Source organism: Prinia subflava (genome assembly GCF_021018805.1).
Source record: "Prinia subflava isolate CZ2003 ecotype Zambia chromosome W unlocalized genomic scaffold, Cam_Psub_1.2 scaffold_33_NEW, whole genome shotgun sequence".
NCBI classification, from domain to species: Eukaryota; Metazoa; Chordata; class Aves; order Passeriformes; family Cisticolidae; genus Prinia; species Prinia subflava.
In genome coordinates, this window is record NW_026960610.1 from 2,020,283 (window position 1) to 2,164,461 (window position 144,179).

At 45.0% G+C, this 144,179-nt stretch overlaps 3 protein-coding genes across 21 annotated transcripts; 1 reads left to right on the top strand and 2 right to left on the bottom strand.

Moving 5' to 3' along the window:
- Positions 1 to 29,570: 29,570 nt before the first annotated feature.
- Positions 29,571 to 97,138, bottom strand: ZNF532 (zinc finger protein 532). Of its 14 annotated transcripts, none has more exons than XM_063424501.1 (11): positions 72,871 to 73,010; positions 70,858 to 70,967; positions 69,743 to 69,896; positions 51,037 to 53,390; positions 46,321 to 46,502; positions 43,298 to 43,474; positions 39,147 to 39,309; positions 35,647 to 35,925; positions 32,181 to 32,293; positions 31,694 to 31,841; positions 29,571 to 31,434 (listed from the first exon to the last, which is right to left on the bottom strand). In XM_063424501.1, the coding sequence occupies exons 3-11, from the start codon at positions 69,810 to 69,812 to the stop codon at positions 30,940 to 30,942; spliced, it is 3,981 nt and encodes a 1,326-aa protein (XP_063280571.1). In that variant the 5' UTR covers positions 69,813 to 69,896; positions 70,858 to 70,967; positions 72,871 to 73,010; the 3' UTR covers positions 29,571 to 30,939. The 14 variants fall into 14 exon arrangements, with proteins under 14 accessions (XP_063280571.1, XP_063280570.1, XP_063280568.1 ...); XM_063424500.1 differs by lacking the exon at positions 72,871 to 73,010 and adding an exon at positions 72,472 to 72,740; XM_063424498.1 differs by lacking the exon at positions 72,871 to 73,010 and adding an exon at positions 71,404 to 72,740.
- Positions 53,405 to 65,652, top strand: LOC134565109 (uncharacterized). 6 transcript variants are annotated; one of them, XM_063424512.1, is made up of 3 exons: positions 53,405 to 54,831; positions 55,122 to 57,220; positions 62,653 to 65,652. In XM_063424512.1, the coding sequence occupies exon 3, from the start codon at positions 62,764 to 62,766 to the stop codon at positions 64,696 to 64,698; it is 1,935 nt and encodes a 644-aa protein (XP_063280582.1). In that variant the 5' UTR covers positions 53,405 to 54,831; positions 55,122 to 57,220; positions 62,653 to 62,763; the 3' UTR covers positions 64,699 to 65,652. The 6 variants fall into 6 exon arrangements, with proteins under 6 accessions (XP_063280582.1, XP_063280583.1, XP_063280580.1 ...); XM_063424513.1 differs by having other exon boundaries at positions 55,126 to 57,220; XM_063424510.1 differs by having other exon boundaries at positions 53,406 to 54,850.
- Positions 97,139 to 102,119: 4,981 nt separating the features above from the next.
- On the bottom strand, positions 102,120 to 117,538 carry MALT1 (MALT1 paracaspase). Its single transcript, XM_063424455.1, is given in 11 exon segments — positions 102,120 to 102,619; positions 104,825 to 104,950; positions 105,478 to 105,635; positions 106,354 to 106,503; positions 108,414 to 108,631; positions 109,013 to 109,087; positions 109,369 to 109,546; positions 113,474 to 113,508; positions 113,510 to 113,663; positions 115,340 to 115,375; positions 117,496 to 117,538. Coding segments are annotated over 11 exon segments (1,638 nt in total). The 3' UTR covers positions 102,120 to 102,154.
- Between the last annotated feature and the right edge of the window lie 26,641 nt (positions 117,539 to 144,179).

The window sequence follows — 144,179 nt, forward strand, 5'->3', positions numbered from 1 at the left end:
CCCCTGAAGACTGAGAATGGGAGAACAGAGAACACATGGAAATGCTACTAAGATAAATGGAAACAAACTGTCTGACCAGAGCAGTGTTTTTGTAATTTGCCAGAAATTCATCAAGACTTTAATGTTGGTAATCAGGTGGACAAGACGGACTAGGACTGGCTAAGAGAGGCAGAACTGGCATTAGATCACAGGGGAAGGTGTGATGCTCTCAGGAATGAACACAAATGGCAAACTGGAAAGCTTGCTCCAAGGACACCAGCTAGGCATTGTTATGAACAAGTTTATAAGTTAATCGATTGTTACTGTTATAAATGTCCAGCCAATTTCCAATTTAAAAAATAAATTTTATTAATTAAAGAAATTACAGAACAAAATTTAGGCAAACCAGCAATCGAAAGTGCAGTGGCGATAACCCAGGATCAGCACTGGGTGAACCTTAGCCACAGCCTCTATCGCACTGTAACCCTCTCCAGTTCACAAATTCAGCCCGTCCGGGGTCCCCTTAAATACAGTTTATTTCGCCCGCGGCCCCCAGAGTTCTTTGTTCTATTCAGCCACCCCGTCTCCCGAATAGGCTTTCCGGGGAAAGGATGAATAATAATTTTAGTTTTTCCTTCAGCCATCTCCTCTGCTAAATAGACTTTCAGGGGAGAGATGAATAATAATTTTGGTTTTTCAGAGTGTCTGAATAGGGATTCAAAATGATGAATAGAGGTGTGTCTTCTCCGATACTGCTGCTGAGATAGGTATCTCTTCTTGATGGCTGGTCGTTTCACAGCTTTCTTGCCCAGAGAGGGTCGGTCCACCCTCCTTTCTTGTGGTTAATGGTGGTGCTTCTCGCTTCTCCAGCTCCACCTTGGATTTCCCGGCAGCGGCTTTTGTTCTCTCTGAAACATAATTGCTACAATCCCGGGCTTGAAGCACTGAAACCTGCAACCCCGGGCTTGCTTGTTACATGTATTTTTTTATATACATATAACCTTATAACACGAATTATCCCGTGGCATTTATTACAGTTACCGTGTTCTGTTAATTGTTAAATGCTACCATGTCAAATGTTGATCACCAAGATGAATGCATAGACTGATAGCCTCTGCTCCCCAAAATGGCGCACAATATGCAAATTGTAAAAAACATGGAATGTTAATTCATGTTCTTATGGATTATGGTATGTTAAAAATCATAAGTAACCACTGTAAATATGTTATATGAAAATGTAACCTTAGTTCCAGCCAGCCTTGGAATTTACTGATCCCGAGGCAGGCACCACCCTAGAATTACCATTTAGGAAAAGACAAAGAATTGTCAGGAAACCCAGGCTCTGTCGTTGGCATCAGAAAGGAGGACACATTAGGATAAGCAATCAATCCTTCCTCCTGTGGACAGCCAAGCCATCAGAATATCATAGCTGTTTCAATCTCTGGAGAAGGATGCTTTCCATTCACAAACCACGGTTTCCATTCACCCACAGGAAGCCCAAAATGGGCACCTCTCCTTACCAGAGGAGGATCTTTTCACCAGACCAATGACAACGATGAATGTGAATAACCAGTCCCGGGAACAAAGAGGCTGTGGGGAAATCTTGTGCCGGGGCAAAATAAAGTGTATAAAACCTGAGCCCCAGATGAGGCAAATTTGTGAACTTTGGGGGGGGCTGCAGTGTGCTAGAGACTGCGTCCCTGTTCACCCGTTGATGATCATGGGTCATAGTCAACGTAACTCTGCTGGGGGTTTTTACCGAAATTCTGTAATTTGATTTTTCAATAAACCAAATCATATTTTAAAATTGGAATATTGGATTGGCATTTATAACAAAATGAAAGGACACTGAGACACTGGGTACTACTCAGAGATAAAGAACCCTTAAGACAACGAGCCAGTGTAAAATCCAAGACTAGAAATAGTAGCCCTAGACTAGCGTAGCAGTGGAGAAGATAAAACCACCAACCAAAGCAACTCCACTATTTCACCGTGACCTAAACAGTTCTTCATCTGCAGGACACCCTTAAGACAACGAGCTCAACAGGACTCCCCAGGCACGCCTGTGAGGACGGAAGCCCCAGCTCTGCTGTGTAGCAAAGCTGCCCACCTCCTCCTCCATGTCGCCAAAGGGGGCAGCGGAGGTGTGCACTACCCCGCAGGCCCCCACCCAGAGCTGATTTCTTAATAAAGGCATTAAAAAGGAGCAGGTCTCCTTGCCCTTTTATTTCAGCATGATCTAGATAAGATCCTTCGCCTTCTCACCTGATTATTCTTTCAGTGACACCAGTATTCTTCTACTTACTTACACAGGAGTTCCTCTAAGTTTACGTGATTTCAGGTTAGTTCTCTGCTATCCTTTAAATACTCAGTGAAAAGCATCTGCTACTATTCCCTTTGAGCAGATGCAGTATTCAGAAGTAATTACTAAGAGAGAAGGAAAATATACAAGAGCAGACTCAAAGGTGGTGAAAAGATTCTGAGTTTTCATTGTGCAATTAAGAGTTTAATTAAAAAGATGTGCAACAAAGTTATGTGTTCTGTAGGAATGGGAGCTGCCCACGGAAATGTTGTATTGACTCTTGCCCAACAAAAGGTTTTCTGCAATTCCTCTGAGTAGGTTTTTCATACTGTAGTAAATATAGTATGTTAATTTGTGGTTTTATGAAATGTTATAAATATAGTATGTTAATTCATGTTTGGATGCATGCAAACTGTAAATATGTTCTGTAAAATGTAACACTAGTTCAAATCAGACACAGAGCTGACAGATTCCCAGGCAGGCAACACTCAGAAACCGTCATTCAGAGGAGGACAATGCAATGCCAGGAACTGGAGATTTTGCCATTGGCATCAGAAAGGAGGACACATCAGTCCTCCTCCCAGAAACAGCAGAGCCACAAGCACCCGACCATCATGCTTATCATAGGAGGGGAACACCTGTCCATTCAGATTTTCATCTTTCATTCACCCACCAGAGAGAAATCGACACTTCTCCCTCCCATAAGAGACCCCATTCAGCAGACCAACGACAGCAATGCATTCGAATAACCACCCCAAGAAAACAAAGAACTGTGGGGAAATCCTATGCCAGGGGCAAAATAAACTGTATAAAACCTGGACCCCAGAAGGGGCCAATTTGTGAACTCTGGGGGATTGCAGTGCGATAGAGGCTGCTTTCCATTCACCCTTTGACGATCCCGGGTTATCGTCACCCTAACTCCGCTTGTTGGTTTTACCAAAATTCTGTAATTTTTTTTTTAAATAAACCAAATTATATTTAATTGGCAAAGTGGATTGGCATTTATAACAATACCATACTGTGAAAAATATGGGATGCTAATTCATGTTCTTATGGGTTATGACATATTAAAACTATGAAAATCACTGTATATATGTTATATGAGAGTATAAGTTTCAGTCTGCCTTGAAAATTTGCTAAGACAAAAAGCAGGCACCACCCTGGAATTTAACATTCAGAAAGGAGACAAAGGATTTATGGGGAAAACTGGCCGTCTCCTCGGCATTAGGAGAAGACACATTAAGATAAGCTATCAGTCTTCTCCTCCCTGGATGGCAGAGTCGTCAGATCATTATCGTCAGATCATTATCGTCAGATCATTATTGTCAGCCAACACCCTCATCCGAGCACCATTAGAGGACCATCATCACCCACATCTCCGGAGATGAACTTTTACCATTCATAAATCTGGGCGTCAATACATTCACGGGAAACCAAGAATTGACACCTCGCAGGAGAGGAGGAACTCTTCAGCTAAGCCGGAGACAACTATGAATTTGAATAACTAATTTGGACACAAAGGGACTATGAGGAAATTTTTGCCAGGGGCGGAATAAAGTGTATAAAAACTAAACCCCGAACAAGGCCAATTTGTGAACCTAGGGGGGATGGCAGTCGGCCAGGTACTGCATCCCAGTTCACCCTTGACATTTTCCCAGGTAAAAATAGTCAAGTATCTCCGCTGTAGGTGGTTTTGCCAAAATTCTGTAATTCGATCTTTTTGTTAATAAACCAAAATTATAATTTTAATTGGAATATTGTACTGGCATTTATAACAGTACTATTTAGACAGATTTTTCTTTTTCAATAGTTTTTTTGCCTTTGTGTACAAATCTGCTTGCCTTTATTTTTATAAAAAACCCAGAGGAAACAGAGATTAAAAATGGTGATTGGGACAAAACTATCAGGCTCTACAATCATCATAAGGGAGACTAGCAAATCTCAGTCTCTAAAATCCTAATTGAACATACCAATAATTTACACTAGGGTTCAGAATAAATCATTAGGCAATTAGAAACAATTTGACAGAAACATCTTTGTCAAATTTGCTTTGCTATTGGAAATCTCTGTCATTTCTTGTGGTTATAGCTGTACATTCCGCTTTAGCTATTAATTCATTACATTAATGTTATAAATGCCAGGACAATTTATTACCAAATTCAATAATTTGGTTTATTAAAAATTCAAATCACAAAATTTGGAATCAAATTACAGAATTTTAAGTAATAAAAAAACCAAAACAAAACCCCACAAACAGCGACACTTACTTGACAGAATTTCTCCCGGGAAAAAATGAGTCAAGGGTGACCCAGAGACACGGACCCTGGCAGTATGTGTCTCTAGCTGGGTTCACACCTTGCCCACCTAGAGGCTTAACTTAAATACCCTTAATTTCACCCTCGGCAGCCCTTCTCCCATTGTTTCCACTAAGCACCAGCCATTAAGTTTGTTTATACTCAATTACTGAAAGAATCCCTTGGCCCATTCAAATGCTAATGTCCAGAGTTAGTCCTTGCTTTGAGTAATTTAACCGTCTAGAAGTGTGTGATGATTCCTCTGCACATAGCATTCGATCAGTGTAAGTCCCTGCTTTGAGCCGTAGAAGTGTGTGACGACCCTTCTGCACGTAGCATTCGACTGGTGTAAGTCCTGGCTGTTGAGGTAATTTTCACTGCACGTATGCAAGGGTAGGTTGATCGGTACTCATTGTCTCATCAGTGCCTCATGTTCTCACCTTCTATTTTTGGACCAGGGAGATCAGGAGAGGTGCTTTACAGAAGTCCGTGAAACGTGCGGGTTGAGCAGACACACATACCTTTATACAATATATTATAGTTTCCAGTCTATAATTATTTATAGAACATGAATTAAATAACCCTATTTTCCACATTAATGTTGGGTATCATATCTGCATCAATATGAAAAAAAACATAAGAAACCAGCTTTTGTTTCAAAACACTGTGTATCACACCCAAATTCCTCCTAAAGTAGAATAGATTTAATCCTTACTTTGTGTTTAATTATATATTTGCATTTAACAGTAAATATCTGACACTTTTCTATTACCTGGTCACACAAGGAATGGCTGAACATAAATAGATGAATTTTCATCCTAGACTAGTTGCAATGCTGCCACTCACAGAACAAAGGCAAATGGCTGTCATAGAAGAATGATCCCTGAGTGGGGTTTTTTTGGGTAGTGCTTTAATTCACCAAACAGGCAGAAAAATATTCTTGCCTATTGTGAAGCAGGAATGTAATTTTTGGAGGCAAAAGACAAACCACTCAGCAGGGAGATGGAAGCAACTGAGAGAACGTAAATGACAAAGCCTGCTCAGTGTTAGAACAATAGCTTGCAGTCATTCCTGATGGAGAGGATTAAAAGTGGAAATTGAGCTGGTAAAATCCAGTTCTGTAACAAGCAGAGGGAAGAAGCAGAGTTAGTGTATGGAGAATTTAGAAAAGCAAGAAGGCAGCTTTGTGTTGAGACCTGGGAGGACTGGAGCTGCTCTTTTTTTTGTTCACATAGATGGGACTTTCTTTTGTCCTAGGCATGAACTCACACTTAATTCTGAGACTGCAGTTCCTTCACCTGTTGGTTTGATTGTGCTTGGTGTTTGATAGCTCAGAAAACACTTGGACTTCTCCATTGTTTGTGGTGAGGCAAGAGAAACATTAGGAAGCTGCTTTTCTTCCTTTTCCAGAGATGCTGGGAATCACTCACACCTCTGTTGCGGGCTTTGCTATTTTACCATCTGCATGATATCGATTATTAAAGGTTACATGTATTTTGAAATCTTCCCCTGCCCTGGATGTTTGACTTCAATATTTGTACAGTAGATCTTCTGGAGCTCTGCAGCAAGAAAATTATGCTGGTTTTTTAGTACACAGAAGATGTAGCTCTTGACATTCTGGCAGATTTGCCAGACCTTTGGACACAGCCAGGCATTAGTGCTACCTGTATATATAGTATTGAATGACAGCTCTTTGTTTTCCAGGGGATTGGTCATGGGCACAGAACTGACCCCTCTTCTGGATACTTTTGATACTTGCATTTCATTGCAGTTCTGTAACAGTAGAAAGACTATTTGCTTCCTGCATGCCCATGGATGCACACCCCCACTTTGGAGGCCACTACCTTGGGAGCATGTGTGGCTTTTGTTTTGTGTCACTCCTTTCCTGAGTTTTGTCATGTACCTTGGGAGCTGGTAAGGACCCATTCACAGGCACAGTTTACAACCTCAGTGTCACTTTTTAAGTGTATGAGTCACATTTTGAGTCTGCTCTGCGACCCAGTGTCTGCAGAGCTAATTGGATTTCATCTGAGTGGATTTATTTCAGGGAATACTTTATTTGTGAAAATAATTTCTCTTTCTCGAGAAGAAGGGTAAGGGGAGAGAAGGATCCAGCTATCTGAACATTCAATTGAATTTACTGAATAATGTTCTCTTTTCCTTCCCCTTCTCCCATGGAACAGGGAAAAAAACCTCAGAAACAATCACTAAATCAGGAAATATTGTGCTTGACCTCCAATATTGGTTTGGCCTGCAGAGGTATGGCACTGTTAGCCAAGTGCTGGACTGACCCGGGGAGAGCAATGCTGATAATGCACTGCATCCATATCCCCATCATCACATTAGAGCCATTGAATACAAAATAGCACAATTTGAGAACAGGAAATAAATGAACTGCATAAAGTCTTTCACCAAATTATATAAGGGGACATATCTGAGAAGGGTACTATGCTCAGCTTATTTGGCTAATAGTCACATTACTGTTTCAAATATATTTCTTCCTTCAAAATAGAATCCTGGGGCTCAGAGAAGAGAGCTGTGTAGTGCCTCCAGTTAATTTTCCAGGTGAACCTGGGTCATTCCCAGTGCAGTGCCTCACTGCAATGCTCTCAGTAGGGCCATTTGGTCCCCAGTGAGGAAAACTTTTTTTTCCCAACTATGAAAGAAATAACATCAAAACCAGGTTTTGTACAGTCACTGTTGAGGAGCAAATCCAATTTTTTTTTCAAAGTGAGGAAGTGTCCAGGGATGAGATGAGAAGTGGCTCCTCCTTTTGTGCTCCTGCATCTGCATCCACTTCTGGCTGCAGAATCTACTTTGTACACAGAGCCCGGGGATGTAGGTTAGGAATGCTTGTGCCTTCCATGGTTGACCAGTTCTGTACTTATTTCTCTTGTCAATCCATTTCCCACTGTTCCTAGTCACCCTTCACAAAGCCTGGGCAGATAACCTTTGAGTAATAAACAGAAATTCAAATACAAAGAATTGACTACTGAACTACCCTAATATTTGAGAAAGGTTTTAAACTAAAATAGGTTTTTCTGTGTGCCGTTATTGGCTTGGCAGCTGTGCGTATATGCTAAGTGTATTGAGAAAGGTAATATTAACAGAATGAAAAGGTCGGAGTTTATAAAACTCCTTTTAAAAGTAAATAGGCTTGCCAAACTGAATTCCCCACAGGTAGACAGAGGTTAAGAACGGAGAACATTTGGACCTTTGGCAAGTCAGGTTGTGCATCTGTAAATGCCCTCCAGAAATACAAACACCAGACAAATGTAGAGAAGTATAGTTATTGTGGCCAGCCAGATTTAGCTCTGGCTGTACCTACAGACAAGCAGGCCAAGGCTCAACAGCTCCCGAGGGAGGTATCTGGGGGCACCGTGCAGGGTGGGCACAGCACACCTGTGTCATGTCCAAGCACCCCAGGAAGGTTGAAAAATGTAACCAAAAATGTGTATTCTATTTTCATCTGTTGAAACCAGTTGGGAGATATTGTTCATCTCTTGTAACTCTAGGGGAGGAAATGAACCCAGGGTCTCTACTTGGAAGCTGGAACAGAGCAATGCATGATACGACCAATATGGTTAAAACATACGTTCTCCTCTTTATTCTCTAAATGGCTGGTTTTATACAGTGCAAAATAATTTACAGTTGCAGGTGCATTTGTATTGGCATTCAGCGTGAACAAATATGTAAACTATCTCAGTTTAAGGCAGCTACTGTGACTTCACTCTAATTGTCCTATCCAGTCTATGCACACACCTTAACCTAATTTCTAACTGCGCCACAAGCTTATCTACTTCTACACAGGCCCAAATCTGAGGCCCAGTTTGGGATAGCTCAAATATCATTCCACAGCACATCATGCCCATGATCTCTAAGAAATTCGGTTACAGTTCCCTCTTTTTCTTTCTGAGCTATCCAAATTGACTCTAAGGCACGACTGGCTAATTTTTGCATACATTGTATCAAGCAAGGCATGATAATTAAGATAAGTATAATAACAATGAGTATCACTATGCTAAAATGGATCAAATCCTTGATCCACCCAGTAAAACCCCATGATCCAAGCCATTTGTCAAACGGACTGTCTACAACCACAAGTTTTTTCACACTATCTTTTAACTGTGACAGCTGCTTGTAAATTGATTGCTAATGGTCTGATAAATTCATGCAGCACATGCCCTCAAATTCTTCACATCCATGCCCTTGAGCTAAAAGGAGGAAGTCCACAGCAGCTCTGTTTTGGAGAACTGCATGACGAATATCATTAACATTTTTGGCAAGCTCACTTAGTAGATTAGATGTTATAGTGATTTGTTTTCCTGTCCAGCAGGCTAAGTTTTTCAATTGCGTGAGGGCTTGTGCTGAAGCAACTCCTGGGGCAGAAAATGATGCTGAGATTACAGCTGCAGGTTGCCATAACTCAGCTCCATCTTTACAGCTGGGGCTTAGTTGAGACATACTGCTTTTGACTCGTCGGGTCTTTCGAGACAACCCTAAAACTTGATGAATGCTTGTCTTGGTATGAGGGGAAGTGAGTTTTTCAAGAGGCTGTGGTCAAACCAATCAGTGGTCAGGTTTGAATGTTGGCACCTTCGGTGGCCACTGAGGGGTTAGACATGCCTCCGAGGACACAAGGGGTTAAAAGTGAGGCCTCCCAGAGGGACTTGCTCTTTTCTGGCTCCGCTTTCAGGAGAGGAGCCCCTTTTCCCTCCTCCCCTACCCAGGCTGGGTGGGGGAGGGGGGCCAAGTGGCCAGGCTGAGGTAGGCTCGGGGCCCCGGGGGGGGTGGGAAAGAGAGCTGGGCCAGCCTCATCCAGGATGGAGGGGTGGAAAACTGTGGAGGTGCCTTCCGTCTCTCCCCCCCCCCCTTTCCCCAAGGAGAGAGACTGCTGCTTCAGAGTTTTGAACACTAGCAGCAGGCAGCAGCGAAGAAAGAGGGGGGGGAGGGGAGAGGAGAAGTTCCCGGCTGTGTAAAGAGGTGCCAAGTCCAGGACCCTGCCGGGAGCCAGCAACTGTTAACCCTTTCTTGGCAGAAGGAAACTTTTTCCCAGACATTGCTTCTCATGGCTAGTGGTTTCAGAAGAGAAAGGAAAACAGCCTGGGACCGAGATGATAAAGCACGACTGGAAAGAACCCTAGAGGGGCAGGGAATTGAAGAGGAGTGGCTTCTGAGCTGGACTTTTCTTGCATAATGTTAGCCATAGACTGAACTCAAGTCTCTTTTGAACATAAACTGCATTTGGGTGGATGCAGCTGCCTCTGCTTTTGCTACAGTGACTGGCACTTTAAGAGTAGAGCGAACAGAGAACAAAGGGGGAGGGTGTGGTGGCTCCCTCTGCCCTCAGGGGAGACCTGCTCTTGGAACCCTCGGCCCCAGGGGAAAGATGGGGAGAGCTCGGCACGCAAGCATCCTTAAAAGAGCCCTATATGCAGCTTTGGCCCATGGACAGTGGTGAGAGCACTGGACATGGAAAAGAGTGTGTCACAATGGCAGACTTCTCCAGGCGGTGCCACGGGTGACATGGAAACACATAAGGGGTGGACCTGTGTTTTCTGAGGAGCAGTCTGTGGTGCGAGAGAGGCTTCTCTCTCCCTTGCTGAATTGAAGATTAGTTTTTTGAGTGGTGATTGTTTGATTTAAAACCCAAGGTTTTGGTCTATGGAGGGTAACGTGTAGGGGGTGGAAATTGGGGGAGGAGAAGAAATGTTCTGGGAAGTTTTCATTTCTGTTTTTGTGTGTGTTTAGAGTTTCCCTTTCTATTTCTGTTCCTATGTAATGTAATAAAGTTTTGTTCTCTGTTTTCAAGTTTTAGGCCTGCTCTGCTCTGTTCTTGACCACATCTCACAGTAGCTCATTAGGAAAAACATACACTCATGGGTGCATTAACATCTGGCCAGTGCTAACCCATGACAATGCTAGGAGCAAACAATGTTAATTTACCAAAATAACATGGACCTCCTATAGCTTCTTGAGGCACTGCAGACCAGGTTCTAGCTCCACAAATGAGAAAGATCCCTGGCGGTAATTTTCTTGCAACACCTGTTAATGGCGTTACAGACTCAGTCCAATTGTTACAGTACTCAGTATAGTTATAATACAATGGGGACTGGGGAGACAACCAAGTGTTGCCATTTTTCAGTTGCCGTTTGTCTACAATTAGCAAGCTTGTACTTATGATAAAATGCCCAAAGATCAAACAGTAATTCCCCGGCACAGAACCCAAAAGATCAAGTTCTTGGGGCTCAGTACTAACAACTTTAAGATTCTGCGCAATGGCAACAGCTTGCGTTCCTAAAACACTCTCTGGATTAATTTTGATTTGAGACCAGGTTCTGAAATCTGTCATGGAGTCTACTGGGACTCCAATCAAGCAAGTCCCAAAAGGATTTGATGGTGTAGCTAAAAACAAGCAAAACGAATCTTGTTTACTCTGATTGGCCCAAGTGACCCACATATTTTGTCTTGGGTCAATTTCAAGCATTCCTGATCCTCTTTCTATTAAGGCACTAACTAAAACAAACATTCCAACACCTAACATTCTATTCATCATTTTGGTTGTCTCTTGTAGAAAAGCAAAACAAACAGCACCTGCTTATTACCTAATCTTAAATCTTAAAAATGACTTATCGCAAAACTTAATCTTGTAACTGTATAACTATTTTTTCTAATCCAAAAGTCAATTTTCAGCAGTCTCAAGGTCTTCACAAGGTGCTCCAGGTAAATCACTGCTGTCACTGTGGTTATCACTGTTAGCTGGTATCTCTGACTGCGGACATGCACGGGTAAATCGGCTCGGCACCCAAACAGGTCCTGCTTCTCCTGTGGAAACACACATATAACCACGACCATTAAATAATACAGGACTCGGTCCCTGCCATTCACCCGTTGGCATGTACTTGTGATACACATAAAGCCCTGGAATTGCTTGTGGTTTTCCTTCTTTCACTGCATGGTGATGGATGACAACCGCAGGCTCTTCCTTCTGCTAGGCACAAATAGTTTAAAGTGAACAGTACCTTGGATAATTGACTAGTTACGTCAGTTTCATCACTCTGTTTTTGCTTTGTTAGATATTCTTTCAGCGTCCAATTAGCCCTTTCTACCATGGCTTGACCAGTGGGAGAGTGAGGAATTCTGGTGGTATGCTTGACTCCCCACTTCTGCATAAATCTAGCAACTCACTGACCGACATAGGCTGGACCATTGTCAGTCTTAATTTCTATAGGCACTCCCATCACTGCAAAACAAACAGTCAGCTGTCTTTCAACATGCAAAGCTCTCTCGCCTGACTGCGCTGTGGCCCAGAAAAATTTAGAATAGGTATCAACAGTGACATGGACATATTTCAGTCTTCCAAATTCTGATACATGAGTTACATCTATCTGCCACAATTCTAAAGCTTTCATTCCCCTTGGGTTCATGGCCAGGCCAAGGCCAGGCCCATGATGACTACATTGAGAGCAGGCACACACAATCCCTTGTACATCATTCAGGGAAATCTGGAATTGTCGGAGCAGGGCCCTAGCATTGTGATGGAAATTCTCATGGCTGTCGCGAGCCCTCACAAATTTGTTTTCTGGAGGGACATGGGCAACGCAACTGACTGCAGCGTCTGCTCGTGCATTGCCTTCTCCTAAACCGCTGTTGCAACGATGGCTGCGAATGTGCATGACACAAAAGGCATGCTGATGCTGTTTCAGTACACTTCTTAATTGCAAAAACAGTTCTCCAAGGCGCTGATTTTGGGTGGTCCTGATGAGTGCATCCTCAATTCTTTGCACTACTCCAACCACATATAAAGAGTCCAAAACAACATTGAGTGGTTCTTTGTTCCAGGTCTGCAAAGCCCAACACACTGCTCTCAGTTCAAGGGTTTGCAGACTGTCTCCTGCTTCACTCTTAAGTAAATGTTGCATCCATTCTCCTTGCTGTTGCCATACACACACAGCCCTTCTTGTTTTTCGACTGGCATCAGTAAAAACAGTTCTTCCTTCAACTGGTGTCAAGGAGCACAAAGGTCTCTGTAGCCACTGGTAGCGCGTGACCAGAGTCCACATTGGGCCTTTTGGCTGCTGGTTGTGAACCACACCTGTAAAACCGAACAATGCTTCTTGCAATGTGACAGAATGTCTCAGTTTCTACTCTTAATCCTCACTTCTCACAGGAACACTGATATCTGCTGGTTCCTTTCCATCTATCTCTACAATTCTATCTCTGCCCTTTTTTATCAATGCAGCAAGAGCATCTCTTCTGGTCATAACACGGCTCTTTGGTTTGTGGTAAGTAGCAGAAGGCAACAATCTGGTGCTGAAACCCGGGAAAATAACCGGGCTACCGGGTTCGCCTGGACAAGAAACGGGGGCCGGAATGGAGGGAACAGACTTTCGGCGGGGGAGACGTCCCCGGACTAGCGGTCGTCATGGAAGTGATTGCGAAGATCGTGAGTCAAATTCATAAACAGTGGGGAATTGAGTGTAAGCTCAGGGACTTTAACCTCGTTATAGCGAGACTCCTGGAGCTTGGGGCAATTAATCATCCAGTAAACGTGTTGCACCCAGAGGTGTGGAGCGTGTGCACCACAGCCCTGGCCGAGGACACTAAATCCTCTGGCAGTGGCAAAAACCTCAAAGCGTGGGGTAAAGTTGAACAAGCCTTACGCCGAGCGATTGAGGAACAAGAAACTTGGAGTGCCGCTTGTGGATGTTTATTAGCTACACCGAAGCTGGGGGTGGGGGCCTCGACATAGACCACCTCTGAGGGCGATCTGTCTGAAAGCGGGGATTCGTGGGAGAGGGACGCCTTCCCCCCCTCTCCCAACCCGAACCCAAATCCAAATCCCCCGGTACCCCCAGAAACCCCCCTGACCCTTCCTCCGAACCCTTCGGGACTCCCCCTCCCCGGCGGAACCTTCCCAAAAATCCGTGGTCTCCCCGTCTGTCGCTCAGCCGCCGGTACGGGATCCATTATTGGAGGCACAACAGGGAGCGCGATCCTTTTGGGGTGAGCTGGCGGAGGAAGCCAGAGATGCTGCAAATGCAGCTTTGGAGGAGACACGAGAAGTTCCACCGCCGTACACTCCTGAAAATGGCGCTGACCATCAAGGGGATGGGCGGGGTGCAGATGTCCTTGGTAGGAAAAAATGAGAGCCTTGGACTTTTGCAAATGCGCACTAGAGGGAAAGAGGCAGGGAGGAGGGGGGAGAATGCATGCCCAATCGGGGGCCACGCTCAATGCTGCTTCCATTTAAGGGAGAGACCTCCCCCTGCGGGAGGAAGGGCAAGCCCGGGGGAGGGAGCGGTACCACCCCTGAAGGGAGGGGCGGGGCCGAAGCCGCACAAAAAGGCACTGAAGCCTGGAAGTGCGCTGGCAGTCAACTTCCGACTCTGAGTCCGGGGCCAGCGGCACCAGCAGCTCCAGCGAGCTGATGGAAACTGGCTTGGACTCAGAAACAGAGAGAGCAGAGCAAGCGCGTTTTAAAGCGAAACCAAATAAAGCTTTAAGCCACACTGAAAGGGAATTAAAATACGAACCAGCCAAGCTCACCGACTGGGGGAAAATAAAAATAGCTTGTGCTGAGTGGGCCCCTGCGGCTACAGTCCAAGCTTTTCCAGTAAGGGTTACCGGGCCAGAGGGAAATGAACAGAAGACCTATACCCCGGTAAACCCCAAGGATGTTCAGGCAATTGTCAAAGCGATTTCAGAGAGAGAGGGATAAATTTGGCCATGGTCTCCACTCTTGTGGACGGCCTTTTTGGCAATGATGACTTGCTCCCCTTTGACATGACACAAATAGGTCGCATGATTTTTGATGGAGCAGGAATGAATGTATTTAAGCAGGAATGGGAAGACAGTTGCGCAAAGCTACTGGTTCAGGCTTCTGGGGCAGGACAATCACTGCACGGTTCAAGCTTATCTAGGCTGCTGGGCAGACATGATGAGATGGTCACTCCCCAACAACAAGCCGCACGCCTGCGGGCTGAGGAAGTCAGGGCAATGACTTGCGCTGCCAGGGAGGCTGTTCGTGCTGCCTCTCGGGTTGTGGCCAAGCCATCGCCGTGGTCCACCATAAAGCAGGCAGAGAGTGAAAGTTTCACACAGTTTGTAGACCCCCTGCAGGCCGCGGTCGACTCCTCCACCTTGCCTGCAGAGGCAAGGGGCCCCGTAGTGATCGACTGCGCCAACAGTACAATTCCGTCACCAAGGACATTTTGTGGACCCTGCCAGCCGGAGCCAGCTTGGCCTACATGATTAAACATGTCGCAAGAGAAGAGCACCTGACACCCATTCAAGCAGCCACTCGCACCTTAACCAGTGCAATGGCGTGCTTCAAATGTGGTCAAGCAGGCCACATCGCAGTGAGCTGTCCCCAGCTGGCACAGCCATCCCCGGTGGTGCCCCCGCACCAAGCGCTCTTGAGAGGGCCCTGTTGGGGCTGCAGGAAGAAGGGGCACCTCGTTAAAGACTGCAGGTCTCGGGCCCAGGGAGACGGGAAGGGGAGGGGGCGTGCGGGCCACACTCAGCCTCCTCCTGCTGGGAATGCAAGGCGGCCCATCTATGCCAAGCCCCAGTGGGGTGGGGGACCCTCATACCCCATGCCCCCACAGGAGACAGCCAATTTCAAAGCCCCACCAGCAGCACAAATGCATCCACCACCACCACAAGCTGCGCCAGTGCTACAGGGTCAGCAGGGGACACCCCAGAGCGGGACCCCTGGGTGGCCCTGGCCATGAAAATAGGGAAGGAGCCCGTGATGATTTGGGGAACATGCTGCCTTTATGGCAGCCGGGGCCCCCATGTCATAGGGCTTCAGTTTTGGGGGGACACCAGATCGGACTGTTCGATAATCCCGCAGGCATACTGGCCCCGGCATTGGCAATTTAAAGAAGTACCCCCAGTGAACGGAGTCACCCAGTTGGTGGCTATAACACTTCACACGGAAAAGGGACCAGAATGGACAGTGGCAGTCTATCCCTACATTTTGCAAAACACCCCACCCTTGATAGGAAGGGATGTCCTTTGTATGTTAGGAGTCAGGATCACAAATTTATCCTGAGGGCCACTGCCGTACACCCACCGCTGCTGATCAAACTGACTTGGAAGTCATCAGACCCCGTATGGGTCGAGCAGTGGCCCCTGTCAAAGCCTCGAATGGCAGCCTTGCTGGAACTGGTTGACCGCAAGCTACAAAAGGGTCACATAGAACTCTCCACGAGCCCGTGGAACACCCATGTATTTGTGATCCCCAAAAGGTCTGGAGAAGGTTATCGCCTCATCCACGACCTGAGGGAAGTGAACAAGACAATTCATCCTATGGGTCCTGTCCAGACACTGCTGCCCATGAACTCAGCCATCCCCGAGGGGCAGCCATGCTCTGTGCTGGACATCAAAGACTGCTTCTTTTCAATATCCCTGCATACGGAGGACAAGGAACGGTTCACCTTTTCTGTCGTGTTCCCAAACGGCGAGCGACCCAACCTCCGCTTCCAGTGGAAGGTGCTACCGCAGGGCATGGTCGACAGCCTGACCATGTGCCAAATCACGGTGGACAGAGGGCTGACGCCAGTCCAACACTGCAACCCCGCTGCAACCGTCATTCAATACATGGACGATGTCCTTGTCGCCGCGCCATCAGCAAGCCAAGTGGATCACTTAGTGTCCACAGTCACGGAAACCCTCAAGGCCAGCGGCTTTGAGATCTCGAGTGCAAAGATCAAGAGAGGACCCTGCGTGACCTTCCTGAGAGTGGGGATCACAAACTCCTATGTGACCCCTCCCAAGGTGAAGGTCTGCCGAGACATCAAGATGCTCCATGACATGCAGCGCCTTGTGGGATCTCTGCAGTGGCTCCACAACATCATCCTAATCCCTCCCGAGGTCATGGACCCCTTGTATGATCTCCTGAAAGGAAAGCACCCCTGGGAACCCAAGGAGCTGACGCCACAAGCAGCGAGCTCCCTCGATTTCATCGAACATCAGATGTCTACTGGCACACTTGCCAGGTGGAACCCAGGTGCGCCCCTTGATCTATACGTCCATTTCACTCAGAAGGGAGGAGTGGGAGCGCTGGCCCAAGGACCCTCTGAGAAGGCCCGGCCAATCCAATGGGTGGTCCTCGGAAGACCAGCTTGTGCACTTTCCCCGGTAGTCGAATGCGTCGCCAACATCATCATGAAAGGCAGGAAACTTGCCCTGAAACATCTGGGAACTGAACCGACAAGAATCCACCTCCCCTTCCACAAGCAGCTTACCACAGAGTCAACCACAGCGTCGGAGCACCTGGCCCTTGCCCTCACTGGCTTCAGAGGAGAAATCTGCTACACCACCAGACCACCTTGGACTCAACTATTGACCATTGTTGACATAGACCTGCCACCAAAGGTCATGGACCTACCACTGCCAGGACCGACGGTCTTCACAGACGCCTCCTCTGTGACTTCCACTGCAGCGGCAGTGTGGCAGACCGGAGAACAATGGCATTGTGTCAAAGCATGTGACCCTACACTGTCTGTGCAACAACTGGAAGCAGCAGCTGTGGTCTTGGCGTGCGGACTCTTCCAAGATGAACACCTTAACATCGTGACGGATTCTATATTCTTGGCAAGGCTGTGCCTGGCCATGTCGGGACCAGGCGTGTCAACATCTGCAGCAGCCACAATGCTGGAAGAAGCGCTCTCCTCGTGACAGGGCACCGTGTCTGTCATTCACGTCAACAGCCACAACCCAATCAAGGGCTTCTTCCAGACCGGCAATGACAAAGCGGACGCCGCAGCAAAGGGAGTGTGGACATTGCAGGAAGCTTGCCAACTGCATGAGTCGCTCCACATCGGAGCCAAAGCTCTGGCAAAGAGATGCAGAATCTCAACAGCAGACGCAAAACATGTAGTGGCCACCTGCCCTCATTGCCAGAAGTCACCCCTGTGGACCAGTAGGGTCAATCCAAGAGGTCTCAAAGCCTCAGAAATCTGGCAGTCGGACTTCACTTTATGTCAACTGCTGAAGCCCCTAGCGTGGCTTGCGGTGACCATGGACACCTACAGTGGAGTGATTGTGGCCACACAGCACCCCAAAACATTCTCTAAGGCCACAATTCAGCACTGGCTGACAGCTATGGCTTGGCTTGGTATCCCCAAGCAAATTAAAACTGACAATGGTTCAAATTTTACCTCCAAACCTGTGCAAGAATTCGCCTCAAAGTGGGGCATCACGTTAGTGCAAGGCATTCCGTACAACTCTACAGGTCAGGCCATAGTGGAGTGAGCCAACCAAACCCTCAAAACCAGAATAGAGGTGCTGGCGAAGTCAGAGGGTTTCGCCAGTGCCATTCCCCCAGGAGACCAGGCACGGCTGCTGGCAACTGCCCTGCTAGCACTGAACCAATTCCCCAGGGGGGATGAAACAAACAGTCCTACTCAAAAGCACTGGGCCACCCGAGCATTAGAGGAGGGCCCACAGGTTGTAATCAAAAATGAGCTGGGTGAATGGGAACGGGGCTGGAGGTTGGTACTCACGGGGAGAGGGTACGCAGCTGTCAAAAGGGAGGGAAGAATCAGGTGGTGTCCACTTAAGTCGATCAAGCCTGATCTTCAGAATGAGACTAATGAAAATTGTGAGTTTCTGTTTACAGGACATGCCTGTGAGACGCCCCCGTAAAGTGTGCACTCCAGTTCCAGAGGAAAGTGATGAACCGAGAGCACCCAAGAGTCAAGCACCGGTGAGACCCAAACAACAACGGTGCTTTTGCATGATTTTGCTACTAGGGCTTGTTGCCAGAATGCAAGCCAGCTCAGACTATTACCCCCACCAACCATTCAGGTGGGTCATGAAACACCTTTCAAGTGACAAGGTGTTCAAAGAAATTACCACACCGGGCACCCCATCCTTCGTGTTTCACATCACTGACCTGTTCCCAGGGCGACCGAAAATAGACCGCCATGCCCCACACCTTATGCACATGTACATGGCCTACTGGTGCCCAGCCTCCAACCCAGGGAAAAGGTACTGCAACTACCCGGGGTGGGGGTACTGTGGTTACTGGGGGTGTGAAACCATTGTTACAGATGCCAGACCATCCGGATACGGGTGGGACCCACAGGAACCCGATAAATTCTTACAGTTCACCTGGGCACCCACCGGCTGTAACAAACCATTCTTCAGGACAGGGTTCTATCGAAACTATTATCAGGACCCTGCTCGCCGGACATGCACCGATTATAACATGACCATTTTACAGCCAGATCACCCTAGCTGGGCCACAGGCAGGACGTGGACAGTAGTCCTCCAATCGCCAAAAGAGTGGGTGAATGTACAAATTATCAGGCTTCAGCCGCCAGTGCCCCGAGCAGTTGGACCCAATGAAGTTATTAGAGACTCACTAAAAAGGGAAAATACAACCCGCCCCAAATCTTTGCCCACAAAGGTCACCAATACTCCGACCAGCTATGCAGATGCCTTTCAGATAGACCGCTTAGCTGTGTCTGACCCGAACCCCATTTTCCGCATGCTAGAAGCTACCTTTTCATCTCTAAATGAATCCAACCCGAACCTAACCGATTCATGCTGGCTCTGTTACGATGTTAAACCTCCTTTCTATGAAGGAGTTGCTCTAAACATCCCATTCAGTTATTCCACAGCTGATGTCCCTCACCAGTGCAGGTGGGACACTCCCCGCAGAGGAATCACCCTAAGTCAGGTCACGGGTCAAGGAAAATGCTTTGGAAACGCAATCTTAGCCAGGCAGAAAGGAAATGTTTGCTCTGAAGTTGTCAAACCTGACAAGAAGATCAATAAGTGGGTGATCCCATCTGCATCCGGGATGTGGGTTTGCCAGCGGTCTGGGGTGAGTCCTTGTGTGTCCCTTGCCAAATTCAATGAGACTGATGATTTCTGTGTTCAAGTTCTGATCGTTCCTAGGGTCCTGTACCACTCAGACGAGGAGGTGTGTCAACTTTTCGAGGAACCTGGCCGGCTCCACAAACGAGAAATAATAACAGGGGTAACCATCGCGATGCTGCTCGGACTGGGAGCAGCCGGAACGGCCACAGGTGTCTCAGCCCTCGTGACCCGACACCAAGGACTTTCTCAATTACAAATGACCATCGACAAGGACTTGCAGAGGATCGAGAAATCCATCTCCTTCCTAGAGAAATCAGTTTCCTGGCTTTCAGAAGTCGTCCTGCAGAACAGGTGGGGACTGGACCTCCTGTTCATGCAACAAGGAGGCTTGTGTGCCGCCTTGAAAGAGGAATGTTGTTTTTATGCCGATCATACAGGAGTCGTTAGAGACTCCATGATGGAACTCCGAGACAGACTGGCCCAGAGAAAGAGAGACAGGGAAGCCCAACAGGGCTGGTTCGAGTCCTGGTTCAATCAATCGCCATGGCTCACCACCCTAATCTCCACCCTGATAGGTCCACTGGCAATGCTGCTTTTAGCTCTCGCCTTTGGACCGTGCCTGCTAAACAAGCTGGTCACATTTGTTCAAACATGCTTAGAACGGGCCAACAACAAATGCTGTGAGTCAAACTATGAACATTGCCAGTCGTGAGGTCTGCCTGATCTGCCTTGCAAAACCTACTCAGGTTCTCCAAACCCCCTTTTTTCTCCTTGTTAAGTTACCACCTTGTACCCCCTTTTTCAATGCCTATGTTTTAACTACCTCATTTATTTGTGGGGGGGGGGGGGGGGGGAGATGTGTGTGATAGATAGGGGCAGGCGACCGGAAGATCTCGCGATGTCACGGAAAGATAAGGACCCTCCCCCCGTCTCTCCTGTGGTGACCCCTCCTAACCCCATTGGCCTCTCACCTTGAACCCTCCGCCCCCCCTCTGACATAGTAAAGACCCCTTAGACTATTTAACCCCATGTGCTAATCCAATAAACGCCATTTGCCGTCCACCACATTGGTGTCAGCGTGTCAGTGGCCTGAGTAGCTCGGGAGAGGTCGAGCTGCCGTGCTGGCTTTCTGAAACCAGGTTGCCCGCCTTTCTATTGAAAGGCGACAAACATTCTGTTTGTGGGCCAGCAACAAATGCTGTAAACCAAACTGTGAACACTGCCAGTTGCAAGGTTTTTCTAATTTGCCTTGCAGAGTTTACTCAGGTTTACCAAACCCCTTCCCCTTACCAAGTTACTATTTTGTACCTCATTTTAGTGCCTATGTTTATGACTACCTCATTTATCGGGGGGGGGGGGGAGAGATGTGGTAAGTAGGGACAGGCGCTGTGGAAGATCTTGGGATGAACGGAAAGCAGCGGGACCCTTCCCCCCTCACTTCCCGTGGTATGCAATCCCTAACCCCAGTAATTTTCCACTCCTTACTAACCCTAGCTAGACCCAGCTACCATCCCCCTGTGACGTAGTATAACCCCCCCGACTATATAATCCCATGGTGTAACGTAATAAACACCATTTTGACTATCCACCACGTTGGCGTTAGTGTGTCAATGGCCCGAGTGACTCGGGGAGGCCGAGTTGCCGTGCCATTTCTTGAGACCAGGTCGCCTGCCTTTGTGGAATTGCATTTTATGGAAATGGTATGCTCTGGCTGGCTCACCCATGGAAAGTGTATGGTTTATCCTAAGTCTGTAACCTCCCTGCAGTATCGTGTATCTGTAACTCTATTGGCTGAGGAATCTTACCCCGCCTACTTTGAACCTCCCTGTTAAGAGTGCAAATGGAGAGGGCTCGTCCTCTTTGCCCCTCTTTGCCCAGGAGGTCTCCGGAGGCTCCCCTTCCCTCTCTCCCCTTCCCCCACTCCCCTTCCCTCTCTCTCCTTCCATTCCCCCTCTCCCTCAGTGACCATGCTGCCTTCCCGGGGTAAGACTCCAAATAAACCCTCATCTCATCACCACCCCACCAGCATCTAGAGTCTCTTTACCTGCCAGCATGCTAACACCCACAACCCTAGAGCCTGGGTGGCTCCCAGGGAACCTTCCCCGGGGACCCCCCTTAAATCTAAACCACAACATGCCTTTTAGCAGAAGGCAACATTGGTTGCACAGGTAAAAACACCCATTCCACCACACTTGCTGTTGAACTAAACCTAGATGGGCATTCCCCCTTTTTCTTTTGCCATTGAAAAACAATGGCAAATGGACAAGCATCAGGGTTGGAAAGGAAAAGTGACAGTGGAAGATGCTCTATACGGTGAGCACTCCAACCACGTTGTAACTTTTCTGAAACCTGAATTAAAGCTCTTTGTTGTTCAGGGGTACACTTTTGGGGACTGCTGGCATCACCACCACGAAGCCACGATAAAAATGGTTGTAAATCATCATTGGTGATTCCTACAATGGTACGAACCCACTGTAAGTCTCCAAAAAGTCTCTGGGCATCATGCAAGGTGGAAATGCTGGTGTGTAAGGTGATCTTCTGTGGGCGAATTTGTGCACTTGTGATCAGCCAGCCTAAGTATCTCCAAGGAGCTGATCTCTCTATTTTTTCTGGGGCTACAGTCAGTCCAAGATGTTTCAATTGTGCAATCAACCAGTTTAAATCCATTTCTGCCAATGGTTGTTTGGTGGCAATAAGAATGTCATTGACATAATGATAAATCATTGCACTAGAAAAATGTTGGCGAATGGGTTGCAAGGCCCAGTTAATGAATAACTGACACATGGTCGGTGAGTTTCTCCCCCCTCCCTGGGGCAATACAGTCCATTCATATCGCTGTGCTGGGGCTGCTCTGTTGACAGATGTCACAGCAAAGCGTTGAGTGTCCTGTGGATGAAGCGGCATGGTGAAGAAGCAGTCTTTTAAATCGATGATTACGATGTTCCACCCTTGAGGTATCATAGTTGGTGCTGGCAGGCCTGGCTGTAAAGCACCCATTGCCTGCATTTGCTCATTGACTTTGTGGAGATCATGTAATAATCTCCATTTTCCTGATTTTTTAGAGATAACAAATTGGTGTGTTCCATGGACTCACTGAGGGCTGAATGTGACCAGCTTCAAGTTGCTCTTGTACTAATTGTTTAGTAATTTGCAGCCTTTCTTCTGTCATTGGCCACTGCTTGACCCATACAGGAGTTTCAGTCAACCGGGTGATTTTCAGAATGGGTGGCTGCTCTGCAGTGGCCATCAAGTAAAATGCTGGTTAGTGGTTAGGATCATCCCTAGCTGAGAAAGCACATCTCTGCCTAGCAATACTGGAAGTTCTTCGGGCAAAAGCATAATGTAGGGTTGAGTCATGATGACTTGATTGTCTTTAAAGATAATACTGATAGGGTCTGCGCTCATTGAGGGGACACTCATTCCGCCCACCCGTACAACGTGGGTGTAGGGAGATTGCAGAGGCCAATCAGATGGCCCGGATATTTGATTGATAATGGAAATGTCCGCGCCTGTGTTGAGAAGTGGTGACTGGGTGACAATCTGGTTACCATGTTGTAATTTCACTGTGATGTGCGGGAGATCTTTCAGGCTTATTGTAAGAAAGACATGGTAGTCAGTTGATCCAAAGCTCCCATCTCCTCTTTCTTGTTCAGTTGGCTCTTTTGGCCACTGACGATGTGGCAAAATATTTTCAAATGGGATAATTTGAGCAATTCTGCTCCCTTTTGGAATGGTTACAGGTGGTTGCAAAGCATAAGCCATTATTTTCACTTGTCCGGTGTAATCTGCATCGATGAATCCTGGAATCACCATCACACCTTGTTTGCCTGTGGAGGATCTTCCCAGCAATAAACCTCCAACTAGAGAGATTGTGCTGTACATTGGCCCATATACATTGGTGGGAATCATGGTTACTTCTTTGTCTTGTAAGGTGACTTTTGCTGCTGTTGTTACATCCACGCCAAGGCTTCCCCATGTGGCAGGCCTGTTCTTAACTAGGAAACCACTTTCAGGGTCTTGTGGGTCAAGGCGTTGATTTGTGTCCTGGCGCGCTGCCTTAGTGCGCTGGTTTTGAAGTTTCCCTGCTTCCTACAAGCTTCAGTGGCATGGGTGTCTGCATTACATTTGTGACACCACACAGTCTTTTGACAGGCTCGTTTGAAATGGCCTTTATCACCACAGCGGAAGCAAACAATGCCAGATGCTAGTCTTCTGTTATTTGTGGAATGGCTGATATTTTTTCCTGTTAATGCAGCTGCAATATGTCCCTGTTGTTGCATTGCATTTTGCATAGCTGCTGTGAATGCTGCCGTTTGGTTGTTCTGTTCTGCTCTGGTTGCTCTTACTAACATCTCATCGACTCCACAGCCTTGAGGAAGGGAAGCTAACACAGTCCTCGTGCGCCCGTTAGCATTTGCAAAAGCAAGGGAACGAAATAGATGTTCCTGCACTTCTGTGGGTAAGTCTGGGGCATCTTTTAAAGCTGCAGACAAGCGATCGATGAACTGGCCATAAAGTTCAGTGGTTCCTTGCTTAACATTTGCATATGACACAGGCATTTTCTTGTCTGGCACCAGTAGTAAAGCCTTGTGGGCCAATGCCTGAGACAGCTGGTGGATTTCAATTGGAAATGTAAGTTGTACATTAGTAGTTGCGTTAGGACCCTGTCCTATCAACATATCTGGCTGGATTCCATAAAATGGGTCTCCTACTATCTGATGTTTATTAGCCTCTTCAGTGGCTAAGAGTCTCCATTCCCTCTCAAAAATAAGAAATTGCGAGGGTGTCAATAGCAAAGATGCAGTGCTAGAACAGTCTGCTGGACAAAGGAGATCAGCAGTAAAAATATATTGTATGATATTTTTGGCTGCTTCAGATCTAATACCATGGTTTGTGACAGTCTATTTGGCCGATTGTAAGACCTTCCATTCGTGTGATTCCCATTTAGCGTGGTTTTGCTATATGATGACTGGGCAGACAATGGAATTAGCATCTTTAGAATCACCATCTAAAATAGCTTCTTTTAAAACACCAGCCCAGTGTTTTTGAATTGGGTCTGTTTGGGTGGCAGGCAGCGCCATCTGCTGGGCAGCAGGCGGCAATGCCTGATTGGATTGCAAAGAGGATAAAGCTGGTAAATTGTGCATTTTTTGTGGAGAAATTCTGGATGCTGCAACTGCTTGCTGCTCAAGTTGGCTCTGGCGATTAGAAAGCTCGGCGAGTCTAGTTATTATTTGTTGTAATTCATCTGAACATGGTACTTTTTCTTGCGGCTGGGGTGTGCAACGAACATCGGGCTCAGAACCCTCTCCTTCTGAGTCAGATTCTGGCAGGGGGCAATGGGTTGGCTGTGGGTGGGTGTCGGGCTGCGCTGGTGCTGGGTGCGGTGGCGTGGGAAGGTCGGACCAGACCGGGTCCGAGTTTCTGGAAGTAGCAATGGGGGCCACCATGTTTGTTTTGGTCACATGTGCTGGTGACATCAGCTTGTCTTCCGGTGAAGGGAGAGCCGGCACCGCCCCGAACTCTGCCTCCCTGCTGCGTCACTTGTGCCCGCCCTGCTCCACCTTTGGCCCTGCCTGCCTCCTCATCTTTCACCACGCCCCCTGAGCCCGGCAACCGGGGCTTTTCCTGTTTGCTTTCATTCTCTCCGGAAGCCAATGAGAGCACTTCCAGTGATTGGCTCACATGGCTTGTGGCTGTATCCATTACTTCACGCAAAGAGGAGAACACTGGAGCTGCGTTCCCTTTCACAGGATGTGTGGAATTTGTACCAAAAATCTCGCAACTCTGGATTGTTTTTTCAGCTCTTTTGGCTCGGCGGCAGGCACTCCCTGATCAGATGGCAGGGGGACTGCCCCCTCTAGAGTCCAGATGGCTGCTTGAGCTGCTCACCTTTCAGTGGCGAAAACTTGCAAGGTATTTATCACCTTTATCCAAATCACGCCTAACTCTGTTGCCGCCTTACTTTCCTTTCCTTGTGAAATAGCACAGTCCGATAATAATTCACCTATTTCTTTCCATTCTTCTTCACTAAAAAGAAGCAATGGTTGGTTTAGCTTTCCTTTTTTCCTGGCCCATAGGGTTAACTGCTCTATATCAGTTTCTTTTATTTTCTCGCTCCTTTTAGAGACAATGGTTGCGAGAAGCTGCATTGCCGTGTGAAGTTCCTTCTCCATTTTTTACTTTCAGTTCCTTTCTTTCACGCACGGCCGCTTACCTCTCCTTTCCACTGCGTGCCGCTGTTCCTCTCCAGGTGAAGCAGACGGACGACACTTCCAGCCCCATCTCTGTGAGTTCGGCACCGCTCTGTGGCCGGTTCGGATATTTGGTCCGAATTTTGCACACTGGGTAAACCAAGCGCAGAGTCTTTCACTGCATTCAAGCAAAATTCATATTCAAACGTAAAATTAAAAATTCAAAATAAAATCCGTATTAAAACCTAATAAAATCAAGACTGCATCTAAGCAAAAATAAAAAATTGTCCCTGTTCAGGCACCAGAATGAACCCAGGGTCTCTATATGGAAGTTGGAACAGAGCAACGCACGATACGACCAATATGGTTAAAACATACGTTCTCCTCTTTATTCTTGAAATGGCTGGTTTCATACAGTACAAAATAATTTACAGTTGCAGGTGCATTTTTATTGGCATTCAGCGTGAACAAATATGTAAACTATCTCAGTTTAAGGCAGCTACTGTGACTTCACTCTAATTGTCCTATCCAGTCTATGCACACACCTTAACCTAATTTCTAACTGCGCCACAAGCTTATCTACTTCTACACAGGCCCAAATCTGAGGCCCAGTTTGGGATAGCTCAGATATCATTCCACAGCACATCATGCCCATGACCTCTAAGAAATTCGGTTACAGGGAAGAGGGTGGATGCCTTCTGTTAATGGGACAACCGATAACACCAGATAAGGCAGTGCCTTCTTATCTCTTCCTCCACCCATCCTCCTCTGAGGGACATCACCTGTGAATGGGCCATTTAAGGCCTCTCACATGACTGACAACATTACTTCATTCCATTGTGAGATGCTCTACTCCGTGGGAGGAGCCAAAGCCTTTCCACTGGGATAAAACTTGCAATCCCAAACACTAATTCAGCCGGTTTTCTACTGAATTCTTGGAGGAAGACCAGACCCATCTTGCCAGCACTGGACCCTTTTTTTTCTACAGGATCATTTCTACTTCACAGAACAACATCTGCCACTTCAGGAGGACTTATTTGGACTGCTTCCAACACCCTGACAACAGGGTGTCAGGTCATATCTCTGACTCTCTCAGGGTTTTCTAGGTCTTTTGTTTGTTTCCTTGTTTGTTTTTTTGTACTACTGCATTTGTATTTTTTAATATTCCTAGTAAAGAACTGTTATTCCTATTCCCATATTTTTGCCTGAAAGCTCCTACTTGCAAAATTGTAATAATTTGGAGGGAGGAGGTTTTACATTCTCCATTCCAAGGGAAACTCCAGTTTTCCCTGACAGATACCTTTCTTTCCAAACCAAGACAACTGGACAACACAAATGCATTGATTTAGTGAGACTTATTTCTGGCCGAGTTTAGAGGTATAGCATAGCCCCAATGTGTATGGTGGGACATGAAGGATTGGGGCATGCTAGAGTGAGGAAGTGGGCGGCAGGCTGAGAATGCACCCTGCATGGGGGAGCGCACAACAGAATCACAGAATCTGCTGACTTGGAAGGGGCTCACAAAGATCATCAAGTCCAACTCCTGGCTCTGCACAGTACCATCCCTAAGAATCACACCATGTGCCCCAGAGTATTCCAACACTTTGTGAACTCTGTCAGGCTTGGTGCTGTGATGACGTCTTGAGGGAGCCTGTTCCAGTGCCCAAACACCCTCTGGGTCAAGAACCTTTCTCCAATATCCAACCTGAACCTTCCTTGACGTAACTTCAGGCTATTGCCTTAGGTCTTGTCCCGGGAAGGGTCTGGAATTGCACTTGCCTCTCCCCCGAGCCCACTGCTCTTGTGGCAGAGCATTTTGTTTCCTGAGGTTGATTGCACAGAGTTGTTAGCGTAGGAAAACATATAACCACACGAAGGCGATCATAGGTGGTTCTTTATTTGAGCGCGCGGGGACACAGGGGCATACAGTGCCCAAATCTTGTGCCCCAGAATACAGAGTTGATTTGTGATTTTTATAGTTTCAAATTATACATATGTTAACCATCCTCCACCCCTAGATACTGGCTATCCTATTTCTTAGTTACTATCTTAGATCATACCTACGCTCTACCCTGTGTTATACTTGATTTGGTTAAAACAATGCTTCTCGATTATCTCCTGGGCTGGAGTGATACTTAAACAATGGTATGCAGCTAGTTGCAGAAGCTGACGTTTGTTCCAAGCTATCTGTAAAGTTCAGATTGTGCGTCTTCTACCTTCCCCCAACTACCCGCAGTTAGCTTAAACAGAAATTATTATTTTAACCCTCCACCATCAGAGTGAGATGGCTCTGGCTGACAGTGTCTCACTTCCCCTTATTGTTCCTTTTGTCTAGTCTCACATCCTTTCTCAAGGGCATCTTTATTGTGGCAAATTGCACATTTTGCAAAGTGCCTTGGTATAGCCCTGGGCACAGTGAGGAGGGCCAGCTCCATGCTGCCTCACTGGGCTATTGTGAACTCCCCTGCTGTCACTTTCTGTTACTTCCCCACTGGTGAGTGCATGTTCCCATGGTTTGTGGGGTTTCCCCCCGCACCACTTTACTACAGCCTAAGTGTCTTATTTTGGTGCTATTTCTCAAAGACCCCACATCCACACAGCCCAAGCCAGGTGACTGGCAGCAAGGCACTGCCCACATGCCCTGAGGTGAGGTGTTAACGAATATTAGCAGGTGAAAAACCAGTTATATCGAGGCTGTGTTGGCAGGTGGACCTGAACCTTGGTGCAGTCCTGGTTGGGCAGTTTGTGTGCAGCTGGATATTTGGGCAGAGGTCTCTGCGCTCCCTGCCTCCCTGAAGAGCAGAAGGGATGGAATGGGGAGGCATACAACAGGAGGAGATATATAGCCTTAGTTTCTGTCGCAATTTGAGGTTGCACTGTTAAGCACCTTTGTTTCCAACCACAAGAGTGGCTGCAAAATGGTGGAATCTATATGATCCCTTTACTAACTCTCAGAGAGGTTTTATGAGATTTAATCCATTAGTGTTCAATCCTCACAGGATAGAGGTAAAAAGAGGAGTATTTATGTCATAACTGACTGTTAGTGTCACAGTGTTAATTAAAAGCAAACAACTCAAATGTCAGATCTTGGACAAAAATAAGTTTAAACATATTTTTTCTATAGTTTACAAGAGGAAATACTTCCTTTAGGCATTCCTCCTGATATTTGTGCCTTTTCACTGTATCTCACATTGCTTTAAAACCTTCTGTTCAGCTCCTGCTTTTCAGGACACTGTCTTCCTGTTAAGGAGGTATGTCAGCTCTGACACAGAAATGTGGCTAGAGCTTATGGGGTAGTTCAAGACCCTCTGTCCCGTAAACCTTTCAAGAGATTACTGGCAGGAGAGTTAAATTGATCTGCCAGTTTGACCTGAAGAGAGCCCACTGCCAAGCAGCTGGGCTGCACTCCCTGGCTGTGCAGGAGCTCCTCTGGGGACACGAGTGGCAGCGTGATACCCTGGCACCATGATGCCATTTGCATCATCGGGTTACTTGCAGGTGTAAGAAAGTGAAAAGGGAAAATAAAGAAAAGTATTAGTAATGGCTGTGAAAATTGAACTTTTATTACCTGTTCACTGTATACAAAACACCATTCTGCATAGTGATAACTCATTTGTTGTACAGTTGACAGTGCACATCAACAAACAAGTGTTCAGAGGTATCCACTAAATGGGAAGGGCAGTGGTGGCACTGGCCAGCACACACTGACATGCTGTGCCTGCTGTGTGGTGTAGGATGAGGTACCTCACAAGCACTTGATATGCCAGTAATATAAATGGGCTAACAAGCATTTACCCAGGAGCCAAACTAGGAATGAGGATGGAGAGAACAGAACTAATGTATCTGATACACAATTACCAAAATGATTAGGTTTTACAGAGGTGGCTGAGAGGATCCATATTTTTTTAAACACTTCAAAATTTAAAACTATTAAAATTTAATGATAAATAACAGAATCTCACAAATCTTTTGGGGCAAAATGCTCCCCATTTATTTACATATGAAATGTGTTTAATACAGTTGTAATGGACATAATGTATAGTAACATCTGACAGCAGCAAGGCTTTTAAGGAACCCAACAATTACTACTGTTTATCATGCAGCTATCTATATATACACAATTTGTTTAAAAAAAAAGTACAAAATTTTTTTTGTAGGGTTACATACAAGGTATAAAATGCAAAACAAACTAAAAATATACTCTCACAGAGAACTCTATCTGAAAGGGAGAGTATGGTACCTTTTTGTACTTGAGCAAGCAAAACCAGTGGTGCTGGACAGGAGTTTGCAATGTCTGGCCGAGCTTTGCAGGGCCTGTGCTAAAGCTGCAGGACCCAGTCCCACTCCTGGCTGGGGCTGGCTCCTTCGCAGTTGTGGCTGTGTGTGACACTGAGCACCAGAACATTTGGCATGATCATGTGGAGCTGGCAAATCCCAACCCCTGTAGCAAAAGTCAACTATTTCCTTTCAATAACCAGCAAGGAAAATAAATAATGCTGTGTACTCACTTCTATATGTTTAATAAATTACATGACAAAAAAATCATCATTATAAACCTATTCCTCTAATTACATCTTATTTCTTAAATCCAGAGCAGCCCAGCCCTTTGGTAACAATTTGAGCTTTGATCACAAGCACCTGATGACCTAAAAAATCACTCATGATACTCAGAGTTGTGCATTTATACTCTTCAAAAGGAGTATAGGAACAGGAGGTCTGCACCTGTTCTGGTGTTGCCACATAAAAACCAGCTCTTCATTTTACACATGCAGTGGTACTTTTTTTTTTTTTTTTTTTATAATGTATTTTGTAAGAAAAAGTTTAAAAGCTTCCTTAGACATTTGGAAACCCAAGTTCTTTAGAATTTAAAATCTCCCCTTATCTTGCTTCCTCTCTCCTCTCCCCTCCTAGCACCTCCTCCTGATGCACTTCCATTAGCTAAACTTTCTTTCAGAAGCATTCAAAAACCAAATAGTTTAAGAGAACCTAAGGAACTGTCCCAGCATTCAGAACTCTGTTTTAAAGAAACTTGCTACAAAAGAACAGAAACAAAACAGAAAAAAACCAATTTTTCCACTAGTTACTGATACAAACACATAACAAAAGAGTATAAAAATTATTAGTTTACATATATACAAACTCTTTTCAACTCAAATACTGCTTCAATGGTTCTGAGGGTATAGACAATGAGGTGAAGGGGACACTTTTATACAGAATATATTGCAACAGCCTGAACAGTACTGTTAACACTATTATACCTTGAATTTTCTGTAGCAAAAATGTCATTAGTATTCCAATGTGGAGCGAGATTTCTGCATCCCAAACAATCTGATCACTTCTCAGCTGAACTCATTCTTTTGGACTTGATAAAGGCCATGCCATGTGTTCTCATGTGAGTGTTTAAGGCCGCTTCAGTTTCAAAAGTCTTTGCACACACTTTGCATCTTCTGTCCGATGCCACGCTGTCGGACGAGTCATCCTCATGACTGAGTTTGTTTTCTTGCTGATTATCCTCCCCAGACCCATTCTGTTTTGATACTGGCTGAGGCTCCTTCAGCTTATGTACAATGAAGAGGTGTCTGGAAAGGGACACGTGAGATGTGTAGCAGAGTCCACATTCCCTGCATTGGTATGAAGAGCCATCAGATTTATGCTGAGGAATATGTTCATGAAACTGGAGAAGATTTTCTGTTGTAAAGCCACAAACTGCACACTTGTGAACTTTAAAAACATTTATCTTCAGCTTCTTTAATGGCTGAATGATTGCACCTCGTGGAGGTCTGAACTCCTTTACAGGTTCTTCCAATTTACGCTTTGGAATAGGAACCTAACAAAAAGACAGAAACAGTGTATCATGTAAGCATAAATATGCAGTTCTTTTCATAACTATTTGTGACTTGTAAATGTCAGAACCTTTCCCTTGGCAGATTCTAGAACAACTCTGTTAAACAATCCTTTTGGGGCTCTACTTCACAGAAGATGAGACATTTATGGCAATTAAGTACCTGTATTTATTTAAAGATCCTGAATATATACCCACAAAAAAAAACATTCTCAGTGATTGAATGAGTCTTCTAAGTGATTACCTTTGTGTCTTCTTTTACTTCCCTTTCTTCCATATTAGTAGATTCAGTAATTTCTTTCACATCAGGGTCTTTAATGCCATGCATCAACTGAATATGTTTTTCCAACATCAACCTTTTGGTAAAAGTACGTCTTGAATCTGGGCAGTGCCTGCAGACACACACACACAAACATTAAAGTGTCATGCTTAACAAGTGCCTTTTGTAGATTGGAAGAGTGGTTGTGTATTTGAGAGACTCCTGAAAACCAGGTTCCCCAAAGTGCTCAGCTTGCAGGAACTGCAAGTGCTCAGCTCAGCCAAGTTTCAGATTGTAGACTTTACACACTACACTTTCAGGAGCCTGACATGTTTCTGCAGGCAGGACAGGTAATTGATTTGGCCTGTCCTGAGCATCTGAATGAATGGGACACTGGGTCTTACACAGTTAAGATGTTCAACTAACAATGGTTTTTGTATTCCATTTCTAAATAAATGAAAACAGAACTTACGAGCACGTATAAACCTTCCTAATGCCTTTGTGCTTGATACGATTGTGCCGACATAAACTATGGGATGAACTGAAAGATTTGTCACATTGCCGACAAGGATGTTTCTTCATTTGCTTTAAAAAAAAGAAGATAAAGACTTTCATTAAAAAGGCTCAGTTAAAGTGGTGCATGTGTTGAACCTTTTGATTAATAGGGAAGAAACATCACTTACCTGTTTTTGGTACTGTACTTCACGTACATCCCCCCCCCTTTCAACAACACTGTACAAATCAAAGCTGGACCTCTTTCAAAGCAGTGTGGCTCCCATGAGCTGCACACACACCTGTCCCCAGCTGTAAACTGGTGTCACGGACAGTGGGTGAAGAGAATTTCTTCCACCAAAGAAACAGGGAAGATCAGAAGACTATTTCTGGATCAATAAAGGCAGCAGGACGAGGGGGTTGCTTTCCCTTCCCATCACCAAACCATATCCTCAGCTGCTGACTAGGAGCTCCTCAGCCACATACAGGGAGCAGTGAAGAGCACAGAAGAAGGACCAAACTTGAACCTCACAGACTCAGGGCTCAGGAAAGTCATGACAAAATGAGTGGTATGATCTGATGTCAACTTGATGGTCATCTGTTTGGGGAATTCTGTGGAGTTAATGTTGCAGCTGGTCAAGTGGAAGGAAAAAGTAAAGGAAGGGCTGGAGCAGTCACACATCGTAGCTGTGTGGCAGTGAGCAGAGTCATCAAGCCTGTGGTCAGAAAAGCAGGAGAAGGATGATGCTCAGACCTGGGGGCACTATGTGGGGTAGCCAGCTGTGACCCCACTTGTTATAAATTCCTTGGGGATACTTGAGATAGAGATCCAAACAGGATTTTGGATGCAATAGTTTCTGCAATGGCAGCCAAACCAAAAAGAACTGAAAAATTAGTTCTGTAATTAAGTGCACCACGATCTGTTGTACAGTATCTTGTCTTGACAGGAAGAGGATGATCAATGAGCAAGTTGGAGTGGGTAATTCCTACTTAGAAAACATCTGCCCTTTCACAGAAACACACCTGCACACAAGTCCAAGGAGCTCAGCATATGACTGCCTGGTGGAAGACAGACACACATGATCCAGTTTCAGACAGGAGTTGTACAGGCTTGTTGGAACCCTCCCTTGTCTAGGCTGGTAACTTTTTTTTTTTCTTGCAGCACTTTCAAGATCAGGCAGAGAGTCACACCAAGGTGGCTACAAAACTTCCTACCCTACAGCTGGCTCCCTTCATCCAGGATCCTCAGGAGAGGATCAGAACATGTGAATCTGTCTGTGTAGAGAGTTCCCAATAAGGGCTGGAACCTTAAGAATCTGTCCAGAGAGGATATACATGGCAATACCTCTCCTATGAATAACTCTGCATAATCCAGCCTGAGATCAGCTAGGGGTTACAGCTCTTTCCCTCTGGTCCTGCAAAAGCAGAAATTAGAAGTTTGAAACTAGTATTTTTATATACCTTGCATGACAATGGATTTTGTGAATAGCACACGAATTGCTTAATTACAGTTTTAAACAATCATTCTGAAAGGATCATTTTAGAGCATTTAACCCACACCTATCATTCTTAAGAAAATCAGACTGTAAATTAGTTCCTCTATTTATTAGATCCCTATCACATACTTGGTTATCTTATGCTCATTTCTATTCTCTCTATAGTAAAAGTTTAGTTTTTCAACATAGTCTTTTTGACAGCTAACAATTACTAAAAATTTTGACAGGTTGGGAAGGAATGTAGCACCTGGTCCATATACTCCATTTCTTAAAGACATGGAGTTGTATTTCTGTTCATTTTATCACCTATGTGCCTCCTGGGTTATTCAAGGAACTGCTTGAATGGGGATAAAAACCAGCACCTGAATGGAAGCAATGAAAGAGACTTTCAGGCCAGGATTTGAGTGCAACAATTATCTAATATTTCATAATAAGGGTTGTTCTTGAGGTAACATTGCACATAAACATCGGAGAGAGACAGATTTAAAGCTAATATTTAGAAAGCATTATTGATATGTTACTAATCTTACATGCCTTTGGCTACTCTGCTGTGGATGGAATCACACTGAATATCGCTCTCTAGTTCACTCTGAAATGACAGTTTCATTGGGAGGTTGTGCTGCTTTGTTTTTAAGAATTGCATAAATGTACAATGCATTTGGGCTTAAACACATTTCTGATTGCGAGTAAAAGCTCTGCTGAGTTAATATTTGGGCAGCAGGAAGCTGGAAGAATGGGGTGGGAGTTACTGGAGGCAAAGATGCTGGGGTGCTATTTGCTAGAAGTTGTCCTAAGAAAATTGAAGATGACACTCAGTAGTCCAGCATTTTCAGCTTTTCCATAAAATGTTTATAAACAATAAAATCATTTGCAGAACAGCTTTAGAGATAATAACTGTAATAGAAACCTCTGGAAACGTGCAGTCATTTATTACAGCACATTAGCATCCTGAAAACTATGGATTTTTACTCAGGGTGGTTCTCCTCCACTTAGACAAAATCAGCCTAATATCCCTCCCAGTCCTGCTCTTTTGCTGCAGTGCAGCACAGCACATCAGTTTAGCTCCCTGGTTCCCAGCTGAGGAAAGAGTCAGAGCATTCCCACCAGCATACCAGCAAACATGAAGACTGGCTTGGCAGGTGGCTGCCACATGTCAGCAAGGGGCTGGAGCATGCCACAGCTAAGGAGGGTCACTATTGCCTTCCTGCCTGCCAGTCTTTTTAATTTCATTTAACTGGAAATGCTATTGAACACAGGAGGAACATCAGTCTGTCTGCTGACATGAGGATGCAACATTCCCATATTTCACTTTCAATCCATTTTAAGTAAGATATCTCAAATTCAGCTGCTTTAAATACAAAATTCAACTTGTTAACTCAGCTGAACTTTCAAGTGTAAGATTAGAGCAACAGCTCAACTGCACAATGTGTCTGCCTTTAAATGAAACACCAGTTGGCACTCACTGGTCCAGTAGAACATGACCGAGTCTACACTCCCTGAGGCTAACAGGCACTGAGCTTCAGAACAGAATAGAATCAGTTTATTTAAGTTGGAAAAGATCTTTAAGATTGAGTCCAACCATTACCCCAGCACTGCCACATTCACCACACCACCGTAAAGAGAGGGAACTGAGAAGGCAGAAGGAAGAAATAAAAACCTGGAACAGGTTAGATGGCTTGGATGAAATACAGCAATATCTCTCTCTTTCCATCTTGAAAAAAATTTGGTACTGAATGAACAAGCCTACAATTGATTTTCTCAGTAGAATGATGTAGAAATTGAAAAAAACTGAGCAGTCAAAGCAAAAAAAGATGAAATAGATATAAGAACAGTGAATAATAATGCTGGGACTTAAAGGACTTATTTGCAAAAACACAAACAGAATTTAGAAACAAATACTTCACCTTTCAGGTTTAATTCACCTTTCTGTAATTGAATATATTCCTTTACCTTTCCATGTTCTTTCCTCATGTGGGAGATGTAAACATCTCTCTGAGTGAAGAGCCTGTCACACTCCCAGCAGGTCCAGCCAGGACTAGCGACTTTTTTAGGTTCTGCTTTCTTTATGGGAGAAGGAGATTTCTTCTCCAACTTTTTTGTTCCGTTGACAGATCCTGTGTCATCTTTGTTGTGACTGGCTGAGTTTTGAGTTGTGGGTTTAGTACTGAGAGGCAGATTTATCCCCAGGTTTGGTGGCCCCTCAACACTTTTCAAAGTTCCATGCATAGACTACAATAAAAGAGAGAGAATAAAAGGTACAAAACTGGCCTAGAGATACACAGTTGTACTCAACCAAAAGCCTTCAGTTACTTCTTTGGCATACTACTATCATCAGATCACATTCCTAAAGAAACAGTGAAGAAAAAGTAAAGGCAAGACATAGCATGACCTAACAATAACAGACACCATATGTAGGTATTTTCACAAAAAATAAGAGGCTTACTTTGGAGGTTAAGTTGTGGTTTAAACAGGGAGGAAAAAAAGGGCTCAAGAAGTACTTTATGTTAAGTTTAATTTCTTGCTTTACTTACTTGACATGTTAGTTGAGCATCTTCGTTCCAGACTATGTGACTGGAGTTTTCCAAGAAGGAAAGGCTTTTTTACTGACCAAATGTTGACTTGGCATACTGGTAAATAAGATAAGGCAACTCTGGAAACATCACATGGCTATGTAATTTAGGATATATTAACATTTTATGTTGAGGCTGAGGTTAAGCCCTGCCTAACTTTCCAGTCAGGTTATGAGCACACTCATTTAGGGCTACCTTGGGGCGCTGACAGGGCCCCACAGCAGATCAGAGGGGACTGACCAGCTGTTCTCCAGCCCCTGAAGCTCTTGGGTAGAAGTTTTCCTCCGGGACTTATATCTGCACTCTAAGTCAATGGTCAGTAAGAAAGGAAGAACTCCTCCTTCCCCCATTTCCAAATCAGTGTAGTGCTGGTGTGACACCTGAGCCTTCCAATGAAGTGACTTGTTCAGGAAGGGCTGGGGGGCTTCAGCTGTGTGTCCGAGTTTCACATGTGGATGTGGACACAGCAAGAATGAGGAGGGTTGTGGGCCAGCAGGGATGACTGCAGCCCAGAACCAATCCACTGCTGAACAGGGACCCACAATTGAGGTCTCATGTCTGAAAGGCTTGTCCTTTATCAGGACAGTATTCTGATCCTCTCTATAATCTACTATATCTACCCTTACTATAACCCTCTTGGATCATATGTTTAACCAGCCCAAATGGAATTATTTTTCCTTCAGGTAAAACCCATTCAATCCATTCTTGATTCTAGGAATATAAGAGTATCAGTGTGATACTCCAGCAACAAGTTCTTTTGTAAATACTTTGGCAAGTAAAGGCAAGGCTCTCAGGACTACCCACTGGCTCTAGAGCACATATCAGCCTCATCAGGAGAACATGTTCTTTGATTTAACAGCTTTTAAATAGCAGAAAAGCCAGTAATTAACCCCCCAAAACTGTTAATAAAAAGCAAAGTGCACAGGACCAACAACTAAGAGCAAAGTGCAGGTGTGTAGTAAAGGAGGAGGCTGGCCTTAGTATCCCATTGCACAGGGGAGCAGGAAATGAGGTTTCTGTACTCTCAGGCAATTGAAGCTGACCTGGAGATTCCATTCCAGCCTAACCTGTCAGCATGTAAAATGTTAGTGCTCAACTTTCCAAATGTCTTTTAAATACAATACTTGAAATTTCATTTCTTATTTGAAACTACACCAAGAACATTAAAGCATAGTATAGAGTCCCAGTGCTGGCCAAACAGGGAGCATTACACCTCCAGGCCAGGCCAGGGCAGTCCTTCACCATCTGCTCTCACTGGCTGCTGGGAATTTTCTTGTAGCAAGTCATTACAGGAAAATAAGACATATATTTTGCCATCAAGAAATAGTGACATCTGCAGGAATTATTCTGGGTTATTTTCTGTAGCTTTAAATAATCTTCTCCTGAGCTTCCTTCTGTCCCTTTCTGTCCTACTTTCACCCAGATCTGTCTCTGCCTTGATGGTTTATGTCTAGCCATACCAAACCATTACTTTCTGTGCATCTGAGCTCTGCCTCTGTCTGGCACTCATACTCTCCCCGAATCCTTTTCTGCTTTTATCTATAACCTGTTACTGTTTTTTTCAGTCCCCCTTAACTGAATTCCAATTTACACTGCTTTGCTCCAGTCCCTACTGCTATACACACATCCTAAACACAAAACCAGCAATACTGCTACTGCACATGTATTCTCTAATCCTCTAATTTTAGTCTCAAAAATGTCTGAATCATTTATAGTGAATCACGCTAAAACCCCACTGGTTGAAAGTTCAAATACTGGCATGGAACACTAAAGCCAAAGAAGTAGCGCCCAAGTAACTGAGCATATCTTTAAAATGTGAGATGCTGAGCACCCCGATTTCTGTAAAGATAGCTTCTGCCCCTAACTGCCATCAGTCAGATTGAGCTCCTGAAAGTGTTGTCTTCAGGTCTTACAGAAGTACTTATGTACAGATATAACAATACTTTTCCAGTAATAGCTGAGTCAGGAAAAACTAATTACAGAAACAAGACATACAATGTAATACACAGAATTTGCCTGTTTAGTAAAAAAAAACCCCAATCATCTGAGTAGATCAAAGGAAACAGAAAACAGAGTTTTGCACTGCTGCATGAGAGGAGCATCTATCTTGCAGTAAACACGCAAGACCTAGTGGTACTAGTTCAGAAACAAAGAAAATATCCAGTCCTTGTATTTTTGAACATCTTGGCTCAGCCCTTCCCTCATCTCCTCCTCAAGTTGAAGACTGGCTTTAAGACCACCTGTTTTTTTCAAGACTTGTGATCTTGTTTCCAACACAACTTTGGAGAATTCTGTGGTTACAAGTGCCATAGTTGGGCCTAAAATGCAAAGTAATGGTTTTAGCAGCCAGAAAAGATGTCTGGTTTTCCACTTTGCTGTAGAGAAATAATACTCAGAAACTGTGTCACTGCCAGAGAAGCGCAGCGAGCTCCACAGTGCCATTCTGGACCTTAGGGCTGTGTTCAGGCACGAGGTTAATAAGGCATAAAAACCTCAGCTTTGGTCTGTATGATATGAGGTAACATCAAAGGTTTGATTTTGTGATACACTCAGCATTCTCAGCTCCTAACAATTGGAATAATACTTAGAATACTGTAATAAAAACTCAGTATTTAAGATCGGACTTGCTGAGATATTCCCACTATACCAAAATCAACATTCTTACAGAAAAACCAACTGAGTCATCACAAATATGCTGAAGACCAGACAACATATAACATTTTAACATTTGAGAACAATATTCACAGATTACCCCTTCAGAATTATTAACATCTCTCTCAGCAGTCTTCTTGTTATTTTGTGCCTTTTCACAGTATGTTCTCACAGCATATATTGCATGACAAATGATATCATGAAGGAAACGAGAAGATGCCTACACACCTTGATATGATCCATCATAAGCTGTTTCTGTGCATATAGAAGAGAACAGTCTGGACACTTGAAAACAGACACCTTCTGGTTTTCAATGTGCTGATCAAAGTGGCGATAGAGCAAAGGTTGTAGAGTAAACACAGTGTCACACATAGAGCATTTATATATTATTCTAAAAACAGAAGTACAATAAACAATGTCAGTCATGTTAATGATCTATTTGCAAGAATCATGACGTTAACTTTTTTTCCCATCACAGATAAGATCTGACATGTTTAAGCAATCGTTTCACACTACCTGAAAAAAGTTAAACTAATTCAAAACATCCTCCAATTTCAAAATATGGGAGCAGTAGAAGAAACAGAAAAATAGAAAAAAATTTTAAAAGTGCAAACAAGAAGCCAGAACGCAACAGCATGTGCCAGTTACATATACAACAACATCTGCTCAGGATACTCTGACAGTTCAACACCTTCAGTTTCTGAACTCACATTGTAGCTAAAGGATAATATCCCTGTTCCAGGTTACAAACGCAGTATGTCTTAAGGGAGTGATTCATTCATAGTTAGTAACATACTTCAAGATAAATATATTTTTGCCAATATTCATGGCTTTGATGCTCCTGAATGCCAAACCTAGTCTCTGTCAATGCCCTGAAGCTCCAGCAGCGCAGGACAGGATTTCCCTGATCTGCCATTCCAACCAAGCCTTGATGAATCTGTCATAGAAATGTAGAGACACCACCAAACACTTCCTCTCTTGGAGCACATGTGACTTTTGAACTTATGTCCTCCAGCTTCCTGTTCTTACAGCAGTTTTCTAACCACAGATCATCAGATGAGAGAGAAATCTAGGCCATCTAATCTGTAGTGCTGCAGAGAAAGTTTAGCTAAAATAAAAGAAACCCAACCACAGGTGCTCAGTACAGCAACAGGTGCTTCCCATCTTTAAGAGTAACTTCCACTAAATAAAACAACCCTCAAACCCCTCTGCCTGCTAAAGCACTAAATCTTCTCATTAGCCACTTAAATGTTCCCAGTCCTTTCTATATCCCTCTAAGTAATTATCACTGATAGTGCATTGTTCCAGAGCTCTAGGGATCACTCTGCACTGTGTTTTGAGATGACAAGAACATGGGCATTGCTTCCATGTCCAAGCTGTCCCGTAATTCCAAATGAAAAACAATACTTCTTCATATTAACTGGGCAAGACTTTGTGGTATCAAGTGGTCCCAGTTTCTCACATATGCTAAGATAAATGTATTATTTACACAGCATCCTCTGATGATCAATGTACTATTGTCCTGCTTTCTGTGGTGAACCCTACACTGCAGATCTGTAGTGAATCTGCTACAAAAAAAAATTAACATCTTTCTGAGTTTATCGCATATAAAAACTGTAACTCTCTAAAAACACCATGAGCTGAATCTCTGTATTTTCTATGGCAGCTAAAGTACTTTACTCTGCCTTCACAGAAGCAGAACTATCTGGTAAAGATCTAAATTTCAGACAAGTCTCTGAGCAAAGACTACTCAAATTCATACCAACACACCTCACAGTATGAGTTATAACTATATACACCTGGAGCATTTCCTTCAGACACAGCAAAAACATGATTTTCAATCCTTAACAACATACATGCAACCATGTATGCTTTTTTTTTTTTAATTTAATTGAAGTAGTCAGTGTTTAACATGCAAGTGGCCTAAAATGCTGTTCAAAGTTTAAAGGCAGTTGTGCTTCCACAGGATGTCATTTACAGGGATGCTGGAATAAGGGAGTTCATCCCATCCCACCCCACTTCCAGGCTGATTGCTCAGCACTGCTCCTGCCCCACAGTACACACCAAAGCAGGTGCATGGCCTTTTCATTCCCCAAAAATCTGTTTAACAAATTCTCGTATTATCTTGGAATAAATACAGGTGTTATCTCACAGGAAAATACTTTCAGTCACATAAAAGACATTTAGTATTTGGAAAGCTTCTGCACCAGATATAGTATTCCTCCTTCCCAATTTTTTTCTCTTAAAAAAGGAACTTGTGGGATAATATACTTTTTACCAATAGTACCATAAATATCCATAATTTGGCTTGATAAACAAGAATTTCTCCAGTACTCAAAAAGAGATCAGCCACGAAAAATATCTCAGTGCCATTCCTAGACACTGTTTACTGAAAAAAAGACCACCTCTGTGGTTTTCTGGGAAACCAAAGCTTAGAGTATGTTACAGGAGAGAGCTTCCCAGAATTGAAAGACAAGACAGCCATTCATTTCCCTATATTAAAATAATCTCATTTCATTCCAACGAGAATCCCTGCATATAAGAGTCATTTTTCATACACCAAATAGTTTAGTGCATCTGTTCTGCAGCAACTATTTGTAACGTAATTGTAAATCACACAGTTCCAAGTAAATGCCAGAGGCAGGCAGCCAGATTCCCCAGAAGCCCAATTCCTGTAAACAGAGGAGTGTGACCTACTACAGAGTCTCTCAGAAGCCATGGGGCCAAGAGTCCTAGCACTGCTGAAACCATGGCCAGTGTCCTTGGACTGTGCCACATACCTGGGGTCAGGAATGAGGTTGGCAGGCTTGCAATGGACTCGCAATGCCAGTCACGCAGCCTGGGTGCTCCATGATGCAACATAGATAACCCAAATGTGAATGTATTGCCTCAAATACAACTTGTCAGCTCTTTGCTGAACTAGGCAAGACAAGAACTCTGAACACTGCAAGGGCTGGAAAAATCCTACCAGTCACTCTGCATGCATTTAAGGCAGCATTGTGATTAAAACTGGCAAATTTAAAGGAAACACCACTTCTTAAGAGGAGTGCTCAATTATGGATTCTGTGACTTATTACATTAGTACATAATAAAATTTCATTTCTTTTTTTTTATAATCCAAGTAAATTCGTAAAGGAATACTATTATAAGTGCATCTATATGGAAAGGAAACTAATGCAAAATACTTAATTCATGAACCCGATCAGAAACAATTTGGCAGATCCAAGCAGAGTTTATTTCTCATATGTGTAGCATCTTACACAAACAGTGATCTTAATCTTTTAGATTTCTCTAATGAGAACTATGGGAACCTGAAAAAAGCTTTGAACGCTGGTATCTCACAGCCTCTGACTGATGATACCATCTTGAATTAAAACAATGTTTCATTTCCCACTAGACAGAAATGCCTTCATTTGGTATCAGACATGGCAAGTTTGTTGCCGTTTTGCTTTGATGGAGGTGTAAACAAAGAAAAAATCTGCTGATGTGTTAGAAGAAACAGTGAGAAACTGAACTCTTAGGAACGCTGGTTATTACATCACATGACACCTTCTATGTTCTTGAGCCTTCAAGTTGTTACCATCCTGGTGCTCTGTGCATGCCCCAGAGTAAACATGGAACTCAATCCCTGACTCTTTGCTCTGAACAGTGCACTCGTAGCACTGAGGAAGAGGCAGATGGAGGAGAAGGGGTGCTCAGAGAGGCTCAGACCCGAGGGCGGGAGGAGTTTGCACACACAGCAGCACCTGCTGCCTTCGGCAGAGCCCACCAGTATCCAATAGCTGTAAAAAAAGACCCTGAAGCCAAGTCCTACCTGTGCCCCGTGTCACCACCTGCACCAAACTACCACCTTTATGGCCAACTTTTCTAGCTACAGAACAAAACCACTTCTGCTTTAAGCCAGAAAGAGATTACCTATTGAAAAAAGCTTATATAAACAGATAAAATAGCTTGTTCTCAACTTTTCAACCACATTATGAAAATCTCCACATAAGCACTGACGAGTCTTAGCAGCTCTTTTTGAAATCACATTATTTTAATTCACAGTAAAAAAGCACATGAGCTAAGGAGATTAAAACATCAGAACGAGCAACACTTTGGCCACCTGTCCAAATAATTGGTGTAATTACATTTGCAATCACTCTCTTGTAGCATGCAGTGCTTAAAGACCTGCTAGTGCATTCAGAGAAATGTCACCTTTGCCCAATGAACTGCCAGCTGCAAAGTCATGAAAGCATTACACAAATCCCACATTACCAGCAGGCTGACAAACTGGTGGCTGTCACAGGTGACTTTTACCACTGCAAGCACAGGACAGAATGCAATTTCACGGGTTATTCAAATGCAGGCAAGTGCAGTAGAAGATGCATTTTGCTTACTTTGGTTCGCCTATCTTGATACCCGGGTGTTGTGTGTAGGTATGGGAGTGTGTGCTGGGAGCAGATTTAAATGCCATGGGACAGATAGGACACTTGTAAAAGACTTCACAGTGACAACCTTGAATATGAGACTTGAGTGCCGCCACGTCAGAGTACACAACATTGCAGTGCACGCAGCTGCGGAGAGAGCGGAGGAGAGTCAGTGCAGCCCTGCCCTGAGCAGTGCTGGACATAATCAACATGGATTTTCAAGCAAAGGGAAGAGAGAAACACACACGGATAACAACTCGATAAAATTACATTACTCAGTCAACTTAAACAACCCTGTAGGAATCAACATAACCAGCAATTTGTGGATCACAAAGCAAGGAGAAATAAATTTCACACATTTTCATTTGAAAATCTAATAAGATCAGAACACGTGTTTATGTTATTACAATAAAACAGATAGAAGGGTCGACAGACAAATATTCTATTGATTGCAGAAAAAAAGCTTAAATCTTCTGCAAATTTGGAAAGAGATTTTCCAGAATGCATTTTTATCACATGCAGGGTATTGTTTAAAGTACACCACAGCAACTTAGAAACTACCACCAAATGGAAAACCAGTAAGGAAAATATTTTCACCATTTCCCTTGTTTAGATTTAATGAAGATATACTGGTAATGATTTTCTGTACATGTAATCAAATCAGCACTTGGATTAAAACTCAGGAAAACGACACCAAATCCCTATTATCAGATCAATATATCATACTGGAATTCAGAAAATATTTTTCAAAAACATACTTCTGCTGTGTTGAAAATTTGTGACCTTTCTGCATCTATTCTAAAATGAAACGATTAAAAATTTGAATTAATATTAGAACATAAGACTTTTTATACACAATGGTCCCCTTTAATGCCCTACATCTCCAGTACCAAATGCTCCCAAATCAGTCCAAGAACATAGTGCTACCAGCAATTACCTGTCAAATGAGACAATTTCTTATTGATCAGTATTTTGCAGTAAGACTTTTACAAACTCTTCAAACATAGAAGGCCTCCACCCTTACAGAATTTTAATTTTAGCATCTATCATGGCAGTATGATTGTTGTCATATAAATGTCAATTGAATTTTTCAATAGTTTTAGTGCCCTGATGATAGCAATAAAGCAGGAAATACAGTTCTACATTCAAAGATCCCATTTTACTTCTAAAATTTATCACCCTTGAATTTTATGAAATGTCATCCTTTCTTTTCCTGGGCATTTAATTTATACCCTTAATAATATTCATTGAGTTTATACCAATCTATTCTCTGCTTACCAATGCATTCTCTAAAGCAGATCATTCTGGTCTTTTTTGAGTCTGTTAAGATCATCTGTGCTCATACAGAGCTGAGCACTTGAGCACTTCTTCACAGCCATACACAGCGTGATGCACTGTCCCTCCAGAGAGCCGGGTGGCATTTTCACCTCCTCATGCCATGGCTTGACTTTATTCTCTAGTGATGCCACATAACTGATCCTCAGCATCCACCATTGTATATTACACAGTTCCTAAGGACCAAGCCTTCCTCTCGGAGACTAGTCTAACAGCTTCTTTCTTTCACCTTGGCAGGATGCAGTTAAACTTCAGGCTGAAGTTTTCGGCCGATTCAGTGCAGATAACTAGCCTAAATCACTGAAATCAAAGGGAACTTATTGGCAGAGGCCCTTTGGAAAGGCAGGACAGGGTATGCTGCTCCTTAGGCAAAAGTACTGCAGTTCTAAGGAGAAGCTGAGGAGTCTGAGGAGGGAGACAGTAACATTCCCAGAGACTGCTTTTACTTGCCTCGGTGACTTTGGTTTAGTCTCACCAGATCAAGAAATTCTGACTTGGTGTGACATGAGATGTTTATGAGAGATTTTGAAAAGTTTAGTGACTTAGATTCCCAGTCAAGGGGATTCTGCTGGTGTTATTGGGGCAGGCCAGGAGTCCCTAGAGGTGCTTCCGTGTACAAATCCAAGAGACATACATTAGAGGGAAGAGCAGTGGAGTGCAGGAAGCAGATGGAGGAAATGCAGGACAAGACAGACTGCTTGAGAGAAAAGGGCAAAAGAAATAAACCCAAAGAAATGAAAAGAGCTTGGAGTTGTGTCAGGTCATGGATTCAAGCTGAAAACAGAGGCTTGATGAAGTAAAAATGCTTTCTTCCCTTAGGGGAAGACTGCACAGCCATCCTGGAAAATGAACTCTGGCACTCTAAGGGTGGAAGGAGCTACCTGCTCTAAGACTTAGAATGGCCTTTTTCCAGGCAGACAGGGTGGACATGTTTTTGGAGTGCTAAGCAAAGCTCAGGGTACGGGTAGCTCTTCTGATCTCTTGCTGTGCTGCCTGCCATTCAGTGCAAGGAAAATTCTAACAGAAAACATTTTTTCAAGTCTTTCAAAACTAAACATTTCTCTGAAATGTCTCTGCTCCCCACTTTCTCAGTGAGTTGCCATTACAGGGAAATGTAAAAGTCAAAGGGAAACTGAAGAGTAACAAAGGAGAACCAAAAGACAAGGCTGTTTGAGAAAGGCAATTTCCAAGTGATGTAAAGCCAAGGAATCTTGACTTGCCACAGAAAAGAGAGCAACCAGACAAGTGCAGTATGCCCATCAACATCTCAACCATACGTTCTGGAAGTACTGAAAATGACTGTTCTACCAGAGAGAACAATCTAAAATTCAATGTTTTGAAAAAACTCAAGAAGTTTTTTAAAAACCTGAAATTAAGACAATGCATCTGAATTCTCTAGACTTTATAAACCGTGAGGTCCTGAACCTGTGTGACACTAGCTCATATTCTGCTTTAATCACATACAAAAGTGGATGCCCAAAACAAAGCAGAATCCTAATGTATTTATTTCAAAATTTTAGTACTAATAGTAGTGTTGCCATGACAACCTTAAACCCATGAAGCTGGTATTGTCCAAACAATGCTTATGAAAATGGAAAATCACTTTTAAAACCATAAATTATACAAAAATTGACAACAAAAGGAATCATTATACTGACCGAAACCCAACTCTTCGGGTATAATGCAGGCAGTTCTTAGTGACATGGGTCTGGAAGTGGACAGATCTGCAGATTGCTCCACATTCAGGACACGTGTATGGAGATTTATGCTGATGAATTCTCTGGTGTGATGCAAAACTGCACTGGTTAGGAAGCAGCATCTGGCAGATATTGCATGTCTTCTAAATGATAAACCAGAATAGATGAGACAAAAGGTTTGGTTCAGCTCTACATAACATCATGTGTCAAACACTGCATTATAGCAAATAAAGGTTAAATGTCAGAACTGGGATGGGACCCAAAGCAGTAGACAAGTACAAACACAAACCCTGCTGACAGAGCTGGCAGGTGCTGGTAGCCAGACTGACTGGCATTCTGGGCCACAAAGCTCCTTCATACACCACTAACCACGGGAGATACACATGCTTTACAGAAATATTACTCAGGTGCCTTCCCAGATTACCTTAGTAGTGCAAGGGGCCTACGTACAACTCCAGAATCAAATTATTACTATTGTCTCTTATGGCTTGGGACTTGTGAATCTCACCAGTGACTTGCAAAGATTTAAAATCAAACCCAAGACTCCTCCATGACATCAGTATTTTTTCAAACATGTATTTGCATATTTTTAGGAATGTTCTCTGTAAGAGTCTGGCATATGTAGTGATGTGTACACTCTGCAAGAATATTGACCAAAAAAAGATCTCCAGAGCTGCATTATAAATTATTTACTAACATATGCATGAAGAAATCCTGAAATAAATGCTCTGGGATCACTGTGGCCTGGTGTGTTTGAACACAGTCTCCATACAGACTTCTCCAATGTCCTAATGCAGTAGGATGGCAAAATGCAAACCATTAAATATACAGCATGTTAAGCAAAGAAAACCTGCCATCACCACAATGCAGGTTCCACTAGCAGTCCTGCCAGCCCACTACAGTAGTGTTCAGCATGGGTAGATGTACTGCTCTCCTGCAAGGCTCTGCCTGAGTTCGGCTACCTACAGGGATTTCAAACTGGTACCTGCTCAGAGCCTTTGGGACACAGTAAGGCTGTATTGAGACACACAGAAATATTAACTGTGGAATGCCAAATACCTGGCCTTAATTGTCCAAACAGTGGCTAGAAGTGGGTGACTCACAGCCTCAGCCTGACCAAAACTGTTTTGGGGTGTTAATTTTGTCTTCAGCTAAAGACAAAACCCTCTGACCAGCCATAAGGGCCACATTTATTGGCCTCAGTACCATTCCCTAAATCTCTCTTTGGCTGTTCCTGTATTAACAAGCTGTAATACAATACTGGAGAATCTGGAGCATTATGTGATTACATAAGAAAACAGCCAACCAGAACTTCTTATTCCAGAAACATTTGGAGGTTTTATAGTCCTTCCAAAGCCTTTGCCTTGCAGGACTTCTGAAGGAAACTAGGATGTGATACCACAGAAGAGCCACACAACATTCCAGCCCCAGCTCAGTGGATCTTCCTGATTTTGCAGCAAGCTGCCAGACTCATTTGCTGACCCAACATGCCAATAATGCTCTTAGTTAAGGCCCCTGCTCTGCTATTTCAATGAGTACAGAAAATGTTTAATTTTAACTGATTACAGTAGAACAAGAAGCATCTACTGTGAAATTCTGACATTCAGCACATTTGCTTACCATTTTATTTTGGGCTTAAGGTGGCATTAACTTCAAGTTCTCTCATTCCAACCCACACCAAAATAAAACACAGTTTGTGAAAATCATCACCTGCCTGCATTTAAAGTCAAAGTTTCAGAAAAAAAAAGGGTTAGAAGGAAAAATGGTGGAGGTGGAAAATAAAGATACATACATATGCTGAGTATGAAGGGAAATGAGCTATGTAGTTTCCATGGGAGCTATATACTCCTATCTATAACTAAGAGAAATATTAACATTCATTAGCCCAGATTTGTTACCTTTCCCCCCAGCAAGTAGATGAGGGTTTCATTCAGACAGAAAACCTGTCAGTGAGTCTGGGTAAATATTCCTTTAGCAGGAATATTCCTTTAGATTAATATTCCTTTAATAAAACATTACAGAAAGGTAACAACTTTATAGGGAATGTATTTTCATTGCTAATATTGTTCTACCATTGATTATTTTAAACAAAACATTCTACCTTTGTAACAGGAGTATAAGAGCAGCTACTTACTCACTGGAAACACAAAACTATACATTTTCCATTTCAGGAGCAATTAGATGGGACACTAGAAAGAATAGTAAGCTGCAAATAACCTTTTTTCCTATTACTTGTTTGCTAAATCTAAGTGTTTATTTTTATTCTTCCTTCCAAACAAAAAAAATACTAATCTCATCTAACTTCCCAGTCTTTTTCCCCCCACAATAATGGCAGTTTTACAGCAAAAAGCCAGTGCCAAGCACTAAGAAGGAAGAGAGGTCAGATTATTTCTCATCCAAGCATCTCAAGAGGTAACATCTAATGAAAAAGAAGCAACATATTTAATAATAAATGCCTATAAAGAGTCTTTCTCCAGGAAACACTACCCTTACAGGATGCAACCAAACACAATGTAAAAAAACCAGTGGCTGCTTGACATATGAAAAGGACTACAAAAAATTTTTAATATTTTAAAGGATATTTCAACAAAGAGCATTTGAAACTACATTGTGTTCTTTTCAAATGGAAGAACATGAAAATAGCTTATTTTCCTCCAGTGCTTTGCAGGTTTTTTAAACCTGCAGCTCTTAAGCAGAGCAAGTTTCCATGAGGAGACACAAACACCTTGACAGGCAGCAGGCAATGCCAGCTGCTCCTGCAGCTCCAGGGGCTCCCCTCCTTGAATAGCAGTATCTGTGAACCCACACATCTCTCTCCACCTCCCTGCAGCTGCATTGTGACATTCTGTGAACATCACAATTGCTTTCCTTTAGTAAATTACCAGGATAAACAGTACCTAAAGGACATGTATGGAGAGCAAACTCAGCAGCAACAGGGAAAAAACACCAGACAGAGGAAGAAAGGGAAGGGCAAAAGGTTTTGTTTACTTGGCCATAAAGACAGAAATCCTCACATCCCAAAAGTGTGAACATAATTATATTTTGTTCTCTTTCTTTTTCCATTTCTATTTTAGCCTCATCCTCCCAACCTATTCTCTCTCATCCAACTGCTTTGTCTTGGTGCCTTCTTGCTTGATTTTCCAGTACCAAAACCAACAGGTTTTTGCAAGGACTACTGGATCTTAGAAGAAATGTTACCTAATGGGCTTATTATGGGAAAAAGCCTATCTTCAACCAATAAGCACCAGCAAATCAGTTAGCTAAAAACCCTAAGTATTAAGTAGCTCAAGCTGGTGCAGAATATACTCATGGTCAGCCATTAGATCCTGTTCAGAACTGCGACATCTATGGATGGACACGTTCTGCTGAAGGAAACTCCCTTAGATATGCACACTTGTAGTATTTTACAAAGACAAATTCGCTTGCATAGCATTCCACTTGGAATCCAGTCTATTTCAGTCTAACTCTGCTAGCCAGTTAAAGGGAAGAGCTAAGGCAGAGCCACATAATCAAGGTTATTTCCACATGCAAATCTCTTTACATTACTACCTGTAGTGGTAGGTGCAGTGGAGCTGCTTTATGGTACAGAATAGGATCTACATGTAGTGAATAGATCCTGACAGGAACCTGTCTGTGTTCCTAGGACTAGTGAATTTTTCCTAACTGCAGGACTTAAAATCTTTAGCCTGTCCACTGTTGTGTGATTCCCAGGAAGACTCCTAGGGCATTCCTGTCTTGATCATGCTTGCAAGTTTTCAGCTTCCCCCACAGCAAGAAGCTGGAGCACCAAGCTCACCTGAATGCTTTGAAACACACCAGAATCCCTTTTAATTGGCACACTCCAACAGAGATCTAACCTTATTATTTAATTAATTACCTTCACTCTGCCAGGATTATAAAATACATTGCACACTGATTAATATTAAGTTTTATTGAATGACGTATTTCTTTCAGGTCAGGCCACATACATTAATAAAGAATTTTCAGATGGTTTTTAAGTTGAACTCATTAGCATTTGTAAAAGGAAAAGAAACCCAACCAACTAAACCAATGATCACACAGAAAAGAAGACGTGCAAGTGAGAACAACAGCACTTTGCACTTTCTGAGGAAGAGCTGAGGCAAACAGCAGGCATTCCTGTCAGTAGTCAGGGTGCCATTTGTCACTGCCTGAGTCCCTCCCTGCATGTGAGGGGAATGCCTCCCTCACTTAAGGCACTTGGTGAAAACTTTAAAACCTGAAGACCAATCGAGAATGAATCACTTAAAGCTATCATTCAGGTTGAATAGATGGGCTGTAAATGAGGGTGCCAATTAAGTGGATTCCACAGGCTAGTCAAATTCCAAAGCACAGAAAGAAGCATTAACATATTATTAGTAAACCCCATTATTATTTTCTGCATTATAACGCTCAGCTGTAAGAAAGCTAATGTTAAATTTTAGCAAAAATATACAGTGTCAATTTCAGACTTCAGGGCCTAAAATATTCTAAGAAAAAGTCTTATTTAAAAAGTGCTGACATTCATTATATAAGTGCTTGCAAGACTTTTTGTGGTTTTCGTTTATCATTTTAATGACAGAGGTTCAGACAATTAACAGCTAAATGAAAGTAAAAACATATCCAAAGTCTCCTAGACTTATAGATGAAACATTGGAATGTAAACATAGGATACTCTACTTGTCCACTTGTGTCTGCGGCCTGCTGGAAATGAGTTGCAAGAGATGTCTCATCTTGGAAAACTTCATTGCATTCCAAACACTTTAGACTATGTCTACAGAGTTTCAATGGATCTTCATCTAGCGGCATAGCTGGAATGACAGGAGAGCTTGCAGGGGCCGAGATCACTGTCCCAGTTAAGCCAGTCTGGATCTTTGTTACCGAGTGCATGCCAGCTCCCCCTGGGCTCTGGAGCACGGTCGCGGCAGTATTGCTGGAAGGAGATGCTATCATTTGATCTGCTGGGACTGGTTTTAGGATCAGGTGGGAGCACTGCATCACGACACCTTTCTCCTTGTGCCCACGAGCATGGGACAGGAGACTACATTTATTGTAGAAAACTAAATTCTTTGTACAATGATTACAAGTCACTTCAATTCGCACACTCCTCCTGTCATAATGCTGGGTCAGGCTCTTCTCAAGAGCAAACGAGTCGCCACACTCCAAACACTTGTAACCTCGTGTTGGTAGCATGATTCCGGCATTGGCAGGGGGGCTAAGATTTGGGATGTAAACTGGTACGGGATTGACACTGCTCAGCACCTTATTGAATGCTTCCACTACAGAGCTCTGTAGAGATGACACCACCTGCACTCGAGACACCTTTTTTGAAGGCTGGGAGGCGGCTGCAGAAATTATTGCCTGCTTGATTTGCTGTTGGGGTTTTGTTAGCACTTGGCGCAGTTCAGAGGTGGTTTGAGCACCCTGAGGCAAAAGGTTAAGGTTGGCAAGATGGACTGTCTTTGGCACAAGTTTGGCACTGGCAAGGCTCGATGCTGGCACCACAACCGTCTGCTGCTGGATGGCGTTGGCAGCTTTGATAATGGCGCTGCTGGCACTCTGCACAGATGTGGCAGAGATGACAGTGGCTTTCACTGTGGTGTTGTTAGCCAACTTCAGATTGATCACTTGGGAACCTGCTGTTTTCACTGCTGAAACAGGCAAGAAGGCAGTAGCCACGGGTTTGATAGTGACCTGTTTGGGGGCAAGTTCTGCAGATCCAACTGCATTGGTGACAACTGAGGACTGCAGAGGAGCTCTGGGAGGAGAGGAGAGAACAGCAGCGGAAGTTGGTGAGGACAGGAGAGATGTCATGGAGGTTACCATGGAAGCACTCTGCTCTGGCTTTTTACCAGAGTCCAAATCAACTTCTGGCAACACTCTAGTAACAGTTCTCTTGATCTCCCCTGAAGAAGTCTTGATGGTTTTTATGCGAACCTTAGGAATTGCTGGTGTTGACTCTGCAAGAGAAGATGGAGACCCTTTGCTACTGTTCTCACTTGAGACGCTTCTGGGACTATCAGGTGGTTTGACATATGGCTTCTTAGCACCATCAATGAGACTCTGAGACTCAGGAGATTTTTCTATAGCCCGGGGACTTTCACTCATGTCTTTTGGTAATGGAGAAGACTCTCCTGAATTAGACTGTAAATCTTTACTGCTATCTGTAGCTGCCTTTTTAGCACTCAGTGCTGCGATTGCAGCAATGCAGGATGAAAGCTTTGCTGATGACTTGGCTTTGGACTGGGAAATGCTGGCAAGATTTGTGCCACATTTTTCAGGACTCAGTTTTCCATCAAGAACCCTGTTTTCAAGAAGCTTCTCAGAATGGTCTTTTAGTAATTTGTCCTCTGTTTTTCGAGTTTTAAAAGGCTCATAGACACCTAAATTCATGGAGTTTGTCTCTTGTTTAGCAGTTTTATTTTTATCTATACTACTTGAAACAGTGATTCCAGATTTATTTAAGTTCTCCCCTCCAAGTGCCTTTAGTTTGTCATATTCCTGCTGAGACAGAGATCCTGCCAAGACATTTGCTCTGAAATTTGCACATATCTCCTCTTTATCTGGGGGGTCATCCACCTCAATTCTCTCATCATCATCAAATTCTTCTGCACTTGATATTGGGCTGAACTGGTTGAAAGCTGAATCCTTCAGTGTAGTCTCAGAAGCTGACCCATCATCTCTAAGTGATTTCCCTTCATCTTTACTGTAACTCTCAAGAGCTGCTGATGTTAGGAAGCCATTGTGCAAGCTATTGCCTGTGGAATGGTGGCCATCCTTATCCAGACCTTCGGAAGAATCAATAGTACGCACATTTTTCACGATGACGCTCACCCCAACATCAGATGATGATGGGACATGGGAGTCTTCATCTGCGTGAGCATTTTGTTTTATGTGGCTGTCGTGGTCATCATGTCCAGATTCAATAGCTGCTTTGGGATCTACCATGTCTGGTATGTCAAAGGCTGCAAGAAGGTCATCAAAATCTGGGGTCTTCATATCCCCCATGGCCATGTATTTGATTGCAAGCAAATCTGTAAAATAAGCCAAAAGTCATCACTTTAAGCTCTAGTAGCACAGTCTTATACAAAACAAGTGCTTGTTCACACCTGCCATGCAAAGAAGTGTTATTTCACTTCTGAAGTAATGTTTTTAGAGATAATACATTACAGAACAGTGTTCCAGTCCAAGTATACAGTTGAATTATTATACCAAGAACTATAGTAATTCATAAACTACACAGATAGTAACCTGGGAATTTTATTCTGGGCCCAAACTGCAGTGACTTTCTTCCTGTTTCCTCTCCTACACTCCCTCCTATCCTCACCCACCCAGACTGCAAAATACCTGGACATGCATAAAAATAACACAAAACAGTTGTAATTTCTCTTAAGTCTTGACTTTCCTTAACAGTTGCACTATTAATCTGAGGAGTCTTCTTGAAAATAATGAAGTATAATGTAATAAATATCTGTAAGACATAGGTATTCATCAACACTGGCTACCTGGAAGTCATTGTGGACTATGAGAAGGCAACTGAGCAAAATATTTCAAGGCTACTGGAATAGACACAGACATTTCACGAAACAGCTTCAAGCAAATATAGAAGGGTTTGGAAATTTGTTTACACAGTTCACTTAATGGTTTTGGGCCCTTTGACTTATGAAGTCCTTAATACAAAAACAGATGCCTGCATAGTATCAAAATCACAAAGCAAGTTTCTATTAGGATTAAATGGAAAAGACTGCAGATACCAAAACATATCAAATCCATGTAAAACGACAGAAAACTTTGACACAGTTTCTCATAATCTGGGATACTAATTAGTTGCATTCTGGTTGTACATCTGTCCATAGGTGTCTTTTTACAGTTGTTGCATATACTCAAAAAGAGCTAGATAGTCTCCCTAGTCTGAAACTTCCTCTAATTACATATCCTAGAGTGTAATTAACATTTACCCATAACAATGAATTAAGGTCTGCTTACACACTTAATTCCTCCAAGTTTGTTTAAGATCACATAGAGGAGAGGAGACACATCTGTCCTTTACTGAGAACTACTGCTGCCCCTATCAAGAACTTCTCTCATTCTTCAAACTTTTCAAGCAATCAAAGATAAACAAAAAGGGAGACAAACATGGTCAGTTGTGATACACAAGGAAGAGAAGTTCTAACCTGGCCATTTTATTAATCTCTTCCTCACTATTCTAGGGCACTCATCTTAAGATTTAGTATTGTCGTGGTTTGAAGGGAAGTGAGTTTTTTTTTGGAAGTAGTGGTCAAACCAATTAGTCTTTAGATCTGAATATTGGCACCTTTGTTGGCCACTAAGAGGTGGACACGCCTCTGAGGACACGAGGGGTTAAAAGCCGGATTTCCCAGCAGGACTCTCTCTTTCCTGCTCTGCTTTTGGAGAGGGAGCGTCTTCTCCTCTCCCCTGCCGGCCTGGCTAGGCCGGGTGGGGGAGGGGAGCAAGGTGGGCCTGGCTTAGCAAGGTGGGCCTTGGGGTGGGGAACAGAGGGAGCTGGAGTGGAGCTGGTCCAGCTTCCATCTAGAATGGAGGGGTGGAGGGAGAACTTTGGAGGTGCCTTCCGTCCCCCTCCCTGTCCCATCCCGTTCCCCCCCCTTCCCCCCCCCGGTCCCGTCTCTCTCCTCCCCCCACAGAGAGAAGGTGCCGAGTTGGAGCTGCTTGTGAGAACTGCAGTGTCTGCGATCGCCTGTGCCTGACCTTGGTGGTGGGAGATAAAGCTTTTAACTCTTTCTAAGGCAGAAGAGAGTTATCCCTGGACGCTGTATTCTCATAGTTGGTGGTTTTAGAAGAGAGAGGACAGCCTGGGACCGAGAGGGTAATGTGAGATGAAAAGAAGCCCCTTCGATGGCCGGAATGAAGAGGAGTGGCTTATGAAGCTGGACTTTTCTTGCATAATATAGCCATAGACGGACCCTGGACCCTCCTGACTATAAATAAGACTGTGTTTGGGTGGATGTATTTGGCTCAAACCCAGAGACGTTCTGGCCTGCTTCGTGGAGCCCCCGGCCCCAGGGGTAAATGGGGGGGACCTGAGTCCCAAAATGAGAAGATGGCTGGTTTTTGGTACTTGGCCAAAACATCCTTAAAAAGAGCCCTGTTGCAGTGCAGGTCCATGGACGGCAGTGAGAGTGCCGGACATGGAAAGGAGGGTGTCACCCTGGCAGACCCTTCCAGGCAGTGCCGTGGGTGACGTGGGAACACGGGATGGTGGACCTGTGTTTCCTGTGGGGGGATGGTCTGTGGTGCGAGAGAGACTCCTCTCGTCCTGGATGGAATGTGGATTGTCTGAATTTTAAAGGATGATGGTTTGGATTAGGAACCCAGGGTTGTTGAGGGATTAAGCAAGTAGATGAAGGTAATGTGCCAGAGTCAACTGAGTGAGCATGTATGGAATGGAATTGGGGGGAGGAGAAGCAGTGTTTTGGGAGGTTTTCTCTTCTGCTTTTGGGTGGTTGGGTTTTTTTTTCTTTCCTTTTCTATTGTCCATTGTTATGTAATATAATAAATTGTCTGTCTGTTTCAAGAAGTAGGCCTGCTCTGCTCTGTTCTTGACCACATCTCACAGGAGTTCATTAGGTAAAATATATCCTCATGGGTGCATTGGCATTTTGTCAAATGTCAACCCATGACAAGTATATAAACTATGTTTCCACCACAACTGCCAGGACTCTGCAGCCATATTCCTATTCCTCCTTTTTTTTTTTTCTTTTTTTTTTTCTTCTTCTTCTCCACAAACCTTTTAGTACCTCTTTAAGGATAAAACTTCCCCTTTTATCCAAGATCAAAATAAACTGACACCTTGGCTGCCAGAGGGGCTGTGAGTCTATTCTTTCTCTGGGCCAATACGATGCCTGTAAATACTTCAGAAGAGGAAATAAGGCAAGCTCCTGGTTCCCTAGGAAATCATGATTTTCCAGGAACTGGAATTTCTTTGAAAGTGCTCTGAGAATGCTTGAGAAAAGTTATACAGAAAACCAGTTTATTTAAAAATTCAAGCATTACTTTGCTTACTTATCATTCAATGATAAAAGTAAGAAGGAAAAAATCTGAATATGGCAAATAGAATTACACAGCTAGGGAGCCACAAAGCAGTGAAGTGAAATGCTTCTGGGTTCTGCTTTTCTGATGGTGGTTGAGAGAACTTCTGGGAAGATAACGAGTCTTAAAAACTTAAAATAACAGATTCTCAATATACCCTTACTACATGGTTTCCCTGAATCTCTTCAGTCACAACACCCACCCCTGTATCTGTGTGTCAGTATCTTACTGAAAGTAAGTTCTCGGGTTGAACTGTTGCCATTTGATTTAAAATAAACTGTATTTAGCTAATAGAGAACCTTAGAGCTAACATTAGTCGTAGTTATGCTAAGGCTTGGTAGGCCGCATATAACCTGCAGATGAACTATCATAGTGAAATTTGTAGTGTAAGCAGTGTAGCTAAGGAATAATCACTTATCTAAGGAATGTACCTGTTGGCAAGAACCTAAATGTCAAAGAGATAATAGTACCAGGCGATAAAATTAAGTAAGATGTTGTACTGATTAAGAAATCATGTAAAGAAACATATAAAAACCCTGTAAAATTTCTGTAAGATGGGGCTCTGATCTTGGACGCTAGTCCACGGCTCCCAGGGCCCTCAATAAAGCACCGCATAAACAACTTTGGTTGTTTGTGTTTTCTTTGGATCGGGCAACAGTTTTCTGGCGACCGCGGCAGGACTCCGAAGGCAGCTGGGGCGGTTCGCGTTTCGATCCACTCCACGCCGGCACCGAGTGATTCTCGGGGAGTCATCGGCTCGTGCCCGACCCCTGCGCCTGGCGGACGACTGCGAAAGGTAAGCCCGAAGGTGCTTTATTTTTCTGGTTTGGGTGCCTGCCCATAAGCCGAGGTGGCAATCCTCGCCGGGTTGGGCTAAGACGTCTGGTTGGTCTGGGAAGCCTAGGCGCCGGCTGTCAGACGCGGCGAAAGCTGCGCAGGTCCGGCACTTGCCCCTCGCGGCGTTGAGAAGCGGCAAGTTGGTATTGGTCTGGTATTGGTCTGGTATTTTATTCTGGTATCTACTTTGCTGTGTGAGTGCGAATATATGGTGTGATTGATTTATTGAATTGTCAATATTGATTTGGGTGAATATTGTTTTATACACTGCTGCACATTAGTTGTTGTTGACTTGTTGTACGGCTGTCGGTGGAATCGGTTCAAAATGCCATTTGGAGCTCTTAAGTCTATGGTTCAGTTCTCTAAGGGTATACCTGAAAATACTCCGTTAGGATGTTTATTGAAAAGGTGGAAGAGTGAAAGGTTTTTCCAAGAGATGAATAAAGACAAAATGATTGAATATTGTAATCATTGGTGGCCGGAATATGAGCGAGAGGGGCCGGTATGGCCAGAAAATGGTACTGTGGATTATGATACCCTGAATTCACTAATGCAGTATTTAAAGGAAAATGAAAAATGGGATGAAGTACAGTATTTGGACTTGTTTTACTTACTGCGCAGTAAAAAGGAGTGGCAGACTGAATGTGGAATAATGGTACTGGAGATGAAAGAATCTGGGTGCGGGGGCTGTAAAGGGAGATCTAAATGTGTTCAGTGCTTAGCCTTGACCTCTCGACCAGAGGAAGATTTGTCTTTAATGGTGTCACCCGGAGCGCCGTCCGCCCCACCCTCCCTTGCTGCCTCAGCATCCCCTGCCTCCTCGGCATCCCCTGCTGCCTCAGCGTCCTCTGCTGTCTCACCTCCTCCTGCTGTCTCCCCTCTCCCCTCTGTTTCACCCTATTCCTCCCTGTATCCCGCGTTACCGGAGAGCAGTGTAGATGAGGAAGAAGAGGAAGAGGAGGAAGAGGAGGTGGCAAATATAACAGTAATGCCAGGGAATGCTAAGAGGGTTGTTGTGCGTCCTCCAACCCCTTCCCCTGTTTCTCCCCAAAATCGGCGAAACACTCCGCTCGCAGCACGAACTAGGCAGGGACGAAAGAATCATGGGGAACCCCAGCTTATTGCCCCCTTAAGGGAAGCTATGGGACCTCAAGGAGGGAAGGTGCTTGTGAAAGTGCCTTTCTCCCCAGGAGACCTGGTAATTTGGAAACAGTCAGCAGGGAGTTACCGTGAGAATCCTGAGAGAGTGGCGCGGGTGGTTAAAATGATTATTAAAACACAGAATCCAGATTGGAACGATATGCAAGTTTTGTTAGACACTTTAATGGACTCCACTGAGAGGGAGATGGTGCTGCGGGCAATGAAAGAGCATGCTCGGGAAATGATCAGGCTGTATCCAGGCGGAAGGACTTTGGGAGACTTGGTGCCTAGTGATGATCCAGGGTGGGATCCGAATAGGGATGAGGGAAAGGAATCTATCAGGGAATATCAGGAGTTGTTAGTGGAGGGAATTAGGACTGGAATGCCCAAAACACTAAACTGGTCAAAATTGTATTCAGTGAGACAAGATAAGAATGAATCACCCTCGGCATTTTTAGAACGACTTAAAGAAACAGCCAGGCGATTCACAGATTTGGAAATTGACAGTGAAGCAGGAAAATTGCAGCTTGCCTTAATCTTTTTAGGTCAGACCCAGGAAGATATTCGTAAGAAACTGCAGAAATTAGAGGGACAGGATACTCGTGATTTGGATAAAATGCTAGAAGTAGCTTGGAAGGTTTACAATAATAGAGAAAAAGAAGCTAGTAAAAAGCAACAAGCGAGTCTGTTGGCTGTGCTGCAGCAAACGAATGCTGGTAGAGGGAGGGGTAGAGGTAACTTCGGACGGGGCCGAGGGCAAGGAAGGGCAGGATTTCAAAACATGGGAACAAGTGGAAGAGGGATGGTTTCCCCAGGACTCCAACGAGGGGGGCTTGCCTCTAATCAATGTGCTTTCTGCCGACAAATAGGACATTGGAAAAATGAGTGTCCTGTGAAAGCTGGGCTGGGAGGGGTATCTGGTAATTCAGGGGGTTATCCGATGAATCCAGAAGGGGTTGCCCAGGCATTGGTGTTGAGCAACTATCAGAACCAGAGCTGACTAGAAGAAGGTCTGACTGTGGTGCTTGAAGTGGATGGGAAAAAGCAGGCATTTATAGTAGATACAGGCGCTACTCATTTTGTTCTGAATAAACGGTTAGGACCTTTGAGTGACACTACCATACAAGTAGTGGGGGCAACAGGACAAATAGAAGAAAGACCCTTTCTGCAGCCTTCACACTTGAGATTTGGAGGAAAAGAATGGGATCACCAATTTTTATATATGCCCAACTCCCCTAAGCATTTTTTCGGAAGAGATTTACTGTCATTCTTGAATGTCAAAATATCCTTTGAACAAGGTAGGGTAAAATTAGAGTTCCCAGAAAAGGAGATCGCTAAGCTTTTTGTGATTAAAGAAGTAGACCCCTCTCCAATACCTAAGGAAATTGAAGATGCAGTAGTTCCCTGGGTATGGGAAACGGGAAATCCAGGACGGTCCAAAGCAGCGGAGCCGGTGGTAGTAGAGCTGAAAGAAGGGGCAAAACCGGTCAGGGTAAAACAATATCCAATTAAATTGGAAGCAAGAAAAGGGGTAGCACCTTTGATCACTCAGTTCCTAGCCCAAGGAATTTTACAAGAAAGTGAGTCAGAATACAACACTCCAATTTTTCCCGTACAAAAACCAAATGGTAAGGACAGGTTAGTACAAGATTTGAGAGCTATTAATGAAATAGTAAAGGACATTCACCCAGTGGTGGCTAACCCATACACATTGTTAACATCTGTGTCAGAAAGATTTAAATGGTTTTCTGTGATTGATCTCAAAGATGCATTCTTCTGCATCCCTCTGGCATTGGAAAGCAGAAAATATTTTGCATTCGAATGGGAGAGTCCTGACACTGGAAGAAAGAGACAGCTCACCTGGTCTCGGCTACCTCAAGGTTTCAAAAACAGTCCTACGATATTTGGAAATCAGCTGGCGAAGGAATTGGAAGTATGGAAGACAACGGAGGTAAGAGAGTCTCCTTTCTCTTATGTGGTATTGCAGTATGTGGATGATATCTTCCTAGCAACAGAAGAACAAGAAATTTGCCTCCGGTTGACAATTGCACTGCTGAACATGTTAGGCCAAGCTGGTTACCGGGTATCAAAGGAGAAGGCCCAGCTAGTGAAACAAAGTGTTATTTACCTGGGATGTGAAATCACGCAGGGCCAGAGAAAATTGGGAATCAATCGAGTAGAAGCTATCTGTGCTATACCCCAGCCGAGGAACCACCATGAACTGAGATCCTTTTTGGGAATGGTAGGATGGTGCAGGCTGTGGATTTTAAATTTTGGCCTCTTAGCTAAGCCCTTATATGAGGCCCTGAAAGAACCGCAGCTACACTGGGACCGACAAAAGAAAAAGGCTTTCGAGGACTTAAAACAGGCCTTGAAGGAGGCCCCCGCGTTAGGCCTCCCAGATCTGAACAAAGATTTTCAGTTGTATGTGAATGAAAGGCAAAAATTAGCACTTGGGGTGCTGGCTCAGAGACTCGGATCCTGGAAACGCCCGGTGGGGTATTTCTCGAAGCAACTGGACCCAGTTAGTGCTGGATGGCCGTCATGCTTGCGGGCAGTTACGGCCACAGTGATCCTCATCCAGGAGGCCAGAAAATTGACTCTGGGGAGGAAGATAGAGGTATTCGTGCCTCACATGGTACTGGCAGTTCTGGAACAAAAGGGGGGTCACTGGCTTTCGTCCAGCAGGATGCTGCAATACCAAGCCATCCTGAGAGAACAGGACGATGTGGAACTGAAAATGACTAATCATGTTAACCCAGCAGAATTTCTCCGCAGTGAGCAGGAAGAAGGAGAACTGGCACATGATTGCATGGAAGTGATTGAGCAGGTGCATGCTAGCAGAATCGATTTAAAGGATACCCCAATGGAGGACCCGGACTGGGAATTGTTTACTGATGGATCCAGTTTTGTGGAAAACGGAACCAGGTATGCAGGGTATGCTGTAACAACAGTGAAAACCGTGGTAGAGGCAAAAGCCTTGACTCCCGGAACCTCAGCCCAACGAGCAGAAATTATTGCATTAACAAGAGCTTTAGAATTAAGCAAGGAGAGAAAAGTGAATGTGTGGACTGATTCCAAATATGCGTTCGGAGTCGTCCACATTCATGGAGCTTTGTGGAAAGAACGAGGGTTGTTGAACTCTCAGGGAGTTACTATCAAATATAAGACTGAAATTCTTGCTCTACTGGATGCGGTCCACCAACCTGTGAAGGTGGCGGTGATGCATGTTAGAGGACATCAGAAGGAAGAAGGAAAAATCTATGAAGGGAACCGGATGGCAGATTGGACAGCCCGAGATGCAGCTAGACAAGTATGGACTCAGATGGCCCTGATACCAACTAAGGTGAGCCCAGTAACCCCACATCTATTGCAGGAACCAAAGTACTCTCCAGACGATGAAAAACTGGCATCATTGCTGCTAGCCCAAAGAAATGCAACTGGATGGTATGTAACAGGAACGGGACAAGTAGTAGTGCCTGCCAGAATCATGAAGGCAATCCTGGAAACAGAACATAATAAATGCCACTGGGGACCGGAAGCATTGGTAAAATTTCTAAAAAGAGAAGTGATTTCTAACCAGATGTTAACATTGGCGAAACGGGTAAATGCTATGTGTCCAATTTGTTTAAAGAATAACCCAATAGTCAGAAAACAGATTCAGCTAGGGAAATTGCAGATGGGACCAGAACCAGGAGATTACTGGCAAGTGGATTTTTCAGAGTTACCAAAAGCGCAGAATTACAAATATCTTTTAGTGTATGTATGTACCTTTTCAGGCTGGCCTGAAGCCTTCCCTTGCTGAACAAATCAAGCAAAAGAAGTGGTCAAAACACTGTTGAGGGAAATCATTCCAAGATTCGGGGTGCCGTTAGGACTGTCATCAGATAGAGGCCCACATTTTATAGCAGGGATTGTACAAGAAGTGGCCAGGGTACTAGACATATCCTGGAACCTACACACCCCATGGCGACCTCAATCTAGTGGCAAGGTAGAGCGGATGAATCAAACAATCAAAGGGCAAGTTAAGAAAATTTGCCAAGAGGCAAAAATACAGTGGCCACAGGCATTGCCGTTGGCATTGCTCAGAGTTAGAATCAAACCCAGGGAGCGGGTGGGAGTTAGCCCATATGAAATTCTATACGGGAAACCATACCATGCTACTGTGTTAAAAGGGGATCTACATGTGCAAGGTGATCAAACAATATTCAGTTATGTCATGTCATTAAATAAAATCCTTAATGCTTTAAGGGGAACCTTGCAGTGGAACCGACCCATGCCACTGGAAAATCCGGTGCATGACATTCAACCAGGAGACCAAGTGTACGTGAAAAATTGGTCCACCCACCCCTTGAAGGAAGCATGGGACGGCCCGCATCAAGTGATCCTGACAACCTACACGGCAGTAAAGGTCGAAGGAATCGACTCATGGATCCATTACACTCGGGTCAAGAAGGTCCCGGTGCAATGGGGGGCACAGTTAGTCTCTCCCACGCGGATGATTTTCCACAAAAAGTAGCATTTTTAATTATATTGTTACTGGTGTTGACGAAACCCATCCGTGTTAATGGTTCTGATTTTATTGTAGTTGCAGTTACCGAACCAGTGGTCGGTGTCATGGAAGGAATGGATGTGAACCTGACCTGTTTAATAACAAATAACCAGAAAACTGAAGCCCTGAATGTGCGAGCAATCTGGAAGAAAGGTGCTGATTATCCGGAAGCAAATGCTACTACAGTTTGGGATAAGGATGCACAAAAAGGAAACACCACATTACAGCTGAAGCGAGTCAGTCAAAAGGATATGGAAAGGTACATGTGTATTGTAAAATCCCGGAAAAGCTTTGATTATAAACAAATTACATTGAGAATAGTGCCCTGGAAGTTGTGGAAAGATGCTCCATCCCAGGAATCTGTAGAGATAGATCCCCCTTGGGCTGGACAAGATATGTGGGAAGGACTTCCCTTGAAAATAAGTTGCCCATTCATGTTGAAACAGGGATGTAATCAGACTGTGCAGGTCAAATGGTGGAAAGAAAACAAGCCAAAGTCATGGGATAAGATAGACCGAGGAATTAGCTGGTGGGAGAAATCTGGAAAAGGTATAGGATGGTTGAACATTAGTAACCCTCAAATTGGTCTTACTGAAGGAAAATACTTGTGTTTAGTGATATGTGGAATTGAGGCCGATTATGGAATAAGAATTGTAGAAGCTGGACAAGGAACCAGACCCCCTCACATAGTACCCCCAACAGGAAAGAAGCGTAGAGAAGTAGCTGTACATCAAAGTCATGAACGGGAAAATCTGATAATAGGGCTGATTAGAGATTTTGGGATGGTGCAAAACGTATCCCGAATCACAGCATGCCTGCCACTTCCACAAGCAGCAGGAGAACCAATTCCATGGGGAATAATTCCCATTCCACTACCACATGAGATAGCAGAAAATATATCTACTGTATGTCACATTGAAAGAAAAGAAAAAGAAATAGTGACTGTCAAAAAGAATGTCTGGAACGCAGCCTTGTATGCTACCGAAGATATAGAAGTTAGAACAAAGCAACCTTACCAGGAAGTTAAGTGTGAAAATGTAAGCCAGCAACAAGTTATTTGGGATAATTGGAAGACTGTATGGGGTCCGAGCTTGCTAGAACACTATAGCTATATTGGAGCAGTGAGTTGGTGTATACAATGGACAGGAAGTAAAAATAAAACCCTATTAGAAGTCTACAAGATGGAAACATCTACAAGAGAAATTAAAGAAGCTAGAGAAAATTGGAATTGCACTAATGTCATTACATGTGATACCCCTGAAAATCAGATCAATCTAGCTCCTCTTAGAGTACTACTTAAGTGGGGATGTGAATGCAGGAGATTCAATCATACAGTACTGGACAAAGTAAACTCACTCTGGAGTAATGGAATTAGGAGAGCTGTAAGCTGTAAGGACACTACAATCAAAAGTCCAGGAAACTTAGTTTGGGTAATGGGACATGGACAATGGACTACACATATTCCTATAGATGGGCCTGTGACACAAATTACTCTAGGAATCCCTACTCTTTGTCCCCTATGGAAACAATCAAGATTAAAATCCACCCGGAAGAAAAGAGAAGTAGATGCATTCACTGAGTTAGAAAATGAATGGCACAAACCTGATGGCGGAGTTAAATTTGGGTGGGCTTTAGAATCACTATTTGCACCTATAGCCACCTATAGGAATAGAGAAATGCTGTACAAATTGCTAGGGCAGACTGAAAGATTAGCAGCAGCCACTAAAATGGATTCAAGGATATAAATTTGCAATTACAAGCCACATCCTGAATGACTTTGCAGAACAGGATGGCACTGGATATGCTCCTGCTAAAAGAGCATGGTGTGTGTCAGTATCTAAAAACAAGAATTGATCATTGCTGCATCCATATTCCAAACATGACTATTGAAGTAGAGAAAGATATCTCTCAATTGGAAATTGTTGAATCTAAAACAAAAGACATTGAAAAGGAAGCACAACATAATTGGATCGGAGAAATTTTTGAATCTTTAGGGCTTCAGGTTTCTGGATGGGTTTCGTCTGTAATACAATACATTCTGTTAATTTTAATTCTGTTACTAACTGTTTGGCTAGCATATAAGTGTGTTCTAGGAGTCATTGAAAAGGAGACAAAACGCACCAGAAGAGTAATGAAAGCCTTGACAAGAACCAACGAGATGCAACTGTCTCACTTGACTCCTCCGAAGTATGAAGATGTTATCGGGCAAGAGAATCCAGCATTTGAAGACCCGATAACAACTGAGAATTGAGCATCCTTGCAGAAGACTGAAGAATGCTCAGAAGGGGGGGAAGTTGTTGCCATTTGATTTAAAATAAACTGTATTTAGCTAATAGAGAACCTTAGAGCTAACATTAGTCGTAGTTATGCTAAGGCTTGGTAGGCCGCATATAACCTGCAGATGAACTATCATAGTGAAATTTGTAGTGTAAGCAGTGTAGCTAAGGAATAATCACTTATCTAAGGAATGTACCTGTTGGCAAGAACCTAAATGTCAAAGAGATAATAGTACCAGGCGATAAAATTAAGTAAGATGTTGTACTGATTAAGAAATCATGTAAAGAAACATATAAAAACCCTGTAAAATTTCTGTAAGATGGGGCTCTGATCTTGGACGCTAGTCCACGGCTCCCAGGGCCCTCAATAAAGCACCGCATAAACAACTTTGGTTGTTTGTGTTTTCTTCGGATCGGGCAACAGAACCAGCAGTGGTTTGTGTTCATGCTTTCCCGAAGCATGTATGCATGACTTCCTACACTGTTGTTTCTTTGGAAATACATCTCCTTAAATGTTTCCTATGAACAACATGAACATGGCACAGATTTTAGCCAAAGCAAGGCACTCCTTTTCTGTTCAACTGCCTTGCTTCTTCCAGTAAGCCCTTTTACTCCAATTTACCTGATACCAACCACATTCCAGTGAAGCACTCATTTGGGGAATTATGTCAAAACAAGAACCAGACCATGAGAACTCTCTTCTGACAGTAGAAGAAACAAGCAGGACAAGCAGGACTTAGAAGTAAACAACTCCTTCTGAAGAATTGACTTTTTGTTTTAGTGCATGGAATTGTTATCACTTCTCCTCAACCCCTGTATCTGTACCTGTTCCAGGTGGAAAGACTCTAGCCATATGAGGAAAAACAAACCTACCCTTTCATGTTCTCCGTTGAGATGGGGGGACACACCAGAGAAATACACACATTTTTTTCTTACTTTCTAAGTCAGATTTATCTTGTAGCTTTGGCTTCAGGACATCTGCAGACTAGGCCCAGCATTCTCCACAGAAAGACCAAGTTGCCTAGAAGCTGTTGCTGATTAAAAGGTACTTTTCTGGGTAAAGCCAAGCAATTCTAAACACTCCAATCAGAATCGTTCTGGGGAAGTTCAACAGCCTAATGAAGACAAGGAAATAGAATAACCTGGCAGCTCCCACCCAGGTCCTATCTTCAAACTGCTCAGACTCCTAATTTTTGTCTATCAGGTACAAGAACAGCTTCAAGCTTTCCAGAAATGGCAAATAATCCTCCTCCCTTCCCAATACTTTTCCAATTAATATTCCCTATGCATGAAGGCTTCTATCATTTCTGAAGCACAAGCATGGTCTTAGATGCTCAAGTTTTACTCTTTTATTTAATCCTTAACCTTTGAAGAACCAACCAACTTTTCCTCCTTGACACTCACCTTCCTATTCATCCAGATCTTCCGAACAGCTAAACCACAAGTCTAACAACTTTATACAATTGCTTTAACTAGACCAGACCAGCTTTTCTGCCTTATTGAATTCCTACCCTTTGCCTTCAAATCCCACTTAAATATCTAACTCCTTGCTTTTGTTCAGACAAGTACTCAACTTCAGCCTCGCTCAGCAGCAAGTCCATTTGTTATCAAAGAAAATAGGAAAACCACCAAATTGAATCTTCATCTACCTATGGCATTCATGTTCTTGTGACTACATTCCTTTACCTGACCCTAAAATCGTTTTTATCACTGTTTGTACTACATACATTTGTGGAGTGCACACCCTTTAGGACAGAGACCTTTTCTTTTGCGTGTTCTTCCAAAACCTTGGGCATTCTTTCCAGTTTTGTGAAATGAGAACACTGAGATACCTCTTTTCAGGGTCTGGCACATGGCAGCATCTTGGTTCTGGTATAGCCACATACAGAAATTAGTCCATTACTTCTACTGTTTACCAGGCAGACACACTACTCCAGAGCAAAATTCCAGTAATCTGGAATAATCACTTCCAAACAAGAGTAATGATGCCTAGGTAACATCAAGCTCATTCTGGAAGAAAATGCCTACCCAGGAAGCAATACCAGCCTAACCAGCATAAACCCATACTTTTTTGGGTTTTGGTTTCTGTATTGTTGTGACAAGAAATTTCATCAGGTAGAAAGGACATAAGGGATTCAATCAGAATTACAGTAACATATATCCTTACATTAGGCAAACTTCATCCTAATACACAGATTATGAGCAGTTTGTTGGTTATTAGTAATTATGACTGACTTACACTTCCAGTCATCTGCTCTGAAAGCCAAGCATTGTAAAGACAGACAAAGCAATATGCTAATCTAACCACAAAACCTTCCTCAGGAAATGGGAACCACATCTCCAGTCACAGCCTCACCTGGTTTGACATATTCAGCAGGCAAGTAGGATGTGTAAGAGGCCACAACCTCGGTCAGCAATGGATCTCATGCTCATATACATAAAATACAGGTTCCTTTTCACTATCAAAGGGCCCATGACTTGCTACTGTTGCAAAACCCAGACAAACACTCGCTTCCAAAAATCACAGAAATTCCTTTCGTAATATGCAAAGTAATTCTTACCCTAAGAAATTTCGATTTCTCTGGATAAAGGTCTTATTTAGCATCCACTTAGCATCCACAGCATGAGTAAGGTCATGCCAGTCCTAATGTAAACATCTTTGTGAAGTAGGGGGTGTTTCACAGTTAAAATTTATCCCAAGAACCTACTTTTTTCTATATTATACACCATATCTACCTGCCTTCAAAAAAGAGGAAAATCCAATTTGTTTCCATGCTCAAGACTCAATGAGTAAAAGACTTAATCCACCATTCTGACAGCCAAAATAGTGTTACTTGTAGTTTATGACTCCTTAGGAGCCTCATCCTGTAGTCCAACACATCAATTTTTGAACTGGTTATCTCAGGTTCTCTTTGGGTATGAGAAAACAAGAAGGGAAAGAGGAGGGGAATCTTCTGGAGTCTGAACCACTGCTAGCATAGGTTGAAGAGAACCACACACAGCTGGTTCAAAGTTCAGGACAATCGGCCTTTGGGTGGCAAAATGAACAGGGAATGTTTCAACACATGAGCAAGGAATCTCCTTATGCACAACATAGGGCTGAACACACCATCCCCAGCTACAGCTGGCCACATGAAAACCACCTGTATTGATCAAGAGATTCAGGCCAGCATTTGGGTCTAGCCACTTCCCAAATCCCTCCTAAAACAGGAATTAATTCCTGAAAAGCAGGGAAATCTACATATCAATCTTTCTGCAGTCTACTTAGAAATTAATTACAATCATGGCTTAATTTTGTACTTCTATATGTAAAATAGGCTGGGGCAGTAATACGTGAATAATTCAGATGCACAACAACAATGAAGAGAATTTTGAGATTCCCAAACAAATGCAGACTCGAATTACATTCTAAATGGCACAAGCTTCCCACCTCTTTCCTTTAAGGTACTTTTTTTGAAGTGGATGGCAATTGTGGCCCAAGCACAGCATGAGCAGCTGCAGCCTCCCAGAGAGCTCTCCCAGCCAGGCAGGGCCCATCAGGGCAACAAACAGGCCCAAGAACATTAGGGTCAAGTTTGGGTTTTTCTGAACATATATTCCTGGTTCTCTGCTGCATAACTGAATTTTAACACACAGGCATATGGTTAGTCAATTCATTCCAAAGAGACTTGGAATGTGATAAATCCTTACCCTCATTCTGGAGATCAAATAACTGAGACCAATACAAAATGAGATCCTGGGTGCTGATACAGAAGACCAGATCTCCAGCATTAGCATTTGCTGCTGGAAAGCTGGCCTGTGTGCACAATCCAAATGTCCTGATGAAGAGCATTTACAGATATTACTAGACTGAAAAAAGACAATTCACCAAAAACACTGCAGACTCCATCTATTCAGTTTTCTCATCTTACAGCCAACAAAAATCCCTGCAAATTCAAAATCTCCTTTGCTAAAAATAAAAATTCATAATACAAATAGCATTCAAAAACCCAAACAAAACAGATGCAAGGAATTTTGTCACAATCCAAGAACTTACAATTTTAAAGCTGCCTACTATTCTGGCAGAAGGGAAAAAAATCCCAAAAGATACTCTTGTGTAATATATGAATTTTAGCTGATACTTGGAATAGAACATGCATCCTCATCAGGAAGAGATCCTATTCCTATCATGCAACAAGAATTCCTGTTTGCAAGCATCATTCTGCTACAGATGTCTATAGTCAAATATAGACCCTCTGCATCCCGATGCTGAAGAACAGGAGCAGAAATCAGCACAGTGATCTGTCAGGCATTTTGCTCCATCACAAGCTATTCACTGCTGTATCAGATCTGAAAAACAACACATCACAACTGCAGTAAAGCCCACAAACCCAGAATTTCAGGCCAAACGTTAGCGTGCTATTTTCACTTTTCTACAATTAATAGCTCAATGCCTTACGTAATCTACTGTAGTCAGAAACAAAAAGGTTCCCTTGTATTGTCACCTTGCCTCAGCAGCCAGCACACAACTTACCCAGTATCCACAACCTCTCAAGGCTTTTAGGACTGTCTATTCTGCTGAGCACAGAGGAAAGGACCCTCATTTCACACCATAACAGAGTATTTCCAATGTTCTGCCTCCATATTACCTTGATTGTAGATTACCAAACCAGCTAACACAGCCAGGACTGGGAAGATTTTAAAAAAATCACATTGGTTAGGATTCTAGAGTTGCTGATTTCCTGTTATAGGAAGTAAGAGTTCTAGCAAAAGAATCCCCCAGGCAAAATGTTTAGTGACCCACTGTGCAAGCTCTAACAGCCTTTGTTCTTCCCTTTGCTAGATTCATTACTGCTTCCTTCTTTCTACCCCTCTCCCTCTCTCTGAACCCTTCAGATTTCACTATAAGATAAAAACATCAGCTCAAATCTAAGTACATATTTTGTATTTTCTAGTTGAGAAAGAAAAACTAAAAATTCTATCAATTATCCACTGCTTTGAGTTAAAAGCAGTCATCCCTCTGCAGCTGCTGCACTGCCCATCCGGTTTCCTATGCACAATATTATAATTCACACCACTGATCATGCACTGGAGCTCCATCCAGCCCCCCAAAAGACATCTTTCCACTTGGCTGCTGCAAAATCCTCCTCAGGTTACAACACTTTAAGAAAAGCCATCTATACTATTTCTTTTGCACAGGTTTTTTCTCTGTAGGCAATATTGAAGTACATGTTTAACACCAAAGACCTTAATTAAAAACCAAGTATTGGGTCACTGAGATGTGGTCAAACAATAACGTGTAAATACTCATACAGCAAATTCTGCATGTAGGAGTCTCTAATACAGCACAGAACAGCTCCCTGCCACAACTGGTCCACAATTCATGACTGCCATTCAGAGGCCTATTCCATATCACTACACTGTGGAAAAAAAAGTATATCTGGATATATTTCAATGAAAATACTGTATTTAGCCAAGATATCATTAAGTCTTTACAAATAATAGCTTTAATCCTATTAAAACTGGAGGACCTTAATAGCATTTCTTCAGTAACACCTAAACAATTGTCTCCCCAGGAATGTGCCTAGTGTGCAATCAGGATGTACCTCCACGCTATTGTTATATTCAGCCCAAACCACCACATCTCACCTTGTGAACCTTGACCTTTGAGAGATTTTTTTAGCCAGTGCTCAGTTACCGCCAGTGTCGCATTACCTCGGCAAACACCAAAGAGTTAAAGGCAGCCCAAGTCAATAGGCCTACAAGGAAAAAAAAAAAAAAAAGGGAAAACGAGTATGCCTTACAGCATCTTTTCAATGCTTTTATACACAAATCTACAACAATTTTGTTTCCTTCTGGCCTTAGAGAAAGGCACAGCAAACCCCCCCCACTTAATGTCTCCTGAAGAAGAAAACCACAATACAGCACCCTGTAAACAGAACAGCATGCAAACCATCCTCAGTCATAAGCATAACTATAATTACAAATAATTCAATCAATTTTATTTAGTTTTAAAATAGACTGCAAAACCAGTGTCCCACCCTTGCAAAGCAAAAATATTTTAGTAAGGGTCATAAATCTCAGCTCTTGCCCGTTCCTTAAACATAAAAAGGCACGAAAAGCCAAAGTAATCTTAGTTACTGCAAATATGTACATTTATATACAGAACCCTTTATGACTACGTTAGCCACATACCAGTGCTGTGTGTCTAAAGTGTGCATTCACATACTGTTTTGGGATGATATCTTTCTGCAAGCTCCTCTGCTTTTGGCTGCCATGAAGGGAGGAAGCTATCCCAGTGTAGTAGCTCAGTGACTGCATTGTGTTCAGGAGCTGATCTGCCTCAAACCAGTTCCAGCCGGTTCTGGTCACCCTACATAAAAAGCTATGGCAACCCTCGCTGAGTTGCCAACAAGACCCTGAAAATCGCAGGGGCTGTTTTTTGTGTGGCGTGGGGCCGGCACAGCCCTGTGCCCCGGCTCCCCTCTTGCCCGGCCCACGCAGCCCCTGCTCCCCAGAGCCCCCTCACATGCTCCCTTGCTCGCCTCCCCCACTTACCTCCCACAACCTGGCTGAGAGCTGTGTATGCGCGCCTGTCTATAGCTAACAAAGACACCGCAATAAAAATCCTCATAGGATCTCTCTTGCAGCACCAGGCAGGCTCGGCCACAGCCCTGGGAGACAGGCTGCTAACCCGGGCTGCTACCCCTCCGCTCCCCCAGACGAGGGGTGGCTACTCACACAAGTCACATCTGCCCCCTCATGCCCACGGCCATGGGGTGCCCGATCAAGGGCTTCTCCCATCTGCCCTCTCCACTCCTCGTTCCATCTGGGGCCGCCCAAGTGGCATTTTCTGTGCTCTGAGCAGCATTACTATAGAGTACCCACAAACGCGCCTCCCTCCCCTCAAGAAATCTATTTCTGCAGCAGCAAGATGCTTACAAAATAGTTCCTTTGCCCCCTCCTCGCAGCACCGACTTGGCTGCTACACTGATTTTTTTTTTTTTTTTTTTTTTTTTTTTTTTTTTTTGCTATTCGACTATGCTGGAGGCCTTGAGAAGCAGGGAGCTGCAGCCCCACGGCTGGGCAGCCCCCCTGGCTTGTAGCCACCGGCTGGGGAGGCCCGGTCAGGCTCTGCGCAGCTCCCACCCCGCAAAGATTGTGCAGACCGACCGCCTGCCCGGCCCTCTGCCTGTCAGGCGAAGCCTGCCTAGGGTCTCGGTCCCCTGAGGTGCCCACGCCGCTCCAGGGGTCCGCACCCACCTGTGCCCGTGGCCGCTCTTCTCCTGCCCACTCCCCTTCACCTCGGCCACGCAAGGGCCTTCCTCCTGCATGGCTGACAGGCACCCAGACCGAGACAGCAGCCACCCCGCTCCTCTTGGCTACTCACCCTTGCTCTGGGAACACCAGTAACCACCTCCGCCTACGCGCTGAAACTCCCTCCTCGCGGAGGCTGAGGGAGATGCTGTTCTGCAGGGCTCCTTGCGGGCGGGTGGGCGACCGAGGCAAAGCCCCTCTGCCCCTGGCTGCACCTGCGACTGAACAGAGGTCTCGGGCACAACCCTGCATCCCTCCCTGCGGAGACACCTTCTTCGCATCCCTCATCCCCACCCCGTTCTGGGTAGAACCACCATGTTCTTCCGCTGCCTCGGCCCGTCTTACCCATACAGGCTGTCGGGGCCGCAACCGCGGCCGGCCCTCCCTCGGCCTCTCGGTCCGAGGGGCCGCTCCCTCCTCCGGGCTGCCGCGGCCTCGGGCACCTCCCCGCGGGTCTGCGCGCTCCCGGCCCGAATTAGCCCTGTCCGAGCGGGCCTTGCGAATCCAGGGGACGGCCGGGGAGGAGAGGCCGTGGCCCCTTCGGCGGCGGGGAGAACGATCCGCCCCCGCCCGGCCGGCCCGGAGCCGCCATCCCGGGTAGTCCCTGCACGGATGCCCGCGGGGCTTCGACCGCCGCCGGGCCGGGAGGAAGCGACCCCATAGCATGCAACCTCCGGTCCCCATGCGACACACCTGCTGCGGCCGGAGCCGGCGGGCTCGGGCAGGGCTACGGCCTGCGGCGCGGCCCGGCCCCGCGTCGGAGGAACATAATGGCAGGAGGCTGCGGGGCTGGACGGTGGGGGTGCTCGGCGGCACAGATGGGGAGACGCTCCCGTGTGATTCTGTGTGGAACGGCTCCCTGGAGAGTGCCGGGGGCGGGGAGGCTGCGGGGCCGCCGAGCGCCACGGGGCCGAGTCGCGGCCTCCCGCAGCCCGGACAGGTCGGGGGGGAGTTCCAAGCGGTGCCGGCGGGCAGAACCGCGCCGGCCGCCGGGGCCGATCTCCCCCGCGCCGAAGCCGGCGCCGCCCGGGTGCTGTGGGAGACGCTGCCCGGGGCCCGCCGGGCTCTACCCGTGGCCGAGCGCCTCAAGCCTCGAAGGGCAGCCGGGGGCAGAGCCCGCGGCCGCTGCTCCGGTTCCAGGCCAACAAAGGACGGGAGGAGCTACAGGCTGCCAGCTCTGGCGGTTCAGCCCCTCCGCCGGCGGTGCGGCCGCTGTGCCTGGGCCCGGCCGGGGTCATCCCCCAAGGTCCCGGGACGCGGCCAGGAACCGTATCCCCGAGCGATGCTGCCTTTCCTTTCCCACCCCGTTACCCGAGCTTTCTCGGGCCCTCCTGCACAGCGCCTGCGGCCCGTGCGCTGCCTCTGACCAGCCGCCATTGATGGCTGCGCAGCATCCTGGCGGCATCGCCATTGCTAGAAAGGGCAGGACGAGCTCCCGCCCTCTCTGTTACCACCGTGCAGCACCATTTTCAGAATGTAAAGTTTTGCACGCGAATCGCTTTATTGAATCATGCTAATGGCTTTAAATACATTACATCCGTCTCAAATTTATGCTGTGAGCATACAGTATAATAAATATTCTAGATAAAATAATACTAATGTATTAACGTCTCTTACGAGCCTATTAGGAAGTCAGCAGAACTCCAAAGGTGTTCTGCACAAGCACAGCTCCTTCTGGGAAGCTGCCCCAGAAGCTGTGCCCGCAGGTATAGGTAGGGCAGGAAATTACTGATCGGGCCATATCCTGGCTTCTCCAATCCAGCCTCCGGGTAAAAATTCTAACTCATTCCAATTAACCAAAACAGCAGCAGAACATAGGTTCTAATCAGTGAGTCTGACAAGTTTCTAGAATTTGAACATAAAAAATCGATTTTGGAGTTTATATAAAAGTGAATTTGTGCACTAGTTTTAATGTCCAAGAAGGACCATGCAATTCAGCTTGCACAAGCCTTGTGCTCATCCTGCAAGTGACTTGTAGAATTAAGCCATGATAATTACAACAGCCTGTTTCTTCCCAATTCACCAGTAAACTGATTTGATTAAAGAAGTGAAAACTACATTCTGTTTACTTACATTGAATTTCTGTGGTCAGCTTGCATAATAGCATAAAGAAGATGGCAGCTGCAATTATTACTCTGGTATTAATATCTGAAATGTAATCGATTTCACAGTTCATACATGGCGCAGAGGTCCTTGTGTGTGCTGCCTTTCACACAAATCTACTTGTTTTCCTTCCAGCCAGGTGTTCCTGATGTTATAAATGCCAATTTTATTCCAATTAATAAAATATAATTTTATTAATTAAAGAATTACAAGGCAGAAATTTAGGCAAAACCAACAATCGGAAGTACAGCGCTGATACCCGGGATCGACACTGGGTGAACCAGTCACAGCCCCTAGCGCGCTGTAACCTCCTCGTTAGTGAATTGGTCTGTTTCAGGGTCCTGGTTTTATACAGTTTATTTGGCCCGCGGCAGAGGATTTCCCCACAGTTCTTTGTGTTCGAGGTGGCTTTTTCAAATTCATCTCCTGTGTCTGTCCGGCAGAATGGGGCTTCCCCTCCAAAGGATGAGTGTTGATTTCTTCCCTCCATTGTATGAATGGGGCTTCCCCTCAAAGGGATGGGTTTAATTTCTTCCCTCCCATCGTATGAATGGGAGACGAATTTCTGAATGGAAAGGGTCCCCCTAATAGTATCTTTGGTGATCATTGAGCAGTTCGCAGTTCTGCTGCCCCTGGAGGACTGATTTCGATCTTGATTTTCCTGTCATTCTGATGTCAATAGCGGAGTCCCGTTCCCGGCAAGGCACTGTCCTTCTCTGAATAGCAGTTCCAGGGTGTCACCCGACTTGAGATTAGCTGGTTTCGTGCCTGGCCTGCTGGCATTTTTATTTTACAGAACATATTTACAGTTTACATGGACCAAAACATGAATTAATATACCATATTTATTACACTGACATCTCCATGGAAGAAAAAGTCTGTCAGCCTAAGTATTTGACTTTAAAAATATAAAATGAAGAGAATTTAAAGTACATTTTACAAGCCATGCCAGGCTGATAGCACTTCAGTGATTTTTTAATTCAAGCACACAAAATAACAGGTTCAGCACCATGAGTGTTTGTGCAGTCACTTTGCATTGGGAGGGATTTTTTGGCATGTTGACTGTATGTCTTGGCTCTGAAGTCTTAGACCAGAGGTCCTGTTCACTCCCCCAGACACTATGCCACATAATCCTTAGAACCTGTTGTTATGAACAAGTTTATAAGTTAATCAATTGTTGCTATGTTCTGTTAATTGTTAAATGTTACCATGTCAAATGTTGATCACCAAGATGAATGTATAGACTCTGTTAATCACTCATGTTGTAATTACCCTAACAAACAGTCCCTTACCTGTATCCTTTTTCCGTTGAGTATAGCCTCTGCTGCTCCTCAAAATGGCGCACAATATGCAAATAAAGGGACACTAGAGACACTGGGTACTACTTAGAAACAAAACCCCCTTGAGACAGTGAGCCAATGCAAAATCTGAGGCTAGAAATAGTACCCCCAGACAGGCATAGCAGCAGAGAAGATAGGACCACCAACCAAAGCAACTCTACCATGTCGCCGTGACCTAAACAGTTCTTCATCTGCAGGACCCCCCCCCCTCCCCCCGACAACGAGCTCAACAGGACTCCCCAGGCACGCCCGTGAGGACGGAAGCCCCAGCTCTGCTGTCTAGCAAAGCTGCCCACCTCCTCCTCCGCGTCGCCAAAGGGAGTAGCAGTGGTGTGCACGACCCCACCCAGAGCTGGTTTCTTAATAAAGGCATTAAAAAGGAGCAGGTCTCTTGCCCTTTTACTTCACCGTGGTGGAACAAATTCTCCTTATTTAAGTTACCCTGTGGTATCCCTTGTTTTTGCAGCAGCCAGGTTCAAATTCCCCAACCCAGCAGTCCTTGCATGGACAATCTCCATCCCAACCAATGAAACCATCACCAGTGGATCCTTCCACCTGGACTCCAGCTCTGAGACTGGATCTTCTGTGCTGACACTTGCGGACATCCATAACTTGTACTTCTTTCTCTGGGAACCAGGTAAGTCTTGAGCCCCTCCTTTTCCTAAAGAAATGCCTCCAGTGCAACCTGCTGTTTCTTCTGAGCAGTCAGCAAGGAGTGCTGCCAACTCAGAACACTTTGATGCTACAGTGAATGCTGAACTTGAGAACAATAATAATGTCTTAAATAATTAACTTCTAAGGATTTTAAGGCTCTTGAAATTTAGAACTCTAAACAGTGGTGTGTTCATTCCATGCCTTCTGTACAGGGATCAGTTTTAACTGCATCAAACAGAGCTTCTGCATATTAAAGATGTGCTGGGGCCGAAGAGGATTTTGCAGGTGGATTGACACAATAGAAACTGAAATCAATTTACATTTGATTTTTTTATGTCAGAATAAATACTGCCTTTTTTGTCCTTCCTACTTTTGGGCAGGACAATAACAAAACATTTCCTTTCTAGCTAGCAAAACATGCTTAACTTAAGCAAGAAGGGTACAATACAGATTCCATATTTCCAATCCTAAATTTGTTTTCAGAGTAATAGCTTTACAACTTCTGGCAAATGCTTAATAGTGTCTGTTAATTCCATTGCTTTTTTCACCATAAAATATCTTGTAACATGATCAACAAAGGCAGAGCAGAAGCTTGTATTTCTTGTTTTAGAATACTTATATTTTTCTTTTTATCACTGTTTAGAATGCAGTGGTACTTTCCTTTAACCACATATATTTAAATATTCAATATTTAAAAACCAGCTTACAATTGAACTTCCCCTTTTGAGATGCTCCTATCACTAATCTCCAGGTATTTTCTTGAGGAAAAAAAATTTCCTGGTTATTAAAATATGTCTTCTGTTACATTTTGGACTAAACCTCCCAGGATTGCTTTTTAAAATGATGAGATTTAAAAGAAGGTGAAGCTCATAGGAGATAAGATGAAGGACTTTGGTAGGGTGAAATCTACAAACACTGCCCAGAGCTGTGGAACATCTCCACAACAGGCAGCTTCCCCCAGATTTAAAGAATATGTTCATGGAAGTTGGCAACTTGTGTTATCCATCTGCCCAAGTAGCATGGAGAGTGAGAAACCCTAAAGACTCTCAGGATGTTAAATACTGTAAAAGCCCAAATACTGCAATGTCTTGAACAATAGACTCCCATTTTTAACTGTCAGTAAGAGAGATGCTGATTCAGATATAATACAAAGCCAAGAGGATTTGTCAGGGCTTAACCCTTTTTTCTGGCTGTTAACAAACCAGAGCAAACGAAACATTATCCAAAGAAATCAGAATTGGTTAGTGAGGATTATGGGCTTAAAACAGTTCTGTTTGTGAGGAGTTACAGTCAATACCTCAGTTTTTCCTCATGTACTGGGAGGTATGAGGTAACACCATGCTGTGCCATGCTGAGGGGTCACAGCTCCTCTGAACAGGCAAGAGCAGAGCACACACACCTCAGGCACTCACCTACATATGAACTATAGTGTTGTTATGAACGAATTCCCAGTGGGTATGAGTGCTCTAAAGGCTTCCCATGTTTGCTGCTGTGGCCCTGGGATGTGGCGGGCTTATGTCTCCAGAACACCATCCGCCAGGCAGCCACAGCCACGCTGTGCGGCCCTGACAGGCACAGCTGCTGCTGGCGAGAACAAACGGCCAGGTTCTGAACAGAGCAAATGGGGGGCACTGGAACCCCCCAGCGTTTCCCAGGGACAGGTAAACCCCTGTCGGGAGGGGTTGTGCCATCCCTGTCCTGGGCCCCATAGCAAGACAGCTGCTCCATCCCCACAGAGGAAAATGCAGAGCATCCATTAGCATATTAAAAGAGTTACTGATTGCTCAGAAGGCAACCCCGCTCCTCCCATCAATTCGTGCTGTCACCCAGCCTTTTAGAAAAATGGGGTTTTTCTTTTTTGCAGAGAACCCCATAGCTGGGGTGATGCTGCTGCTCCTAGGGAGCCGCTGACCCCCCTCCCGGCTAGGCGAGATGTAGCCTTGACAGCCCAGCAAGTTTGAGGATGAGGGGAAGCTGCCCTGTGGCATTTTCCTACCTCATTAGAATGTGAAAAGGAGCGGCTACTGTCTAAATGGCCCTGTCATTGTTTTGCTGTAACTGCCTTTTGCAGCAGGAATACCCTCTGCTGCGACCAAGAAGGATGCATATGCATTTGTATATGCAAATAAAACCGACCCTGTGAATCCTGGGAGGGTTTTTTGAGAGGAACTGCACCCCAAGATGGGAAGCTAGATGCATCAGAGGAGAATTAGATAGTGCCCTGGCCGAGGAAGGAGTGGATGCACCCCCCTGGCCTAGTTCGAAGACTTGCCATAATCTATTAAGAGTCTGAATGGAATGGGAGCGGGCCAGCTCAAGTGATTGAAACAGAGTACGGGAAAGTTCTCAGGTTTGTCCATGAGGGAAAAGATTTGCTGTCTGCTGCTTTGCACTTCGGTGACAGGCCTCCACCGCTCTGCCTTCTGATGGTTGACCAGAGAGAGCTTCTAGCTGATCCCATGGGAAGAAGGACTTGGCACCTACTGTTTGCAGTGGAGTGATGAACTGCGATAGCACCGGCTCCTTCGGATAGCTACTGCAGCGTGAAACACTCCTGTGGGACCCTACCATTCAGCTGATGACTTTAAGAAAGAGCTAATGACTTTGATAAAGAGCTGAATATTAATAAAGGCATTTGCCCTGTTCTTTTCAGTGGGAAGTGTATTCCTAGTGGGAGAAAAAAAGGGCTTTGCTCAAAATCTGCACATATATGAGACTCAGTCAGTGTACATGCAGCAGGCCTGGTACACAGGCCATATGCCTGGAGCACTTGCTGGCTCATCCTCAAGCTGCCAAGTGGTGACACTGGTGTTCAAGGCAGACAGCTGAAGGCACTGTCACAGGGTTACATCTGTTGGCAAAAGCATGCCTTCAAGCCCAAGCATTTCTAGATATGAAATAAGAAAAATTAAATAGAAAAACCTGTATGATTTGATGATTGTCAAAAGCTGGAAAGGCATTTCTTCTGCACAGGAGTACTGTTTTTGGAGAAATGGACTACTCCCAGTGAGACACTAATTTTGAAGCTTTGAGAAAAGCTAAGGTTACAGTTAACAATAGATGTTGCTGATTTAGCTGAAATGAATAGATAAGCTTTGCTGAAATCAGTTAAAAGTTAGAGGATGGTTAGAAGAAACCGGATTTAAGATAAGCTACCCCGGATTTAATAACTCTTTGCTTGTCAAACAGAGAAACTAATCAATACAACACCAGACCTCCTGTTTCCAGAAACCCACTGAAATAGTCCTGGAAAACAGGAAACAGAGAATTCTACCAGCCATTAATCACATCTGCATTGAAAAGGTTGAAAGTTTAGAACGAGGAAGACTCGTTTTACTTCCTCCTTTTGGTGACCACTCCTCACAAAAGGACCACCGACCCATTTCAGGGAACAAACTATGCATGCTTAGTAGCCTTTTTTGTCAATTAGCATACGAAGCGGAGAAGAGGAAGTGACAGGGGTATGAATATGCATTTGTATTTTGTGTATTCAACATTTTTGTAAACAAAAGGCTTTGTAATTACCTGTGATCTTTGCAGTGTGCATTGGGGAGCTATCCCACGCCCTGCTCGGCGTCGCAATAAACATACACTTTCTAACTTTAACTGTTAGAGAGTCTTTTGTCCGTCACAGTTGGATATTGATATTAGATCGATATTCATATTTTAATAAATCATCTGGCGAGCCAGGCAGGAGACTGCTCTCTCTGGCCGAGGGGCCATCGGGGTCTGGGACCCCTCTGGGCGCCCACCCAGGATTTTCTGGGAAGAGGGCTCCCGCGGCCCCACTGACACCCCGGGGAAAGACCAGGACCTGTCAAAACTACGGACAAAAAGGTATGTTTAATAAATATTGGAAACGGGTACCTTTGAATAGAGGCAGCTTATAAGTCATAAGAGACGTCTTATGCGAAGCAGAGGCCTGACTGGGTTTTGTAAGCTCCGCGGAGTCTGGTATTTGTGGTGGTGCTGGCAGCAGCACCAGGAGTTTGTAGCCTGTGTCCCGGGGTGGGGCAGCGGCAACAGGACAGCCAGTTTTGGTGTGTTCTGGGAGCAGTAGTGGCTCCATTTGGCTTGGTTTGAGGCTGAGAAGCGGCTTGGTGAGCTGCGTGTGGGTGTCAGCCGCGAGTTTTTGGGACGAGAGGGGTCCCGCTGTGGGTTGCAGGACATCGCAATTGCAGCCCGTGCACGCTGGATGTGCATGTAGTGTAAACAGATCTTTGTTTTGTAAGTTTGCGTGCTTACACTGTGGAAATTACTGGTGTGCCGTACGTGTGGTAGCTTGTGAGGATTTGTATTTTGATTTGTGTGTTTTTGGGGTGTGCTGGTAGCGTGCTGTACATGTTTTGGAGGAGCGGTGTATGTTTAAAGCTGTAAAAGAATTTTAAAACCCCCGCCTGATCAGCGGAGGGATATCTGCGTTGGTGTTTGCGAAAGTAGTGCTTATATGGTTCCTGGAATGTGTGCCACGGGGAAGTACTGTGTGTGAGTTTTGTTTGTGTGGCTGGCAATGGTATTTTAACCAGTGTGTTGTTAAGTGGAGAAGACAGTTGTGAGTGAATAAGCTGTTTATTTTGTGTGAAGGAACGAGTGGTGTGAAAGGTTTGAAATTACGCCCGGTATCACCTTGGTAACCGGCGGAGGGATCCAGGTTTTGTTGTCTTGCGCTGTGTTCTACCAGCCCCGCTCGACCCCAAAAGGTTTTGATTGTGGGGTCTTGCCTTGACTGTGAAGGAGCATACTTGATTGTTTGTGAGGCTTTGAGATTGCCTGTGTGTGTGGAGTGGTATTTTAACTAGGAACTGGTGATTCCTGGCCGCAGGGGAGTGCGGGACGGTGTGGGGCCGGGGTCGCCCCCCCCCTTCCCTCTTGCAGAGGGATTTGTGCTGTGTCTCCGCTTGAGCCCTTTGGCTTACGGCGAGACTTTGTTAAATTTTTTGGTTGAGTGTGTATGTTTGGGGATTGTTAACATCTGGCCGAAGCCAGATATTGGTTGGTATTCTGCAGGAGCCCCATCTGTACTCTGATTACGGCTCGACAGGAATTGCGTTAGGTTTTTAACTGTACGCTTGCTGCAGTATGTGTAAAACTGCTTGCAGTTTTTGAGCGCATTTTTAGCTGCAATATAGCCAGTGCAAGGTATAACAGAGGACTTGGTTCGATAGCAATTTATAATCAGCAATTTAAGCAAGGAAGAGGGGACAAGTCTGTGTGTTGTCAATTTGTTTGACTGTGCTGTGTTATTTCCTTTTAGATTAAAATAAAAAGGAGCTTTTCCCTTCCCGTGGTGTGTGTGTGCGTGTGTGTAAACCCTGCTTCTTTCTTCAGTAAAAGTATATGCCCAGGAGCAGGAGATGTAGGGAAGCCAGTGGAAATATTTAGGGTGAAGAGTGCTTAGTATATCTTTATACCAGAGGAATATTAAGGATGGGAGCAAGTGAAAGTCAAGAGATTCCTAAAGGCAGTCCTCTGGGATGTATTTTAACACACTGGAAAGACTTGGTGGGTGTGAAAAACGTGAAATTGTCCTAGCATTTATAACAGTGGGCTATGGGGGTACAGAAACCAAAAAGGAGCTTGTTAAGTTTTGTACACAGTGGTGGCCACTGTATAGGCTGGAAGAGGGGGTGAAGTGGCCAGCAAATGGTACACTGCACTATGAGACTATTGCAGCTAATGCTCTTCCTACGCCATGAACAAAAGTGGCAGGAAGTGGCTTATGCTGATATGATTTTTACTCTTAGGGATCACCCTGAGTGGCAAAGGGATTGTGGAACGAGGCCACCATCTGATCCTTTAGTATTGGCCCTTGAAAAGGACCATAAAGTTACTAAGGGAAAGCCCAAATGGTGTTGTAGCAGCTGCTCAATAAATCAGAGGTGCACACATCCTGACAAGGTATACCAAGCAGAGGCTTTGGAACAAGACAGAAGACATACTTAAACCACCCCCTAAAAAGCAGGAAAGGAGGAGGGTGGTGGGGTGTGGAAAATAGGGTTATTTAATTCATGTTCTATAAATAATTATAGACTGGAAACTGTAATGTATTGTATAAAGGTATGTGTGTCTGCTCAACTTGCACGTTTCACGGATTTTTGTAAAGCACCTCTCCTAATCTCCCTGGTCCAAAAATAGAAGGTGAGAACACGAGGCACTGATGAGACAATGAGTACCGATCAACCTACCCTTGCATACGTGCAGTGAAAATTACCTCAACAGCCAGGACTTACACCAGTCGAATGCTACGTGCAGAAGGGTCGTCACACACTTCTATGGCTCAAAGCAGGGACTTACACTGATCGGGTGCTACGTGCAGAAGAATCATCACACACTTCTACGACAGTTAAATTACTCAAAGCAAGGACTAACTCTAGACATTAGCATTTGAATGGGCCAAGAGACTCTTTCAAGATTTAGTATAAACAAACTTAATAGCCGGTGCTTAGTAGAAACAATGGGAGAAGGGCTGCCGAAGGTGAAATTAAGAGTATTTAAGTTAAGCCTCTAAGTAGGCAAGGCGTGAACCCAGCTAGAGACTCAGACTGCCAGGGTCCACGTCTGAGTCACCCTTGGCTCATTTTTCCCGGGAGAAATTCTGTCAAGTAAGTGTCGCTGTTTGTGTAGTTTTGTTTTTTTATTACTTAAAATTCTGTAATTTGATTTCAAATTTTGTGATTTGAATTTTTAATAAACCAAATTATTGAATTTAGTAATAAATTGTCCTAGCATTTATAACATGGGGGACGCAGATTCAGAACCATCACTAACTCCAACCTCCCCCGCTTCATCTCCAGCTTCATCTTCCTTTGGAAGGACAGCAGCTGAGGTAGGGGTTTCTCCATCCACTACTGAACCCAGGGAACCATCCAAATTTTATCCACCACTGCCTAGCAGTGACAGTGAGTGGGATGAACCTGAACCTCCCCCACCAGCTCCCAAACTTCCCCCACGACCCATAGCATTAAGGACCTGAAAACAAACCAGAGAGGTCATACAAGCACCTCTAAGGCAAGCAATGACCTCTGATGGAGAAACAAAACTGATTAAGATTTCCTTTTCCTGGATTGATTTAGAAATTTGGGAAAAGAGTGCTAAGGGCTATTGAAGTGATCCAATAGGGGTTGTTAAGAAAATGAAGTTTATGATTAAGCAGCATTTACCTGATTGGGCAGACCTCCAACTGCTGCTTGATGCCCTAACAGAAACTGAGAAGCAATTAGTTTTGAAAGCAGCTAAGGATCTGGCTGAGGATGATTGCAGAACAACACAGGAGGATGTTAAGGATATATTTCCCCTCCAAGACCCAAAATGGGATCCTAATGGAGATGAGGGGTTGGGACGGTTAAAGAGATACCAGGACTTGATAGTAAAAGGGCTGGAAAGAGCAATCCCCAAAACCATAAGCTGGTCAGCTTTATATGCTATTAAACAGGGCCCTTCTCAAAAACCTTCTGAATTTCTAGATCACCCGTGAGACGCAATGCGCCGACACACCACCCTGGATCCTGGATCTGATGAAGGGATGCAGCAATTAATAAATTTATTTTTAGGACAGTCTACAGGAGACATCATGCGGAAACTCCAGAAGATCCGGGGTCCAAACAGCTGGAATTTAGAAGCTTTACTGGACAAGGCCTGGAGAGTTTTTAGTAATCGGGAAGAAGGATATAAACAAGGGATGAAGAAATTAGTAGCAGTAGTAAAAGAGGGAGAAAAAGGAAAACATGGGCAAGGTCCACCGAAACAGGGACCACCCCGACTGGGAAAAGATCAATGTGCATTTTGCAAAAAATTTGGTCACTGGAAAAACCAGTGTCCAGAACTAAAAAAGGGTGATGAATATGGAAAAGGTGGTCAGAAAGGGGAGAAACTGATTGCTCATATAAAAGAGGACTGAGGGGGACCGGAGGGTCCTACCCTAGAGGACCCTCTGGTTATAGTCAAACTGGGGAACAAAGAGAAAAAGGTGAAATTTTTGATAGACACAGGGGCAACATTTGCAGTGCTGAATAAGGCCCTAGTACCTGTAACCAATGACTATGTTATGGTAAGAGGGGCGACTGGCCAATTTGAAAGAGCTTATTTTTGCAAACCACTGAAGTATAAATTGGGGAAGCAGTGGGGAATTCACCGATTTTTCTACATGCCTAAAGCTCCATCCGCACTTTTGGGCAGAGATCTGCTAGAGCAGCTGGAGGCAAAAATAACATTTAAGAATGGGGACATTATTTTGGAGGTAAAATATCAACAATATGTAGAAGTGTTAAGTTTAATGATGATAACCAAAGAAATTGAAGTTGCAAATTAAGAGGAAAATTTTAGAGAAATAATAGATCAGGTATTTCCTGGAGTGTGGGCTTCTGATATACCAGGAAGGGCAAAGAATGCACTACCAGTGCAGATTAAACTTAAAGAAGGAGGACAGCCAGTAAGGGTTAAACAATATCCCCAAAAGAAAGAAGATAGAGAGAGGATTAGTCCAATTATTGAAAACTTTTTGAAGATAGGACTACTGAGGGAGTGTCAGTCTGATTTCAACACTCCTATTTTGCCAGTGAAGAAGCCTGATGGGTCATATAGGTTAGTACAAGATTTAAGAGCTGTTAACAAAGTAACTGAGGACTTGTACCCAGTAGTTGCCAATCCTTACACCCTGTTAACCCGTTTAACACCTGAGTTAACCTGGTTTACCGTTTTAGATTTGAAAGATGCTTTCTTTTGCCTACCTCTCCATGAAGCCAGCCAGAAAATTTTTGCATTTGAATGGGAAAGCCCTAGATCTGGACGTAAAACTCAGCTCACAGGTTGCGTATTACCGCAGGGGTATAAGAACTCTCCTACCCTATTTGGGGAGCAGCTTGCAAAGGATTTGGAGTCCTGGGAACCTCCTCCAGGAGAAGGACAGCTCCTCCAGTATGTGGATGACCTCTTAATAGCCACCCAGACTCAGGAAACATGCGTGGACTGGACGGTAAGCCTCCTAAACTTTCTGGGCATGCAAGGCTATCGAGTATCCCAAAAGAAGGCTCAGATGGTAAAGCAGACAGTTATTTACCTGGGCTATGAAGTAAGTGCTGGACAAAGAACCTTGGGACAAGATCGCAAGGAGGCAATATGCCAGACCCCAAAGCCTCAGACAGTGAAAGAACTGAGAACCTTTCTAGGCATGACGGGGTGGTGCAGACTGTGGATTTATAATTATGGATTGCTTGTTAAACCTCTGTATGCCTTGATCATGGAAGGGAGCAGAGATCTTCAATGGACAAAAGAAGCAACTCGAGCCTTCGACCAGCTAAAGAAGGCCCTCATGTCAGCACCAGCCTTGGGACTTCCAGACGTGGGTAAGCCGTTCTTTTTGTTTTCTCATGAGAAGCAAGGAATTGCTTTAGGAATACTAGCACAAAATCTGGGCCTGTACCAAAGGGCAGTTGCCTACCTCTCCAAACAGCTGGATACAGCAGCTAAGGGGTGGCCAGGGTGTCTCAGAGCTGTTGCAGCAGTAGCAGTGAACATCCAAGAGGCACGCAAGTTCACCCTGGGCCAGAAGATGACTGTGCTAGTGTCCCACACAGTGTCTATAGTCCTGGAAGCGAAAGGGGGGCATTGGCTCTCCCCACAGAGATTCCTGAAGTACCAACCTATACTGGTAGAACAAGATGATGTTGAGATTGTGGTAACTAACATTGTGAACCCAGCTTCCTTCCTCAGCGGGAATATGGGAGAACCAGTGATCCATGATTGCCTGGAGACCATCGAAGCCACCTACTCCAGTCACCCGGATCTGAAGGATATCCTGCTTGAGAATGCCGAGACCTGGTTTACTGATGGGAGCAGCTATGTCATCAGTGGAAAGAGGCATGCTGGGTATGCAGTCACCACAAGCAGAGAGGTAATAGAGTCTGGACCATTACCAACAAATACCTCTGCGCAGAAGGCTGAAATAATCGCCTTAATTCGAGCCCTAGAGCTGGCGAAAGGAAAAGAAATTAATCTTTATACAGATTCCAGATATGGATTTGGAGTAGTTCATGCACATGGAGCCATTTGGAAGGAAAGAGGACTATTGAACTCACAAGGGAAGAATATTAAACATGCCCAAGAAATACTGAGACTATTGGATGCAGTACAATTACCTGAAAAGGTAGCCATCATGCACATTAGAGCGCACCAAAAAGTGAGCTCTGAATTGGAGGAAGGGAATATGCTGGCGGATAGGGAGGCAAAAGAAGCAGCAAAAGGTGAGATACCTGATGAGACAACTGAGGCAGCATTGATTCCAGATGGAAAAATTTCTATTGAGGGTAAGCCAATATACAATAAGAAGGATAAGAAACTTATTAAGGTAGAAAAGGCAAGTTATAACCAGGAGGGATGGGCTGCAACAAAAGAAGGGGAACTTGTAGTACCCTCTTATTTGTTGTGGTCATTAGTACAGAGGGAACATGAGAAAACACACTGGGGAATAGATGCCCTGTATAACCATTTGAAAGAAAGAATTATGGCCAGGAAATTGCAGGGCACAGTGATACAAGTAACTCGTCAGTGTAGCCTTTGCCTCTGAACTAACCCTAAAAAAACCCCAAAGCCTAAAGTGAGACAAATTGGGAAAGGTTGTGGACCTGGGCAACAATGGCAAATTGATTTTACAGAACTGCCCAGGAAGGGAGGGTATCGTTACCTATTGGTGCTAACTGATACCTTTTCAGGATGGCCAGAAGCCTTTCCTGCCAGGACAGCTAAGGCCCGAGAAGTGACCAAAACATTGTTGCAAGAAATAATACCACGATTTGGAGTTCCAGCCACCATATCCTCAGGTAGGGGGCCACACTTTATTTCAAAAATTGTACAGCAAATAAGTCACCACCTGGGAATAGACTGGGAATTGCATACCCCATACCACCCTCAATCTAGTGGGCAAGTAGAGAAAATGAACCATTTGATTAAACAACAAATTGTGAGATTGGGGCAAGAAGCAAATTTGCCCTGGCCCCAGGCTCTCCCATTGGCATTATTGCGAATTCAGACAAAACCAAGGGCAAAGGAGAAACTAAGCCCTTTTAAAATATTGTATGGGAAGCCATATGCAGTTCAAGAGGGGACAACACCCATTCAAATAGGGGAAGAAATCCTACATAGATATATGGTGGCCCTAAATAAACAACTCAGAGAAATTGAGAGATATGTGGCTGGAGCTCAAAACAGGGAATTAGATGGGCCAGTACATGATGTACAACCTGGGGATTATGTGTACATTAAGTCTTTTGCAGAAAAGACCTTGGAACAACAGTGGGAAGGACCATTCCAGGTGCTCCTCACTACCTTCACTGCAATCAAGATCAAAGAACAGAAGGCTTGGATCCATCACTCCTGAGTGAAGAAAGCCCCAGAGGGAATTTGGAAGGTCACACCAGGCGATAACGAACTGAAGCTGAAGCTCACTCGGGACCACGAATAAATAGACTAATAGTTATTAGGGACATTATGTGAAAAGTTATAACTATTGTAGTAATTACCTTAGCCATAACAAGAGTCAATGCAATACCATGTAAGTATAATGTGACTGGGATATATCGGTGCCAAGGAAGAGCTTATGACCCTTACTCTCATAAGGCTTTAAACAAGATGCTAAAAGTCAGGAATTAGCCACCTGCGTGATTAACATCAGTACCACAGAGCTCAGCAGCCTGGCACATTGAAGAATGCCTGTTTTGTTCCCTTAACGCGCCATACGTATGGGGCTTTTTCCTTCCTCCTGATATTTATTCAAGTATACGAGGAGACTTTCTGAATTATTCATCATACAATATCTGATTAGACTGTGGCAGTGCCGGTTCCCACTGCTTAATTAATGAGCCATTAGGCTTTTGCAGATGGTGCCATCAACAGCTCCTGTGCTGTGTGTTCCATGCATTTACCCAGCAAAAGGAGAGTGCTGCACCTGAACACAGGGTGGAAGATGAGTAATACCCATGCAGTGATCCTGCAAACCACACAAAGAGAGCAAGTGTTGCTGCCAAACTTACATTTTGTTCTAGATGTTATCTAATATAATTTTCTCAGAAAATCTTGGTATAGCTGAGTATATATCCCACCAAACTGCTCAATAGATCACTTCAAGCAGTGAAGTAGAGGACAGAAACTGCCAGCAGTTTACATATATGTGGTCCTGCAAGGTGTGACAACTGCTGCCATGATTTATGGGCGTGAGCAGGGGCAGACATCATCTGTGTACTCCAGGCACTTCTTTCCTGGAAGAGGAGACCAAGAAGTGAAAGAAGACACTGTATTCCAGAACCAAAGTGGGTTCTGTGTCTGTGAGAGTAGACACAACAGGCACAGGTGCACCCTTGCTTTGGGAGGGCCTTAGGAAGTGGGAGACACTGCATAGTTCTGAGCGTCAGTGAGATTGAGAAATCCATCCTAAATCACACAGCCTGGCGGGGTTCCTGCTGGGTCCCTCGGGGCTGGCACCTGGACAGCTGGGGAGACGGGCACTGGGGACGATGCTGTGTGACACAAGGGGTGCTGCTCCTGTGTAGGAATGGGCACACAGGCACTCGGGACCAGCAGCAGCTGTGCTTGTGCTTCTGCCTTTCCAGAGCCTACTCTAGAAAATGGAATAAGCACATAATAAAAGAAGGAAGAACCCAAGAGTGATTTTTCTGCCACTTTTCCTCTGTTTACTTCGGGAAATGCTGTCCTCACAGATGAGGGTGACAGCAACAGCTCAGCCTGGCTGTGGTTGCTGATTCCAAGCTGCCCATGATGATCTTCCTACAATGGAAGCAAAGTTAAAATCAAGGCGGCTTGCTGGTTTGTGGCCAGCATGGCCAGGGAGTCTTTCAAGCACTCATACTTTCCATGCTGGTCCTTGGCATCTCCTGCTGGAAAAAGGACATCTGATTCATCCCCACGTACCACAGATGAGTCAGGATTATAAAAAATTCCATTTAGTTTGTGTAACAACACTACTTCCCATGTTTGCAAAAGTTCTTGTCTGCTGCCATAAAAGTCTACTGAACAAATCTGATGACACAGTGATCAGTAAGAGATGCCCCCAGTGGGGGCTGGTAGCTGGCATGTCCTGGTTTTTGGTTCCCTCCCTAGGACAGACGGGGGTTGTTATCAACATTTTAATTTCTTTCAAATTGCAAATACTGCTGCATCTGCAGTGATTCTCCCACCAGACAGGATTTAATAACAGCTGGCTATTGGCTTCAGCTCAAACAGCAGCCTGTTGGCAGCTTCCCTCTCCTGACAACCTGACCCCCAAGGTCTACTGCAGGCAGTCCCCTAGCCCAAGGTACACGTCCTGTCCTTGTCAGTTCACTAAATCCTTACTGGGTTTTGGCATTACCCATGCTCCAAAGATGACTTTTCCTGTGTTAGCATGGTGAGAGTGAGGGAAGCTGCTGCACTCCCCACCTGGTCAGTGCTCTGCTACTCCACGGAAGTGTTAAAAGTACCCAACAACCTACACCACCAAAAATATTTTAGAGTGCACCTGAGTTAGGAAAACACTTGTGCTGGCATGCCACACTGCTCCTTGGATGTGCCAGCACTAGGGACAACCTTCTCCCATTCACAAAGGGAGAGAGGAGACCAGGATGATCTCTTGGGTACAGAGGAGGGCAGAGGCACCAGGGCAGCATCCAGCCCCAGCCCTGAGGGTTTCACTGCTCAGCAGCAACCCATGCTTAGTTCCATCAGCCAGATTAGCAGTCTCAGATGGCTTTCCCCTCTGCAGTACAAAAGGGTAGGTGGGCAGGCTCTTGACATGTTTCATGTGAAAGAACAGCTACAGCAGTTACCTGCCTGGAAGGGTCCCCCAATGACAGAGCACGGCTCCCTGTGGGGCATGAGGTGTGGGGGCACATGTTCCCCCAGCTGCTCTGCTTGAGTGTGGGTTTCCCATGCAGTGTGGTGGCCATCATGAGGCAATGGCAAGGCACCTGCTGCTGTCACTAGTGACAGTGCTGGGGGCTGCCTGCACCTGCTTGGCCAAATTATAGGCTCACATTGTCTGAGATGGGGGGAGGGCTCATCCTTTCAGCCCCAGGGATCTTTTCTCTTTGTCCCTTCACCTCTGAAACCTCTCCTTCAGAAGTTGGGCTCTCATGCAGCTACCGTGCAAGAACTGGCTTGGCTTCAGATCAGTCAAAAATCTCCATCTTGCACTGCATGGGTGCAAATAATAATGCAGGCTGAAAAAGCAACTGCTGAGCATCATCTCTCTAATCATGAGATTTTTTATTACTTCTTAGAGCTGTCCAAAAATGTCCATCCTACATAACTAAACCCACTCTAGTTTGTGATGCACCAGAATTCTAATTATACCTTTTGTACCTTCTATATACACCACAGTTTGAACATCCTAGAGCTGGCAGGCAGATGGAGTTTAACAGGAACTATTCCATCAACAGATGCTACTACTGAGTTCTCTTTGCTCAGTCTGGGAATGAACTGATGGGCAAAGCAAGAAAACATGTTTTCTTACAGAGGCACCATCTGCCAGCATGAGAAGCTGCTGTCACCAATGACTCAGGATCACTTGTATAAGGAAAAACATTATTAATACCATTCTCAAGACAGCCCTATTATTAACTATATATTAACTGTATTGTAACTACTGACTAGCATCAAGACTATAGCAATAAGAAAATACTGTAACTAATTCATCTAAAAGGAAAATAACTGTAAACAAAATTAGTTGAGAAAGGGCAGTTATTTCTCTTGGAGACCTTTAGGTAACAAACCTGGGTTTAATCCATCTTTGCTATCATATTCTGTTAAGAGTTGTTGCATGACATCAGACAGAGCTTTTCCAGTTCTGGAAACTTAGAGTCTCCACATAACAACAACAACAACAACAGTTTTTGTTTATCAGAGCTTATAAAGAAAAGAAGGGATTATTGGATTGCCAGCAGCAGAGATAAGGAGTTCCCATGGATTGTTTTATAGAACAGGATGATGGGAGGTGTAAAGGTGTCCCAGCACATGCAGGGTACTAAGGGCCCGCTGGGCACATGGCTCTTCTCAGCAGATCAGAAAAGGAAAAAAGATGCTGATGGTAAGGTAACACCAGAGTGGGGGGGGGGTAAAGCACCTAATTCCAAGTAAAACTCACTCCAGCTGGCAAGTGGCTTGCTCCTGTGTATTCCCACCTGTCCTGGTTTGAGGGGAAGTGAATTTTTTCAAGAGGCTGTGGTCAAACCAATCAGTGGTCAGGTTTGAATGTTGGCACCTTCGGTGGCCACTGAGGGGTTGGACATGCTTCCGAGGACAAAAGGGGTTAAAAGCGAGGCCTCCCAGAGGGACTTCCTCTTTTCTGGCTCCGCTTTCAAGAGAGGAGCACCATTTCCCTCCTCCCCTACCCAGGCTGGGTGGGGGAGGGGGGCCACATGGCCAGGCTGAAGGGAACCACGCAGCCGGGCTGAAGTAAGCTGGGGCCCCGGGGAGAGAAGAGAGTGGACAGGACTGGAGCTGAGCTGGCCCCATCCAGGATGGAGGGGTGGAAAACTGTGGAGGTGCCTTCCGTCCCCCCCCTCCCTTCCCCAAGGAGAGAGACTGCTGCTTCAGCATTTTGAACACTAGCAGCAGGCAGCAACGAAGAAAGAGGGGGGGGAGGGGAGAGGAGAAGTTCCCGCTGTGTAAAGAGTTGCCGAGCCTGGGACCCTGCCAGGAGCCAGCAACTGTTAACCCTTTCTTGGCAGAAGGAAATTTTTTCCCAGACATTGCTTCTCATGGCTAGTGGTTTCAGAAGAGAAAGGAAAACAGCCTGGGACCGAGATGATAAAGCACGACTGGAAAGAACCCTAGAGGGGCAGGGAATTGAAGAGGAGTGGCTTCTGAGCTGGACTTTTCTTGCGTAATGTTAGCCATAGACTGAACTCAAGTCTCTTTTGAACATAAACTGCATTTGGGTGGATGCAGCTGCCTCTGCTTTTGCTACAGTGACTGGCACTTTAAGAGTAGAGCGAACAGAGAACAAAGGGGGAGGGTGTGGTGGCTCCCTCTGCCCTCAGGGGAGACCTGCTCTTGGAACCCTCGGCCCCAGGGGAAAGATGGGGAGAGCTCGGCACGCAAGCATCCTTAAAAGAGCCCTATATGCAGCTTTGGCCCATGGACAGTGGTGAGAGCACTGGACATGGAAAAGAGTGTGTCACAATGGCAGACTTCTCCAGGCGGTGCCACGGGTGACATGGAAACACATAAGGGGTGGACCTGTGTTTTCTGAGGAGCAGTCTGTGGTGCGAGAGAGGCTCCTCTCTCCCTTGCTGAATTGAAGATTAGTTTTTTGAGTGGTGATTGTTTGATTTAAAACCCAAGGTTTTGGTCTATGGAGGGTAACGTGTAGGGGGTGGAAATTGGGGGAGGAGAAGAAATGTTCTGGGAAGTTTTCATTTCTGTTTTTGTGTGTGTTTAGAGTTTCCCTTTCTATTTCTGTTCCTATGTAATGTAATAAAGTTTTGTTCTCTGTTTTCAAGTTTTAGGCCTGCTCTGCTCTGTTCTTGACCACATCTCACAGTAGCTCATTAGGAAAAACATACACTCATGGGTGCATTAACATCTGGCCAGTGCTAACCCATGACGCCACCACAGGAAAGTATGCTGTACCCATGTTAAAACCTGGATTATCCCAGATCAGACAACAAGAGAGAAACCAGCAGGGAGGCTCTGCAGTGGTAATAAGTCCCACCTCTGGTTTATGTGCTGGGATGCAGTGAGGTGTCACCATGAGATTTTCCTAGTTTGCTGAGCGTTCATACTAAAGTAGAAGGGTGCACCTTCTCACGCTGGTTAATGTAAACAGGAAATTGTGTTTTGTAAATATTGTCATTGTTTTGAATTCCTTCTCCAAGAGAAGGGGAGGTTGAATGACAGCCTCCTTGACCAATGTGGGTGAGAGGTGGGAATGCCACCCTTCAATCCATGGTCACCTTGCTAGAAGTATAAAATAGGAAGTAATAAACAAAGCAGGAGGATTCTCCCTGCTGCTGCTCTGATCTCCCCAAACTCTGGCTCCGTGTGTCTTTTTCTGGCGAGGCTCACAGCGACATCTGTTGCCCACGTGGTCAAATTGCAAGCTGTGCGATGAGAAAAAAGAAGAAAAAACCCCGTCTTCCACGGCTGCAATAAGAAACCCACGATGTTCTCAGAAGATCGAGTCCTAATTGAACTTCTCCAATCATTCCTGATGTCCCGTGAATCCCAGCTACCCAGTGGACACGTAAGAGAACTGTACACTTGGGGAAAGACACGTGGAATTTTTTATAGTGCTGAGAAAGCACTTTCAGTCACCCCATGGAAAACCCTAGGGAAAAGCCTTTTTTCATCTGTCCTTGATGGAGATCCCAATGCAGGCATGCTTTTAGGATCATGGGAGACAGTCTTTTTGCTTCTAAAAGAGGCTGTCCAAAATTGGGATTCGGATTCTGGGTTTTTGACAGACAGTAGAGTCGGTTCCCCTGCCAGCTCCGTCGCTTTTGACTATGAATGCTCTGAAGCAGGGTTTGAGCCACCGTGGGAGATCCCGACCCCCATGTCGGGGGTTGAGTGTGGCCAGCGCGAAATTTGGGAGGGTTTTGTAGGTCCTTTTGCTGGGTCAGCGTGCGCTGGGGCAGCCGGTGGGCCGTGGGAGCAAGCCATCCCGGCTCCCGGGTCGGCGCCGCCTTCTGCGCCGGCGCTGGGTGCAGAGGCACCCCTCCCCATCGGCCATGGAGTGGGGACGGAGGCGCCCTCTGCGCCTGAGCCGTTGGCGGTCATGCCGGCGGGGGGGATCTGCCGCCCTGGTGGCTCGCCTGGTCCCTGCTGAGGCAGCCCTGCCCCGTCCCGCCCTGCATGTGCGGGGCCAGCCTGGCGCCGCAGCCCGGCCCCTCCCTGCGCAGCCCGCTGAAAGCAGGTTGGCAGCCACAGAGCAGCCGCCGCCATCGGCCCCCTCTCTCCCGCACGGCCCGTCCCCGTGCAGCACCAGCCCCCCCACACTGGGCGGGGGTTGGGTGCCCCTGCGCCGCCGCCCCACCCCTCCCCCGACCAGGACTTGCCTGTGCGTTCCCGGGCCCCCTCGAACCAAGCAGGGGCTGAGTGCTGTGGCCTTTCTGCCACGCCCCCCTGCCCCACGCGGCTCCGGCCCCCCCGCACAGGGTGGGGGCTGGGTGCCGCGGCGGCCGTGCCGTGCTCCCACTCCCCTGGCCAGCACTTGCAGGCTGAGCGGGGAGCAGGGGCAGCAGCCGTGCCACTGCCGTTCCCTCTCTACCGGGACTTGTCTGCCCGGTCCCGCCCCCCCCCGAACTGGCAGGGGGCTGAGTGCTGTGGTGGACTTGCCACGCCTCCCTGCCCAGCGCAAAGTACACGCCCCCACACGGAGCGGAGGCTGAGTGAGGCGGCCTCTCTGCCGCCGCCCAGCTACCCCAGCTGGCCCGAGCCGGCTGTGAGAGGGTGAAGTGAGGCTGAAGCGTTGTCATATGTGCACGCTCGCCCTGCCCTGAATTGGGATGTAATTTTTGGTCCCGTGTTGCAGCCGAGACTGGCTGCTGAGCTGACGGAGACGCTGTCTGAATGTGCAGCTGTGTCCCAGCCGGTCCCAAGAGCTGTGGGCGTGGTTTCTCAGCCTCATGGCCACGCTGCCCTGTCCTGGACAGATCTGCCTCCCTTCCGAAGCAATGTGGCCAAAAGTGATGTTGGTTTTTCTGATGTCATACAATTGATCAGTGTTGATTTTGAGGATTTGAGCCTTCCATATGAAATTAGACGCCTGGCTTTGGCGTTATTTGGACCTGTTCAGGTTTCTACCTTTGAAGACAATTGGAAACGACTGGCTGCAGAAGTGGCTGTCCAAAATAGTCAATTGTCTCAAGAAGATCCCTTGTTTGGGGTCGGAGCTGATTTGCTTACCGGGAGAAGCGAATATGCTCACCCCAATGTGCAATTTGGCCTTTCTCAGACTGTCCTGAATCTGTGCAGAGACATAGGTATATCTGCACTGACAAAAACTATGTTATCCTCCTCTCTAAAGCAAGACTTGTTGGATATAGTCCAGAAGCCAGACGAAACCTTTGTTCAATTTGTAAGGCGTCTGATGCATTCTCTAGAGAAGCAAGTTGAGGATGGCACTTTGAAAATAATATTGCTAGAACAATTTGCAAGGAGCAATGCTAATGCTGCTTGCCAGAGGCTCCTTGGAAGACTTCCTGAGACTTCTAATATCCTGGAAATGATCCAGGTCTGTGCGGATTTGGACACCTCTGACCTTAAGGTGTCTGCCCCAGCTGCTGCCCCACAGCCATCTGATAAGGGGCTGAAGAGTGAGCAGCGGACACAGGGAAAGGAGGCACAGAAAGTAACCCCCTTGTTTTTCTGCGCATGGTGTGGCAGGCCAGACCATACCCCAGACATATGCAAAGCAGTGGTTCATGTTGATGGCCAGCCCTTGCCAAGCCTGAAAAATCGGAAGCGTAGAAAGATGTCTGAGGAACGAAACAGTTTCCCAAGCTCTGGAGCAAGAGCAAGTTTGTTTGGATGGCTTGCAGCCAGCATCTGCAGTTCAGGAGGTGCTGATGTCACCACAGTAGCAATGGTCATTTTGGACTCTTGCGAAGTGCACATTTGTGCAGTGGTTTCCACACCCACCTCCCATGTCGCATTCTTTGAGAAAATTCAAATTGCTCAATTTGTGTTTTTTAAGTTTTCTGTCCTCAGGTTCGGGGATCTGTGTCATGAAGGCGGCCGCTGCAAGTCTGCTGAGCTGCCTCAAGTGCACTGGATTGTGATCCTGTCTGATCCTGAAACCTTGTGTACTCTGTGCCACCCTGGTGCCACCCATCAGAGACGCCTCTTCAACATCTGATTGACATGGACACGGATTCGGCCATCCTCTCCTTTTCTGCATGGCCTCCATAGTGGTTTTGGATCCTGTGGAGCTGCCTGTTGCAGGATGGGGTGATCGTGGCATTTCCTTTCTCTTTCTCTTCCCACCTCTCACCACATTGGTCAAGGAGGCTGTCATTCAACCCCCCCCTTCTCTTGGAGAAGGAATTCATAACAATGGCAATATTTACAAAACACGATCTCCTGTTTACATTAACCAGCGTGAGAAGGTGCACCCTTCTACTTTAGTATGAACACTCAGCAAACTAGGAAGATCTCATGGTGACAGGAAAGGAATATTGTTTACCCAGAAATGTTATGGGAAGAAAAGTTATTTACACAAAGCTGCCTGGGAAAGGAGAAACTGCTGAAAACTTTCTCTTGGGAAAGCCAGCAATTCTCAGGCTTCAGAAAATTGGGCCCACGGGTCTCATGCATACTACTGGCGTTCAGCAGAAGAGGAAAGAGAGGAAAAGAGCTGGCAGGCACAAAGAAGATAGGATGTGAACAGAGAAGACTTCTGGGACCACTTTAAACACCTACAGCTCTGGCAAACAGCCCTTTCAGACGGGAATAATCTGAGCAGTTTCTGACAGGCTGCCTGATGGTAACCCACAGAAGAGGTGCTTACCTCTGTAGGCATTGATCACTTCTCTGTGGAGAAGACAGGAGGAACGGGCCAGGCACAAGTGACGCAGCAGAGAGGCAGAGTTCGGGGCAGTGACGAGAGCAGGGCGGTGCTGGCTATCCCTTCACCGGAAGGGAAGCCGATGATGCAGGCACATGTGACCAAAACAAACATGGCAACTTCCACTACCACTTCTGGGAACTCGGACCCGGTCCGGTCTGACGTTCCCATGCTGCCACAGCCAGCAACGGTGCAGCCCGCCACCCACCAACAGGCAACCCATTGCCCCCTGCCAGAATCTGACTCAGACGGAGAGGGTTCTGAGCCCGACGTTCGTCACGCACCGCAGCTGCAAGAAAAAGTACGGCGTTCAGATGAATTACAACAAATGAATTACTAAACTAGCCGAACTTTCTATCGCCAGAGCCAGCTTGAGCAGCAAGCAGTTGCAGCATCCAGAATTTCTCCGCAAAAAATGCAAAATCTATCAGCTTTGTCTTCCCTACAACCTGACCAGGCATTGCCGCCTGCTGCACAGCAGATGGCTCTGCCTGCCACCCAACAAGATCCAATTCAAAAGCATTGGGCTGGCATTTTAAAAGATGCTATTTTAGATGGTGATTTTAAAGCTGCCAATTCCATTGTTTGCCCAGTCATTGTAGAACAAAATCAGGCTTGGTGGGTTTCCCCACGAGTGGAAAGTGTTAAATTCAGCCAAGCAAACAGTTTCGACGCATGGTATTAGGTCCAAAGCAGCCAAGAATATAATACATAACATTTTTACTGCTGACCTCCTTTGTCCAGCAGACTGTTCCAGCATAGCATCTTTACTATTGACACCCTTGCAGTTTCTTATTTTTGAGAGAGAATGGAGACGTTTAGCCACCAAAGAGGCCAACAGGCATCAAATAGTGGGAGATCCATTTTATGGAATCCAACCCGATATGTTAACAGGACGAGGACCGTATGCCACAACCAATGTATAACTCACATTTCCAATTGAAATCCACCAGCTGTCGCAGGCGTTGGCCCACAAGGCTTTGCTATTGGTTCCAGAAGAGAAAAAGCTTGCATCATATGCTAATATTAAGCAAGGGGCCATTGAGCCATATGGCCAGTTCATCGATCGCTTGTCTGCAGCTTTAAAAGATGCCCAGGATTTACCTGCAGAAGTGCAAGAACATCTGTTTCGTTCCCTTGCCTTTGAGAATGCCAACTCACGTACCAGAAATGTTTTGGCTTCTCTCCCTCAAGGTTGTGCAGTTGATGAGATGCTAGTAAAAGCTGCCAGAGCTGAACAAGACAACCAAACAACAGCATTCACAACAGCCATGCAAGACGCGATAGAGCAACAGGGACACATCATTGCAGCTGCGTTGACAGGAGGCAACGCCAACCATCCCAGCAACAACAGAGAAGCCTGCAGTCATGATACATCACCATGCAGTGAAGAAGAAGAGACCACAGACAATTTTGGCAGTTGATATTTTGAACATACGAACGGGTGAATGGCAGGGACCGAGTCCTGTGCTTTTGTGTCTTTGCTTTTAATGGCTGGGGTCATGGGGTTTCTCTGGGTGGATCAAATTGTACTTTGCTTGTTATAGTGTATGCAAAAAGTAGCCAGCCGTGCCATAGAGTCAGTTTGGATAGCTCAAAAGAAAAAGAGGGAATTTGTAACATGAGAATGACGTTATGGAATGAAGTTTGAGCAATCCCAAACTGGGCCTAGGGTTTGGGCCTGCTGGGCCTCAGTCTTAGGCCTGTGTGAAAGTAGATAAGCCTGTGGCGCAGTTAGAATTTAAGTTAAGGTATGTGCATGCTTCAGATAGGACAGTTAGAGTAGAATCACGGTAGCTGCCTTAAGCTAAGATTGTTTGCATTCTTTCTCACGCTGAATGCTGATTAGAAAACACCTAGAACTGTAAACTATCTGACACTGTATAAAACCAGCCATTTCGGGAATAAAGAGGAGAACGTATGATCTGACCATATTGGTTGTACCGTGCGTTGCTCTGTCCAGTCCCCATTAATAGAGCCCTGGCAATACATATCCGCATTACAGCAGTGAGGAATTTATGTCAAGGTAAACATAGCCCAGGAGCTTACTGCATGTGAGAGCTGCAAAGTTACTAATTAGCTGAGAGAATGAGGAAAAGTAGTTGATGCATGAACCAAGGCAGTAACTACAGAGACAGCAACACCAGCCCTGAAGTCTACTGAAGAGTTCCATGGTGCAGATGGTCTTCTGGAACCAGAGGCAGTTTCAGGACTCTCAGGACAACAAGAGGAGTCAGCCTGCAGAGCTCTATGGAGGTAGAGAAGGTAAATGCACTCCCACCTTACTGCACTGTGGTGACAGACAATGGAGGAAGTGTCTTGGCCTTTCTGAAGCACATGAACCTTTCTTTTGCCAGAGAAGCCTGAGTTTATTTGGATTACCTTAAACCTTTCTTCTAAACCTATTCAACGTCCAAACCCAGGTAACAAACACTTAAGTTATACAAAACCACACAGCAATGCTAAAGCAGAGGGCAAAGTAATTTAGCCTACCAGATACTTCAGCAAAAACAATTATCTCCAAATAACTGCACTGTAGGAAAAAAACTAACCCTGAGGCTTCGATTTAGAAAGGGTACCTCAAGCCAAAGAGAGCTGTAACACCTGCCTAGGTTTAGGCATATCTTTTAATCCCACCAATTTCACTGACACTAAAATGTTAATTTATGCCTGTTGAACTTTTAAAGTGCTTTCCTGGATCTGGGCCAAAGGAAATGGGTGCTGCTTGCAGCTTGTCCTGAAGAACCAGAGTATTTCATTCTGAACACTAATGATTAAAAGTTAGACCAGTTCATAAAGACAGTGCTGCAGTGAGAAAATGCCTTTCCATCACCATTCTCTTTTTAAAGAGGGCTCCGACAGATAAAGTTTTCCTCCACACACTCTACTACCACAGGCAGACTTTTGTCAGACGATTTGGACAAGTCTGAATGGTTTAGGTCACTTAGAGAACCTCTGTTAAAGGTATTAGCAAAAGCAGATTTAATGTAAATGTGCAAAAGGGTGATGAGGTTGAATGACAGGGTTCACTCTGATAACTGCAACATGGATGATGCACACAGAGGAAAATCGGTCTAGAATCAATGTAGAATGATTTCCACAGGCACCATGCATGCCAAAGGCTAAGGGAGGCCCTGCTGCTGAATCATAGGGTTCAGACTTGGGCAGGGGTTTATGCCTGAAGGATTTAGCAGCACCTAACTGCTGACTAATTTAACATTTGTGAAATGATTCAATTCCTATAAGCACAGCAGGAATTTAATTCTAGATCTAAGATGGCAATATCCATACTATTCTTCCCATAGGGGATTTAAATCAATTTACACACACAGAAGTATATACATGCATATAAAAATATGTCCAAGGGTACCTATTAAAGATCAAATGCATTTGCACCTCTCAAGAGGCAACGGTTGAGCTTCGAGGAGCAAGGGTTTCAGCCCAGGCCAAGATCTGTATATCTTGAGCTGAAGCTCATGATTCAGATTTCCCCTTCTTTACTGTTAAGGAAATTCTTCCATTACATGTTTTGTTTCAGTAAGGTTTTGGGCTTTTTAAGGCTGGAAGGAATAGAAGAATATAGCAACTACATATGCACAGATACATAATTTTGTGGACAACAGTTTATTACACAGTAAGAAAAAATAATAAGCCTTTATACAAATTAGGAAACTGACAAAATATTAGCTAAGTATTACACTCCTAGACCATGTCTCAAGCAGTAATCTGATTTTGAAGTCAACTGCACAGAATAGTTAATGCAGGTACATCTCATTCATTAATAGGTATGGCACTATTTAACACCCTGCAGAAGGAAAACAGAAATTCAAGCTCATGTACAGATTACTTCAAGCATGGCTATCATCCTGGAAATAGCTATATCCATGTACCTATATCCACCTTTCAGCACAGAGCAACATGAATAACCAGATCTAGTTAAAGATGCATTACATTCCCATCTCAAAAGTTTTATGGCCACACCAGGACATCCCTCAGTGCCCATCCAGCATATTGCCAGGCCACCAGATCACAGCACTCTCCACTGGAGATTGAAACTGGCTTGTCTGCCTCAATAGCATCCACTTATTTTGTTTTTATGATGGGGATCTTAATTAAAGCAATTCTTCTTCTCCATATTACCAGTGCAGGAGAGGCTACTACCCCTGTCTGAAAATTCCCTTTGATTTTAATTTCCTCACACCCCAATATTTTTGCATTTTCAAAGCATCAAGACTTTCAAATACCTAATAAAAGATCAATTTTCTTGTGATCCTTGTTTTAGCCCTCAGCATGTCTGTGAGACTGACCATATAATACCTCTCTTGCTATGAGCAGACACTTTCCCTCATCTTTCCAGTTAGTGTTCATCCAGAACATGAAAAACCAGATATCAGATCATCAAAAATCTTAAGTGTTATGTAAAAGAAAAAAGATCATAATAAAAACAGTCCACCACAGTATGATTCCATGATTTTGCTTCCTCTGATAATCTGTAGTTCTCTTAAAAAAAAAAAAAAAAAAGGGATGTCAGTTTGCTGGCTCTTCAGGTTTTGGGTTCCTTGCACAGATCTTATCCATCTCAGATGCTGCCAAACACTGGACATCTGACAAACAGAGAAGAATGCAGTCAGAGCTGCTTTTTGGTTACATCCAAGGCACTGGAACATCAGTGACTGATCCTAACACATGATGGCCAAAGAACAGAATAGGAAACTCTGAGCAGTTAAGATTTTTCTCTGTATCAAACAACAAATAGGTGAAAAAAATCTAAAAATCATGCATTTTTCATTCCTAAATCTATTGGTCCAGTTTTGTCTCTTAGGATATGAAAAAAAATCATCACAACCTCATTCTCAGCACCTACTCTAGATTCTCCAGGGCCTTGTCCACAAGTCTCCAAACTCCAGAAGATGGAGAGGCAGTGTGGAGGCCCCTCTGTTCAAGGATGCCACACTGGTCTATTCCAAACACATCCCACCTATTGCTGTTCAGAGAAGCTAAGGCTGTCAGAGAGGAAGAATTCCAGTTCAACAGTATCATCAGTGGTCTCTACTGGTACATTACTCTTTTCCACAGTGGGTGAATAATGCTGTACTTCATGTCTTGAAGCCAATATCCTGGAAGTTCCATTGCAGGAACATGCCTCTGGTTGTGTGATGCTGGTTGAGCAAGAACAGTTTGGATGGTAAACACCTGGACAGGAATTGGGTTGGCAATGAGTAGGGATGTAGTATTCAGCTGCTTCTGGACTCAATTCTACTGGATTATGAAAAGGATAACCAGGCATGCAACAGGTCCAGGGACATTTCTTGGTTTTGAATCCATGGTGAAGGCCTAATTTATCAATAAGGGGCTTTCCAACATTAATTTCCTTTCTTTCCTCCATTGTATCTTCTATTCCTGTATACTCATAGTACAAGCAAACAGTGAAGATTAAATGTTCCTGTAAAGGCAGAAAGAGGGGGAGAGAAAAAGTTACACTTCTTCTCCAAATAAAGTCTACAGGAAACCCTTAGAGAGGCTCTGGTCTCCTGGAGAAGCAGAGCGACCTTTTTAGGAGCTAGAGACACACAATGGTGAGGTCTTCTTTTGGTCACCACTTGTTCACTGAACAGTCTGTATTTCCAGAAGCACTTGTGTTACCTCAACTGCTAAAAGCACTGTAGAAGAGATGCCAGGCTGTGTCTGGCACAGATGTTCATGACACAAAGATACAGAGACACTTAGCAGTGCCCCAGTCTGCTGAAGTGAGAACCTTTCAAAAACTGTGTGCCCAGGAGCCAGTGAGAAGAAAGTTTTTACACTGTGTTCAGTAACATGTTCACGATATGGGATAAGGGGTGGAATGTCCTTTTTCAAGAATGTCATGGATTGAAGCTGGCCAAATGCCAGTACACCCATGAGTGTTTGTTTTTCCTAATAAACCACTGTGAGATGTGGTCAAGAACAGAGTAAGGCAGGCCTAAAACTTGAAATAGAAAGAAAACTTTATTAAACTACATAACAACAGACAGTAGACAAGAAAAGAAAACCCAAACACCCAAAAGCAGAAAAGAAAACCTCCCAGAACACTTCCTCTCCTCCCCCCAATTTCCATCCCTTACATGCTCAACAGTTAACACTAGCACATTACCCTCATCTACTTGCTTAAACCTTCCACAACCCTGGGTTCCCAATCCAAGTCATCATCCCTTAAAAAAACCAATCTTCAATCCATCCAGGGAGAGAGGAGTCTCTTGCACCACAGACCCCCCACAGGAAACACAGGTCCATCCTCCCGTGTTCCCATGTCACCCATGGCACCACCCAGAGAATTCTACCAGGGTGACACCCTCCTTTCCATGTCCAGTGCTCTCACCACTGTCCATGGACCAAAACCGCATAAAGGGCTCTTTTAAGGATGTTTGGCCAAGTACCAAAAACCAGCCATCTTCTCATATTGGGACAGCAGTCCCCCCCAACATTTACCCCTGGGGCCGAGGGTTCCAAGAATAGGCCACAAAGTCTTTGGTTTTGAACCAAAAAGCATCCACCCAAATACAGTCTTATTTATGTTCAGGAGAGTCCAGAGTCCATCTATGGCTAGCATTACACAAGAAAAGTCCAGCCCAAAAGACCACTCTTCTTCATCCCTAGCAATCAAGAGGGGTTCTTTTCATCTTCCTTTATCATCTTGGTCCCAGGCTGTCCTGTCTCTTCTAAAACCACCAGCCATGAGAATCAATGTCTGGGAACAGTTCTCCTCCGCCTTAGAAAGAGTTAAAAGCTTCTGTCTCCCAACAAGGCCACAGGCTCAGGCACTCGCAGACTCCGGCAGCTCCCACACACAGCTCGCAGCTCGGCACCTTCTCCCTGGGCGGGGGGGGAGACGAAACGGGGGGGCGGGGGGGGGACGGGACGGGACAGGGGGACAGAAGGCAGCTCCGAAGTTCTCCACCCCTCCATCCTGGATGGGGCTGGCTCAGGTCCAGTCCCGTTCTCTCTCTTCCCCCCCCCTGGGGCCCAAGGCCTACCTCAGCCAGCCCTACCTGGCTCCCCTCCCCCACCCAGCCTGGGCAGGGTAGAGGAGAAGGATGCTCCTCTGCTGAAAGCAGAGCCAGGAAAGAGGAAGTCCATCTGAGAGGCCTTGCTTTTAACCCCTTGTGTCCTCAGAGGTGTGTCCAACCTCTCAGTGGCCACCGAAGGTGTCAACATTCAAACCTGACCACTGATTGGTTTGACCTCAGTTTCCTGAAAAAAACCTCTTTTCCCCTCAAACCAGGACACTTACAAAGTCATTAGTAGGAGATGAAAGTGTTGTGTATCATCAGCCTGTGCTCTGCTTCAGGTCATGTTCTTCCTAAAAAGCATAGGAGCGCCCTCAGAGCATGCAATAGGTGATCTGCACAAAAATAACCATCTTGGCCAAGTTCAGCATGGGCCTGGAAAATACAAAAGGCCTCGCACACCAGTTTCAGGACTGCATATGCATCAATTCCCTGCCTTTTACTTTTCAGCTAAAATTAGTCACTGAACTGTGTTATTATCTATTCTTTCCCTCCAAAGATCTTACTACAATAACAATACACAACTGCCTCAACAGAACCGCAAAGCAACAGAAATAGTGTCAATTATCTGGGCAAACTTGTAATGAATAGTATATACTAACCCTTAGTTTTTGCAGTAAACTCAGCCTGGTGTAGAGGCAGTGTTTGGGAAGGTCCTTTGATACTAAATAGCTTCCAGTTTCCTCAGGAGTTTCTTTATTTGCCTCTTTATGATCTACATCCAAGTCCTGTTGCAAGAAAAAAAAGAGGACTTAATTGATGATATAGAATTTGTAGACCATAAAATAGTATTTCTTTCAGTTTGAGAAGTTGCAGCACTTAAGACCTATGGGAATACACAAGACAGAGAGTCAAACAGACTTGATTAGCATAGCTAGTTTGATAACCAAGATGCCATGGCAGGAACAAACAGAACTGTGAAAATTACAGGAGATGGGATTAAACCTGCTTACGGGAAGAGAGAAGATTCAATCAACTTCTGCAAGCAAAGAATTGTTGTAAAATGCATGAGTTTTCTGTGTGATTTTTAACCTGATTATTGTAGTAGAAATTATTAACCTTTTTGAAATAGTATATAAGCTTTTGGGAAACCTGAGTAAAATCGAATTCTGATCACCAAATCAGTCTTCCCGTCTCTCATCAATCACCAATAAAGACCCATTTTACTATACAAGATGCAGCTTGATATGGGTAGAGCAGAAAATTTTCAACTTCAGTGGAGCAAGATCACGAGACAGCAGCAGGAAGCACTTACGAGTAGGAAGTCTGTGATGTGGGCTCTGCAAGCTATGATTTCAGGGGGCTTCTTAACTATTTGTATATAGATTATCATGACATTGGAGAACTCGGCTGGAAACCCCAACTGAATCTGAACACCACACTGGAATTCAAGGGACATACTTTCTGGAAGCTCTGCCAATAAATAACACATTGTTACCGTCTAAATATAAACTTAGCATATGCATTTTTCTTTTTCAATTATTTAACAAACAAGAATTAAGTGCTTGCTATCACAAATAAACATCTGCATCTCTGAAAGAGTCTTCCTATATGATGAGTGGTCTTAGCAATCAGACTTAGCCATCCCTGACCCTCTGCCCAAACTGTCAAAGAAATTTGAAGATGTACTCCAACAAGTTTAGGTGAAAAAGGTAAAAAGGTCTTAAACCCCACTGCCCTTCTTAAAAGGCTAGGAAGCCTGGAACTCATCTCAGTCTTATTTTATTTTTCTTAGTTGTCTGCATTGAAAACTTCTTTTCGTCATGCACATTTACCATACAGTTCACCTGGCTATTTTAGGTGATGACTTTAGAATGAGATTAATGACATCTTACAAATGTCACTGCTAGACACGCAGTACTGGAAGACTGTCCCAGAAGGCAGACAACCCGTAAGTCTCCCCTCCATTGTCTGAGTGGTCTTAAATATACTGAATATACATGAATTCTACACATTACCTTGTTCATTACTATCTCATGTAGGGGTAAACCCCAACACAAAAACTTCCAACTGAACATAGTAATGAAAATGTAGCTACAAACTTGAATTTCTTTCATTTCCATTCAATAGTACATGCTCTCCCTTCTCACATCATGGCAGTAGGATCATCTAAAAGCAAACTGTACTGTACCATGAGCTTTGGCCCACTGCAGGTTCCATGCCAGGGACTCTGCAGAAGATGTGCTTTGTTGAACAGGATCAGTTAATGCCCTTTTCTCTGACAAGCTGCTGTGGATCTACAGGGCTTGCTTGCCTTTGGTAAGGGGACATTTTCCCATATCTGAGAACAATATGCAGAGAGGTTCTTTCAAAATCAGTGCTGCTGCAATTCCAATTGAATTGTACCTTCCTGCAATGTGCGGTTGCTGTGGCTATGCCAGAGCCAGCACATCCATCAAGAGCTGCAGTTTTACAAGTATTACTTGCTCAGCTCTTCCTTCCCTGAAGGCCAAAGCAGCTCTCCAGAGCCCCGAGGGGTTGCACGTGACCTGGCCAACATTGTCCCCTGTTCCTCAGAGCCAGTCCAAGCAGCATCACAGCTCTGACTGGGTAAGGTCCTAATTAGAATAACTGATTTCAAGAATGTGAGTAATTCCATTGGAGGAGATTATTCTAAAGAATTGGGAGCAAGGAGAGTATTTTAGGTTTAGATAAAAGGGCCCAATATTGATTAACAGCATCACTAATGACCCATGTGTCAGGACAGAGTACAAAACTTGGCAAGTTTGCAGATGATTAAAAACTGAGAGGAGTGGCTGATATCCCACAAGACTGTACTGCTCTTTAGAGGGTCCTGGACAGGCTGTGGAACTGGTCAGAGAGGAATGTCATGAAGTCCAGTAACAGAAGACACCAAGTTCTGCTCCCAGGCAGGAATAATCCCTTGCACAGGTCCACAAAGGGCCTGATTCATTGGGATGCAGCTCTGCAGGGAAGGACCTCGGAGACGTGGTGGCCACCAAGCTGACCATGAGCCAGCACTGCACTCTTGTGACAAAGGCACAGCAAGAACCATGGTACCAGCAGGCTGCAGCCTTTCCCATGGGGGCTGTTTCCAGGAACATTAATGGGAACATTCCTCTGGCACTGTCTGCACAGCACCTCTGTACTCCCTGACACCCAACACCTGGGAATACTCATAGCAGTGCTTGTCACACTGCCTGACAAGTCAATCTTTCCCTGCACTCTTGAACAGAGCACAAAGCTCTGCCACCTGCAACTGCCCGAGGCTGCTGAACCCAGGGCAGAGCTGGGCTGATGCACCTACACACACCAGTCTGACACTGTTCTGTGCTTGGAGCAGGTGTTTGCACAGAAGCAGTATGCTTTTCCTCTACACTTTTCACTTTAGTGCTTCTCCAATCAACTCAAAAATACAATCACTGAACCAGGCAAATTAACACAGTGCACTGCCCTTTTTACTGCACTTAGAGAACAAATCATTATCATTGCTATAGCACTCTGAGGCAAGGAGGATTATGTTAATCGTTTAAATGAACATGCAAACGACTGGACTACCACAAGCAGCTGGCACCACAGAACAGAAGAGCAATTTTGTGGATGGACAATTCAAAGCTCCATGCTTTGAGGAAGGTACTCAGAGCATATAAGTTTCACTGAAGAGGAAAGTATAAAATTGAACACTATTAAAGAAGCTCGGCATCAGGAATGTTGTTAATATGCTGCCCAGTAGTATCTGCTATTTGAACAAAACACAACAAGAAAGAGATTTAAGTAATGTTGCAGGGCAGATTTGGGGGGGTCCCCGGGGGAGGGTCCCCGGGGGGCCCCCCAGGCCCTATGTTCGCTGGTATTTGCATGCAGACAGGCAAGGAGACTTCAGACAGCTGGTGAGGTGCTGTTTAGATGAGGATTTATTTGGAGTCCAACCCCAGGAAGGCAGCATGGTTACTGAGGGAGAGGGGGGAAGGAGGGGGAAAGAGGGAAGGAGAGAGGGAAGGGGAGAGGAGCAGAGCCTCCAGAGGCCTCCAGAGCCAGAGAGAGAGCTCCCTCCCTCTGCACCCTTAACAGGGAGATTCGAAGTGGGCGCGGATTGATTCTCGGGCCAATGGGATTACAGATACACTATACTGCAGGGGTGGTTACAGACTTGGAATAAACCATACACTTTTGAGGGGCGAGACAGAGCATACCATTTAAATAAAATGCAATTCCACAAAGTAATGTAACACATTCACCATGAGAGGAAGGACATGGAAGCAAAATTGTTTTCAGTAATGCAGACTGAGGAGACTATTAGTGCAGTAAGCTGGAGCTCAACTTCTGCAACCTCATCAAGCAGAACAGTGACCTTCTTGTCTTTTAACAAATGGTCCTTCAGGAACTTCATGAAGATTCCATTGACCAACCCCAACTGCTGAATTTCAAAAGCTTCTGCTCCTTGGCACCTGTGAGATCAGTATCAGACAAGGAAAAAACACTGAAAAACCTGCATGATTAAGAGTAAATTTATATTGGGAATAGGGAAAGAAACCCTACAACTTGAAAACCGGGTTGTGTCCAAGACCTGCACTTCGTGTTCCCTTGCAAGCAGCTGATGGAAGTTTCTCTTAAAATGACATCACAGACTAGACCTGTTCATCAAACTGCTTATATGAGGAGCTTAAATTTATTATAGACGACTTCAGTAAAGCTCCTGACTACTTCTATTCAGCAGTTTTTGCACTTGAAAAGTGACCAAGGTTACTGGCCCACAGCACAGTTCTGAAAAAGATCAGCTATACAATCTCAGTAATTTCTGTGCCACAGAAGAAGAAAAATGTCCTTACGTTGCATATCCAAAAACAATGTTGGCTGTAACCTTCAGAGCATCCAAGATAAGAATTGTGTCACCATATTCATTTCTGTAATAAATGGAAACACAAGAAAGTAAAATAATAAATTGAGAACTAATAATGGCAACAAATTCAAAATACAAAAAAGAAGAGTTCAGAACCAGTAATTTGTTTCACTCCTACAAGTCTGGAATGAATTCTGACTGCTCAAATACAGAAGTCAGCACCATAAACTCTGCAGTACAGTGAATTCTCAGCCTAAAGACTTCTCATCAGCAGGAGGCCCAGCTTTCTGTTAAGATCCCAAAGAGCTGAGGTCAGCTTTCACCACCCAGGAATGCAGGAGATACCTTTTGCGACACATATCCAGCAGGAACATGTTGAGTTCTGTCTGCTTCTCCTGCATCAGCCGCAGGATGTTCTGCACACACAGGCAGTTTGCTGAGCAGTAGGGGTTCAGGGCATCAGTAGGATCCATGAAACGGTTCCCATCGTTTTCCTAGCCATGGCCAGCATAGTATAACAAATCTGAGTTCGAAACAGGTGTGACAATGCGCAGTGCCCATTGCACACTTCTATCCATTTTAGTGCGTCAAAACTGTCATGCACAGCGCTGACTGTGGGACAGGGAGTTCACTGAAGCCACTCCAAGCCACATAAACATCAACTCCACAATGCACTAACACAAAAAGAAGCACCAAAATCACACATACAATAGAATCAGTTACATATTTGCATAAACACACAACGTTAAATACTCTTAAAATGCTCTAAGTAGCTATGACCTCTAACAGAGACAGTCTGTTATGTGTCATGTGTAACTCACAGATAGGAACAAGGAAATGTGCCAACTGTAAAACATCTTCTCCACATGTGCAATTACAAAGCTCTGAGCAGCAGTAAGTCTGCAGTTTATAGACAGAAAAAAAAATGCTGAAGAGTTTGGTAGAACTTCAGAGCGCATCCCCATTACCAAACTACCAACAGCTCATGTTCAGTTGATTGCAGCTATATCTCCTAGTGACAGACTCATGACTCTTCTGGGTCTACTAAACAAACAAACTCTTTGCATGCTTACCTAGCCAGAAGTTATTATCCTGCCATCATGTGTCACTACACAATAGTCTACAACATTTTAAAGATTTAGAATCTTCAATAAAACATGGAATATTTTTGTAGAAAAAAACTCAACCTGATCAGGGAATTAAAGAAAGTTTTTCTCAACCCTGAGAAAGGGAACTGCAAACTAGGACTTAGATTTTCCTTATATGAATAAAAATGTCCAATATTAAAGTCATATAAATTTGCACGAAGATTAGATGATCTTAGAATCAATAATCTCTACTGCCATAAAATGCAGTTACCAGAGACTTGTATGATTTAACTGAATTTTCCTATTGCCTATTCCCAGTGCTGGTTTTCCTTAATGATGCAAATTCCATCTTTTAAAAAGAATTTCTATTTATCTAGTCAAAGCAGTTTATGGGTCAGATCTGCAATGAGAATATAGTGCTCAGCTAAATAAAAGTCAACAGAAATCTGACAATTTATGCTGGCTGGAGATATGATATTCTTATGTTGTTATTCTTACTAAAATTTGCTGAGAAATTTAAGTCACTACAACACTGGATCATTCAGAGGAAACCCAAAATAAGCCTCACCCTAACATACTAAGATGATCTACTGTTAATTTAGCTTGTGGAGGTGGGCATGCTAGATGTTTTCACCTTTTCAATACTCACAGCTACAAGAAATGAAAATATGAGGGCTACCTGAGCCTGGCAAGCTTCAAGAGAGCTAAAAATGGTATCAAGTGCAACTGCATGACCTTGTGTCAGGCCCTAAGTTAAAAGGAAAATCTTAAAGTGATTTTCAGAGTTTGGATCTGGACCTGAATCAGGGTTATATTTGAGATTCTATGTATCTGAGCATATATTCTGTAAGTAATTGGACTGACTGACTACATTCCTTTTCTATTCTTGGCAGATGACTGTGCTATGTGGCAAGTACCTGCAACAGTTAATATGCTGAGCTCAAGATCAGAAATAAATCTGCACATACCTGGGGTAAGTGGAGTAAACATGTTTGGAGGGCCTTAACGGAGACTCGCACACAACAATTTTAAGTAGGCTCATGTTCCTCAGAAACGCCAGCATTTAAGTGATATCTGCCTGCCTCCCTCCCTCCCTCAGTCCCTCTCATTTAAAAAGAAAGCAGCTTCCATATTTTTAGCCCTTCAAACACATGGGTCTGTGCTTTTACCCTGTGTGGAATACAATGTTAATTGCAACCTACATTTAGAACAGCACAGACTAAGACAGCAGAGGAGACAATTATCATCACTTTGTTTATTACTCCTGCCCTTAAGGACCAGCATCTGAAATGCCACTTTCCTGGCAGTAAGCCAGAATTACACAACCTAGTAGACATCAGGTTTATATGTAGCAGGGACTAAACAGCAGTAGTCACAATGTCTTTTATTTGAAGCTATGCCCACTAGAAAAGGCAAAAAATCATTACCTATTTGTGCACTGACAGCATCCTTTATAGGCTTTAAGCCATTAATAGCCACTGTGTAGAAAGAACAGAGATCATTTAAACTGAAGTAGTTATTGCCAAACACCACTGAAAAACTGTTCTGCTTACCTTTTATATCAATTGGCTAGAAAAGTACAACTGCAAAAATATGCCATGTAAGAGCTTTCATATGGTGCTGCTGAGAAATTCATTAAAGCCTTTCAGTACTTTATTTTTCAGTATTTTACATTCATGTCCACTATTATAGAGAAAAATTGAGAAGGTGCAAAAAGGTCGAAGCTCACCCAAACAGATAAGCCCATCTATTTCCCAGGGAATAATAAAAGCAAACTGCTCTCAAAAGCCTCATGTTCCTGCCAGACCGAGGCTTCATGTCGGGCAGGTTTTGGCTCAGATATAAATGCCCAAATGTCAGAGCAGGCAGTTCTGCACAGGCAGAGCATCACGTAACACAACCTTTAAAAAAAAAGACATGCTAAGAAATAAGCTGACCTTGTGTTCCAAAAAGGGATCAAATAATGTTTTCTCAAATGGACTTTTATGACAGGAATTCTGCAATCTATTAAGTAGAGACCTGGGAAAACTTTTTGCTCTCTGTCCTAAATAATTTCTGGGTTTTTTTATACAATCTTAGCAAATACAATCTGTCTTGGTTTGAAAGACAGGTATCTGCTAGGAAGGGGGCAGGATCTCCCTAGAGATGGAGAATTCGAATCCCCTCCCTCCAAATTATTCTAATTTAGAAAATTAAAGGGGCTTTCAGGCAGAGGTATGGGGGTAGGAATAACAGTTCTTTACTAGTATATATGACAAAACAACAAACAACTACAGCATTAATAATAAACAGAACCAAGAACCTTGAGGGCTTTCTTTCACAAAACACCTGGGGGCAGTGTGATCTCGGTGACCCTGCGGGACTCCGAGAGACCAAGCTGGAAGGGTGGAAAGTCCCGGGCTGGTGGATGAGATCAGATGCTTTGCTCTCGTTGCTGGAACAGCAGGGATGTCCTGGCAGGGCTGGGCAGTGCAGGGCTACAGAGTAGCAGGAAGGCCTCAAAGCTCCGAAGAAGCAGCGGCGGTGGGGGCAGGGCCAGAGAAAGCAAGCTCAGGATTCCTGGGTAGACAAGCAGATGACAGTAGATTTCCCAGGACGAGATGGAGTGATGACCATGAACTCTTCCTGCAGCGAGTGGCAGCCTGACTGTCCTCCCCGATGCCGAGAGCAAGAGAGAGCGAAGCTGCCCCCAACCCCTCTTTTACTTCCCCCAAAACTCGCGTTATCTCCCCTCTCTGAGAGAAACTCTCTGGAGACCCAAAAACAATAGGTGTAGCCTTGTGCTGCCATCTCCTTCAACCACTTCTTAGTTTTGGTTAAGCACTCAGCCACTGAGTTTCCAAGCAACTTATGGGAAAAAATTCTGTAAGTAAAAAAGAAGCAAATCTAACCCCCAACACAATCTTAGAAAAATGACAAAATAGTGACAGTCAGTGGAAAACATAAGAACTATTCTTTCACTCCAAACCAGGTCACTCTTGGCCTTTTCCATGCAAGGCTTTTGCTCTATGCATCAATTCCATCATGCTCTCTCTCACTTCTGTCTTGTGCTTTGTCCCCCAAAATCAAATCTAGACAAGCAAAGTACTATCAATACTATCAAACAAAATAAAAGCATGCACTGCAATTTTAGATGTGGTTAAAGAATAAAGTTCAAACATTTGATCTGTTCTAAAATAAAGGTACAATAACATTTTAACCAAAGTCAGAGGATATGCTAGTGGGTGCCTTTAGCTTATTCTTCCTGTTCTACATACATCATATTTACCCTGAATTTTGTTTAGCAGAGGCAAATACCAGATGTTTCCTACTTGATACATACAAAACTGACCTACTTCAGAAGGGATTTTATGTGTCCTTACCATAAACTCCTTCATCCAGGAGAAGTAAAAATTCACATCTCAGACTCAGAAAGATCCAGCAAAGAAACAACTTTGAAATCCAGCTGCCTTAGCAAACTGGTCAATTCATAGACATCTACCATTGGAGCCTTGAGCTGGAGATGATTCCAGTAGCTCACGTTTCCTGTTAACAGAGCCATCTTGTCTGTGTCTGCCAAGACACACAGAGAAAAAAAAAAAAGTGTCACATTTATGTATTCCATGGATTCAACACCTTTAAATTCAAGGTTTTCCAAAGTGAAAAGACTATCCAGTCTCACTTCAGGCACAATATTTTATGTGATTTTACAAATCATCCCACATCAACAACACAGCTCAACTCTCTTTTCAGCCTGAAGAAAAAAACTTACCCACATGAGAGGGGAGCACTAACACTCCCCCTCACACGAACCTAAAAGAGCCACAAAATTCTGACAGAGACCAGCAGCCTTTCCACCTGGTTTAGTATCAACAGGACAACATGCCTGACCACTCAAGTCTACAGTGCAAATTTAAGAATGTGATTAAAAAACCTAGCAAGTATTCTTCATATCACATGTGCTATCCATCTCTTATGAGCTTCAGCTCAGCATCAAAGCATCCACATGACAGAACAGGGAGAGTTGAGCTTTCAAGGACAGCATTTCCTCAAAAGACAGGACAGCAATCCTTTCTATTATATCATCCTGTTGGGGGTTAGATTTGCCTCTTTTTCACTTACAGAATTTTTTCCCATAAGTTTCTAAGAAACCTTAATGACAGTACTTAGACAGAACAAAGGGAGTAGTTGAAGGACATGGCAGCACAAGGCTACACCTATTGTTTTTAAGTCTCTGGAAGTGTCCCTCAGAGGGGAGAGATAACACCAGCTTTGGGAAAGGTAAAAAGACAGAGCTGGGGGGGGGGCAGGGGCTCTCTCTTGCTCACAGCATCGAGAAAGACAGTCAAGCTGCCCCTCGGTGCAGGAAGAGTTCACGGCCATCACTCTGCCTCTGCCTTGTCCTGGGAAATCTACCGTCATCTGCTTGTTTACCTGGGAATCCTGAGCTCGTTTTCTCTAGCCCTCCCCCCACCGCCCCTGTTTCTTCGGAGCTTTGAGGCTTTCCTTCTACTCTGTAGCCCAGCACTGCCAAGCCCTGCCGGGACACCCCCTGCCCCTCCAGCTACCAGCGCAGAGCTCCTCATCTCATCCACCAGCCCGGGACTTTCCACCCTTCCAGCTCAGCCTCTTGGAGTCCTGCAGGGGCACCGAGATCAAACTGCCCCGGGCTTTTTGTGAAAGAAAACCCTCAAGGTTCTTGGTTCTGTTTATTATTAATGCTGTAGTTGTTGTTTGTTTGTTGTTTTGTCATATATACTAGTAAAGAACTGTTATTCCTACCCCCATACCTCTGTCTGAAAGCCCCTTCAATTTTCTAAATTAGAATAATTTGGAGGGAGGGGATTCGAATTCTCCATCTCTAGGGAGGTCCTGCGCCCTTCCTAGCAGGTCTTTCAAACCAGGACATTCCAATACCACTACCTCCAAGTGTTCAAAGGAATGGAGTAACACACTGGCTAAGTCCTGGCCACAGGAATCTGAAGCAGTAAACTGAAACAGATGAGAAGCTGAAGATGCTTCACAGCATCACTAAAAATACTGGTGCCTTCAACAGAGTTTACTCCTGAAACGGCAAGCAAGCATTCTAAAAGGACTACACAAATTCCCACTCATCTCCCTTCCTGCAGCTTTCTATTTGCCCCATAGCTCTTGCACTGGCAGTGTCAGTAGTAGCAATACTCAGAAGCAGCAAAATTTGCTTCCTAGATGTCAAATATATGCAGTCATTTCAGTACAAAACTACTTACCCACAGGTCTGTGACTTGATTCTTCTTGTGGATCTGCTTGAAACAGAAGAAAAGAGCAGCACGTCAGTGACCAAAGAAAATGAGCTACATCTTCCCCAGAGCTATAGTCTAGTGGCACTGCTTTGTCTAACACTTTGCTAGTTTAATGCAAGAAAAAGCCCTCTTTTTGTTTTGGTGGGATTTGGGGGTGTTTTGTTGATATTGTTGTTTTTGTTTAGCTGGTTTCCTTCACCCTCTTCCAGCAAACAATCTGACAGGATGTGAGTAGCTAGTTCGATAGGTTAAGAAAGAATAGATGCTGAATGTCACAAACTGCACATTGGCATTTTCAGTGACATCTGAACAGTTCATCCTCCCCAAACAAAATGCAGACATGCAAGGTGGGCAATGCTTAGCAGGGATTCCCGTCTGGATGTGAAAATTCTTTTATTTTGTACTTCACGGAGGGGTGGCAGAGCCAATGCTGTGCCAAGAGAAACAGTAAGCAGTGTGCCAAAGTGGTACACCTGGACAACATGACACAGTATGACAGAGAAGCCCTTCAGTGATTAAAACTGAGGCTGGGCAAACATAAACGTATTTGATATCTTACCCAGGAAACTATCTTTGGGAGTTGAGATTTGGGGAAAACTGTATCAGGGATAATCCCCTCTGGAGCAACACTATGGATCTATACTTCTTTAATAAACACCTAACAGGCTTCAAATCACATTGGCTGATTCCAACATGACTGTAAGAAATATGTCATTCAACATACAATGAGTGATAGCCAGACACTTCACATCTTTTTCACCTTAATTACCTGAGAAAGCAGCAATGTGCTAAAACTGAGAGTCCCAAGAAATCACAGACAAGAAAGATAATTCCCTTTATATCTGTGTAAGTACATGTACAGCCTTGGGTGATTTTACAAATACCACCTGTATGATTCTCTATATGCTTCAAGTTAAATCTCTTGGAACTAGAAAGCTGTGCTGCTCTTAAGGTGATACCAAGCTCCTGTTCAATTCTCAGTTACAGATTGTCTTGGGTTATGTAACCAAAATCATGGGTATTCTATTTCATCTGTAGAAAGCAGTAGGGGATTTTTTTTTCTTTATCTCTTGTAACTCCAGGGGGCAGGAGAATAGATGCCTTCTGACAATAGGCCAGCTGTAAAAACCAGGTGGGACAGTGTTTCTTATATCTTTCATCAACTTTGTCCACCCTCCAGGGGATATCTTCTGTTAATGGGCCATTAATGCTCACCAATGACATGACACATTACATCATCCAATAGTGAGATGCACCACTGTCTTGGGTTGAAAAATGTAACCAAAAATGTGTATTCTATTTTCATCTGTTGAAACTGGTTGGGAGATATTGTTCTTTATCTCTTGTAACTCTAGGGCGGGAAGAGGGCGGATGCCTTCTGTTAATGGGACAACTGATAACACCAGATAAGGCAGTGCCTTCTTATCTCTTCCTCCACCCATCCTCCTCTGAGGGACATCACCTGTGAATGGGCCATTTAAGGCCTCTCACATGACTGATCACGTTACTTCATTGCATTGTGAGATGCTCCACCCAGTGGGAGGAGCCAAAGACTTTCCACCGGCATAAAACCAGCAATCCCATACACCAAGACAGCCGGTTTTCCACTGAGTTCTCGGAGAAACACCAGACCCATCTTGCCAGCACTGGTCTCTTTTTTGTGCAGGATTATCTCTACTTCACAGAACAACATCTGTTACTCTGGGAGGACTTATTTGGACTGCTTCCAACACCCTGACAAGAGGGTGTCAGGTCATATCTCTGACTCTGTCAGGGTTTTCTAGGACTTTTGTTTGCTTGCTTGCTTGCTTTTTTTGTATTCCTGCATTTGCATTTTTAATATTCCTAGTAAACAACTGTTACTCCTATTCCCATATTTTTGCCTGAAAGCTCCTAATTGCAAAATTATAATAATTTAGAGGGAGGAGGTTTTACATTCTCCATTCCAAGGGAAACTCCAGTTTTCCCTACAGATACCTGTCTTTCCAAACCAAGACACAGATACATCCAAATACTGTAAAGTTTATATTGCAACCCCGTGAGCCTTCAGTGAGTTGTAACTGAAAGTTAAAGTTCATAAAGTGAAGATGCAAAATTAAAGTTTTTCAAAACTTATGACTTACCTGATTCCTGAAGATCACTTAAATCTTCTGTGAAGGAAAACATCAATAAAATAACTTTAAACAAGAAGCAGAAACCTCATTTTATTAGTAAAAATGTGTCATGCCATTATTAAATAAATCTGAACACAGAATATAAACTACCTTTCTAAAAGACCTTTGGCTTTGCATTTCTGCAAATCAAACCATTTGTGTTTATTCCACACAGAGAAGAGAAAATCCTATAGCAATACATTAAGCTGTGCTAGACACAGAATTACAGTACAGTAAATGTAAAAACAAAGAGGGGGACAGTTGCGACACCTCAATCCCACAGGCATGCAAGTAGGTTGAAGGAAAAAGGAACAAGGTATCAGAATCATCCCACTGGAGAATAGATGTTTGAAGGGCTGCTGAAAAAGCAACATCCTTAGCAAAAAATCTGATTTTGGGAAGCCATGAAAGCCATGAAGTCAGAAAGACTTCAGACACAATTTTCAAACAATCTAAGTTACCAGGGGTTTCTCCTCTTTATTCTGAGAACAGTGGAAAGCAGGGAAAAGAAAACTAACGTCTCTGAAGCACCAGTGCTCTCTTGGAGCAGCTTTGCACCATTGTAGACAATCCCCTGTGCTGTGAATATTGCAGACTCTGAGATGCTCAGTAGTTGAGTGATGGTACCAACATTAAAGGTCACAATACACTTCTTCCTCCCTGTTGCAAAAATGCAAAGGAGAACAAAAATCATCCTAAGAAAGTTGCTAGAAACACTTCTGCAGACATGGATCTGACATTGGAACTAGCTCTAGCCAGCTCTCTAAGATCACCCAGGTTCCTGAACACCTCCAGATTTTCTTGCTAGGATGTTGCCTCCTGAGCCTCACCAAAGAAATCTCCAGATCTTTATATTCATTTGAATGCCACAAAATAAGAAAGTAGCCTGGTTTTTCTCCTGTGTAGGTAATCACACCGATTTTGAAAGGATAATTCTGAAAATTCTGCTGCTGTTCTGGAGATTTATGCAGAGAAAGTAACAAGTGCAAGTTATTACTTTTCTGATGATAACCAGGAGTACTTTGAATGTTCAGATGTGCTTACAGTGCATGAAGAGGAAATCTGGAAAGAGAAATTACAATTTTTATTAGAAAGTGATGATGAAAATGATCTAAAACTGAGTAAGGATTGTGATGGGTGTGCTTACTTCCTCAGTGAAATGCCTTGTGTGTTCCAAGTGTCAGATAACACTACGCCTATGGATATCCCCATTGGCTTCTGTGAGTATCAGTCAAAAATCAAAGGAGTAAACGTAAGGAAAGACCCCTCTATGTACAGTCAGTCTGTTCTGCAGACAGCGATGACTCCCACTGTTGAACACCACCGAGATAAAGGTACCATTTTGAAAGACAAAGAGAAGAATCAAGTGCCTGTTGCTTCTGCAGCCACTGGAAATGAACATCCCAGAAGTGAAGAGACTAATGGAAGTGGCCATCTGGCTGCAGGTTCCTCAAGGGACGAACCAAAGCCCAAGGGCACTGTCCCTGCCCAGGTAGACACCTCTGCCAATGACATAGGTGCTGCTTGCACAGATCAGGCTTTGGGGACAATAACAGAAACCAGCCCCGACGGGGACATGCTGGGGGGAAGCTCACTGCTGCTGGAGGAGGGGAGAAGGAATGTGCCAGAGGGAAATGCACGGCATGCTGTCTGTACCTTAACAGAAAGTCTGAGGAGAAACCTTTTCAAGCTGTTAAACCCTATAGAACTTTGCAGATATGTAAGTACTATAGGACAGTCTTTCCAGGCTGCAGCAGAGGATAGGGAATCCAGAGCTCCGTCTCCCAGTCAGGAAGGTGTCTGTTCAACACAGATTCCTGAGGAGAGAGAAAGTGTGCAAATGCAGGCTGGTCTGTGTCCAACAGAAGAGGAAGATAAAGACAGTCACTGGGAAAGGAAAAGGACTCAGGGCCTGTCTGAGCAAAACCAGATGCCAGATAAGAACATCTCATTTGGGGTAAGTAATATGTTTATCATTTAACACATAGAGCTGCTCTGCTGATCTCAATGCAATTTATTCCTGTTTGTCACAAAAGAATGTAAAATCAAAATTACTTTGAAAGATACTATTCATATACTTCTGAATGACAGCTATGGCTGGGAGGGAAATCTGGGTTTAGAAAAGGCCTAAGTAAAGCCTAAGCTGTTCTAATTATAGAGTGAGCCTGATAATGGTGAGAGGCACTAATGGGCCTCTGGACAGCTGGATAGGGAAATCTGATATGGAGGCTATTGCACAGGTTTTAGCAAAGTAATGCTTCTTTCAACCCAGCAAGTTTCTCAGATACCTGTCGTGAGCAGAGAATGCTTTGATTTACTTTCTTTTCAATCTATATTCAACAAACAAAACTGTCCTCCACTTATTGTGCCGGAAACCTAAACCAAATCAACAGGGGTTTGCTCTGGTTTTATAACAATGAAGGGAATTCAATGCAGGGAGTTCATGTTGCAGAGGTGAATGAAACTGTGATTTTTAAAAATCAAACAATGAAAGAGTTGGATATTCCAGCTGAAATGTACAAACCAATTAAAAGATCAAACTCCCATGGTACTCTCCATGTACTTGCATATTTTATGCTGTTGGTAGAAAATCAGCTGGAGAAATCACTACAGTTGTAGAGACTGCTATGATGCTCTACCAGTTTTCCTAAGTGGGAAAATTGAATCATCATTTTTATTTCACATAGTAAAGACTCAAGATATATAAATACTATTAAATCATATTGTCACCATTTTTTTTTCTGATTTGAAGGTGTGTAACTAATTACACAGAAAAAAAGCCCCATTTGCCACAACAAAAGTTTTTTCCAGTTGCACATGCTTTTCTTCATCTGATTATTTGGACAAAAAACATCTCCCAGTTCTGGGTGTAGTGTCACAGTAGAGTGACTTTAATCTCACCACTGAGGTGTTTTCAGCAGTCAAAAATCACTGAATTCTTCTTCCTGAAAAATGTTCATATGTTTCTCTGGTTTTATGGTACATAAATTCCAGTCCCATTTGAGAAGCACATGATGTCCTTATGATGGAGAATACCCTTCACAGGAATTAACCTCCTCAGAGTTTCCTGACAGGGTAGATGGACGTGGTTTGCCAGATGCCTTGTTTGATTTTTTTTTCCCCAAGTGCAGTGCAATGATTTAAATCCCAGAAGCCTCTTAGCCAAGAGCAGCTGTCAGGTGCCTGGCATAAATTTCAGAGTGGCCAATTAGACTCTTGCTGTGTGTAGTCAGTATGTCTGCATTTCTATGGCCAAAACACTGGATAAAAAATGAGTATTGGTGTACACAAAAGGGCAAGAGCTGGGCACAGACCAAAGCCCCGTTTTTAAACGTCTGTATGACAGTGAAATTCAGGTGTAGGTTCAAAATTATGTGGTCTTGAAAACAAGCCAAGCAAAAGCATCCTGCCTGAATACCGCTCCGTTTTTTTGAGCACTAGAAAAATGTGGACAGTTTCTCACAGCACCCATATAGTGAGCCAGGAACTCCTCAGAATTCTGCCTGTGTAATCTAAGAGAGGCAAGAAAGAATCTGTTGCTGCACACAGGTTTCTGTAAAAGTGTAAAAACCGGGGGTGTTTGCTGGAGCCCAGAGTGAGACAGCTCTGCAGGAGCAAGGGGAGAGGCTCACAGCAAACCCCACAGCTGACTGCTTTGGAAGGGTGTTGTATTTTTCCTATCCATGTGGGAATCAGGTCTGCTGAGGGGTACAGAGCAGCTACGGGATAACAGTACTAATGACCCAAGGATTTACACTTCCCCTTAGTGCCAAGTGTTCAAACTGGATAAAACTTTGCAATGTGTCTTGTGCAGCAACTGCTGTGCTGGGTGACTTCTTCCGTTAGATAGTTAGGGTGGGAGGGCCCTCACTCCTTTCACGACCTCATGGCCTAGCCCCAGGTGAAATTCTTTATGTACCTGGTACTTCAAAGCAGCTTCATTAATAATAAGTTCAAGACACCAGCGGTGCCATCTGTGTGATGTGACATGGTGTACAGAGAGCCAGGAGGCTTTGCTGGGTGTCACTGGGGAGCTAGTCTGTCAGCAGTCAGCCAGCACCCTGTCCCTGTCAGAGTTCAGCACCCTGTTCCTGTCAGAGTTCAGTGTTCAGCCAGCACCCTGTCCATGTCAGTGGTCAGTTGTTGGCACCCTTGGGTCCCTGTCAGTGGTCAATGTCCAGCACCCTTGTCACTCCTAGGTTACAGAACCATTATTCTGGTTTTGTTCATTTCAGAACAGCCTGTTCACATAAAATCTGAGATCTTTGGTCTGACCTTCCCAAGACAAATTTATGTCACTTTTAGATAATTTTAAATTTTGTTATCCAAAAAGAAGAGAAGCAGAACTGACACAGAAGTTCCAGGTAATTGGGCACCTGGCTGAGATGAGAGCTTGGCATTGCCAGGGAACAGTCTAGGCCTGAGCCACGCCAGAGGGGCTGTAGCTCTATGTCTGAGCAAGCAGGGGAGTCCTGGTTGGAGCAACTAAAACTCATGATACCAGCCCTTCTCCTTCAGTAGGATCTACCCTAGGAATGGCAGATAACATCTCACTTTGTTGTCCACATCTTAAGCTAGCTCCAGTCTTTCCTGGGAGACACACCAAGAAAAAATCCCTTAGAAAATCTGTACTGCTTTGGAGCACGGACTCCTGACAGCTGTGTATGGTCAGCCTGTTGCTCTGTGTTGTTGGTAGAGAACTCACTTTCCATCCTTTAAAATATTATAGTTCTTTCTCTTTTTCTACCTTTTGAGTAGGAATAGCAGGATGCTGGCAGGATGTGCCTGTCAGTCTGCAGAACAAAGCACAGCTCAGGTCTTTTGTTTAACCTGTCTAAAGCAGTTGAAATAACTACAGATATTGAGGTATTGCAGCTACTCCAAGGCAGGTGGGCCATTTAAAGCAGTGTCATTTTAGGAAAGGGGAATTTGAGTGGCATTGCATGAAATAGGGAAGTGGAAAGATCCACTAAGGTGGATTGCTGGAGAACAATGTTGTCTTGGTTTGGAAAGACAGGTATGTCAGGGAAAACTGGGGTTTCCCTTGGAATGGAGAATGTAAAAACCCCTCCCTCCAAATTATTACAATTTTTGCAATTAGGAGCTTTCAGGCAAAAAATATGGGAATAGGAGTAACAGTTGTTTACTAGGAATATTAAAAAAAATACAAATGCAGTAGTACAAAAAAACACACAAGCAAACAAACAAAAGTCCTAGAAAACCCTGACAGAGTCAGAGATATGACCTGACACCCTGTTGTCAGGGTGTTGGAAGCAGTTCAAATAAGTCCTCCTGGAGTAACAGATGTGGTTCTGTGAAGTAGAGATGATCCTGTAGAAAAAAAGGGTCCAGTGGCTGGCGAGATCGGTCTGGTCTTTCTCCGAGAATTCAGTGGAAAACCAGCTGCCTTAGTGTTTGGGATTGCAGGTTTTATGCTTGTGGAAAGGCTTTGGCTCCTCCCACTGAGTGGAGCATCTCACAATGGAATGAAGTAATGTTGTCAGTCATGTGAGAGGCCTTAAATGGCCCGTTCACAGGTGATGTCCCTCGGAGGAAGATGGGTGCAAGAGGAGAGAAGAACAATATCTCCCAACCAGTTTCAACAAATGAAAATAGAATACACATTTTTGGTTACATTTTTCAACCCAAGACAAATGTAAAGTAAAAGCAGTCCCAAACATAGTGGATTTGAGGGAGCTGAGACCCAGAGACAGTGATGTACTTTTTGTCTGTATTCTAGGGGTGGTTTGTTACACTCCATTTGTGCAAACAGAGGGATATAAATGTAACATGGACACTTTACTTGCAGAGAATTACCTTGCAAAACTATTTCTGCTTAAAAAACAGTGAGAAACTGAGGTAAACTTGACTGCTAACAAAAATTAAAATTAAAAAAAGGTTTTAAAAAATTGCAAACCTTCAGGCCTGTGTCAAGCTGTAGTTCTAAATTTTAACTACATTGCTCTATTTTCCTTCTTTAAAGAGTCAAGGTGCTAATCTTAAAAGCGTTACCCAGAATTGTGAGAACCTGTGTATGGAGCCCAGAACAGAAAAGGAAGGCATCTTCAGGGCTTGTGAGAGTGCAGGAACCAGACAGTGCTCTGCTGAAATCATGCTGCAAGTAAAGAATGCAGATTTACAGACCTCTTCTCCTCACTGTGCTCCTTGTGAAAAGAGAGAAAGTTGTCACCACCAGGTCTTCTCTGGACAAGAAATTATTAGTAATGGCAAAAAGACAAAGAATGACATTTCCCCTTCTCCTCTATGGGATATGGACTCTGTTCCTGATAAACAGGAATGCTTATGTGCTGTTCTCTCTTCTGCAAAGCTCTGTGATGAGCCAGGGGAGGGAGAGCAAAGGTCTGGGCTTGACATACATGATAGCAGTAACCCAGATATTCTCTGCAGCCGATCAGCCGATGAGGCTGTCTCTGAAGCTAATCCCAAATCAGTCCCGGAATCTGGAGAACCTGAATGCAAAGTAGATGCTGATATATCTTGCAGTGCATGACAAGCTGTGGAAACTTCTTCATGACAATGACTCAGACTATGGAATCCCATTTGAAAACAGAAGCATCCTGAGTTTAGGTACGAGGCTGACAGATATCAGTCACAGAACTGAACTTTGTGCAGGAGACTTGTTCTGATCATCCTTTGCCAATGGATTTGATAGAACAGGAACCCATCACAGAACCAACTCATAACCCCAGAACTGAGAAAGCTGACTGCAATGTTTCTGATGTCCTCCTGCAGAGAGCTGCAGCATGTGAGAGTGCATCCATAGAAAACATTTGTCTTGCACAAGTGGTAGGAACAGATGGTGTCTGTCTGGATGCTGGCACTGGGAATGAGAGGGAAACACCATCCATTTGTGTTTCAGTAAACAGTGTCCTCTTAAGTACCCAGGAGTGCTTGGAGCCAAATCCAATGGCCATGGACAGGAATGGATCCACTGTGGCTTGGGAAGAGAAGCTTGCTGTTAATAATGCTGCCCAAACATGTGAAGCAGATTCTCCTCAAAGGTTACAAAATGCTCAGAGTGGTAATTTAGCATGTCTCAAAGCAAACCCAGCTGACATATCAGATATGTCATATGGGACAGTTGGACAGTTACTTCATACTGAATACAACATATCCATGATAAATGAGTCTACCTGGAGAAGGCTGTCAATTTAAGGACTGTTATCCAGTGAGAGGGGAACTGGCTTATTTCTCTGAAGAGGAAGACATTTTCCCCAGTGAAAACACCAGTCAGTTTACACATGCAGAGCACTGTTCTGTTAACACCACACATAAAAGTTATGAAGTGAATTTACAAGAAAAAGGGAATCACTCAGGCTCAAATGCACCAAATTACACTAATTCTGACAGATACCATCTTTTAAAAAATAATGGCTGTCAGGATTTCCAAATTCTTTCTAATGCACAGAAATACAGTTATGTAATGCAATTACCTACTTTAATTCAGATTCACGAAACCATAACACATAAGAATCTACCCCAAAATACAGACCAACTGACAGAAACAGCAAAACAAAAAGGGGCAGTCCCTCCCCCTTCTGGGGAGCCATTTTTAAGAGATTTTTATCTACAAGTGCCCAGCTGTGAACCATGTAAGCCAGGAGGAGAAAAGAGAGAGATTTGCATACCTGAGGAACACAGGGCTGAAACTTCCATTGACTCAGGAGTTAGTCAGGTTTCAGAGAGTCAGACTGCAGCTTCCCCTTGTAATACAGCAGGAAAAACATTAATTTTTTGTTGACAGCACCTTTAAGTCTGTTAAAGAGTTAAAAATAGATTCTTCCAAAAATCCCACCTATGCAGCTGGAAGTGTAACATCAGCCAGTGCCCTGCTGCCCAGGGAGGCTCAAAGTGAGCACCACAACACAGCAGGTGGGGAGGATGAAGGTTCTGAGGATCAGCTACATTCTCAACAACTGCTTGGAAACAAAACCCTTCCCTTCCTCACACCTGTAAACCACTCAGAGGGCCTTCCCAGTGAATCTGCAATGGCGTGTCCTGGCACAAGCAGTGAGGGAAAAACTGGATCCATACAAACTGGAGTCAAAGAAAATGGAAATTTAACGGCATTGGAAATTTCCCGCGAGTCATGGCAGGGTCTGTTCCAGAGGGTCCCTGGAGAAACCAAAGGGGAAGCAGCCTTGTATGAAAATGAACATGAGATTCCAAGAGCTATTGAATATAACACGGATGAAGCTGAAACAAAGGCTCCTTTGCACACTTTGACTGGCTCCCAGGCTCTGACACAGATTATGAATATTAGCACAGAGCAGTCTTGTCCCAACTTGATCCCTTCCAGGAAGATAACTGAGGCTGAGAATTCAATTAAGTTCACTGAGTATGATAAAAAGGAGGAAGTCAGGACATCAGAGCATGTAGTAAGTGATTTAGTTAATTTGCCACCAGTTGATTCAGGGAACAACCAACGTTTTCAAGAGCAACCACCCCACAGAACTCCGTCATTCGCTTTGGCATGGACCACACTTGATCCATTCCCAGTCAACACAGAAAGTCAAAGAAATCAGGAAGGGTCAAAATCTTGCCAGACACCACTGGCTGCTGCAGAGCCTGAGCCCATCAAATGTAAAGAGGACACAACAAAGAGCAGGCATGTAGCTGCTGGAGCTAAGAAGAAATTACCACCAGCAACTCTGTCCAAAAAACCCAGGCTGGAGGAGAGGGGAAGTGTCAGCAAGGATCCCAGCTGCGTTAAAAAGTCTGGGAAGAGCGAGGGAGGTGTAATTCACAAAGAGGATAGAAAAGAGCAAAGGAAACTCGTTTTGAAAAAGGATAGCAAAGGTAAGAGAAAACAGATTTTCTTTTCTGTCCTTTCCCATCATTCTGGCTACAGTACAAAATTCAGATTATTGAAAGGCACTGCAAGCCTCTTTCAGACTGACTCAGTCAGCTAAAGGTGTCCTGCCCTCATGGAGCTTTATTTCCAGATTTGTGCACTTAGTAATGAGTGCTGTGCCCATGCCACAGAGATGAACCGTTTTCCCAGCTGGCAAGCATATTCAATTCATGAACTTTGTAACCTATTTGAAATAGCCACTGCCTCATTGGCCTCTTGGAGTAACTTTTCATGGATGAACAGCATAATGGTACCACATAACTACACACCACGTAGCAGCTGCAAGCCCAGTACTTGTTCTGTTCCCACAGGTCCGTCGGTGTGCTCACAGAGAGCCAACGGGCTCTGTCGCCGCTGGCCCAGACACAGCGACAGAGTGGTATGGGGTCAGTCTGCGACCAACGCAGGCAGTACTGACCCTGTGGGTTCTTTGCCTGGCAGAGGCTTATGCGAGCGATGGAGATTCGACGGGCAGTGGAAAGAAAGGAGGAAACAATTTCAGACGAACAGAGGGTTTATTGCAAACACCTCCTCAGCCCGAAACTGCTCGGGGGGAGAGGGGTGCGGGGGGTTTTTGTCTGAAGGATTCGGAGGGGGGACAAAGGGGGTGGCCAGCCACTGCCAGACAACCGGGGCAGGTTGCCAGGGGATACAGGTGTAATAGAACATCGCTTGGACTAATCAGGGGAAAAATAGGAGGGATTTACAAAGGCGGGAGAAATGACAGGCAGCTAACCGTGTGCCGCATGACAGGTGCCGGAGTCATGTGAGTTAAACAAAGGAACAATTGAGGGGTGGGGTACAGGGAACCCAACAAGTACAAAAGTATAGAAAGCCTAACCGATTAAATTAGCACACTGCCACATCTCCCCGTTTTCTTTTTACTAAAAGAACAGAAGTGAGGGGGGTCTGGCAGATGCTCAGAGTCCAGGTAACATTTGGCGAATCGAGGTTGTTGAGCTGGCCACTAATCGTCTGCGAGGCTTTCGCCGTCACTTTCTTCTTCAAGCTCCTTTTCAAGCTCCTTCAACTCGTCTTCAGGAGCCGTGGCCTTGGCGACCCGAGCAGCAGCCGGAGAGGGGGTAGATGTGGAACTTAAAACTAACTTAATTAACGATCTCCTGATTAGTCCGAAAGCAAGACAAACAATTAAAATAATAAACAAAATGAACAGACATGTTTTTAAAATGGACCCGGCCCATCCAGATAAACCCCAACCTTTAAGAATGTAAAGAGCACGGTCGGGAGGCTTAGCATCTTGGGTCCGGGTCTGAAAAACAAAACTGGGGGGCCAAAAATTATTAATTTGGGTCACAGAAATAGGTAAAGGACAGGTCATGGTCCCATTCCCACAGGATGGGAAGAGAGGGTCTGGAGGAGACTCGCCTTCGACGGCGGAATGCCGCCGAAGCCACCTGCGGGACGCTGTCGTCACGCTCCCTCTTCCTTTTAATGAATGGTTTTACCCATTTGGCAGGTATCCATTTGATTCCGGTAGGCGTGAGGACACAGGTGTATCCACGCCCCCACGTCACCAGGTCAAATGGACCCTCCACCTTCCCTGACTCAGGCGATCTCACCAGCACCGGGGGCTTGGGATCGAACTGCCACTCCTTGTTGCACCCAAAGTGTATGGTAATGGGCGGATTGGGATTTTCAAAGGAACAATTTAGAAAATTGATGACATAAAGGGCTCGGGCCAATCTGATTGCTGGCGGTTCCACCTTTAATACCTGTTGCTGTTGTTTAAGGACCCTCTTGATCTCTTGGTGGGTCCTTTCTACGATTGCTTGGCCTGTGGGGGAGTGGGGGATGCCTGTCTTGTGCTCCACTCCCCATTGCTGCAGGAAGCCAGCAAATTCCTTGGACTTGTACGCAGGGCCGTTGTCTGTTTTGATCCCCTTGGGGATGCCCATGAATGAGAAGGCCTGAACAAAGTGTTGGATAACATGTTGGGCCCTCTCACCTGCGTGCGCAGAGGCATAGACAGCGCCAGAGAAGGTATCGATGGAGACGTGAACGTACTTCAGTCTCCCAAATGATGGAATGTGGGTGACATCCGTCTGCCAGAGTTCACAGCTCTCCAACCCGCGAGGGTTGACTCCGGCATGCAGGGTAGGCACAGTGTGGGACTGGCATGAAGGACACGAGCCAACAATCGCCTTAGCTTGTTGACGTGTGAGGTTAAAACGTCTAGCTAAGCTAGGCGCGTTCTGATGGAACAGCTGATGGCTGAGCTTGGCCTGCTCAAAAACGTCAGGCAATGGGGCTATTGCTACAGGGGCAGCAAGAGCGTCAGCCCTCCTGTTACCCTCAGCAATAAACCCAGGCAATTCCGTGTGCGACCTGGTATGCATCACATAAAACGGTTGCTCTCGGTGGGGGACAAGTTTGACCAATTTCGAGAGCTGCTCATACAGAGCTGTGTTGGACACCTCTTGTAAAATTGCCTGATCTGCTCTAGATACCACCCCCGCTACGTATGCGGAGTCGGTTACAATATTGAGAGGTCCAGAGAATCTCTCAAGTGCTCTGACGACAGCGGCCAACTCGGCTATTTGAGGTGAACCCTCAACTACTTTAATATCTGCCTCCCACTGCCGAGTTTCAGGGTCCTCCCAAGTCATCACTGACTTGTGAGAACTCCCGGACGCATCAGTAAAAACTGTCATCGCATCAAGAGGTCTCCTGCTCTGGACACTCTTTAAAGCCAATTTAAATGTTACGTCCAAATTAAATAGTTTGTGGGCCGGCCGATGAATTGAAATTTGGCCCGTAAAGGAATCTAGAGTGAATTGAAGTGCTTCATTTTCCTGAAGCAGGTGTTCCAACATGGGTTTGGTCATTTGGCCTGTTGACAGTCCAATTGGCATGTGAATACATTCGAAGTCGCACCCTGCCAAATCTTTCATCCGCGTTCTTGCTTTGCGGACGAGCTCAGCCATAAGCTCTTGTGGCTGTGTCATTCTTTTGGGCCGATGGTGGCTGAGAAAGACCCACTCTATAATAAGAAGAGGGTCCTTTCTGCCTTGGCCCTTGGTGTTGTGTGCTGATGTTTTTGCACCCGTGTCCCATTGAAAAATGATCCCATGTAGATGTGGCAGCTTACCCAGAATGATGAACCGAAAGGGAAGCTCAGGATCGCATCTGTGTGCCTGTCGCGATGTCATTGCCTGCTGGACCTTCTCCAACGCTGCTTTTGCCTCTGCGGTAAGCACCCTAGGAGAACTGAGCTCCCCTCCCCCTTTCAATAAATTGAAAAGAGGGGCTAGATCCTCGGTGGTCAGACCTAGCCAGGGCCTTACCCAATTCAAGGCACCGCAAAGCTGATGGGCGTCCGCAAGGGTACGGACATTTGTCCGAATTTCCAATTTTTGAGGCACAATGGTCCTCTTACCAATCTCCAGGCCCAGGTACTTCCAGGGTGGCATCCTTTGGATCTTAACCTTTTGCAGCTCGAACCCTGCAGCAACTAACGAATTGGTTACAAGGTCAAGCGCTCGCGTAAGTTCATCTTCGGTCGGCGCGCAAACGAGGATGTCATCCATATAGTGGTGGATGACAACCCCCTCCGTGGCTGCGCGCACAGAGGACAGCAAGGAAGAGACGTACTGCTGACACATCACTGGGGAGGCTTTCAACCCTTGCGGGAGCACCCTCCAGTGGTACCTCTTCCTTGGGGCCGCTCGGTTGATGGAAGGAACCGAGAAAGCGAAACGCAGGGCATCGTCCGGGTGTAGAGGAATTTGGAAAAAGCAATCTTTTATGTCAATTACAGCCAGATTCCAATTTCGTGGCAGCATGGTTGGGGAAGGCATCCCAGGTTGGAGAGACCCCATATCTTCAATTACTTCGTTAATTTGGCGGAGGTCGTGGAGGAGGCGCCATCGTTTTTTGTCACTCTTTCGAATGACAAAAACGGGCGAGTTCCATGGAGAATTGGTCTCCACGATGTGACCTTTAGCTAATTGCTCCTCCACGAGCTCCTCAAGCGCCTGTAATTTCTCTTTTGTTAGCGGCCACTGCTCAACCCAGACTGGTTTATCTGTCGTCCAATTCAGTTTCAGGGTCGGGCGCTTCTCAGCAGCCGCTGCCTGAAAATTTTGCGAGGGGTCGGGAATTTCAATTGTGACCCCCCACTGGGCCATGAGGTCTCTTCCAAGCAGGAGTTCCTTGTAATCTAAAACAAAAGGACGGATGGCAGCCAATTGTCCTTTTGGCCCCGTAATTTTTACCACGTTTTTCGACTGTTTTGCGGATTGGAACCCTCCTACACCTTGGATCTGTCCGTCCACGTCCTCTAGGGGCCAGTGCGACGGCCATTCCGCGGTTGGAATGAGCGTCACATCTGCCTCTGTGTGAAAAAGAAGATCTTTATCTACTGACTCATCTCCCACAGTGAGCGTACATCGCACTAAGGGCTTACGGGTGGAAATATGATGTACAGCATTTACAGTAAAGGTAAGATGTTCTGGGTCACCATAAGGAATTGCTTGTGCTATGACCTGGCCCTCGGGTAAAAATGTGGGCGGATGAGTGCAGCGCAGCCAGAGAATGAGGGCCCTGGGGTTGTTGTGAAGTGTCCCTGGGACTACCTCAATCTCCTGCGGAGTGTATTTGCAATCACCGACGACGATGAACTTACCTTCGCCGGTCATTGGCCACTGATGTAACTTCTTTGGGTCTATGGTCACAAAATGGAAGTCCCTATCCGTCAGGTACAATGGTTTGGTGAGATGCAACCTGTAGGGTTCAAAAAAGGAAGAGGTAGTGAGAATAGGTTTTGCTATATCATGTTCAGGTGTTCTTGAGTCTGGTGTAGAATGTCCATCCAATTGACCCCCTTTGGAGTTCCCTGCCCGGTCCACCCGATTGGGGTCGTCGCGCTGGGTGGACCCGCGCTCCCCTTTCAGTTTTTTTGCTGTGCCTGGGAAGGCACCGGTGTTCCTGGAGATGTATTTTGAGTCCGCTGTAGTAAAGGTTTCTTAGGGCAGTTGGCAGTCCAGTGTCCTTCGTCCTTGCAGAAGAAGCAGCGACCAGGGCGATTGCCGAAGGAGGGTCGCCGCCGAGGCGGACGATGTCGAGGCTGTTGGGATGATTCTGCAGCACGCACAGCCTTGGGCGGAAAGGTTGCCTGGGAGGGTGGTGGGTTCCTCCGGGCAAGGAAGGGCACCTTCATCTGGCACACCTGGAGCATTGACTGGAGAGTGCGGGGCGGATCTAGGGGAAGACTCAAAATTGCCTGTTTACACAGGTTGTTAGCATTAACAAAAACAAGCTCCCCTATAATACCTTCCCGTGCACTTTCTGTTTGAACTTGAACTTCCACTGCTCTGGTGAGCCGCTCTACAAAGGCAACAAAGGATTCAGAAGGTCCCTGCCTAATGGTGGTATAGGGTGGTGATGGTGCGTCTGGCTGCAAACAAAAGAAAGCCTTGCAGGCTATATCTTTTATAACTGAAAGGACTGCTGAGGGTATTAGGGCTGCCTGGGACTCAGGGGAAACATAGGAACCTTCACCAGCAAGCAACTCAAGAGAGAGGGGATTGCCCTCTTCATCGATGGCTGGAAAGGGCAACTGAGGCATTGCTTCTCGCAGGGCCTGTTTAAATGCTGCATCCCAGAGCTTAAACTCTGTGCCATTCATCAGGCAAGAGAAAAGCTGCTGGAGGTCTGCTGGAACAACATGGACACCTGCGAGATCAGCAGTGAGGAGGCCACGGAAGTAGGGACTCTCCCTGCCATATTCCTTGTGCGCCTTGCATAAATCCCGAATGATGCTTTGGGGAAAAGCATGCCAATTGGGTTTTGGTGTGTCACCACCACGTGTTCTGCGGTAGGTGACAGGCGCAGCAGAGAGAGTGACCCCCGGCTCACCCTCGCTCATTTCTTCTGGTTCCCAACCGTGGGAACCAGAAGAGAGGGCGTGGGAAAATTGCTGGCAAGATGGCGTCCTTCCGGGGCGGGGAGAGGGACTCGGCCCCGCCTCAGGGGCGTGTCGAGGGGCAGGGCGAGTGGGTGGGACCTTTGGGGAGGAGGGAGGGGTCGGGGAAGGGGCTATGGGAGGGGCGGAGGGAGGAGCTGAGGGAAGGAAGGGGTTGGAGGAAAGAAAGGGGTTCAGGGGATGGGGGAAGGGTGGCGGCCACGTGGAGGAGTGGGCGCCATTAGGTGGGTCACTGCCGCCATTTTGTGGCCAGTGTGACGCATTTAAATTAAACTGAACCTTGGGTTTGCAATTCGGGGAAGCAGGGGGAAGGAAAGGCCCTCGGTCAGCTTGGCCGGAGCCTTCCGAGGGGTCCCCAGCAGTCTGTCCCAGGCTACTGGGGCTCGGGGGCCGGGAATTTTTCGGAGAGTCTGGGCGGACAACTCTCTGAGTCGCTGCTTTCCTCAAAATTCCCTTTCTCGGGGCAGAGGGGCTGGGATTGGGTTGAAGGGAAACCAGGGCTAGCTGGGGTTCCTGAGAGCTTTTCTGCACTCCCTTTTTCGTCGCTGCCGTCTTTAATTGCAAAATTAAAAAGGCTAATTTCTGTGTGTTCTTTTCCCCGGCGTTGCCTAATTGTAATAGTTTCTTTTCCGCCAGCTCCCAAAACCGGGGGCTGTGTACCATCGGCAGGGACGCCGTCGGGTAGTGCATGAAAAGCCATCGGACCAGCTTTTTAAAACAATCCTTAGAGAACTTAACTTTATTAGCTTCTAATAACGTAACACAACTGTAAAACACTCCTTTCTGGGAAGCAGACAGAGAAGCACCCATTCTGCCTGTGTAATTTCTGGAGCCAGCAAACGAAAGACGCAACGAAAAAACCCCACCGCCGCGCGCATTTTAAAACCGCTGTTTCACGCGCCCGACCGCCTCTGCAAAATGCCGGCGCACGCGGCAAAACCGAAACTGGCTGGCCGGCGAAAACCCGCGCCTGCCGGCAGCCGCGCCGTGCGAGCTCGCGCTTGCGCACAAAAATAAAAGCCTTAAATCAAACCAAGGGAACGGAAAACCGCCGGGGGGGGTGAGCCCAGGACAGGGGCCAAAAAACCCAAATCCTGGGGGCCGCGCGACCTCAGCAAGGGGGGTGCTGTCTCCCACAGGCTGCCAGAAAGGGAAATGCCGTTCCCACTGACCCACCCCGCGGTCTAGGGGGGTCTGCTTACTTACGAACCCCTGGCGTGGTGCTCCAAAGCTGCTCCAGAAGATCCACCACCGGAGAAGGACCGTCTTCGGGACGCGGTGGAGACGGCTGCCCCCCTCTTCCCCGGGGAGCGGTCCCTCGCGGAGGACGCTCCAACCCGGGCCGATGTGACGTCCAGGGATTATTTCAGGTGAGCTCAGCGCCTTGCTGAGACGCACCAATCCTGCCCGTGGGCTCCATAAAGGCGCTGAAAGCCCCTTTCCAGTGCCCCACGTTGGGCACCACACCTCCGTCGGTGTGCTCACAGAGAGCCAACGGGCTCTGTCGCCGCTGGCCCAGACACAGCGACAGAGTGGTATGGGGTCAGTCTGAGACCAACGCAGGCAGTACTGACCCTGTGGGTTCTTTGCCTGGCAGAGGCTTATGCGAGCGATGGAGATTCGACGGGCAGTGGAAAGAAAGGAGGAAACAATTTCAGACGAACAGAGGGTTTATTGCAAACACCTCCTCAGCCCGAAACTGCTCGGGGGGAGAGGGGTGCGGGGGGTTTTTGTCCGAAGGATTCGGAGGGGGGACAAAGGGGGTGGCCAGCCACTGCCAGACAACCGGGGCAGGTTGCCAGGGGATACAGGTGTAATAGAACATCGCTTGGACTAATCAGGGGAAAAATAGGAGGGATTTACAAAGGCGGGAGAAATGACAGGCAGCTAACCGTGTGCCGCATGACAGGTGCCGGAGTCATGTGAGTTAAACAAAGGAACAATTGAGGGGTGGGGTACAGGGAACCCAACAAGTACAAAAGTATAGAAAGCCTAACCGATTAAATTAGCACACTGCCACACACAGGGCTATGTTCCCAGTTATGCTCCTGCACTGCAGCTCCCAACTGCAATTGTCCCCTATTGGTTACCAAAGGATTTATTACTAGCAAAGTATTATTGTTAGCAGTAGGGTACCATGGATAAACAATGTTTTGAGGTCCTATGTGCTGACTTCTGACTGGTTCTGCATTGCTTTGTCCTGCTGCAAAAATGACACGGATGAAATGAGTAATATTAAACTGATATGGGAAACATAATTGAAAGGACATCCGAATTGCTGTCAGTCTCTAGAAGGTTGCTAACACTATAGCAGGATTGTGACAGCTGGGCAGATGAGGGATTTGTTGTTTCTATGGGTAGTTTGCAAGGACCGAGGTATTATTTTTACCTTTTGACACGACATTTCATGTTCACATCATAAAATGATTTAATAGGTCAGAGCAAGACTGAACAGTGACTAAAGGTAAGCTACACATCTGTGGAGCTTTTCACACACTCTACTGCGCGGTCTCGTGAGACTTCTACTTTTCTAATCGCATTTAAAAAACCCCCAGACTTTTCTCCATTCAAAGATATGTCCTTTGCCAGGGAACCAAATGTGTGGGAGGAGAGACACATTCCCTCAAAGCAGAGCAAGCAAACTGCAGTGACTGTATAATGCCTGACCTGTTTCCATTACTTGATGCTACGCTTGAAAAATGTTTTAAACATTCAGGCTGCATCAGATAACACTGAATTTTCTTCACCTGTTTCTGCTCTGCCTCAGACTCGACTGAAGTATGTCTGTGCTCTAAACCAGTTGTGGCCCTTGCCCTGGCATTATGGGAAGGCTGGTTTGGTTGCTGTAGAATATACTCAGGGTTTTTCTTTTTTTGCATTATTTATATATATATTATATATGTATATATAATTTATATAAAATACTTTTGCATTATTTCAGCTGCAGGAGGTAAGACTGTGGCCAGGGCAGAAATCTGGAGCCATTAGTTCTATTTCTAGAGCTGTCATGTCCTGTCTCTGTCACTTTAGTCCTGATGCAGCAAGGTTCACATGGCCCAGGACTCAGGGACTGCCTGTCCAGTGGGGAGACCTGGACTGGATGGGGCCTGGAACAGGGAATGGGGAAAACCACAGCAGTGTGTCTGTCCCTTTGAGTTGGGTGTTACTGGAGTATTACTGCAGGAATGGGATCCCCAAGGGACATGTGCCATGCTACCTCATTCAGAGTGCAACAGCTCAGAATTAACACAGTAGGAAACAAAATATCTTGCATTTTACATCTCTTACATCGAGCAGGGATGTGTCACTTGAGGCGGGGCTGTGTCATGATCCCAAAACCTTTCTCTAAGTATTTGTCGATTCCCTTTCTTCCCAAGTCCATCCAGCCCCCTGCTCATGCCATGCTCATGTGCAAAGACACTGGAGCATTCTGTAAGGCAGTGAAAAGCCCTAGCAGAGATCCAGGCTGGCAGGACCTTCTGGGACTTTCTCCCAGGTTGTGATCAGGTAAAAAATTCTTCCAGCTATTAGTATTGAGACACAAGAAGTCATAGTTACTTACCAGGGATTTCAGCGTTCATATTCTTAACATGAAATGTTAAAATGCCAAAACAGTATAATTGTCTTCAAATCCTAAACTGTGGTTCTGTTTCAAGCCCCCAGGCTGCTGAAGAAGATCCAAGCAGAGTTATTCCCTGACTGCTCTGGAAGTATTAAGCTGTGCTGTCAGTTTGGTGACATTCATGGTGACTCCACCATTACATGGACCAAAGATTCCAAGGTACTGGCTCGGCTGCAGAGAAGGTAAGGGAATTTTTCTGAAGGACTGGGAGTTTCAGGGTAACTTTGTTATTCATAGGAGGCAGATCTTCTCGCAGTGCATTGATATTGGTCGTAGTTTGTGTTCCATAACCTCTCAGCCTGTTCCCAGCCATTGTCATCCAGATTTCAAACAAATATCAAAAGAAGTTTGAACCTCAGTTAGCCTAGAAGGGTGGAAATAAAACCTCCTTAAGGTGATTAACAGGATCTAGCTTTTCTATTTTAATGAAATTAGTTATTTTCCTTGTAGCAGTAATGACATTCTGATCTAAAAAAGTGTTTAGAATGTTTCAAAAATTCAAAGTTAACATTACCCAAAGGAAAAGAAAAAGAAAATATATTTCCATCAGAATGCGCACTTCTGCGAAGATGAAAAATTTTGTAGCAAGGATTCTTCTTAGATGTCCTTTCAAGTGGAGAGAAAAAGTTGCATGAATTGGTTAAACTTTCTATTCTGATTCTTCTTGTTTTAACTCTTCTGGTTTTGATTGTTGTATTGCAATATCCATTGTAGTATTAATACATATCATTTTCTGCTAAATAATTGTACTGTGTTTTACCAAAAAAACAGTGCAGAGAGATCAAATTTATCAGTTTTTCCAGTGATAACAAGTAAAATATGTGATAGCACAAAATGCTCTGTTCCAGTGCCCAGGATGACTCTCCCGTCTCTCTGGCAATAGCTGAAGCCAGTTACCAAGACCAGGGAATGTATTATTGCTGCTTGAATAACATGTATGGAAAGGTGACTGCTGAGTTTCATCTGACTGCTGCAGGTAAGCCTTAGTTTACAGTTTTGATTAATAATAATGATAATGACAATTTCCATTCAGAGTTTTTTAATACAAAATTCATTTTTTTGTTTCCTCCTAGTATTGGAATGTCTCTCAAGTTCTCAGAGTTATGAAGGTAAATATAAAGTGAAGTAGCATTGCATGGCATCATACAGAGAGACACACACACACAGAGTCCTGGCAGCTCTTTGGCACAAACACATGGTTCTTGCAGGTCACTTGCTGTGTAACTGTACTCCAGGAGAAAGGCAGGCATGAAGCTTTGGAATGCTTTCCCTGTGTGTTAACTGGTGTTCAGTGGCACCTGGCATGTGTCCTGTGCTGCAGCTAAAGATAGTGCCTTGCCAGTGGGATTGTCATTCCTTAACAGCCTGCAGAGATCCAGGCCTTCAGTTGGCATGGTGATTTTTCTTTTTTTCCTTGAAGAATTAAAATTAAGCATTTATTTCCTTGTGCAAATAAAGACAGGACTTTTCATGTAGCAGCACTATATAACTTTTAATCAGAGAATTTTGGGTGGAATTAACAAATGTTCTAATTCTGGCCTTATCTGTGCGGTGTTTGTACTGCAAAGAGAGGCAGTAGTGTACAGAGGCTAAACCAGAGGTAACTGCAAGGGGCAGCTGGAAGGACTTCCTTGTTGTATAGTTCTGTTCTATTTATCTTCTTTACTGATGGTCCTTGAAATGTTATGATTAGAGACACTTGAAGTGCAGTTAGAATTTTTTAGTTTCTCTCAGTGCTTAACTTTTTCCCCCCCTTATGATTTTTTTTTTGCATTTGGATTCCAGTGATCATTTAAAGGGGTGAAATCCAGAATCTTCCTTGATTTCATGGGTAACAGCCTTGTTTGTTACACTCTGTCTTCTCTCCTCATGATTCTGAGCTGCCATGCTGGCTTTGGATAGTACAGGCAATCAGCTGCTTCTCAGGAGCTGCTTGGGGCCCCAGCCCTCAGTAACACAACCTGTGCTTCCAATGAGCATTTTTTCCTCCTCTCTCTCGAGATGCATCTGCTTTCCCATGCCCACCCGTCCCTGTGCCTGCAGAGATTCCTGTTATGTTTTAGGTGTGTGTGAAAAAGGCTTGTTGTGTGTGTGGCTCTATGCAGATATTTACTATATACAATAATGCTAGGTAGAAAAGTTATGCTGTATTGACATTTGAATAATATAGTAAATGTAGTTTTTAGCATTAAGTTTTAGTAATAAAAGAATTGTGTGTAAGATATTTTCTTTAGCTCAAGAAGAAAAAAAAAAAAAAAAAAAAAAAAAAAAAGGGAGAGGCCCAGAGGTGTTTCTCAACAGAGATAACAGTTACAACAAGAAGAAGAGAACCCCCCCTTAGGACTTTCAGAAGACAAGATGCATATCTCCCTGCATCCACAGAAGCCATCTGGTCAACCCAGACTGAATCCACACGAACCACCTGGTCAAGCCCAACTCCTGGACGCCCAGGATTAGAAGGGGGACTCTGGGCAAACGGGTCTGTCTTAAGATAAAGATTGCATAATTTTGAAATTTTGGTCTTCAAAAAGGGGACATTCCTCCCGAAGGAGGCCCTTCTCCTTCACAGCCTTTGTCTGAGAGGGAGGGGGGACGGTAGACCCGGGCTACCTTCTTTGCTCTTATTTGCCTCATTATTTGTCCTGTCTCTGAAAACTTTTTAAACTTTTATTATTGTATTAATTTTTTGTAACCAATTTTTATTCTTTATTAAATTTTCATAAATTTCAAGAAGTGAGTTATTGGCATTTATCACAATTTGGTAGCAGAGTGTCATGGGTTGGCACTGGCCAGATGTTAATGCACCCATGAATATATGTTTTTTCTCTAACAACTCCTGTGGGATGTGATCAGGAACAGAGCAGAGCAGGCTTAAATCTTGAAAACAAAAAAAAACCCACCAAAACTTTATTAATTACATAAGAACAGGGACAGAAATACTCTTAAACACACACAGAGACAGAAATAAAAACTTCTTAGAACATTTCTTCTCCCAGTTTCTACCTCCCCACCCATCACTTTTCACAGACCAACCTTTGGGTTTTAGATCAAACAATCACCACTCAAAAAAACTAATCTTCAATTCAGCAAGGGAGAGAGGAGTCTCTCTGGCACCACAGACTGTTCTCCAGAACACACAGGTCTACTCCATATGTGTTCCCATGTCACCCGTGGCACCGCCCAGAGAAGTTTGCCAGGGTGACACTCTCTTTTTCCTATGTTTAGCGCTCTCACCGCTGTCTCATAGGCCAAACCTACATACAGGGCTTTTTAAGGATGCTGCATGCCGAGCTCTCCCCTTTTTACCCAGGGGCCGGGGTTCCAGGAGCAGGTCTGCCCTGAGGGCAGAGGGCGCCACCTCACCCTCCCCCTCTTTTCTCTGCTCGCTCCACTCTTCAAGTGCCAGTCACTGCAGCAAAAGCAAGGGCAGCTGCATCCACCCAAAAATGCAGTTTATGTTCAAAAGAGACTTAAGTTCAGTCCATGGCTGACATTATGCAAGAGAATTCCAGCTCAGAAGGCTACTCCTCTCATTCTTCCATCGGGTTCCTTCCAATCATGCTTTATCATCTCAGTCTCAGGCCGCTTCCCTCTCTCCGAAACCACCAGTCATGAGAATCAATGTCTAAGAAAAGTTTCTTTCTGCTACACAAGGGTTAACAGTTTTTTTCTCGTCAGGGTGCAGGCTCAGGCACTCCCAGGCTCCACAAACTCCCACGTGGCTGGGCACCTTCTCCCGGAGTTTGGGGGGGGGGGGGGGTGAGCACACACAGCAGGCACTTTCACAGTTTTCCACCCCTCCATCCTGGACGGGGCAGCTCAGTTCCAGTCCTGTCCCCTCTCTTCTCCCCCCCCCCGGGGGCTCCGGCTTACCTGAGCCGACCACGTGTTTCCCCTCCCCCACCCAGCCTCGTGGCTGGGCAGGGGAAGGAGACCTGAGACGTCTCTCTGCTGAAACCGGGATCTGAAAAAGAGGCCGAACCCCCTAGACTCCTGCTTTTAACTCTTTGTGTCCTCAGAGGCGTGTCCAAACCTCCGAGTGACCAATCTAGGTGCCAGCAGAAAAGCTGATTACTGATTGGACTGCCCACATCCCCCTGGAAAAAAAATTCACCTCCCTTGCAACCACGACACAGAGGATGGTTAAAATACCCCCACTGTGAGTACTGTGAGAGGATTGGGAACGGGGAGACGCGTCCCGCCTGCATTAGGCGGCCTCGGCTCTGTTCCTCGCAGAGTACCTAGAAAGGGGTAAGAACCAAGGACAAAAGGAGGCAATAAGGCAAAGAGAAGGGAAAGAATTCCCTAAAAACCGCGGTAACCAGCTCCTAACATCAAAGTGTACACGAAGAATAAAGACCCAAGGACAACGGAGTGGTAAGAATTGCTGGGATTGGGGGTGGCAGCGTTTGGCGCGGAACGGGGGCTGAAAGTGTGTGACTGAGAGGCGGGCTGGGGTAACACCCGGACCTTCCAAGCGAGAGCGGAGTCCCCTACGCTGCGGTTCCGTTGTCCCGCGAGGGAGGCGGCCAGCACGGGGACGAAAGTGAATGGTAAAAAGGAGTGAGAGAAACCCCCCCAGGGAAAAGGTAAAGTGTGTGAAAAGGGGACCCTAAAAAACTTTTGCTGGGATTGAGGAAATTATTCCAAGAACACCCAGGTTTATTGTTTATAATAATAATAATAATAATAATAATAATAATAATAATAATCAGCTGGATTGAGGAATTATTCCAAGAGCACCCAGGGTTGATAACCAGCTGGATTGGAGGAAGCAATTCTGAGACATCCAGGGTTATGTTAAATTCTGCAGAATCTATGAAATAAACCCAAGAGCACCTGGGGTTGGGAAGGGAGAACCCCCAACACTGCCAGATTGAGGGTTTGTGAAGGGCATTGTCTGGCCAGGTTAAAGAGTGTAAAAGTGTGTGGAAAGTAAAAGGTACCTTGTAGTTGTGATTGTTTTGTTGTGTGTGAGATTAAGTGGAAAATAGGGTGGAGTGAATGTGGACGAATGAAAGTATAGAAAGTGTAGATTTTTATTTTATTTTAAGCTTTATTATAGTTCCTCAGAGAAGGTAAATTGTATTAAGAAATAGTGTGGGAGAAAGGAGAAAAGTAGTTTTTGTGGGGGAAAAGGGAAGGTAAACAGAGACAGGGATGGGTAGAAAAGAGAAAATTTTGAAAGAAAAGGGATAGAAGTCCAGTGGGGAGAGACCATCGACAGAGATACCACCCTAAGATCGTCCCTTGGGAGCTGCATTGCCGGCTCCGGTGTTGGTGCCTGTCTCAGTCCCTGTGCTTGCCCCAGGTTCTGGCTTGTCGCTTGTTTCTACCCCAGTTTCCATCCCAGGCAAGAGTCCGCTGTTCGCAGCGGCAGCCCAGCCGGTTTTCCCCTGCCCCCCCCCTCGCTGTTCGCAGCGGCGGCTCAGTCGGGACCGGCACCCCCCCGGTCCCTCCGCCCGCCGCTTCGGGACCGGCTGCCGCTTCTCTGCAGCGACGGTACCCGGCCCCCACCCCGGTCCCTCTCGCTATTTTCCCGCAATGGCTTTTTCACCCTCATTCCCAGTATTTGTTTGTTAGTTTGTTTTAGCAGCGCTGAGCGTTGCCGCCACTGCCTTACTTTTGTTGGAAGCTGCGAGTACAGTAGCCATGAGCCACGTGGGGGGTGACCGCGTGGTGGCTTAGCCGACCCTGGAAAAGCCCCCCAGCAGCAGCAGCGGCGGCAGGGCAGCCGGTTCCCCTCCCCTCCCCCAGCCGCGGTGGTGAGTCCCCTCCGCTTGCAGAGCGGAGGGGGCAGCTGGTTCCTTCACCCTTCCTCCCAGCGGCGGCGGCGGGGCAGCGGGCTCCCCCTCCCCCCTTCCCCCCTTCCCGGCGGCGGTTCCTCCGCTGTCGGCGTGTGGCGGGTTGGTCCGGTCCCTAGCTGCCTCAGTAGCGATTCCAGCTCCGGTGGTGCTGGGCGACTGCCGGAGGCAGCTGGAGCTGCCAGCATGGGCCATGCAGAAACGCGGCCGCATGGAGGAGACGGGAAATTACTTCCCCTTCGGGAATTCCGGTGGCAGACCCCGCCCATGCCCCGTCCTTGGAGGACCAAAAGTCAGTGATCAGTCCTCCAAAGCTTCCCACTCTCTGTTGGGGAAGCCGTTCCCTTGGAAACCGCAGTCAATGCAGATCTTCTCAGGAAGAAAGGGAGAGGGGCAGCCGCACAGCCGTGCCATGGCAGAGGGGCTGCCCGGTGGAGGCGGCGGCGCCGAGCCGTGCGTGGGATGCGCAGCTCCCTGCCTGCCCTTCCTCCAGCTCGCTTATCAGCGCCCACAGCTGCCCTTTTCCTTATGACCGAGTGACTCGGGTCATAGAAGTTTTAAAGATTTTTTCAGTGTTTCTCATGCGCTGGCCTTCAGTTTCTCTCAAATCGGTAGCCTGTAAACTCAGACAGCGTGCACACGTGTTCTGGGATGTTTTAGGAAGGACTTGTGGTTTTTTTGAGAGGAAAGGAGACAGTGTCTGAAGCTGTGCTTTTTAAATGACTGCTGCTTGATGTGCTAACATTTTTCAAGCGTTTTTCACTTGATGAGAGAGAGCTTGGCCATGTGAAGTCAGTGTTTAGTGCTTTTTAAGTGTCTCTTCTACAGTTGATGAATGGATGTGGAAGGAGGAGGAGTGAAGAAAGGGAAGTATTAGTGTTCACTGGATTATTTGCTTAGTCTATGTTATAAAATGAGATGTGTAGAAAATATTTTGGAAGATGCAGACAGGAGGAAGAGTTGGAATTTGTGGAAGGTGCAATAGCAAGAAGAATTTGTTTGGTAGATATTTCAGGAAGGCATGGTGTAAGTAAAGATGAAGTGGAGTGGTGGGAGCAAGAAAAGAGTTTTGCCTGTCATCAGGGATGCGGTGATATAGAGAGATACCAGAATTTAGATAAGAGATGTTTTGTTAGTCCCAGGAACAAGGAGTAATTTGTTAAGACGAGAATTTCAAGTGAAATTAGGAATAGGAGTGGCTCCAAAAGATGAAATAATTTGGCAGACCAGGAAGCTAAGGTGCAGCAGAGAATGAAGCTAAAAGGGTCATGTTAATATTAACTCCAAATAAGGAAAATTGAAAATTCCAGAATTTAGTGAAACAGAGGAAAAAGAATTGAAAGAGATAGGAGGTGAACCAGATGAATCAAAGAAATGGAAACTTCTTGATAGAAGGCAATTACTTAATAAAGTACTTACTAGGAAAATATTAGAAGACATGCATCAGAAAACTCACTGAGGTACCCAAGCTTTGTGTGATTATTTCCTAAGAAACTATGAATTCATTGAGATTTATAAGATAGCAGAGAAGATAACTGAAAGATGTATAACTTGTCAAAAGATAAAATAAAAAGATAATGAAGAGAACTACACTGGAAGGTAAGGAATTAGCCCTTAGATCATTTCAAAGTATCCAAGTAGATTTTACAGAACTTCCTCAGGTTCAACGATGGAAATATATATTAGTAATAACAGACCATTTAATTCATTGGGTGGAGGCAGTTCCCACTGCCAAGGCTACTGCTAATGTGGTAAGTAAAACCCTTTTGGAAAAAAAAAATTATTAGTCCAAGATATAGAATGGTTAATAAGAAAGACTTGGGCAGAGGAACACATTTTATGCCAAAAGTGTTACAACAATTAATTCAAAGCTTTGGGGACCCCAGGCCCAGCAGCTCTGGCTCTGTAAGAAAACCCTAGCAGAAGTTGTGAGGCAGCTGCACCAGGACCCCCCTGACCTTGGGCCCCTTTGGGCATTGGGGTCTAGGAAGAGAATGAATGTCTTTGTCCCCAAGAGGGAAATCCCAGAAGTCCCAGGGTGTCCTTAGGGAAGTGTTCCTGAGTTCTGCTTCTGTTTATTATTAATGCTAAGGTTGGTGTTGTTTGTTAACCTGTGTATACACACCAGAAAGGAACTATTATTATAGTCCCATATCTTCACCTGAGAGCTCCCTAATTTTCAAAATTACAATCATTCAGAGGGAGAAAGTTTGAATTCTTCATTCCAAGGGTGGCTCCAGCTTTCCCTGGAAGACACCTGTCTTTCAGACAAAGACAGGACCATTTTTTTGTTATCATTTAGAACTTAGTTATAATATAAAATTTAGGTGTAATACTTATAACAGCATTTTAGCATTGTGCAGCTTGTATTCCAAGATTTTGTTAAAACCTATGATCAATTTAATATGC

Bases quoted from the DNA above. Each gene is read 5' to 3' on its own strand.
- ZNF532 (XM_063424494.1), bottom strand. From the start codon at position 73,209: ATGGGGACCGGAGGTTGCATGCTATGGGGTCGCTTCCTCCCGGCCCGG. The intron at 53,391-72,598 runs GTGAGTAGCCAA...CTTATTTTACAG, and splicing joins CTGGTGTTCCCAGAGCAAGG to ATTTGCTTGCAATCAAATAC. The intron at 43,475-46,320 runs GTCAGTATAATG...CTCTCTCCGCAG, and splicing joins ACCCGAAGAGTTGGGTTTCG to CTGCGTGCACTGCAATGTTG.
- LOC134565109 (XM_063424512.1), top strand. From the start codon at position 62,764: ATGGGACGGCCCGCATCAAGTGATCCTGACAACCTACACGGCAGTAAA.